This window comes from Glycine soja, chromosome 10 (assembly GCF_004193775.1).
Source record: "Glycine soja cultivar W05 chromosome 10, ASM419377v2, whole genome shotgun sequence".
NCBI classification, from domain to species: domain Eukaryota; kingdom Viridiplantae; phylum Streptophyta; class Magnoliopsida; order Fabales; family Fabaceae; genus Glycine; species Glycine soja.
This window is the reverse complement of record NC_041011.1, coordinates 2,998,399-3,142,577: the sequence shown is the minus strand read 5'-3', so window position 1 is coordinate 3,142,577 and position 144,179 is coordinate 2,998,399. Positions and strand designations below refer to the sequence as shown.

General features: G+C 32.1%; 11 protein-coding genes, 1 long non-coding RNA gene, 1 other non-coding gene and 1 pseudogene across 29 annotated transcripts in view; 7 read left to right on the top strand and 7 right to left on the bottom strand.

Moving 5' to 3' along the window:
- Positions 1-3,977, top strand: part of LOC114369420 (outer envelope protein 80, chloroplastic-like) — a 4,847-nt gene extending 870 nt beyond the window's left edge. The window contains exons 5-11 of the mRNA XM_028326654.1: positions 277-441; positions 620-690; positions 783-861; positions 1,111-1,226; positions 2,019-2,166; positions 3,200-3,269; positions 3,596-3,977. Coding sequence (XP_028182455.1) covers positions 277-441; positions 620-690; positions 783-861; positions 1,111-1,226; positions 2,019-2,166; positions 3,200-3,269; positions 3,596-3,753 — 807 coding nt within the window. The 3' untranslated portion in view covers positions 3,754-3,977. The remainder of the gene's footprint in view (positions 1-276; positions 442-619; positions 691-782; positions 862-1,110; positions 1,227-2,018; positions 2,167-3,199; positions 3,270-3,595) is intronic.
- Positions 3,978-5,308: 1,331 nt separating this feature from the next.
- LOC114370192 (bet1-like SNARE 1-1) lies at positions 5,309-8,240 on the top strand. 2 transcript variants are annotated; one of them, XM_028327477.1, is made up of 6 exons: positions 5,309-5,414; positions 5,635-5,702; positions 7,072-7,231; positions 7,649-7,705; positions 7,797-7,856; positions 7,971-8,240. In XM_028327477.1, the coding sequence occupies exons 2-6, from the start codon at positions 5,689-5,691 to the stop codon at positions 8,058-8,060; spliced, it is 381 nt and encodes a 126-aa protein (XP_028183278.1). In that variant the 5' UTR covers positions 5,309-5,414; positions 5,635-5,688; the 3' UTR covers positions 8,061-8,240. The 2 variants fall into 2 exon arrangements, with proteins under 2 accessions (XP_028183278.1, XP_028183277.1); XM_028327476.1 differs by lacking the exon at positions 5,309-5,414 and adding an exon at positions 5,424-5,510.
- Positions 8,241-14,450: 6,210 nt separating this feature from the next.
- On the bottom strand, positions 14,451-14,521 carry TRNAG-GCC. Its single transcript has one exon. It is a non-coding gene; the product is annotated as a tRNA-Gly (tRNA).
- Positions 14,522-21,584: 7,063 nt separating this feature from the next.
- LOC114370698 (zinc finger protein 10-like) lies at positions 21,585-22,727 on the bottom strand. Its single transcript, XM_028328091.1, has one exon. It carries the CDS (start codon positions 22,586-22,588, stop codon positions 21,998-22,000), a length of 591 nt encoding a protein of 196 aa, XP_028183892.1. The 5' UTR covers positions 22,589-22,727; the 3' UTR covers positions 21,585-21,997.
- An 8,299-nt stretch (positions 22,728-31,026) lies between these two features.
- Positions 31,027-32,289, bottom strand: LOC114369473 (transcriptional regulator SUPERMAN-like). Its single transcript, XM_028326706.1, has 2 exons — positions 31,982-32,289; positions 31,027-31,846 (listed from the first exon to the last, which is right to left on the bottom strand). Exon 2 carries the CDS (start codon positions 31,796-31,798, stop codon positions 31,139-31,141), a length of 660 nt encoding a protein of 219 aa, XP_028182507.1. The 5' UTR covers positions 31,799-31,846; positions 31,982-32,289; the 3' UTR covers positions 31,027-31,138.
- A 5,120-nt stretch (positions 32,290-37,409) lies between these two features.
- On the bottom strand, positions 37,410-60,529 carry LOC114370395 (myosin-9-like). 10 transcript variants are annotated; one of them, XM_028327736.1, is made up of 28 exons: positions 60,416-60,529; positions 60,146-60,320; positions 59,998-60,049; positions 57,504-57,632; positions 56,373-56,516; positions 56,110-56,255; positions 55,881-56,037; positions 49,648-49,706; positions 49,038-49,197; positions 48,805-48,954; positions 48,559-48,695; positions 48,331-48,477; positions 48,136-48,237; positions 47,730-47,787; positions 47,541-47,642; positions 44,748-44,785; positions 44,169-44,295; positions 43,918-44,088; positions 43,698-43,829; positions 43,268-43,377; positions 43,086-43,146; positions 42,633-42,810; positions 42,072-42,277; positions 41,732-41,836; positions 40,657-40,839; positions 39,818-39,957; positions 38,238-38,482; positions 37,410-37,782 (listed from the first exon to the last, which is right to left on the bottom strand). In XM_028327736.1, the coding sequence occupies exons 5-28, from the start codon at positions 56,484-56,486 to the stop codon at positions 37,739-37,741; spliced, it is 3,072 nt and encodes a 1,023-aa protein (XP_028183537.1). In that variant the 5' UTR covers positions 56,487-56,516; positions 57,504-57,632; positions 59,998-60,049; positions 60,146-60,320; positions 60,416-60,529; the 3' UTR covers positions 37,410-37,738. The 10 variants fall into 10 exon arrangements, with proteins under 10 accessions (XP_028183537.1, XP_028183536.1, XP_028183538.1 ...); XM_028327735.1 differs by having other exon boundaries at positions 59,998-60,320; XM_028327737.1 differs by lacking the exon at positions 60,416-60,529 and having other exon boundaries at positions 59,998-60,355.
- Positions 60,530-90,273: 29,744 nt separating this feature from the next.
- On the bottom strand, positions 90,274-92,561 carry LOC114371038 (transcription factor bHLH3-like). 2 transcript variants are annotated; one of them, XM_028328437.1, is made up of 2 exons: positions 92,401-92,561; positions 90,274-92,259 (listed from the first exon to the last, which is right to left on the bottom strand). In XM_028328437.1, the coding sequence occupies exon 2, from the start codon at positions 92,080-92,082 to the stop codon at positions 90,568-90,570; it is 1,515 nt and encodes a 504-aa protein (XP_028184238.1). In that variant the 5' UTR covers positions 92,083-92,259; positions 92,401-92,561; the 3' UTR covers positions 90,274-90,567. The 2 variants fall into 2 exon arrangements, with proteins under 2 accessions (XP_028184238.1, XP_028184239.1); XM_028328438.1 differs by having other exon boundaries at positions 90,274-92,177; positions 92,401-92,554.
- A 2,988-nt stretch (positions 92,562-95,549) lies between these two features.
- LOC114370555 (myosin-binding protein 1-like) lies at positions 95,550-99,375 on the bottom strand. 2 transcript variants are annotated; one of them, XM_028327938.1, is made up of 3 exons: positions 99,283-99,375; positions 97,211-98,556; positions 95,550-97,123 (listed from the first exon to the last, which is right to left on the bottom strand). In XM_028327938.1, the coding sequence occupies exons 2-3, from the start codon at positions 98,376-98,378 to the stop codon at positions 95,976-95,978; spliced, it is 2,316 nt and encodes a 771-aa protein (XP_028183739.1). In that variant the 5' UTR covers positions 98,379-98,556; positions 99,283-99,375; the 3' UTR covers positions 95,550-95,975. The 2 variants fall into 2 exon arrangements, with proteins under 2 accessions (XP_028183739.1, XP_028183740.1); XM_028327939.1 differs by lacking the exon at positions 99,283-99,375 and adding an exon at positions 98,794-99,033.
- A 2,397-nt stretch (positions 99,376-101,772) lies between these two features.
- Positions 101,773-105,929, top strand: LOC114370138 (iron-sulfur protein NUBPL-like). 2 transcript variants are annotated; one of them, XM_028327425.1, is made up of 8 exons: positions 101,773-101,931; positions 102,207-102,315; positions 102,415-102,537; positions 102,972-103,069; positions 103,265-103,391; positions 104,110-104,195; positions 104,789-104,914; positions 105,242-105,929. In XM_028327425.1, exons 1-8 carry the CDS (start codon positions 101,827-101,829, stop codon positions 105,398-105,400), a joined length of 933 nt encoding a protein of 310 aa, XP_028183226.1. In that variant the 5' UTR covers positions 101,773-101,826; the 3' UTR covers positions 105,401-105,929. The 2 variants fall into 2 exon arrangements, with proteins under 2 accessions (XP_028183226.1, XP_028183227.1); XM_028327426.1 differs by having other exon boundaries at positions 101,781-101,926.
- A 2,615-nt stretch (positions 105,930-108,544) lies between these two features.
- LOC114371974 (fructokinase-1-like) lies at positions 108,545-114,026 on the top strand. The gene is made up of 5 exons (XM_028329334.1): positions 108,545-109,035; positions 109,891-110,147; positions 110,252-110,543; positions 112,458-112,610; positions 113,111-114,026. Exons 1-5 carry the CDS (start codon positions 108,718-108,720, stop codon positions 113,492-113,494), a joined length of 1,404 nt encoding a protein of 467 aa, XP_028185135.1. The 5' UTR covers positions 108,545-108,717; the 3' UTR covers positions 113,495-114,026.
- Positions 114,027-115,124: 1,098 nt separating this feature from the next.
- On the bottom strand, positions 115,125-121,291 carry LOC114371243 (flowering locus K homology domain-like). 2 transcript variants are annotated; one of them, XM_028328700.1, is made up of 7 exons: positions 121,177-121,291; positions 120,062-120,693; positions 117,692-117,941; positions 117,138-117,286; positions 116,518-116,814; positions 116,219-116,413; positions 115,125-115,521 (listed from the first exon to the last, which is right to left on the bottom strand). In XM_028328700.1, the coding sequence occupies exons 2-7, from the start codon at positions 120,683-120,685 to the stop codon at positions 115,339-115,341; spliced, it is 1,698 nt and encodes a 565-aa protein (XP_028184501.1). In that variant the 5' UTR covers positions 120,686-120,693; positions 121,177-121,291; the 3' UTR covers positions 115,125-115,338. The 2 variants fall into 2 exon arrangements, with proteins under 2 accessions (XP_028184501.1, XP_028184502.1); XM_028328701.1 differs by having other exon boundaries at positions 120,062-120,706; positions 121,177-121,254.
- A 1,576-nt stretch (positions 121,292-122,867) lies between these two features.
- Positions 122,868-134,157, top strand: LOC114370276 (probable aquaporin NIP7-1). The gene is made up of 7 exons (XM_028327579.1): positions 122,868-122,880; positions 131,681-131,728; positions 131,767-131,855; positions 132,479-132,703; positions 132,913-133,107; positions 133,195-133,256; positions 133,853-134,157. Exons 1-7 carry the CDS (start codon positions 122,868-122,870, stop codon positions 134,073-134,075), a joined length of 855 nt encoding a protein of 284 aa, XP_028183380.1. The 3' UTR covers positions 134,076-134,157.
- On the top strand, positions 126,934-130,211 carry LOC114370277. Of its 3 annotated transcripts, none has more exons than XR_003657809.1 (3): positions 126,934-127,396; positions 127,540-128,715; positions 129,310-130,211. It is a non-coding gene; the product is annotated as an uncharacterized LOC114370277 (long non-coding RNA). The 3 variants fall into 3 exon arrangements; XR_003657810.1 differs by having other exon boundaries at positions 126,999-127,396; positions 128,531-128,715; XR_003657808.1 differs by lacking the exon at positions 126,934-127,396 and having other exon boundaries at positions 127,403-128,715.
- A 1,755-nt stretch (positions 134,158-135,912) lies between the features above and the next one.
- On the top strand, positions 135,913-140,323 carry LOC114370198 (annotated as a pseudogene).
- The last annotated feature ends 3,856 nt before the right edge of the window (positions 140,324-144,179 follow it).

The window sequence follows — 144,179 nt, the reverse complement described above, 5'->3', positions numbered from 1 at the left end:
TTGGATTAGTTACAAAATTAATCTTCAATCGGATTTAATCATACTTAAAACTTTTCTGTTCTTTTCAAAAAATATATATATTATGCGAAGATTGAAATATGTTTGTGAATTGAACTATACCTATTAAATAAAAAAGAAATAAGTTTGTTCATAAGTTAAAGCATAAGCTAGTTTATAAAAATGATCTCGTGTTAAATTTTTTAAAAGCTTATTTTTAACTAATAAATAAATTAATTTTAAATACAGAAAAAAGTATTTAATTTTTTTCCTTGATAGCATTCAGTTTCACCTGAGGTTGGAATCCATGGAATTCCCATGAACAAGTTTTCACATTCCCTAAGTCGAGGTGTAAGGTTGTCCAAGTTGTCGATTGGGTTTGATTATATTGCGCCTTCAGAATCTGATTCGAGCAAAGCCAAAGCAACCGGTGTATACTTTAAGGTTGGAAGATTTATAAGTTAATGTTGGTTTTCATTAATTCTTGTATTCTTACCTTGCAATCAATATTGTGTGCATTTAAATTGAATTAAGTTCCACATGCATGCCTTTCTCTAATGTAGAGAATATTCTTGGTCATGTTTGTTGGGTTGGAAAAATGATACTAAGATCAATTGTGCAGCGTTTTCACTTTAAGCACGATGGAGGCCGCTCTATAAGCACAGATCAAGATGGTTTTCAACTGACTCGCAGGTTGTTGAAATTTATTCGATTCAGTCCTCGGAAAATTGACCTGTTTGATGAATAATTTTGGCTTACCATGATTTTTTTTAAATTTGACGTAGTGGAGGTCCATCTGACAACATAATAGTGATTAGTCAAGAATCTCGTTATGAAGATGAAAGTGATCACGGCTTTACTAACGTAAGTTAACTTCATTGGTAATCCAAAAGTGGGAAATTAAAGTCCTGAAAATTGTTTGGATGAACTTTCCTATAAACACTGGTAGAAGTAAATAAGAAAATAAAAATTAAGTAAATTTCTTCCATATAAGTTAAAAAAATTGCTTATACATGAATTAAAAATTAACTTTGGGAGAAGATGCAAACTTGTAGCCATTATTTGAGGGCAAGTCATATCCAATTTATTAATTAATTACTTGTTTGTATTCAGTTTAGTGTCCAGATGGAACTAGGGACTCCAATTCCACCAATCTTGCTATCCTACTACCGGTTTGAAGTTTCTGCTGCAAGAGGAATTAAACTTGGACCAACAATTTTCTTCTCACGGTGAGTTCTATTTCCACGTTCAGTGCTTATCATGCATCACTGCCTTAGCCACTAGGAAAATGACTGCTGGAAGAAGTTTTATTATGTGTTCAAGTTGTTATCATGCAACATTAATCAAGAGACAAGATATAACGAGGATGATGAACGAGAAATTAATAAATGATCCGAAATTATTACGGTTCCAACTATTTTTTTTCTGGTAAATATTCCAACTAATCTTTACATAACATGTAATAAAGAATTCTCCATTCTTTCTTATAAATTAAAAAACTTGAAAATAGAGTGGTTAGAACTATGGACACTTGGGATATGTTTGTTTTTCCGTTTTCCTATGTGGACACACTTTCCAAATCTCTGTTAAGTTTTGTGAGAAGCAGCAAATTCTTACTTCTGGTTAAATGTCCATTTTGTAGGCTTTTAACGGGAAAAAAAACACACACTATTAGTTATTTGACTTTGAGACTATCTAATAATTTCTTGTGATAAGCAATATATAGAATGATTCGTACAAAATGATAAATAAACTATACTAATATAAGTGAATGCCAAAAAAGGAAGCACTTGAGACAGTATTTACGCACTTCCAATTTCATTATCTTCTTAATTTTGTAGTAAATCTACGTTTCTATCCGAGAATTAGGTGGTAAAAGATAAAGGGTGGGAGAGATAGGTGGTGGATTCCAATCCCCCACAAACAAAAATTAACAAACTAACAAGTAATGATAAATAACATTTGCTGATAAAAAAGAATTAACTGCATCAATTAATTTTCCAGTCTTAATTTTCTGACAGGATGAGTGGTGGAACAGTTATGGGATCCTTTGCTCCATATCAAGCATTTGCAATCGGTGGTCCCAGTAGTGTGCGAGGCTATGGGGAGGGTGCAGTTGGTGTTGGACAGTCGTGTCTGGTATCTACAAGTGAATTGTCAATCCCATTGGTATGATGCTCATTAGTCATCACTTGGCTTGTGCCACAAATAATATTATACTGTTTCTGTATTTTTCATTTTTCTTGTCCACATGATACTCATGTAAACAATGCTGCTGAATTTTTGTTAAGGTTTTAATTTAAATTTATTTTAAGTTTTCTTTTCCCAAGCTGGATTTTTGTTGTATATCAGTTATTATACTTGGAGAAATCTTGCCCTCCAGTTTGGAGTCCTTATATTGATTGTCTTGGAACCTTAAAAATCAACATGGGGCAAGGATTACCAAATTGTGTTAGGTGATCTAGTGAAAGGGGCCAGCCCCTCACAATATGGTGAACCAAGATTCAATTCCTTGAAATAGGTGTCCATAATTAATATCCCACCGCATTTGTAACAGGATTGCTTCTGAAGACCAAAAAGAAAAAGAAAAATGGGACAATGATTATAGACATTTTTATTGTGAAGATTACTTCTCTGCTTGAGTAAACCTGCCTTCTGCCACTTGTTCTGTTATGCTCCTCAGCTGTATCATAATTCTTCATTCTACTCCAGACTCTCAACATTGTCTTCCTGATTGCTTAATAGTTACTTTTGTTTCCTGATACCATTGGCAAGATGCTATCACTTATCAATCTTGCAGTGAGACATTACATCTTCAGGGGTTTAAATAATTACCAAAATATAAGCTATATTCCATCCTTGATTTGATCATAATTTGATTTTCTCTTGCATCTATAGTAATGATTTAACCAACAAGAAATCTCTTTGCTAGCAAGTTTCACTGTTAGTGACCAAAGCATGGTTTTCATCTGTAGCATAAAGTTCTATAATTAAAAAGCATCTTCATGTCAAGAACAAAACATGATGTGTAATGTTCTAAATAAATTCCCAGTACTTAGATCTTTTTGGCTATTGGCATTATCATATAAGATACTGATTAAAATCTCCATAGATATCCACCGTGACTCCTTTCTAAGCATTTCTTATATTTATCATTTCTACCGATCATTGTTGCTGATCACCTTACATACTCCATTTGCAGAACAAGAAACTAACAGGAGTTATCTTCCTGGACTGTGGATCTGACCTGTGGAGCAGTTATAAAGTTCCCGGTAAGTTTCATTAATATGTTTGGATAACACCAAAAATCAATTCTATTCCTCAAAATCATGGTGATACCATGAAAAAGTAGAAACAATTATGTTACTTTATCTTTACCGTAAAAAAATAATTGCTTATTTCTCATCATGAATCTAATTCAAATACTAACATGCCTAGATCTCTTCAACAATGTTGGCTTTAGATCTTTTTAGCATCACTATCACTTTTTTAACTATCGTTATAGTATGACTATCATTTGTTTTAACTCTCAAGATGTGTTAAATTGCAATGATATCTTAGTTGTTTTAATATTTCGATCCAATGATAATAATTGCAGACAATCCAGGAGAGAGACGTGGTAAACCAGGAATTGGATTTGGGATTGGGGGTGGCATTCGATTCAAAACCCCGTTGGCTCAAATACAAGTTGATTATGCCATTAATGCCTTTCAACAAGGAACTACATATTTTGGAATTAGTGATCTGATTCTGTGAATGCTAACATGGCTTAATGTGGCCAAATTTTCCAGGCTTCTTCATTCTTTAGTTTGTACAAAAAAGCGTTGAATGTTACAAAAATGTTTAAAATCGTGACTCGAGCTTCTTAACATCCTAGTTTGAAGGATTTTTGCTGGTTTTCCAGACAGCAACCTAAGATGCCTAATGTACAGATTCCTCATTCTTTGCAAATTAAGAAAGAAAAAAAAAACTTTGTTTCACTAATAGAGGTAGTCATTAAGCTTCATTAATGCCACCCTTCAATTTGTGTTACAACTTTCTTGCCCTTTGCCCTATGATGTGTTATTGCTAGTGCTAGTCCACGTTTATCGAGTCTTTCTCTCACGTGTATGATATTCTATTTGGCTTAACCTACTGGAATGTCTTGTCATATTTTAGTTCTATTTTTATTTATAATATTTCATTGGAAAAATAATCTTAATCCTAAAATAGACCCTTTTAAAATATTGTTCATTGCATTTATTTTTTTTATAAAAAAAGTAAAGTCATAGAGATGCATTAATTAATGAGGTAAAAATAATAATAAATTCTTTTTTAAAGATATTTTGTTAACTTTTTAGTTAAAAGAGTCTTCCCAAAATAATTAATGGGTGATATCATTGTTCACTCTATAATATAACTATAAAAGACCATTATTATAGTTAAAAGACAGGTCTATACATTTTTAGGAAACTTAGTGTGTGTTTGTATTATAGAAATCACGCATTTTGAGACATATTAAATGTAATTTTTGTAAGAAATATTTTTGGCGTTCAATGTGATTAAACGCGAAAACAAACATAGCCTCAAAAGTTGGGTTGAATGACAATAAAAGATATGGGTTATTCACCACACAGGACAACGAGATAGTGTGCCAAAAAGTATTCACATGTTATTTGGTGTTTGCTATATGCATCGCGAGAAAGTTAAGTTACTCTTGGTCAAAAGGGTAAGAAATATGATCATAATCCTTCAATTATAAAGTGTTACCTAAATTGTTAGTCAAACTTAAGTGAGGTAAATTGAGTTTGCCAAAAACTCTTCAACAAGATACTTTTTCTTAAATTGTGAAAGATGTAATTATACAGATGAGAGGAGTGAAAGCCCTAAACAATTCAATTTATAGAGAATAAAGAATAGCAAAATCAATCAAATATGTTATTAAGTATAGGAGTAGAGAATAATGTACCAAAAATTTAATCCGGTTTAGCTATCAGGTGTGAACTACATTTAGTCTTCAAGCCACATTTAAAATGTTTTTTTTTATCATTGCGTGAAATATTTATTAATTTTATCAAAAATCTAATTAATTATTTTTAATGTGATCTCTTTTTAATATATATATATATATATATATATATATTTATTTTTTTTTTTTATCGGTAAGATTCAAAGTCAAAACTTGAATTTAAATCTATTTCACTTGGACCACGACATAATTTATGACGATATTAAAATATGATGAATAATACCAATTTAACGTTTTTCTTGGGAGGCTCATAGTTACTTTCAAAACAAGACTAGCTGGACAACAGACCCTACAAAAGAACAAGATCCACCTCTTCCATTTTTGAAGACAGGAATTAAGAAAAAATAAAAAAGGAATACTAGACAACACGCATACATTGCCACCTTTTATTATAGTCTTTAACTCAAAGGTAATTACAGTGTTACACTCGTATCGTATATAAACCTCTGCTTCACTCTTCTCCTTCTACTTCTCTTTTTTACACTAAGTTTTTATTTCAACAGAGGTTCGCGTACCTTCTCGAATCTTCCTCTTCCTTTCATATTCAGATCTGAATTTTGTTCATTTATTTTTCTTACGATTTCCTTTGATTAATCGTGGTTTTTATTTTTGTATTTTTTTTTGGCTAGGAAACGCGATTGAGAATTTGCGAAACGGTGTTGGAATTTGTGATCTGGTGAGCCATGAATGCTAGAAGGTTAGTGTGGATGGAGCTCGTGTTTTCTCTCGTTAATATGTGTTCTTTCGAGTTCTGAAAATTTGTGTCGTTCGTTACTCGATTTGGTTACGTTGGGAAATAGTTGTTTGTTACTTCAGATCCGTGGATACGGCGTCGTAGGAGGGTATGGATTTTCTGTCTCGTGACGATTTGAATCGATTGATAAGTGGGATTTGTGTTGTGAATTGCTGTTTGGTGGCTTTGGTTTTTTTAATTTCAATTTAGAATTGTTTTTTGTGTGGGAGGAGGTTGGTGGACTGGTGAATTGTGGATGAGTTTAGTTTCGGTGCTATTATTGATTTCAAATTCCACTGTTGAATGATTCCAATTGGAATGAATAACAATAGCTTTGATTCTCGGATCAGTGATGACTGAGTTATTATCACTGCCAATCTGGCATGTAGATTCCTGTAAGAATATGAGGAGAGATGTTTTATAACTTGACTTGGTCGAATTGTGTTGATTAAATGATTAAACAGTGTTTTCCATGTTCCATATCTCAGCGTATGCTTCCTTGAATGAGTTACGAATGCCGTGCTGTATTTTGTTTGTGTTGGATTAGCCCTGTTTTTTATTGTCTATTTATGTCGTCATATGTATTGGAGGCTTCGAGTGGACGTTTTTTCTTCTTCTTTGAGTCGGTTCTTTGAATGTGTCAGAATACTTACCAAATTGAGTGCAGTGGTGATGGACTTGGCATGTTTCCGTCTGCACCTTTACATCATAGCTTAACGCATCTGTTGCCATGGACATGGATACTGAAAATAACAATGTGGTTGATGTTCACAGAGAAACAAGTTTTATGCATGTATTCCCATGTATTCAAAAGACTATGATGAAGATGTGGTTGGATAATGAATATGAGTGTGTAACATAATTGATGAAAATGTCATTCCACTGTTATACTTGTTTAGTAATTATCGAGTGACCTTTTACTGCCCAGGATATAGGTGAGGTGATAAAAGATTTTGTACTCAAATCGAAAGCTTCATTTCTCCTCCCTCATTATTTGGTGGAAAATGTGTTCTGCTGCACTATTCCTAATTTTTATTTCATCAGTTTTAGGGGTTATTTGATCTCTGTTTATAATTTTATTTTTTTGGAAATGTTCAAGTGTATGTGTCTTCCCCCCTGATATCAGAAATGCTGAGACAGCCTTTCTATTTCCTTCTGATTTAATTTATCTATCTTGAATCCTTGATAGTTTATGCACTTATGGAAATGTCAAATGACTCTGATAAGTCTAAAACTGTTCAAATGTCTAGAAGTGAAAATTATCTTGCATGTGTTTATTATCTGACCATCTTGGCTCATATTACCGTTTTGTACATTCTTCTTTCTGTTTCAGAGATGGTCGCAACAACAGAGTTGCTCTTTTTGATGGTATTGAGGAGGGTGGCATCAGAGCATCGTCTCTTTATTCCTCAAGTTCTTCCCATGAAATTGATGAACATGATAATGAACAAGCATTGGATGGATTGCAAGATAGAGTCAATCTGCTTAAAAGAGTAAGCTTAACATTTCTTGCAACATGCCCTAGATTCTCTGTCATGTCTTCCTGTATACTAGTAATTGATGCACACTTCAATTGTTTCTTCATTTGGTTTCATTTCAACTAGTAAGTGAAAGGTAAATTACATTGCAGGATTGCTACCTTCTGGAAATTGGAACATTTTTTTTGTTATGTATATTGCATTGATGCTTGGAAGTGATTCTTTTTTCCTTTCTTTTAGTAATTTTAATTTTCTAGTCTTGTTATTACTCTCCCGTATTATAATTATAATATCCATTTGGTTCTTGAAACCCTTTATAAGATGGATGTAGTTGAATCCTGTAAAGATATTAACAACGTGCAGTTTTCTGATGGTTTAAAATTTTCACTTTATCAACTATAATTGAAGTTTTAATGAGCATAATTGCAACAGTTGTCAGGTGATATAAATGAGGAAGTGGATAGTCATAACCGGATGCTGGATCGTATGGTGCGTACTGTCTATTGCGTTTATTGAAAATATTTGCATTTTCTCTGCTATATCACATTATTTTTTAATAATCTGTTGCTATTTTATATAGGGAAATGATATGGATTCTTCGAGAGGAGTCCTCTCAGGCACTATGGATAAATTCAAAATGGTATGTTGACTTTAAATCTTGAATGCACTAATATACATTTGTTGTCTTCCCTCTCAGGATCAAGTATTATTTATTTTTCCATGTCTTTTTTAATGATCTTGTGTCATTTTTCAGGTATTCGAGACAAAATCCAGCCGAAGAATGTTTTCACTTGTAGCATCCTTTGTTGTGCTTTTTCTTATAATATACTATCTGACTAGGTAATTGGTCTTTCTACGCACTTGTCAGCGTTACTTGTAAGATTTTCCTTTATGTTTGTATAAAGACTTTGCTGTTTCATTTAATCCAACGAGTAATGTCCATATCCAGTTTGTACACTCCAAAAACAAAATCCAGGTTGTTTATATTTTCTCTTTGATTTAGATTATGTATGCTTCATCTATTCTCTAGAAGATTCGTACTCCTCATCCTAATAGCCATTTCGAATGAACTGATTAAACGAACTCATAACCATTAAATCATTAGTTGATATTTTTCATTTTTAATAAATTTGTTTTATACTGTATTATGTAATCACTTTTTTGCTTTGATCAATTTATTCAAGTTGAACTTGAACTGGAAGTATAGCAGTTCAATCCTTTCAGGTTTTAACAACATCATTTGACACAATGAATTTGGATAAAATTAAGAGCTTGTGGTTGTAAAGCGTTTTAGTTCAAAATTGATAGCAGTGGGACAAGAAAAATTGAAAACCCACACATGCACAGCGAAAGACGAGACAAAAAAAAAAATGCTTTACAAGTACTCACGCACACTGGAGGAAGAGGAAGAGAATCGAATTTCAAAATTCATTAACTAAATTGATACTCAATGCCCTAGCATTCTATTGCCTCTCATAGGAAAATTTAAACAATAAAACATGAAAAGCTTAATGACTAAGAATAACAAAATACCGGTGCTGCCATCTGTTCAGCCGTAAGATTATTTCTAATTAGTGGTGGGTATTTTTTTTTTTCTGCATTTCCCATGTTACTTTTAGAATGATTATTCTGGAAACAATATGGGAAATACAAGAAGAATTCAGGGAGTGCAGAAAGTAATTGCCTCAATGGTGAGATCTCTAAACATGTAACACTTCTTCGCAATCCTTTTTAAGAAAGTTTTATAAGTAGTTATATTCACCGAATAACAAGCCTTGTGACTTTCAATTTTGACTCTTTCAAATAAGAATGTCTAAAATGATCGAAAGGTTTGAAAATTATGAATCTTAATTTATTTTTTTCACTTGACTTAATTGGTTCATCTTAATTGTTATATATCTTTTTCATTGTTATTCAATTTATTTCTAGTTTAATCAAATCATAGTTCCTAATACTCTCTTGCAGCAAAATCTGAATGGTAGTTTTCTAGAAAAGCTTCACATGTTCCATTTCTTGAAGAGAATTAATACATGAGAATGGAACCATGAGAGTACGCAGTTTATCTTGAAGTACACAACACTAGACAAGGTTACTGCTGATACGTAACTAATGATGTAACAGAGGGATCTAAAGAAGGTCCTTAAAAAATGATCATATTTAGGTTCATTGATCCTGAAAACGGTAGAACACTCAATTGCAACTTGGCAACATTCAAAGGGAAGCATTCACAATTTATTTTTTTCTTTTAGGAGTGTATATTCAACCCTTTTCTGAAATGTAAAATCTGTATATGCATATTTGGCATTTGAAATAGGCAAACCAAAACGCAATTAAATTAGTACTAAGTATGTCCCTGCAGCCAACTCGAGGGAATATACGTAGCTGGAAATCGGAGCAAACCCAAGACGAATACAATCAACATTGAACCACAATCTCAGCTACCCTTTAAAAATAGTACTAAGCTTCTTAATAACTTATCTGCTTATTACTCATGAATCACTAATTTATGTTGATAATATTAAAAATGATACTATCTCACTACACTCTGCTAAGTGCTAAAGAGTAAGAACATGGTTTTAATTAAACTGGAGTCCGCAACCACAATTGCGACCACAATGCCAATATATTTTCCTGCAATTGTCTGTAATGTAAATGTTTTCTGCCTCACCACAATCGCAATTTAAAACCACGAATAAGAACTTAATTGACGGATGAGACATGGTTAATTAGGCCTAACTTCTGTTCCTTCAAGAATGAAACCACCGGGTTTACGTATATGACTCCTTGACTCCACAACATTCATCATCATCATCAGCAGCAGCAGGCCATGGTCTTCTTTTAGGCCTGAATTGAAGTTCCCTAACTGAGTCTTCAACCACCCATCGGTTCTCAAATTAGTAATATTAGTACGTTGTTGTCGCACGAAACTATGACTGCTATGGCTGATGGTCATGAGGCTGAAAAAATCTACTGATAACACCTTAATGGTACTTTAATTTGCTGGCATCGATAAACTTGCAAGAAAAGCTGCATACTGAATATTTGGGGACAAGATATATACTGCACTTTATCACGCTATAAATGCAAAAAAAGGGGTGCATAGGGCAAACCGTAGAAACTTCTTGGAACCTGGCATGCATGCAATACATGAATGGCATCTATATATATATCTGACATGAGTCAAACAGTAAAACCAAAAGGAAAAAGGTGAATGAAACCTGACCAGGACTCTGGCAAGCTTCTCTAGTGGCAGCGACATTTGAAGTTGGCACCGAGATCTCTGCGGGAAAACAAGCATGTAACATTTCTTCCCCGTCCTTTTCTCCAATTGAAAGCTCTGCACGTATTAATTCCAGCGGCAAAACACAATTTATTTAAGATATTTGATCAAAAGCAGTCTCTCTAAACCATATGGTTTTAAATTACGGTTGGTCACGTTGTGATAAGCTAAAAAAACCTTTACATTATGTTCACAGTTTGATAATAAGTGTATCAAATATTCAAATAATAAAGACTTAGATGTTCGAGTATCGATTTCCACGTGAACTTTGTTTTGGATAATTTCTAATTTATAAGAGAAAAGATGAGACAAGGTAAAAAAAAATTAAAAGAAACATGAAATAATAGATAAAAAGAGACAAAAGATATACAAGAGAATTCAATGGGATGAGAATGTTAGGACCTAACATGTCTTATTTGTCTAAAATGATTATTTGAAATTTTTCTTATCAATTAGGTGAATTTTTCCTACCCATATCTATTAGAATACTTGCTCCGATGTATGAGGATGACAAGCTTATCTTACCCACCCATCTCCCAAATGTCTTTGCAAAGAATAAATAAATAAGATGCATGAAGTTCTAATTCTAGATGTTTGCTTTGATGCATAGGCATAATGCAATCATTCTATGTCTAACAATTATTTTATTAAGATACTCTTTCCTTTTAGTTCCATTAAAAATTATCATCTGTGACTAATTCTTAAACTGCAAGACCTTCATTGGATTTCTATTAAGGGATTACCCTCTGTCGAACATCTAATCCCCAAAATGACACACGAATGAATCATGCATGAAATTAAGAAAAGATAATAGGAAAGAAAACACTTGTTTATAATTGTTAGATATGAAGTGTATAATATATTTGTTGGCTTTTTAGATTTGTCAGACCTTAACCAAGAGTTTGGCTTCTGATAACCATAAGAGACCTAACACTATAAAAGGAGTATAAGAATTGATGAAGGAGAAGAAATGAAAAAAAGAAAATAGAAAATGATAAAAGAGAAAAAAGAAAGTGTGGTTCTGTTTTCTGAAACTTTTTCATTTTTAATCCTTCATTCTTATGTAAGAAGTCATAAATAAGAAAAATATCATGTAAACAGTTAAATAAATATTTTTAAAAATATTTTTATTATAAAAAATAATTCATATTTAACTGTTATCACATTATATGATCGTAATTACATCCTGATACATTCAGGGAGTCTCAAAATACTTGTTGCAGCCGTACTTAAGTACCCAGCTACAATTTAAAACCATTCTCCGAACCAATAGTTAATGATATTTTTTTTTGTTATTGACAAGTATTAATGGTTAATTTCTAATTTTTTGTTATGAGATGATAGAATCCGGTGCAATTTAACACCATTCCCTTTTGAAACCACATCAGGGCCCTCTTAGTCCAATCGTGGATTCCTTCCCCACTGCGAATTCGGTCAAATCACCCAGTCATCGAGCCTCTCTCTATTCTCGACAGGAAATGGGATAATTCATCCTCCACCAGAATGGTCAGGCTAGGCACCCGAGGAGACAATCTGTGAACGTTGGGACACCTTGACCACCCTACACAACCTTGCGGACAAGGTTGTTTTTCCAGGGAGGGTGTTGATAGCAATACAGTGCAGGACAACAGCAACAATGTGGAGCAAGCCAATAGTAGGCCCAAGAGGATCAGGAAGAAGCCCACTTACCTTCAGGATTTTGTGTAATTCATACCAGAAGAATATTCCTTGTTGTTGTGTCGTTATAACCAACTTGGTTATGGCTCCTAATTTTATCATGCTTGGTTTTCCCCTGCGTTCTGTTTCCTTTTGCATCTGGCCTTATATGGCTAAGCTTATCTTCTACTGTATCAGTATAAATACCACCATCAGATGAATTAAACAGTAGAAAAAGTTTATCATTTACGTATCACAAAGAATGAATTAGATCAAATACTAGTAAAATAAAAATGAATACCTGGACTCTGGCATTGTCATGTCACCCTGAGGCCAACTAGAGTAGGAAAACAACATGTCCAATTCAAAGCTCTACATTCATTAATTAATTTCACTCACACAACAACACTATTTATTTAACATAATATTCCATTAAAAACATAGAGTAACAGCTTTGCTGTCCATAATGTCGAATTCAGCGGCAGAACAAAGGCCTTGGAAACGAGAGAGTCTGCATGCATCCACAGGAGTGGTGTATGACAATATTTTTGCTATTCGTGCAACTTCGTCATGCTTCTTTTCCCTCCCGTTGGAGAGATATCGAAAATGTAATGTGGAGCTAATAAACCTTCCACCGTAGATGCTTGTATTTAGGGTTTTGGCTGAATAATGATTAATATCCTATAATTAAAATAAATATGATTTTTAATTTAATAAATCTTTAACAGATTTGTTTGTTGCATAATTTTTTTATTTTTAAATTAAAATATTTTAATTTAGGCATTCCATTGTATAATTTGTACAACACAAATAAGAATATTTTGAGAAGAAATTCACTTAAACTCACTGGGGGTGTGAATAGCAAAACGAGGTCAGAGTAACAATTTCCCTAATTAAAATTCAGTGGCAAGAAAAAGATCCATTCTACATTATAAGTCTGGTGCCACACCCCCAAATGGGTAATTACTTAAGGCATGTCTTTTTTTGCTTGGTGCACCCCTGAAATTCCCAATATTCCCCTTTTACCCTTCTTCTTCCGAGTAAACACTAGTTCTCTCTCTCTTCCAAACCTCCATAACCACCACACCCTACCTCCACCCAACGCCACCTCCACACCACACCAAACCCACCACCATGCTCCCACCCAACCGCCTGCTACTGCCATGTGCATTATTGTGACGTTAAAACATCAGCACCATATCACCCTCGTATAGTTTTGAATTGAGTAGTCCATATGCAAATGTATTACAGATTACTCAATCCTTAATACATAAAAATGCATTATGGACTGAGCAATCCATAATACATAATGCACACCTACTTACCTTCAAGTGTGTCTTTTGCAGTGCCTTCAATGAACGAGGCTGCTACAATAACGAGGTTGAGCATGCGACAAAGGGTATGCAAAATGAATGGCAAAAATGTCTCTTTAAGGTGTTAATTATTTCTTAGAAGGCGCATCAAGAAAATTTGACCCTAATGTAGCACTTTCAGAAAATTTGACCAACATTTGCAAAACATTGATACCAGTGGAAACCACCAACAGCTTGAGCTTGCTGCTCCGTGCATATTGATGGCAGAGGAGAGACGTGAATGATATCAATTACAGATATTGACAACATGCCGAGATAAAATGCAAGCTTCCAACAAGCAAAAACACCAAAACTCCACCAATTGCCACCCCAACGTATGTGAAAATCATAAATAATGAATAAATTAACAACTAAAATTGTGAATAGTGTACGTACTAATTAAAATGCAACATAAAATATATTAAAAAGAAAACAAGGCTTCTTATGTTTATCTTTCAAACTTGAACTATTATTTCATGAATTTGGCTGATGCCTTTAAAATATACTATATTATTATTCCTTTCAATTTATTTATTTGATTGTTTTTTGGGTTGAGGGTAGCCTCTTTGGCCAAAGCCATGATCAACGTTGCTTCGTAATCATATGATGCCAGCTAGACTATTTGTATGGCAAGTTACGTCATTTGGTACTCATACATATATACAGTTGTACCGGTATACTGACCCTAGCACTCACATCTTTTTCTGCTTGATTGGAGGTTATTTGTCTTCATCTTTTGATACACTTGTCTCAGTAACACCTTGCTTCATATTACAGCAAGCATGGCTTTGTTATAATAAAATAATTTGTCTTATTAATTCACCCACCTCTGTGGGTCCCTTTGTTGCCTTCTTCTAAACATGGTATTGGTATGTAATCGTATATTTGACTATAAGAAGTAAAAAACTAAAAAAAGTTATGGAAAAAAAACTGAAAAACAAAATCATGCACCAGCCGGGAATCGAACCCGGGTCTGTACCGTGGCAGGGTACTATTCTACCACTAGACCACTGGTGCTTGTTTGGTTATGCAATGTTTTTAAGATTTTATAGTTAATATTTTAACACAGTGTTGTTCGGTCTTGGGCATACAAGTCATGTAGGCTGTAGCGAGTAGGTATTCAATTTTTCTTAATCACACACATTGTGAATTTATGGAATATGTAAGTAGCAAGTAACAACTTTTTCCTCTAGCTTTTCTTACACTCGCAATTCTTTTTAACACGATGGAGTGAGTACAAAATTGTCATTCATAGAACTTTGAACCTCTCAAGTTTTTCCTTGAACCGTAATTGATTACCCGTTACCACTCTATATCCAACTCATTGTTGGGATAATAACTTATTTATTTCATGATGTTTATGCATGCATGCATGCATGTACGCCTCCGTGAGCTAGTACCTGCTTATAAATTTAATTTCCTAATTCTCTTATTCCATGATCACAATATTCTTGTAAGCAAAAAACGGAAAACGAGATAGTAGCATTTGTTTTTGTTCTTTCAAAGAAAATTGCATTTGTTTGTATTGTTACAAGTTATAAACATCAACTTGCTCGCTGAGGCAAATGATTAATGAAAAGATATCATAAAGATATAGAAACGGTAGCTAGATTGAGAATTGCGGGGCATGAAAGCATATAAGAAACGACGCATGTGCATGAGCATGACCAAACCGAGTATGACAATCAATTAAAAACAAGAAACTAAGGAACGTTGAAGTCTAAGTCAAGCGGAGAGAGAGATCCGTCCATGGCCTGCTCTCAAATTTTCAAATTTAGATTACATATGCAATGTATTTGTTCCCTTTTCTTTTCTTCAAACTTCATTAATTTCTTTTCTCTAATTTGTTCTTTTGCATCTTCATTCTACATATTCTATGAAAGTTTGATTAATGATCACGTACGGAAGTTGTAAACAGAATCAATTAATCTGCTCATAATTTTGAGCTAGCTGAGAATAATTCTGTAAGAAATAATTAAAGGATGTGTATTCATAAAAGAATACAGTATATATACAACATTTTTTTTTAAAATGTTTTGTAACAATATTTAAAAACATTTAGTAAAAGTTATAGTTTAAAAACAATAGACTAATGACTCTTCTCTCTTAAAAAGTAAATCTCATTGCAAAAATTATTGCATATATAGTTAAAAGTTAAATAAGTTTTTTAAAAAATAGTTAATGGGTGTCTTAGACGACTCTTGGTGATTTGTGGAAGTTAAAGAATTAAAAGTATAAATATTAAATTATAATTTTTTTCATCCTAATTTCTCAAATTTATGATTTTGGTCTCCTTAAATTTTAATTGTAACATTTGGTCCCCTAATCTTATAAATTGGTGATTTTGATCCTCCTAATATATTATTAACAAAAAATTATGATTACTTAAATTATTAAGTTAATTATAAATTAATTAAAACTGTTAGTTATTAAAAAAAAGTTATTCATCCTAATTTTTTACAACACTATGTTTTTTCTCTTCTTTGTAAACATCTCTTCTATCTCTATTGTTGCATGCGATTCCACTAACAATAACATCACATTAAGATTAATAGTTTTTTTATTAAAATTTTTTAATGATTATAATTTATATTTAATTTAAATCTCTAATAATCATAATTATTAATTAACAATCTATTAGAGAGACCAAAATAAAAAATTTATAAAACTAAGGAAACCAAATGTTATAATTAAAAATCAAGAGAACCAAAATTATAGATTTGAAAAAATTAAGGGGACCGAAATTGTAATTAAGCCAAGTATAAATAGATAAAGAATTAATAATCAATTGAAAAACAAAGATGTCTTAAAATATGTAAACTAACATATATATGAAATTGTCTTAATTAATAACTAGCGGAAACACAAACGCGTTTCGGTGTATTCACATTTCTATTGTGCTATTACATCAAAAATTAATATATTACAATAATTTATAATTACAATTTCTAAATTATGTTCAATACATGACACACTCCAGATGAAAAAATAAAAAAACATTAAGAATAACACAACTAAAAATAAAAATAATTAATTGGCCATAGAAAAACCATATAATCTTGGCTTTGAAAAAATATTCTCCCTCCCCCATTTTCCATAAATTGCTTCCTCTGACAATGATAGTTTTCAACTCATATCCCACAAAAGGTTTGGTAATAAATGAATTAAAATAGTAATTAGTAACAAACAAAAAAAATAAAATATAGAAAGATGTGTAATAATGAGTTGGAATAAAAAAATGAAGATAAATACATAAAGTGATGAAAAGGATTAGGGGAGAAGGATCATGAGAGAAAAAAGAACAGAGAAAATTAGGATTTGATCTATACGTACGAAAAAAATTGTCATTAAGGGAAACACCTTTGATTAAAATTGTAGAAAGAGTGGAGAATGCGATAACATTGAAATAATATGAAAAAAAAAGAACACAAATATGATTTGGGAGAGAAAAAAATTAGAACAACTATACTTGATTGAGAGCTTTGAGGAACGGTACAATTATGTTTATTGATAATATGCATAAAAAAAGAGTGTAATTTTCACGTTTGAAGTGGTTTATAGTTACAATTAAATAACTTCCATTGGTGAGAAAGTGGATAGAAGTGAAAAAAAAGAATAAAGATTTTTCATTTTTTTATTCTCCGTCTATGTATGACTGTTGTTATTTTTGTTTTAAACATACAAAGACAATTTGAAGGTAAAATAAACAAATAAAAGTAAAGACCAATGAACACTTACAATAATCTGAATCACCTTTATTTATTATTATAGATTAAAGATTATTATTATTATTATCATCATCATCATCATCATCATCATCATCATCATCATCATCATCATCATCATCATCATCATCATCATCATCATCATCATCATCTGCGTATGCAACATTAATAACTTTTAAACTAATTAACAATATGAGGTGAATATAGAGCTATGGTGATTGCAAAAAATCTAATCTATCATTGTTATGCTAAAATGCACTTGCTCATTTTAGAAGACTCAAGTAAAAAATATATCCATTAAATTTTGTTAGGTTGGGTTGAATAAAAGAAATATTTTTTTTTCTTCACTCAAAGTGAATATCAAGATCATAGTTGAGTTAATTTGTTTCACTTGAATGATCTAAGTAGACAAATTTAAAAGTATATTGTCATAGATTATTTTTGTAAAAAAAATTATCATTGCATATTAAAATATTAAAAATTACATTTTATGGTTTTTAAGATTAGGGGTATAAGTGGGTCGGTTTTGGTTGGATTTGATCAAACTCTTGATTCAACTTAATCAAATTTGAATGGGTTGATTTGGATAGGTTTTCTAAGAAGAAGAAAAAGAAATCCATCCTAAATCAATCCGTTTGTAAACGATTTGGGTTGAGTTGGGTCAACAAATCAAAACATTTAGGGGGTGTTTGGTTTGGTTATTTTCTGTTTTCATTTTCACTGAAAAACAGAAAATGGTGATGAAAATGTGTTTGGTTGGATTTTTGAAAACATTTTCAGTGAAAATGAAAACAAGAAACAACCAGAAAATGAAAACAATAAAATCTCGTTTTCAGTTGAAAACAGAAATCTCATTTCGGGTAAAATGAAATTTCGGTGACAATGAATGTAATTTTAAGCAAATCTAAAAATACAAAAAGACAAAAAGTCAATATATCATACATTTTTAGTATTTTTATTTCATGAAAACAGAAAACAAAAAGTCAAATCAAACATATTTTCAGAATTCTAATATTTTGAAAATGAAAACAGTTTTCAGAAAATGAAAACAGGAAATGAAAACAGAAAATGAAAATGCAAACCAAACACACCCTTAATTTTTTCTATTTTTTTAAAATGTAATATTTTTTATAAGCTAAATTTTTTATTAAATGAATCAGATACAATTGCTTCTTGTTTGATTTTTTATTAAAAAGAAATTTTTGTGATGCTACCACACTCCACTACACTTTATTGACTCCTATCTATCTATCTATCTATCTATCTATTCATGACGGATGAAAAATTAAGCATATCATGTTTGAGATAAGAAATTTCAATAAGAATGGTAGGGGTGGATTTTAAACATTTTTTTCTACCGAAACAATAGGATATTACGATGCCTACTCTTTGTAAATAGATCCAAAATATTTTAAAGTCTATCTGAAGTGGTTTTCATCAATAAAATCCTTATCACTTTGATCTAGAAGGTTAAGAATGCATTGATACCTACTCAATTCAGGTTAATAAATCGATGTAATTAGCAATCAATAGTATTTGATTTTTTTTAAATTTAATAATATTATATATTATATATTACATATAATAATAATAATAATAGTAATAATAATTTAATATAAATTAACAGGTCAACTGGTCAATGGGTTTGATTGGTTCGATTTGGATTTGATCCAAATACAAAAATTATCCAACCCAAATTATTTGAGTTGGTTTGGGTTAATTTGAATTTGCACCCACTTAGGGGTGGGTAAGCAGGTCCAGGTCCATGGTTTGACCCGTAGTCTGCGCGGGTAATGGTCTGATTTTTTTAAATAGTTCATGGTTATGTAATATTTTTGGGTCCACCCTGCTTAACTCGCAGACTGTGATATTTTGAGCATCTAAATTACAACTATGGCCTCCAAATCAACATTTAATATTGGCTCACAGGTGCTTAACAAATATCGAATTAGGCTTCTTGGTGACAATGTGCAAGTCTTGATATGTACTAAAAATTGGTTACTAGGATTTGATGAGCAAGGTAAATAATGTGTAATAATTGTTGTCTTTTAATCACTTAACTTGAGTTGATTCTAATATTTATTATCGTTTTGAGTTTTAGGAAAAGAATATGAAGATGTGGAGATGGAGAAGGCTCAAACTATTTCAAATATGGAATCATTTGTTATTGGAGATGTTTAAGTTTCATATTTTAGATTTATTACTTGGATTTTCTTTTGTTAAAACATTATTTATTTTATTGATGTAATTGACTAATTGTTGATATTTTATTTACATGTGTGTTAAAATTAATTTGATTGTGTTGTATTTTTATTGAAATTGAAATTCTTTTAAAACTAGACCCGCGAATCGGTCCGTTTGATCCGGGGGTCTGCAGGACGGGGACAGACCAATTTATTAGGTCCATATAAGAATGCGAGGTGGGTTGGCCTGGTCCGCTGTCAATGTGGACTTATGTGGACAGGCCTTGCGCGGGACGTGCCGGCCCGCTTATTACCCACCCCTACACCCATTCACTTGGTTAGGGTAAAAAAAAATATATTATTCACTTAGTTAAAAAGTTGAAATTTATTTCCCAAATTGATTAAAATTAACTCACTTTAGGTTAAAAAAAACAATAACTTAACTACTTAATTCAACTCATCTATCAATAAATCATTGATAAGAGTGGTACAATTTTCTTAAACAAGATGTTGTATTTTGAATTTTGTGAATAAAAAAATTATGATTAAAAAAAATTACACATAAAATGATTAAACAAGTTATTATTAATAAAGTCGGTATAGATATTTCATACCAATTTAATAATATAATAACAAAAATGAATCAACCCATATTTTATAAATTAGTAAGATCGAATTGGTCCCGTCATGGGGGGTTAATCTAATTAACCCCGTATATATCACGATCGACTAGATATAATAGCCTTTTTAAACATCAGCCATAATACCCAATAAAAGATCAATCTAGCTAGAGTTCGAATCATATAATTTTTAGATGCATGACAAAAGAGAAAAAAGAAAGCCAAGAAAAAAAAGACATATATATCACTTTTATGGAAATAGAGATTGATTGAAAAAGATTGAAAGATTAATTCAGATGATCCTGGTCACAAATATAAGAAAGCACTTCTTCAAGACAAAAATATGTTTTCCCGTCATAATGTTATGTCAAAGATAATTCATACCTTTTGGAGTTGCTAGCTAGCCTCTAAATCTTAATGAGAAGAGATTAACGAATAACTTATTTAAAGTTATTTTTCACTTTTACTATTTATTTTTTGAAATTTAAAGATGAATAATAAATCTAAAAAAGTTATTTTTAGTGTAAATTGATCCCTCCTCAATCTAAATTTATAGGAAAAATAGAAACTACTTTTATAAACTTAAACAAACACTAGTATAAATGCTTGTAAAATAAAATAAATTTAAATATAGAAACTCTTCTAAAAAACGTGAAGTACAGCCACATTTGGTGGGGGGCCTGGGTATATAAGGATATGAGGATTGAGGAGCATGTCTCAAAAGCTAGAATTCACCTTCACCCCACGTCAAAGAAAAAATATACACAATAACACAAATATATCTTCCACTCATTGTTGTAACAATAATTTTATTTGCCTATAATTTTTATCGTAAAATTTCCACACTACTTCTTTTTATAATAAAATAAGATAAATTTATATATTCTAATTAAGACATTTTCTTTACCTGTTTAATATGCTGAACAAAAAAGCAGAAAATAATATTTGGAGATGAAGAAAATGGTGCCCCCAAGAAACATTTTTATTGATGCAATAATCCCATGACCAAGATACTCCGAACTCAAATGCTGATCAAGATAAATCATTTTCTTTATTCTTTCGTTACCAAGTAAGCATAGAAGTACTTTCTTATCCAAACTGCTGAAATCAAATTTAATTCAAAGTCATATATATATTACATTTAGAAAATAACTTTATACACACACATTCATGGCTAGTTGAACTGTTTAATTTTAATTTAACTTTGAACAATTATTTACTCCTCAATACTGTGAGTTTATACTAATGGCAATTATTACATATTAAAAAATCGTATAAGATTAATGTAGTACTTGAAGAAAAAAGAGAAAAATTATGATTTAAATCTCTCTTACTAACATTTTAACAAAAAATAATAATTAATAATATTTATCGATAAAAAAATTATAGATTAAAAAAAATACTTATAGTAGTTACTCTCTCCTAACTCAGTTACATCATTATTTGTCTTCGAATTGTAAGATCTATCCGTTGGTGTAGCATATGCTTCAAACAATGCAAACTGGATGGACAAGAAACAATAGAGTTTCCATATCAAGGATCAGAATGCATAGAGGTAGAAATTTTTTATTTTATTAAAAATTGAAAAGCACACGCATAATCAAGTAATTAACCTAATTTTCATTGCGACAACAATGAAAATGCATACATAATTAATTAAGAAAAAAAAGTGCAGCAAAAGAAACATTCACATAACTAATTAAGAACTTCTGATAGAACCCTAGATATAGTAGAGGTAGATATTTTCCCTAGAAGTACCTTCCCTCATCAGAAACCCGAACTTGCAACCTTCCTTGAAGAAGCCTCCATGCTAGAAATCTTGCTTCTTTTTGCTTCCAACCTGCAACCCATCTCTCTATACAATTGCACGTCATAATATATATATATATATATATATATATATATATATATATATATATAGGCAGATTATATATATTAACATAAATATATGTACTCTATTATATGCTATGGATGATAACCAAGTCTAAGCTCCAAATCCAGATCGTCCTCTTCACTGTTGTTTTCTATCTTGTCTTTATTTTCATGTACACATAGTGGATTAGTGTACAAACTCAAACCCCTTTGCCTCCAATCTTGTCCAAACAGAAGATGAGGATCCCTTTGGTTCTCTACACACAAAGCCTCACTACTATATTGTACATGTGAAGGTGATTTGGCACCAGATGCGGGTGAGGGAAAATATAATTGATGGTAGTAATTGTAATTAACATCATCTACCTCTCTATGATCAGGAAGAGTAGAAGAATAGTGATTCCCTCTTGTAAGATAGGTTGGATTTGCATAGTTATTACTCTCATGATGATCAACCTTGCTTGAACTCGAGGGAGGAAAATTGGGCTTGGCCTTGCTGTTATTGGCTCTAGCTTTTCTGTGTATGTTCATGTGTCCCCCCAAAGCCTGTGCAGTGTTGAAGCCTCTCTTGCAAAACACACACTCGAAGGATCTTCCGGTGCCCGTCTCATCATTCTGTTCGGACGATCGATCGATTTCGTTGCTCGAGCTTTTGGAGGAATCTTCTTGGTAGCTGAATTCCATGGTGAAAAACAACAAGCTAGGAGATCAAATAATTGTTAATTGGGGTGAAAATATGAGGAATAAAGGTCTAAGAAAGAAGAGTATTATAGAAAGGAGAAGGTGGAGAAGGTTTGAGAAAGAGACAAATGAAGGACATAGGCATTACCTAAAGATGGTCAAGTAAATGTGGTGTAAAGTGGAAAAGTCTTAGAAGGTTGCTTAGAGATGTATTCTGTTAGCCGGCTGTGGATTCATCTCAATAGCATGATGGGGGAATAATTATTTTATTTTTGTGGGTTAATTTTTTTAATCTTGATTATGTTTTGTTATGATTTATTTGTCTCCCTTTTGGACTCTTGTGCTTTTCATTTAGCTATGCACCTCTCTAATTGCAAAACGACTTTGATTACCATTCCAGAACTTCTTTCTACACGTACAGCTAGCCATGTCACATATATATACATATATAAAAGGATATGAATCATGAAACTTCTCCATCAAAAGTTGATGAGGGACGTACGAATTGGATTATATTAATTCTTTTATCATCTATGTAATATTGTATATAACTGCTTAATATATATCAAATAAAAATATTTTTCCATCAAAATATTTGGCCTCTTCCTTGTGTTATTAATATGTACTCTCTGCAGTTTGTATGGTATATACATCGAAACAACCTAACCTTATTGCCCGGGGGCTGGAGGCAGGTGGATGTTATTGTTTATTTTATACACGCATTTTTAGATCGACAGAAAACAAATCCAACTCTAAATTATCTTGGTAAAATCTTTTGAGAATAAACCAACAAAAAGGCAAAAACATTTTGATAGATTCTACAACTTTTGACAAAGAGTCGTGTTAATAACCCACATTAAGAATACTAGTTAAAAAAATTAAAAGATTTTAATATTTTATTGAAAGTCATATGAAAACATATTTAAAAATTATAGAAAAATATATTTTAATAAAAAAATTTAGTTCCTTAGTCAATATTTTAAATACATTAGTTAGTTTTTATTTTTCACAAACCGATCACTTTTTAAAGAAATTTGTGTACAACTATAAAGTTGTAAACTAACTAACTAACTAACTATATATATATATATATATATATATTACTTTGTTCTTTCACTGATAGAATATGTCTGTTAAATTATTTAATTAGTCCCTATAAATTTAATTTAATTTAATTATTGTTACGTATTTCTAATTTATTTTAGAATTAATCCTTTATTTTCACAATTTTTGGATTTCGTTCTCTTACATTTGTTTATCGGTCACTATATTTGTTATTTTATGGGTTTGAGCCTATTTAGTTTCTATTTATTAAAATTTAGTTGTTATTTTCTATAAAATAATTCCTTACAGTTTTAAATTATTAAGATATATATTGGTCTTTGAGGAACCAAAATTTAAATGAAAAACAGTACTGTATTTTTTCTAGGATAAATTATGATACTTAATTTTCTTCGTAGTTTTATATTTCCTCAATTTATTGTTATTTTGTTTTTATATCACTAAACTCCTTTATACGTTTTTCTTATGTCACTTAGCTTTTCCTAGTCCCTTAAAAAAAATCTTGATTTAGCTACAGTTTAGGGGATATTAACTTATTTTAATTGAAATAATAACATTTTTTATTTTAAACCAAACTTATGAGGAGTTTAATGATAAATAAAAAGTAAAGGGATATAAGTTAAGAAAGTGTGATATTAAGTCATCAAAACATAAAAACAAGAGAATAAAATGTAATTTATCAAAATTATTATAAAAATAATAATAGGGACCAAAATCCAATTAAAGAAAGTATGGAATAACGACTAATTATTTTAGTTTAACCTAAAATTGTTTAAAATTTTTAATATAATATATGTTTTTTTATTAGTAAATTTTAGTTGTTAATTTATTAATTTTTATTATCAGAAAAATTCAAACGTACAATTTATCAATTATTTTCTTTATTCCTTATCATCAAAGTCAATCTTATATCTCTATAATAGTTAAATTTTTATAATTTAGTGGTTAACGGCCAGCATGCAGCTTTCAAGACATTTAGCTCTTTGATTATATATCTCGAGCATATCTATGCTTAAATTTAACTTTTTGGTTCAGAAAAATAAAATGATAAGGATATATCTTACATCTAATTAAGTACTGTTGGGTTAATTAATGTTTTGATTTCATGACATCATGTAAATGCTCGAGAATAGTTACAGCTTTAACAATGACCTTCTTTAGATTTAATTTGTATCTTTTATAATTGATTCGGCTGCATGTGAGGAAAAGAAACTTCTAGTTAAATTTTTGGACAAATTATATTTATTAATTCTCCTTGAGATTCAACAAAAGTTAACTCTCTCTTTCTATCCTTATAAAACTCTCTTAGATTATATAATATCACAGTATCGTAAAGGCAGTCCTTGATTGCTTATGTCATCATATAGATTGCAAGAGGTTAAAGTAATGCGAAAGGAATAAGGAATATTGAGTGTAATTTCATTAAACCTGTGTGCATGTAATTTGGTCTAAATTTTGTATTAAAAAAATATTACTATGGTACATGGTAATTAACATGATACGTGACCCTATCTTAATTTCTGGACAAAGTAAATGTATCCATCAAAGACTAACAGCCCCAACATGTAACGAAAGGATTACGTGCAAAGGCCCCTCAGAAAGCTGGAAAAATTGAAGTTTGGCATTATAATTTACAGGTCCAATCTCTGTTTGGTACCAAGCAATCAGATGTTGATTTATTTTTCTTCTTTTGCCTCTTCATGGAGCCAATTAATAACACAGTCGAAAAGGATATGCCACATAGATTTTTCCTAGGAATGACACAGCAAAGCCCTGCTCATTGAGATGACACTTGGTTTGCTTTGCTAACTATGATCTTGTGATGAAACAGATTCTAGAGTACAGGAAATTAATTATATGCTATATATATATAAGGAAGAGCTTCACCCGCCATTGTTGTATTTGCGTGGAAATTAACATGCAGGAACCTTCATATATACAAATGGAAGAGAACATGCCATTTTGTATAGTTTGTCTTAGTCTTTCACTCTTTTGGTCTCGGAATTAGTGGCGGCACATCGTAAGATCATTATGTCATCACAACCAACATCGTTTAATGGGGAAGAAATTAACAATCCACTTAGCCTAAGCTAGTTCCTCTTACACGTACATTGTTGTCTGCCTATGTTGTTTAGGCCTACATCGGCAATTTGATTAGGTAACAGACCCCTTCATGCAATTGCGTGTAACAAAAAGCCGCTACGTTGGTTCATCAATCATGAATTAATTCTCCAGTAATGTTTGTTATTCCTAGCTAGTCCTGCAGTGACGTACGTTTACTTCAAATTGCTTGAGGTACCAAAACCCTTTAGGAGTACTGTAACATAGAATCCTCCCATAGATGTCCATAGTAATTAATTTATATATAGCACTTAATTTGACGGGGAAAAATAGCTATAATGGGAAAATGATAGAAAGGGAAAATTAAATACTTTGAGAAGAAGTTCTTGACGGTATCAAGTGGAACAGTTTGTTTCTCGTGGAACATGTATAAGAGAAATGTTATTCCCACATGATTCGGTCTTATACATACACAAGAAAAGTAATCAAAAAAGGAGAAAAAAACTCTCTTCCTCTTCTTTTTTTTTATCACATAAATGTGAATTGTCCCACGAAATAATAATATAACTTTTTCAATATTTTTAATTTGTTGTCTAATTTGAAAATATTTTACTTCAAACATAGAATAACATAGAATTGTTAAGAGTAAAATTTGAAAAAAAAACACTTTTCTTTTTTATTATTCTTAAATATGAATCGATATTATTACATTAAAAAAATTTCGTAATCCCATTGACTGCAACGTGAAATATATTGATACAGATTACGAATAGTTAAATTTAATACATAATGGATTTCAAAGCTTCGATAATTATAGCAATCCTAACAAATTCGATTGTGTTCTGTATGTTCTGTATATAATCTTTTATTTTCTGTTGATAAATCAAATTCCTTATTCCCTTTACCAATGCTAAAAGACAATTCTCTCTTATTAAGCAAAAGCGACAGGATTCCTATGTTGTTGGCCTGCCATTTATTCACTAACATCACCATTAGTTCAAATCATAGATTTAATAACAAATATAGTAAGAAAACAATTTAATCGACGGTAACTTGCAGCTACTTCCAAGTTATTAATTTTAAGATGCCAACAACAAATTGAGTTGATAATTAAAATTTGTTAACTAATAATTGTATTAGAATGTGAGTTTGAGCTTAACTCAATTTTAAAATCTAATTCATAAGGTGAGAGTTGTCCCTACTTATATATTTTATATTGGTTTTATCTTTAGCTAATATGAAATTTGAGTTTTCCTCAATACATCTCTTATATTCAGTACTTTTGGATTTGATACGTGGATGACATAGTAGATAATCCATTTAATGGATTTAAAATAGACTCTGATATAATATTAGAATATGAGTTTAGACTTAATTTAATTTCAGAAGTTAACTCATGTCATCAGGATTGTCCTCCTATCACTTATATACTTTATATTGATCTTATCTCTAATTAATGTGAGACTTAGATTTCTCCCAAATAAATTGTAGTTATTTAGTTTGAAGCTAGGTATATTCTTGCTTTTAATTTTTTTCACAATTGGTACGCACATTCGTAATTAGTGGCATGGTTAAGATTCCTCAATTAATTTGGTAGTCGAAAGTAACCCATGCATTGTAGAGATATGGTATATATAGTGAGATAGATACATATATGCGTGTGGTGAGTTAATTTCAATGAGTTTCAATTAGATATTACTCTTCTGACTTAATCAGCAAGAAACTTATAAGAAGAAGTGATGAGACATAAGACAAGGACAATGACAAGAAAATGAAAGACAACAACGCAAGTGTCGTGGATTTCCCTACCAAATTTCCCTCTTTGATTTTAATATATTTTTATTATTATTATTTTTGTTTGCTTGGGGTTATTATCTAAAAAGCAGGTTAAGTAGGAATTGGGATGGTATGCTTCTCAGTCTTTTCCTCATAATTGTATTATACTACTTCACTTGCATAATTAATTGATGCTACAATATGACTGTAGCAACAAATCTACAGTTATCTGTGTCTTTTCCTTTTGGCAATAACAAGTAAATGATCTCTCATTTCATAGGCCACCAATTTTTTAAGGCGTAAAACAAGGTGAGTTCTTTCAACGGTGGCAGAAAGAGAATTAAAATAAACGGTCATGGTCAGCAAGCAAATAGCCCAACTGGCTTGTATTTCCATTGATTCAATCAAACATTCTATTTATTTATTTATATATTCTTCACTGGGGCAAAAAAAAAAAATGATATTTTATATTTTCGTGTTGAAGAAAGACAAAACACAAGTCTAAAAAAACAACAATAAAATAAACACGGGAGAATGTCAAGAGAGAGGTCGCACAGTTGCTTATTTAATTTGAAGCATATACGTGCTAAATGGAATATTTGTTGATGTATTGAGGGTAAAGCGTAAGAAGTAGGAACTAACAAATTCTTGTCGATGGATGGGGATATTCCTTGTTTTTTATTTAATAAATTTTTTGTCTGTACAAAATTTCATTTAATTAATGACGTGCTTACAAGATACGTTTCCTATATATACATTTTGATTTCTGATTATTTTATAATTTTATGCCCAGAAGTGTAATATACTTTGATTATTTTAGTTGACAGATTAAGTAATTTAACAAATAAAAAATGTTTTAAAAAATATTTTAGGGACAAATAAATTTATATGTAACTTTTAAAAATTCATTACTAAAAATGTAGTGATACTCATATTAGTGATGAAAAGGCAATTTTGTCATAATGTATTAATTTCTTGTAATTTATTAAATAAAATATTTGTTTAATAGGTAAATAAACCCAACGTAGATGATGATGATTAAGGAATTTTATGTTTGATGAATAGGGACTAAAATGTATATCTGAATATGCATACATAATTTGAGTTATTAAAATTATGAAGTATAATTGTTTATTCATAAAGGAAAGTGTAAACAGTTTGAAATACAAATATAATATCATTCTAAAGATTACTAAGTTTATGCCTCTCTCTCTCTCTCTCTCTCTCTCTATATATATATATATATACTTAAAGTGTGTTTGGAAACTCTTCGAGCTGTATTTGACCTGGTTTTTCCGGTCTTTGTTGAAGCTACCAATACTTGTTTCCATGTATTTTTTTCTTTTTTTCTGTTCGACGTGATCGTAAACTGCATTCCAGTTTCCAAACACACTTATTACTCTTGAATATTTTTCCCTTCACAAAATGTCTTTCACGTGTCATACTTTCAAATTACTAGATGGACTCATTTTTACTTTTTGTCGAAGGAACCCAAAATACCATGAGACCCATATCAAAACATAATTAAGCCACAGAACGCTGAACAGTGAATGGTTATATATATATGTACTATCTAGTCTACAAGAATTCTAAAGGGTAAATTGCAGTGAGAAAAACACAATGTATATGTATGACTATTCATAATGAAAAAGGAGACAAAAGGTAGTTTAATTTATTAATACTATTTATCTTGTTTAATTAATTCTTGTTTGGGGAAAGGGTGGGGGTTAGTCATTGATGGCAAAGGTAGTTTGGGTGAAGGAAAATTAAAGTAAATGGAAGAGAAGAAGAGGATATATAGTGACGTGCGCCGACTAGCTTACTTTATCCCATTCTTCCTTCTTTCACTAAAACTGCACTTTAGCAGCATTTGTTGTACACACACATGTCCATCTTCCCCCACCAATTCATTCCCTCATTCATACACATTTTCTGACATCATTGCACTATATATGCACACTACTTCAATTCAATTCAATTCTTCTAAGCTAATTCAATTAATTCCCTTACGGTCCTCTCAAGTAATTTCAAACCCCTACACACTTACAACGACATGAAATAATTAATTAATATTTTATAATTAATTTAATCTTGGGGTTCTGAATTCCACAGACCAATCAAGAGAGAGAGAGAAAAAAAAAGCCTTTCTTGTTTTGATTGGTACTGTCAAAAACTAAGAGTTTCCGTTTAGGGAAAGGTCATCATGGTATGGAGCCACATCATCACATAGGGAACATGCAAAAATATCTAATGCTGGGAAACACCAAAACTACCATTTTGAATCAATTGGACAGGGAAAAAGAGTGTTGAGATTTCCACCTATCAATCTATGAATTGCTACACTATTTATATATACTATGTAGCAATGCATTCATCTCTCTCGCATTGCATTCTCTGTCCTCTTTGTTCTGTTCAACAGTTCTATCTGAAAAAGACTTATAATTTGTAAACATGTTGAATGTCCCTCACTCTGACATCATTTCTGGGTCTTCTCTTTCCCATTCTACTCCTATAGTCGGCATTTGTGTTATGCTTACGTAATTGTGCACATGATTGTCTCTTGTTCGTATATATTTTTGGTCTTCTATCATCACGTACCAAAAGCAGGAGCATTAAATACATGATGTATGTGTGTTTGTGAAAATTAGAAAGAAAGGTTGAACTGGTTATTTTATTCTATGATGTCAATATTAAAAAAAAAAAAAACAGCACCGACAAATTGGTGTATAAAGCTGTTTACTACGATGTTGTTAGCATATTGACAACATTCCAAGCATTCAATTACTTGATAGGATTTTTAGATTTCAAACGAAAATGTTCTGTTAAATTATCACATCTGATTTATTTATTTTTATATGTAAAGTGTAAACACACACAGTCAAACTTATTGAGAATTTTTTGATAATTAAATACTATGTAAACACATACAATCAAACATATTAGTATATGTTTTACTCTCACTGATCTATGATTCAATGTGGTATGTTTTTCCAAGAAAGAACATGACATAAACGTAAAGGCTACGGGTGCATATACCCAGGAACATGCATGGATGTTATGAGGAATATTTTTATCAGAGTCACATTCTCATGTATCTAGAGAAACCGGCTGAGGAAAGTTTAGTATATAGGAAATCATATTCAGTCAAACTAAACAAGAACTATGCTCATTGGCTGTCAAACCCTTAATTAAGGTGAAGAACGAAGACCATCCAAGAGCAAAAATTTGACTGCCAATTAATCATGAGACCGGTAATATACAACACATTATGATAATTTGGCATCTTAATTATTCAATGTTACCATCTGATTGTGATTTGTGGCTTTTTATTTCTATAACGTACTTGACCATTATATTGCTCCAAATTGGTTTTCTAGGCACCTTGGATCGACCATTATTCAATGGAGAATATATCAAGCTACAAGATAGAGCTAGCTATATCCAACTTTAACGCCAAATTACTAAATTAAAGCATACAAAATGATTGAGTCCTTAATTGAAATGTAAAATTTTAACATATAGAGTATAATATAAAACTGCAGCTTGAAATGGATTCCCAAATTAGTGCAAGAAATTAAAACAAATACGAAGTTGCAAATTACTTGGCCATAATACATTAATTAGTTTGATAAAATTGCACCTGATGACTAGAAATTAATGCCCGAGTCGAAGCTCCAAATCCAACTTCTCCTCTTGGTGTTTAAGCAACCCTATTCCTAATTCCAATGTAATGTTTTGCTCATTCTTCTGGAAACCCTTGTGCTCCTCCTCCTCCACATAGCCCTTCATTTCCTCATCAGCACTGAAATCACTCCTTGTGTTCTCACTCATCATCTTAATTTGGCTGCTTTGAGGACTCAAAAGAGGAAATTGATGATGAGAAGGGGTGAGTCTTGGTTTCTTGTCTCCACTGGTAGAAGCTGGGGAGGGTGAAGAAGACAAAGTGAGACAAGGACTACAAAGTGGAGAAGGATGTGCATAGTTCAAAGGCTCATCAGATAATAAAGGATATGGTGAAGAAGAAGGGGGTGGTGGAAGAAGAGTTGGGTTATTATTATTAGGCTTAGTGTTAGGGTTAGGTTTAGGGCATTCAGAAACCCATGAAGATAAGGATGATCTCAATCTTGCCCGATCCCTTCTGTGAACATTCATGTGTCCACCCAATGCTTGAGCAGACCTAAACTCTCTCTTGCAAAAGCTACAAGCATAGTTTCTAGCAGGCCATGAAGTTCCCCATGGATGCTCCTCAAAACCAAAGCTATGATCCTCTCTCTGTGGAGTAGTGCTGTTTCTGTTCAGATAGTTTCCTTCCATGGAGCTTTTTCTTTATCAATTGTAATTTACAGTCCAAAAATCTGTAACCTGTAGAAAGAAGAATTAAAAGAGAACCATATAGTATAAATTATTTAAAATAGAAAGAAGCAAAAAAAATTGAAAAATTGACTTTGTTTGTTCCCATAGAATAAGTAATTATTAAGACTTATATGGATCTCTTACAAGAGAACTTTGGAGACTTCACAGTTGAGCGAGTGAGAGAAAGTGATCCAAGAATGGCTTCATATTGAAGCTTAACATCATGTGTACTCTAAGGGGCAGAAAGTGAAGATCTCTATCTGCAGGTGTACTTCATCTGCTGCCACTGGCTATAGCTGCAGCTACTGTATTTGGATATTGCTTAGCAAATAAAATGGAGGAACTGTGTGAAAGTGGTATTTCCCTTTTGCCTGATCCTGGAAAGCTCTGGCATATGGCAGGTTATAATGCCTGATACTATTGCACTCGAGTGACTTTGAACAGAAATATTGAGTATTTTGACTTCAAAAGATCAATAAAGTTAACTATCAAACCAACTTAATCACTAGCAAATAGCTCTTCCACACATTTTCTTCAGCTATATCACATAAATTTGAAAGGTGATTAATTATACGAAATAATGTGTATAAGTACGTAGTTCTAACATTATCAGAAAATAAAACATAAAAATAACATTTTCTCATGTAAAGTAATTGAAACATCACAAAAAAAACCTGGTGTATGAAAACAAAAATAATAAGAAACACATAAGATTGTCAAGTGAAAAATTAATAAGTTTGGCATCAACAATAATTTGAGGTGTTTCTGCAATGTCAATAAACATATATATTAAATGTGTTAATTAACATGATATAAAGTTTCACTATTATAAGCTGACACTAGAGTGCATTTTCGAATCACAATATAATATTATTATAAAAATAAATAAATTTATTATTATATATATATATATTATTTTGTGATTAGATGATAGTATAAAATTATTTAATATTGTTACTACATATACTTTTTTTTCTAATTTTATCAAATTTTATTATTGAGTCCTACACACTAAACATAGAGAGTTTATTTTGTGAAAATTTAGGCTTTCTCCTCTACATAATCGTGTCATGTTAAGATTCAAGTTCATTTAATATTTTATTAAAATCAAAATGGTATGATAAATTTAACAAGCTAGGGAGAAATTTTGCCTATTTATTGTTTAAATAAAAAGGTGATAAACAATACAGTGTTATCTTCTTCAAAAGCCACGCAACTCAATGTTGTTAAATATTCTTCTATTTATCTATATATTAAGTAACTTAAGCCTACAATATTCTTATAATTTTAAAATTAGTTGATTTTTTAAATTGCATTCAATTTAGTATATAATATACTTTTAAAAATATAAATAAATGTTAACTGTAACATTTATATTTGAAAGGGTTTTTTTTATGCAAATGCATCATAAAGTTTAAAAATACAAATAAATATCATATGTAGGATTTAATTTATTTATAGAAAGATTCATTTTAAGAATGCTGGGGATTTCAATTTATTATTTTTTTATCAGCCAAAAAAGAGTATGTATTAATATGAAGGACACAAAGGGTGGCCAAACCTATATACAAAGGGATCTCCACCACTGGTTACAAAATATTAACATGAAGTTCATATAAATATTTCAATTTATTATTAACCAGTTATCAAATCATTTTCAAGTTTGATTTTAACATATTAAATGTACAAAATTTTTTTTACATTATAATCTAATTGTTGTTGATACTTCATTTATATGATATATATCAAGTTCATTACTATATAATAATGTGAACTAATTATACATACGTACATAATTAAATAATAATATAAATCATTTCGCACGGATAAAATATCAAAATTAAATTCCTAAATAATTCATCACTCATTTGTTTATAGCTAACTATAAATTGAGTTAGCCACTTATCAAATTGCATTAATCTTTTGATAGCTGACAAAGTTAATTAATTATCAAGGATTAAGGTAAAACAAGTTCATATCAGTCAAATTACACACTTTAATAGTACAACTTTTTTACTTAATAAATAATATTTTTTCTAACATGACATTATATTTATGTTGAGTTTATTTATCTTAAAATTTATATTGTAAAATATAACTTAATCGTAGTTGTATTTAAGTTTATGATTTAACTATATATAATATTAATATTAATATATTATGCCAACAAGTTAAATTGATCCAATCTTTTCTCAAATGTATATCAAGACTTAATCGGATTAAGTGCGGGTTTACAAAAATAACTTTACCAAACTTTTGAGCAAAATAGCTAGATACACAAGCAAATTCGTTCGAATCTATCTCATAAGCACTCTTACGTTTTTTTGTGTGTACAATTGTGATAATCATAATTGAATTGAACTTAAGACTTTATACATACTACTCAAATCTCACCACTAAACCGACACTAATTACGAACACCCTAACTGATACAATTGAATTGGTAATTTCAAATATCAAATTATTTGGATATATTCTTGCTGGGATAGACTAGAACTTCTCTGCTTCTATCAGTCCTACGTGCTCTATAGATGCTTGTTTATGGGTAGTGTGATGTTTAGAATTTAAAGATATCTTGGGCTTTTTTTATTTATTTTTTGTACATGTTCTTCCTAATGTTCAAATTTATAGCATTGAATATTTTTTTCATCATTGATTATTTTTTTACATTACAAGCACTTGTTGGTTTTAACAAGCTAAGATTTAGTTCTTCTAAATTGAGAAATGAAATTGATATAACTATATTATTTTAAGTATTTTAATAAAAATAATTCAGAAACCGTAATTATATATTCTTATAATTTCAATATTAATAATCTTAGATGACGGATAAAAGCAAATAAAATAAGTAACATTTTCTTAGGCTTAAATATGTTTTTGATCCCTGATAAATACTTATTTTTGCGTTTGGTCTCTAATAATTTTTTTCTACGGATCGAGTCTCTAATATTTAAAATTTTTTGTCTTAAGTCTCTGCCGTTAGTCGAGATCCGTTAACTGCCTACATGATCGTAAATCGATCATGCAGGCATGTCGAGTGTAATGCCATGTGTAATCTTTATTTGATTGAGATTACATGTGAATTTTTTTTAATTAAAAATGACGTCGTTTATAAAGCTCTTTCTTCCTCTTTTTTGCAACCTTTCCACGTACTACCATCACCATTGAACAACGACCTACACCCAAAACATCTCTTCTTCTCCGATTGCAAATATAAACCCAGAACATCTAACCTCCTTGAAACTTCACCTGGATTTCCTCAAAAGGGTATAAAAAATTACAGAAAAAACAAACGAGATCACCCTCTGTTAATCACAAAAACAAAAGAAACCCCAACACAAAAATAAAAGAAACCCCCCACACAACCTCCCTCACCACAGGCATCTCAAATTACAGAAAAAACAAAGGAGATCACCCTCTGTTAATCGCAAAAACAAAAGAAACCCTCAACACAACCTTCCTCACCACATGCATCTCAAAAGTTAGAAAAAACAGAAGAGATCACCCTCTCTTAATTACCTTGATGGTGTGGCCATTGGAGTAGTGGTGGCAGATGGGGGAGGGAAGGGTGAGGAACTAGGTTTTGAAGTCTTTGGGGGAGAGGGTGGAGGAGGTGAGGAGAAGGGGTTGTTGTTGGATTTGATGGGTGGGATCTGTGTGCATGGGAAACAATGTCGTTTCTTAACAAAGAAAAGAAAAAAAAAGAAATTTTTTTAACATGTAAAACAAAATCATTCTTTTTGCTTTTTTTTTTTATAATTTTTTTTTTCATGTGTAATCCCAATTAGACAAAGATTATATGTAATATCACACATGACCGGTTAACGGTCACATAGACCGTTAACAGATTTCGATTAACGGCAGATATTCAGACAAAATTTTTCAAATATTAGAAACTTGATTTGAAGGAAAAAATTATTAGAAACAAAAATATTTGTCACGAAGAAAAACATATTTAAGTTTCTTTTAGTTATATTCTCTAATTCAATTCATACCCTAGAATAATAATTAATATATATAACACCCCGTCCTATGTATCTACGTTAACATGACGGCATACCAAACACTTATAATCAATTGAAAGGTGCTACTCAACCATTTTTCACCCAATATTTCATTCTGGAAGTGATTCTTTTTAGTAATGACATTGCCACCACTTGTATGGTCATATTTTTACTATTTTTTTTTATCTTAATGTATTTGCCACTTTTGAACTCATGATCACATGAGCTGCACTTTTTGTTTTTTAAAGAAATAAAATAAAATCTTTTAGTTATTAGCATAGAAAAACTAAACCAACGTTCATTGTTAACCCAAGAAAATTTGTTAGTGAAAAAAGTGACAAAAAAGTTGAGGGAAAGAAAAAAGTAAAAATGCAAGACAATCATGATATGTATGTGTAAGAATTTTTGACAAAATAATTGACATATATTAACTTTTTAGAGGGAGAATAGTTTCCTAGTATTTTATTTTATCAAATAACCTTCCTTAAATTTAATTAGATTTTATTAAAATGATAATAACTCTTTCTCCCTGCAGCATTAGTTAAGAAACATATCTTGGTAAATAATACCTTATGCAAATAACATTTAGTGTGCACTGCATGAAATGATGAAGAAATTTTATTATCTAAAATAATTGCTATTTAAGTTTTATATAAAAATTAAAATTCACCAAATATTTTTAATTATAGGAAAATATATCTATATTGACTATTTTTCCTTTAGTGAAGATACTAAAAGATAAGAATAAAATGAAAAACAATTTTTTCTTATTTTTTGAGGAAATAAAAAATAATTATCTCAAACTTTGTACCTTGCACCAAAATACTTTAATTTTCCATTTCATCTTAATGAAGCATTAAACTCTTATCATTGTTATAATAGACTATTCTGTAAACTTGGGGATTAAGTTATTAATACAAAACAAATTTGGATCTTTTTTGTTATTATAGAAAGATAAACAACCTTACTAAATTTTGTGTTTTACAAATGCACATCTTGAATATTTTCACATTGTCTCAATTAAATTTTAAATACATATTTACAGTAAACAGTAGGGATTATTTTAACAATAAGAGTAGATCTCAACTATTTTAATGAGATAAAATAAAAGTTAAAGACACGTACCTATTTGTAAAAGCCATAAAGTTTAGGGTGGTTATATTTTCTTTTTATTTTTTTACATAACGGACAATGAAATTAAAAGTAACTTTTAGAGTCAGTTATTTTAGTGGATTCGAATCCCGCTATAGATGCAAGGTATTTGTTGATCGACAATTTGTGATGTTACCTTTATAAACACTATTTAGACTCAATTCACCTAAATTTTTCTAAGAAAAAAAGGAAAGGAATAGAATTGAGCTAACAATAGGGGCAGGGCAGCTTAATTGTCTTAAGTACGAAAACATCTTAAGAAATTCTTAGACGTTAGAAACATCGAAAAGCTCTGAAAGATTTACCACTATGCAATTCAGTGGCCGAACCTGTAGGGTAAATCAATGATATCTGGAAGATGAAGCGCCAAGCAGATGGAACTGCAGCGTAGTAAAGTAGAGAACCACAAAGACAGAAAACAAGAAAAACCTCTGGAAAGCTTTTATATACAAAAAATTGTCACTCTATGTGTCATTTGACATCAAATAATATAGAATTCAGAAGGGACATAAACAATGTGAAACACTGATCAAAGGGTTCATCATGGGTTGACACTTTTGCTACCTCTACCTTACTGATCTACAGGATCCTGAGATAAACTGTGTATCTACAATTTTTTTTAGAGCATGTGGCAAAGGAATTAACATGCCTAACCAATGCCACCTCCAAATCTTTGTGTTTCCTCCTTGTTTCCCCAGAGACAGAGGACACGTAAATTTAAGCCCGATAAGAAATACAAATTTTACTAGAAGAAATCATCAAATGAACCCTCCTTTCCACTTTCAGATCCTGAAAATGCAATCATGAATAAAAGGAAAAATGATACTGTCAGACATGTCTCATTTCTGTCTTTTCATACATAACAAGAGGACAATTCAAACAAGAAAATCCAAACATAAGCCATGTTCTTACTATTATTTTATTGCAATTACTATTACTGTCATCCTAGATGCATATAATTGCATTATTATAGGAAGCAACTAAAAATCATACTACGCTACTTCCATAACCTTCTCTTTGATATTCCACTGCAAACCCCAGAGTAGAGGCTGCAAGGTCTCAAAAAGAGTATTTCTATTCTTATTTATAAAAATACATTTACAATACACATGACAGAGGATCCTTATATATTGGCATTTGGCATTACTCCCTCTGACTACCAAATTATTTTCTCCCAAGGCAGTAAGCAAGTTTGATGGGAAGATAATTAGTACATTGAAATTTGGGGAGAAAGTTGGACTAACCCGATCCATCCCCTGCAGTGACATCCTGAACTACTAGTTGGAAAGAATTTGACTCTGGGGAAGATAAAAGTTCAGTATTTGAAACAGGAGCCGGAAATGTGAAATCAGAGTCTGTAGATGAAGTATCAGAGTTACTGGAAGCAATGTCAACCCTAGCAATAGGTCGAAAAGTTGAACTCAATCTTGATGAAGTACTCAAGATCGCCTTCAGCTCGGCAACTTGACTTGACATGGAAGATATCATCCTGATACACACTAATTCAGATCTAGCATTAATCAAATAGAATTCAGTTTTAAAAGTCATAATTCCAATCGCAGTGATGTCCATAAATGGCAGAAAAGAAAACAATTTCTTATAATGTCACCATGGTTAAACCCTCTTTAATGTTTTACCCCCAGGTTATATTCTTTTAATGTTCCAAATAGGCTTTTGAACATGACTACAATATAGTACATTGGACATTTTCTTTCCAGTCCTTCCAACTAATACTGATAATGTACAGTTACTTATTAACATAAATTCCATAACTTTTTTTTTGGTTATGGAAGCAGATCTTTCAAAAGCAACACTTCTTCATAAATTAGGATGACTCTATATCTTCTTCCCAAAGGACAACTATAGGACTACCTAACATACATAAATGAAGCTTTTGAAATATTCATCAAGAATATGCCATACTGATGGAGAACTCCAGCAGCAGCCCCTGAAGTAAAGATCAGTAATATTAACAAAGGAATAAAAAACTATTTCAATCTCTCAAGCATCAGTTGCCTCGTGCTTACTGATGAAGAAACTTTTGGGAACACTAATGAGGTAACTTCAGTTATTATAGTTCTATTTAATTAAGAATTATTTTCATGCTTGCATGATGCATTCAATTCAAGAGGTGATGCCTAAAGGGGAATGAAGCCAATTTTTCCTTCTTGCACAGCTTTGCTTATTTTTCCCCTTCAATTTGCAACTGTCGAAACTTGAGATCTTCAACACACAGACTTTAGAATTATTTCTTTCAAAACTGTAACTATTATTGCCTTAATTTACCTAAAATTTGTTGACCCTTTACATTCCAAGTTTGTAATAATTCTTTTGGAAGATGGATTATGGTATTGTTTATATATCATCAGATATTTCTATAAAAGTTCAATCCTATAAGTTTGCCAGGTCAATAAAAAGTAATCAGTGACTTGATATGAATAAATAAAAAATAATATTGGAAAAGCAGGACTTATCAGCATAAGTTCAACTTGAAACAACCATGTCTTAATAGTGTGTATGTCTGCTAAGAGTGTTCCATGAATGTTGACAGAATGATTTTGATCCTTTCAGCACCACCATCATATGGTTTTATAATTGTTTATGCAAGTTCTATATTCAGTTGAAAGATAATATATCCCTTAGCAAAAGTACATAGGGAACACACATACACAGTTATTCTGGATCTGTCTTGCTCCTTCCTTTATCCTATCCATTTTCCTCTTGGTATATCATACACAGTTAACCCTCAGATGGATTTCGGTATTGGAAAAAAAATAAATTTGCAAAATTACATGAATCTTCAAGGGGATAAAATTAATACTACCTGTTCAACGAGTCCTGAAGCTGATGTACTCTTTTTTCAGTTTCTGCTAACTTTTTGCGTAACTCTTCACTAGATCCTTGAGCTTCTACATATTTCCTTTCATATTCATCACCTCTTTGTTTTTCTTCCTGCAACATGACCTGGGCAATGCGATTATTATTAGATAAAACTTGGTAAATTTGAATTAAATAATTATAACCATAAGCCAAATCCCGTTATATTGTACACAGGACATGTATGACATAAAAGCAGCAGATCATTATAACATTGACAACCATGTGATTCTTTAAATGATGCTTTGATCTGATATATTGAAATGTGAAAACCACTCCTAAGAAATCATCTAAGATACTGTAAAATATTCGAAGATACAATAAGTAAATTATGAGATATTTCCTGGATCAGTGCTATACGTTACGAACCCTCAAGCACGAAAATAATCATGGAGATAATGAGATCATCACCGTAGAGTGCTAGATTTTAAGGAACTCAACAATGGAAAAAGGATGAGACATGCCATGGCCCATGGAGGATGGTATAACTCTTATAAATGTCATGTTGAAATTACATGGATTTAGATAAAGAAGGAGGAAAAGAAAACAATAGAATATAAAGTTTGGCGTGTAATGGTATAGTACAAAAGACAAAGAACTAAATCTTAATTATACCAAAACTAAACTCCCAATCATAATTTAAAAAGGAAACACATATTAAGAAATATAGAAACCACTTCTTTAAGAGATAATCTACGATACTATAAAATATTCTAAGATAGAATAATGATATTCTGGAATATTTTATTGATATTCTAAGAAAGATAGTAGATATACCATGTTTACCTTCAAGTTTTTTATTTCTATAGTAAGAACCTCAATCTTTTCAGTGTCTTTGAGAGGAATAGAGGAATCCCTGATAGCTTCAATGCTTTCATCATCTTGGAAAGGACTTGAGGATTCTTCTTGGACAGGATTTGAACATTCTTCCATAGAAGGACTTTCATTTTGCGCAGGTGTCTCAAAAACCTGGCATTTCATGATAGCAAACCAGTAGTTCATTTTGTTATGTCAGCAGCCAGAACTTCAAGATAATTATGCTAAGAGAAGGTAGATAATGTGTTTTTGTATTCATTGTCATTTACAGCACCAAAGACATTCCTAAGTTTTTTCTTCCAGAAAAGGAAGAAGTCCTAAAAGCTGTAAGAAATTAGGAGAGGGCTTCACAATAGTTTTGAATTATACCTCTAACAATTAAATATTCCCCTATTTACAAAGCTGACTAGCTGCTACTAATAATTATAAGGACAAGGAACATAAATATACAGAAATTTATCAATTATCAAAGTAAAAATATTAGGCTTAATTGCATTTTGGTCCTTCTAGTTTGAACTTTGTGCAATTTTGGTCCTCTAAGTTTTATTCCAAGCTAATTAAGTCCCTCTATCATTAAAGTTAAGTAAATTTGGTCCCCCAATGAATTTCTTCTATCTAAAATCCTCAAATTTTCAATTTTTTTTACCCAAAATCTTTATAAATTGAATTGATTAAGTTGTCTTGTACTCAAAACTCACCAACCAAAACATCAAATTTCACCAAAAATAAAAAAAATCTCAAAATTTACCTTCTTTAAACCCTAATCTCACATCTTGTAAAATACTTCAAATTTTATGTTTCAACTAAATTTCTTACTTCTAAACTCTTAATCTATCATAATCCCCCCCCCCCCCCCCCAAATATTCGAATAGAAAATAAAATAATAATCTGGTAAGTAAAATAAAATTGACATGTGACTAAATTTGCTTACTTTTAAAAATAGAAGAACTCAATTAACTTGAAAAAACTTGAGGGACCAAAACTTTACATAGTCCAAATTAGAGGACCAAAAGTATAATTAAGCGCAAATATTAAAATATACAACCTTCTGTTCATGTTTATAACTGGAGTGATTGATGGTTTGTGAACTGATTGATGCTTTCCTAAGGTTCTGATAGTCAGAGAGAGCTTTATGCCGGCGCCAATTGGACTGCATTTTTTTCATTCCTAAGATTTCAGGCAACAAAAAAGCATTTAAAAAATAGGATAAAATATGTTTTTCGTCCCTCAAATTTGGTTATATGTTTTAGTCCCTATATTTTGATATTAGATGTAGGGACTAAAAGCATATTAGATTTTTATAGGGATTAAAATAAAAATTCGAGATATTTTGAGGGACCAAAAACATAATTTACCAAACCCAACATTACAAGCACAGCTCTAACCTGAATAGTAGTCGATGCACTAATTTGCTTTCTATATCTAAATTTATTACAAGCAGCCACTGCTCGAAAACCTGTCTGCAAGACAATGGCAGATATCTTTATTTCGGTGTACCATTTCCTGGCTAGTGTTCCACGCATATACTTTTGAATTCTGACTGCACCTGCTTCCCTCTTCATGTGATAATACGATCTTCGAGCCAGTTCTCCTAAAAGTTTAAACAATGAAAGCTTAATATAATAAATTGAGTAAATAATACTTGTAGATTTTTATGAAAAACTTCTTAAATCTTAAAAGTCTTCATTATTTATGCATTTCATTAACTAAGATAATTTTTGGTACTTGGCTCCCTTCCTATGTGTAGAAAGGCTCAAGACTACGAAAGAATCTGTAAAAACTATAAAAGAAAAAAGGACTTGTAATTTGAATTGAATGAAGGTGCATCTCAAACTGAAAGACTTCATGCTATTCTGCCCATAGAGATACTCCTCCACTGAGTAACCAAGGCAGATACAAAAGCTTTTTGTCTTTCACATAATACAAAAAAAAAACAAATAACTGACCTCTGCAAATGGATTGCAGAAAAACAGAGGACTTTTGCAATGCAATATATCTTTTCTGACTAAAATGAGTTTTAGTATGCTTTTGGATAACTATTGCAGAATTACTGAGCAGGAATGCTCTCCGAGCATCCAATTCAGCCATCTGACCAGCTCTTAGGAATATTTGTGTTTCACCTATCTGCAAAAGTAGCCAGATCACAAAAAGTTCAGCTGAACATAGGAAAGCATCTTGCAATAAAGGATTTTGGTCAACATGAGTAAAAATATGCATCATTTGTCAATTGTCATAAGAATGGTTTACACATTTCATTTCATGCCCCCAGTCAAATGGACAAGAACCAAAAAGAGATTGCGAGAAATAAATGACAGCAACTTTAATGTTATAGGATAACAAATTCTTTTAATTTTTCATTCCTTAAAAACATACAAAATTCAATAGATTTCCAGCTCTACCTGATAACCTGTCAGCCCAATCTTCTCCAAAATCTTTTTACATGAATCCTTTTCTTCGAAGCTACATATGTGTGGATCATTTTTAAGATGGGAAACCAAATAAATGTCAAAGTAGAAAGCATGGTATCGAAACTATTTGAGCAAAAAGAACATGGCTAAAATTGTCATTAAGCTGCACTTACTTCCCTTGAAGAACCTCCGGAGCAAGAATGCCTAATCGAGTTAAGAAATCATGAAAGGTCCAGTGAGTGGGGAATCCAGCACATTTAATTCTTACTGCTTCAAGAACACCCTACAATATCAACAATGGGTGAAAATTCTACAGAGGTAAGTTTAATTAGAGCAAGCAAATAGCTGTTGTAACTTCTAATTGCCTAGTCATCACATTATTCACAATATTTTCAATTGCAATTTCTAATTGTCCTCCATTAAATATGAATAGACAAATAGAAATGCAATTATTTAAAGTTTGACTGAATAAATAAAACCACTACTTAATTGAGAGAAAATAGGAAATAAGTAGCTAGTTGAGGATAAGAACAGGCAATGGAAGTGTCAATAGTCCTATCCTCAAAGCAAATATGGTAGAAATCAATTTCAAATTTTACTTACACCAGATCGTAATTGTTGGATAACATTCATATTTTCAAATATGAAAGGTTTTAATAGACTATTTGGCTTTATACATCTAATATAGTGTGGCTCTGTCAGATTGAGTGCATCCATCAACTGTTGTAATTGTAGCTGCATAAATAAGCACAACGGTATTAACCTTCCACCTTTGGATTGCAGTAAGGCTTATCAGATACATAAAGAACCATATTTTAGATACCTTGAAACGAGAACCAATAGAAGAAAATTTAGCAGATTTGGCTGTTTCCTCAGAAAGTGGAGCAAAAAGGCCTGATACAAATGAACATTTTGAAGCACTTAGCATGTCTTGATGTTCAGGAACAACATAGTCTTTGTTCTTGTCTAAAAATTGCTCAGATTGATACTGAACCTGAAAAGTGGATAAATAACAACTTTCAGCAGAACTCCAGTGAAAAGAGTTGCATAGCAATGTTAAAGACTCAAACTCACCTCCCCTGCATAATGAACAACAGAGAAATCTGAGCGTGCCAATTTTGGCTTGATGAAGCGTTTGTGATCTTTGAATGTCTGATAAAGCTTCTGTGAAAATGTTTCATGAGTTGACTTCGGAAACATACTGCAAGCAGACAATGAACATGTCAATAAAGGTACTACTAATTTCGAAGGAAAAAAAAAAAATCAAAATTGTTACACGTTTATACGCTGTCTATGAACAATTTTGAAAATATAATCGATGACTTCATCAGGAGAGATTATCAGGAAACAACCATAATAAGATAATGTACATTTTTTCTTGGAAAAAGTTATCAGTAAAGAAGAGACTAAAACTTACCCATTCTTTCACTTTAAATTTATAAGAATGAATATCAAATCCTAATAGTGCCAAATATCAATGCGTCACATCCCATTACATACAGAAAACTTAGACTGCCATTTATTAAAACAGTAACAATCTATTCAAAGATATAATGCATGACACAGTTATGGAACTCCTCCCATTTCTCTATTCGTTCCTTTTTTTCAAATATAAATGCATACACAGCAAAGAAGAAAGAAATTTCTTCATACCAAGCTTCATCGAGCAGAGCAATGATTCCACCTGGTTTCTGAAAAAGAAGACGTTTTTTATATCAGTGTTGTGACATTCTGAAAGTATATTCAGAGGATACAATTTAAGAAAGTTCTGAAGTAAATAATCCATAAATAATTCAAAACATAATTCCTGAATATGGCAAAATCATGTTGTGAGAACTGAGAAGCTATCACCACAAATATCTTGACTATAGAATGCGTTATGGATGATGATCCTGGAATCTTTCCAATACCATGACTGACAAATGATAACCACCTCAAGGCTTCCATCGATCAAATAGTGTGTATCAGTGTAAACAAGACAAGAACTACACAGTACACACTATCAATTGTAAACATAGCCAACTGCCAGACATCTGGTCTAGCAGCATCCACAATAGGTACAATATGTACCAGACAATATCTCAACCTAACTAGTTTCTCTTTTACAATAAAAAATGATTTTAAGATTACAACAACAACAACAACAACAACGCCTTATCCCACTAGGTGGGGTCGGCTACATGGATCAACTTCCGCCATAATGTTCTATCAAGTACCATACTTCTATCCAAATCATTAAGTTCGAGATCCTTCTTGATAACCTCTCTTATAGTCTTTTTGGGTCTTCCTCTGCCTCGAATTGTTTGCCTTCTCTCCATCTGGTCTACTCTCCTCACTACAGAGTCTACCGGTCTTCTCTCTATATGCCCAAACCACCTAAGTCTATTTTCCACCATCTTCTCTACAATAGGCGCTACTCCAACCCTCTCTCTAATAGCTCCGTTTCTAATTTTATCCTGTCGAGTCTTACCACACATCCACCGCAACATCCTCATCTCCGCTACACCTACTTTATTTTCGTTGACCTGAAGTTTTACGTAAATGATTTTAAGATTGATTACGCCAAAATCATTATTCATGTAAACAACCTTTGCAGATGGTAATTTAGACATAGTAACAGTAGTTAATGACAAGTGTCTAGAAAACAGACAGGTCTTTGCAAAGCATAATCTATCAGAAAACCTTTGAAGCATTGGTACTTCTAAAATCATGCCCTACATGAATTGGGTATTGGTTACTTCTAAAATCATATCGTAATTTGTACACATATTGGGTACGGACTTGTACCCAATACTAGTTGGGTACTCATGTGTACATATTGGTTACGTACCAAAAGTATCTTTCAAAACAAATTAGGTACTTAATTTGGGTATGCATGAAATTTTTTGGGTACGTATCAAGCCCGTACCCAAACCTTCCTGTTGTGATAGAAATTGGAGAACATATTCCTTTATCAATTCTATGAAAAGAAATAGGTTCAACCATATGAGAAGAAGATTTAGTTTTTATACATACAAAAGTCGTTGTCTCCTTTTAAGAAAGAGCAAGAGTTATTAGGAGGGTGAGAGTAAAATTTGAAATATTAGTCGAGATGAATGGGATCCACTTGAAGGGGTTGGCATTCTTCAAGTTGTTATTCTTTCTCTTGACGAACCAGTCACAGAGGTGATTCTTTTGAGTGATAGTGGACAAGAAAATGATGAGATTGAAACTGTTTAAGTGTATGTCATAGACATGCTTAAGTGTCATAGTATTTATTGGAGAGCATTTACGTATTATAGTTTTTTATTATGAGATTTTTTTTGTCACGTTGAATTTAATTTCCTTTTGTATTATAAATTATGCTTATTTGTGTTTTTTATTATTTATAAAATTTAGTCATGTTTATATTAAATTCTTTTTTTTTTTTAGAATTACATTGATGGACCCGAACCCTAGATTTTTTAAAAATCCCATATCCCATACCCATACTCATACTCGTATCTTGTACCAATATTGTACCCATATCCATGCAATGTAACAAAAAAACCTAGTTTTTATGAGCTATGCTAGTTGCCTAAGTAATGTACATAAATTATGGTGGTTACAAAAATATATATTGTATAAAAAAAAAAAACTTCGTACCCCATTGCCCAGAGGCTCTTCGCTATGCGAAGGTATGAGGGAGGGATGTTGTACGCAGCCTTACCCTTGCATATGCAAAGAGGCTGTTTCCGGATTCGAACCCATGACCAACAAGTCACCAAGGCACAACTTTACCGCTGCACCAGGGCTCGCCCTCAAAAATATATATTGTATATCAAGAAAAAATATATTTATCATAGTTCATAAGTTTTTTAAAGTCAAAACTTACAAAAACAGTTTTCATTATTTTTCTTTAGTGTAAGAATTTATTCAAAGATATTGAATTTGTCAGAGATAAACCATTGTTGAGCCTACTCAAAACAAAGTTTGTACGAAATTTGATTCTTAACAACTAGCTTCTATGACCAAATAGTCAGGAGTTCAATCCTTGGTGTGCCTGTTTTTCATGATTAAGTTAAATTGAAGCAAAAAGTAAAATAGGCCTAAGCAGTTCTGCACATTCCAAACCTATAAGGCTCATGTAAAGAGGCGTGTTTGAGATAGAAAATCCATTTTTGGGCCACTGGTCCTCTACCTAAGTTTAAGCTTTTATGAAACTTGACACCCTTAAAGTAGGCCGTGTTGCACACCAAAGGGAATCAATATTTTGCTAACTAAATGACAGGAACCATACTATGTTCATATATAGCAGCTAACCATTGTATTAAATTTGACAATGGACCTTGGATCAGAAATGTGGGTCAGCAATCGTTTGCTTCTGAATTTCAAAAGTATTACTTAAAAAAAAAATGCAAACCTATAAGGTATGCTTTCACAATTCCTTTAATAAATACTAAGCATAGACTAAAAGTTTGAAGAAACCTTTTCAATGAGATCCAGTACATCTTGATTATCTACAAATTCTAAGTAGCTCCAGTCAATCCCTTCTTTTGTGTATTCCTCTTGCTCCATCTTAAACACATGCTGAAGCACACCATTGACATCAGATTAATATTAAGAGAAAAGTCTCACAGATGAAGTTGTCAAATATATGAAAAACTAACCTCATACCTGGTTGAAGTGTTGTTGCAGCTTTTCATTTGTGAAATTTATACAAAACTGCTCAAAACTACAAAGAGGAAATTACATATCAGCATGGATTTATCTTATTTAATGAAGCACCAAAATTAAAGGGAGAGCTTGTTTGCAAATATGTTTTTTCCAACTCAAAATATTAATGGTATTGAAGGAGAAGGATAATTTTAAGGATAAGGAGTTCAAACTACCAAAGTGCATTGAAGTAAAGAAGCTTAGAGCAATAGGAGCTGTGCAAACATATAAATGCACATATATTTTAACAAATATGAATGTGGATTGTATAAGACCTTGTGTTGTACACATGTTTGTATGTTTCTTCCTAAATCAGAGTATGCAAACATACAATAACAAGGTTACATTAAAAAAAATCTATTCTCACCTATTCGTTTGAAAGTTTTCAAAGCCATATATGTCAAGAACACCAATGAGACATTTTGAGCTAGGATCCTGCCCAATGGAGATATTAATTTTTTGGACTAACCTGGACATGACAAAAACACATAATTGTATTTCATGTTTTCGATTCCATCTATGGTGAAATAAGAAATCATTCAGACTTACAAAATCATATTACCAGTCAAATAATCGAGAATATAGTGTTTTGGCTAAACCATCCCTGCTAACTGTAGCACCAAGAGGATCAAGACTTCTTTTGATGATTTCTTCTGGAGTAATCATCACACGCTCACGTAGTGCACCTTCCAAACAATTAGGATCACACCTGAAATATGAATAAACTCAATTGATAAATAATATCAATACAAAGATATTGCAAAATAATAACAGCAAAATTCAGCCATACATGAGAAGTTCTGCTGTTGTTTGGAGATGAAACCTGGATGCTTCATCTTCTAGAACTGATGAATCAGTTTCTTCTGATTTTGCAAACTTAATGTTTCCAAGATGAAGAATAGCAGCTACAACTCTGAAAATAGCATCCTGAGAGGAGGAAGGAAGGAAATATATTACCAATTTTAAGATTTTCTGTTTTATTTGGAGAGGCAGCTAAATGAATTATTATAATCACCAACAAAATTTATAGCTATACCTGCTCCTCCTGACTGATTCCCACAATATCCATGGCTCTCTTGGTGCTCAGATACTCTTGAGCAGCATTTACACCAACTAATTCATAGCAATTGGATTGATTAAGGTAGTGAAATGATCTAGGATCTCCCAACTTATATTTCTCCTTTTCCTAAACAAAATCAGGATGCTGCCAATAAAATTATAAATGACATGAAGAATGGTGAATAGAAGATCTAGCTTTGACTTGCCTACCTCAGGAGGAGAAGCACAGAGAAGGTAGAAACAATGATAGTTACGCTCAGGATCTGAGATTTGGCAAACACGAGATTTCTCAAGAAGATAAGTTCTAATGGCTGCACCAGACATTCGTCCATACTTATTAAATTGAATCTCAACAAATTTTCCAAAACGGCTGCAAGAAAATAAAACAAACAGAAGTAGGTATATAACTGCTACTTGTTATTGAAATCACCAATTCATAAATGAGAAAAAACTTTTATGATGCCCAGAACTTCTTAATGACTGTGTGAATACAAATAACATGGAAAGTAGAAAAAGATCCCAATGAAAAATATCGTCTTCCATTTCCATGAGCATTTGATCCTGATTCATGACAACTAAAAAACATTGAGTATGTAAATGATGATAAAATCAAAAAATGAAGAAAATTTGAGTCAAGTATTCAAAAACCTCCACCTATACAAGATACTAATATGAATATAAACCATATGCTAGAAATCATACACATGAAAATGCAAGTATGGAGCTGAAGAAATATAGTATAAAAAGGATATATTTATCACACACATAATGTAACATATCAAAAACCAAGCATCATATAACATGACCAGAAATCTCTTACCTGGAATTGTCATTTCTAACAGTTTTTGCATTACCAAATGCTTCAAGAACTGGATTTGACTGCATCATTACAATTTAAAACTTTAAGGGGAGTGATGAGTTCAACATTTGCCAGAAATAAACTATGAAATATGAACCAATTGACTAACCAAGAGAAGAGTAATCAAAACCAGAATGCTAAGTTTGTGGACACTCCTATGAATCCCAATACCAAGCTACTGGAACAAGGAAGCCTTTTCTCTAATTTAACCCAATGTGATAAAAGATTAGTTGGAAAATTGAATTACCTCACAACAATTTGTCTAGATATCTAATTTCCTATTAGTGTGGTAAGCCAGCTTCTCAATTATCCATGTGATAATCATTGGAATGTAGTGATTTGTATCGTGAAATATATTAACGGAGCCCCAAGAAAAGGCTTCTTGTATGAAGAGAACGATTATACACATCTTGTGGGATATTCTGACAGAGATTGAGCAAGCTCTCCTATTGACAAGAGATCCACTTCCAGGTTTTGCAATTTTATTAGACATAATTTGATTTCATGGAAGAGCGAGAAACAAAATGTTATGGCAAGATCAAGTGCAGAAGCAGAATATAGAGTTGTGCCACATTCTTGTTCTTATATTTATGACTCATTCTGTAAATAATACTCTCCAATGTGTAAGTTATACACACGGTTCTCTCCTATGGTTTCTCCTATTTTTCATCTCAACTTGAAATGAACTGTTGAATTTATTATAAAAAAAAAAACATTATCTACTGATACGGTAGGGTGAGGTATATATTAGCCATAAACTAATATTAGACTTGAAAGATAATAATCTGAATATTATTGTAATTCTCTATTTTCAAAGAGTGAATACAAGACTTATTTATAAGCTGCCAGCAACCTAATTAAGGAAAGAAATACAATGGAACAAAATCTGTACAAATCAAATTTGTACTAATTACAGAATAAAATCTGTGCTAATTATGGAATGTATCACAACACTCCCCCTCAAGCTAGTAAATGTATATCTATCATTCCCAGCTTGCAAGTAAGGTCTTGAAGCTGCTCCGTGGGAAGTCCCTTGGTGAACATATTTGGCAACTGAAGCTTTGAAGGGATGTATTCGGTGGCTATAAGACCACTGTACTATTTCTCCTTAATGAAATGTCGATCTATCTCTATGTGCTTTGTTCGATCATATTGAATTGGATTGTGTGCAATGCTGATGGCGGACTTATTATCACAAACCGGCATAGGAGCTTCATATTTTATTTTGAGGTCATCAAGTATGAACTTCATCCATAACAACTCACAAACCCCTTGAGCCATAACTCTGAATTCAGCTTCTGCACTTGATCTTGCAACTACATTTTGCTTCTTACTCCTCCATGTTACTAAATTTCCACCCAAGAACATGCAGTATCTTGTGGTGGATCTCCTATCAACAATTGATCTTGCATAGTCAGCATCAGTATATACTTTCATGGATAAATTTCTCTCTTTTTTAAACAACAATCCATTTCCTGGAGAAGACTTTAAGTACTGAATGATCCTATTTACTGTCTGCAAATGTCTCTCTCTTAGGTCATGCATGAACTAACTAACCACACTAACAGCATAGGCTATATCAGGCTTGATGTGGGATAAGTAGATAAGTTTTCCCACAAGTCTCTGGTATTGTGTCTTTTCTACCTTTGGGCTTTCTTCATCATTTCTAATCCTGGGATTTTTCTCTATGGGCACTCCAATGGTTTTACAGCCCAACTTGCCAGCTTCTTTGAGGAGATCAAGTATATATTTTCGTTGAGAAATGAAGATACCCTGCCTAGAGTATGCAACCTCTATCCTAAGGAAGATCCTTCATTTCAAATTGGGTAGCCAACCTTTCCCTTAAGGTCTGTTTTTCAAGCTCATCATCGCTTGCAATAATTATATCATCGACATAGACCAAGAGCAAAGTAAGAATACCATCTTAGGGGTGTTTTATAATGAAAGTATGGTCACCTTGGCTTTGTTTGTACCCCAAAGATACCATAGCTTGAGTGAACCTATCAAACCAAGCCCAAGCCATATAGGGCCTTCTTTAGTCTGCAAACTTTATTTCCTCCATTAGTGGCACCATATCCAGGTGGAATCTCTATGTATACTTTTGTCAAGCTTTCATGTAAGAAGGCATTTTTAACATCAAATGGATGCATCTCCCAACCAAAGTGCGCTGCTAAGGAGATGATAATCCTGACTGTATTCATGTTTGCCACTGGAGCAAATGTCTCCTCATAATTGATCCCATAGGTTTGGGTGTATCCCTTTGCAACCAACCTCGCCTTATACCACTCCAATGAGTCATCAGTCTGATATTTAACTGTATATACCCACCTACAACCTACTGCCTTTTTGTCTTTCGGTCTCTCTACAATCTCCCAAGTCTTGTACCTTTCCAATGCACCCATTTCTTCATTCATGGCTCGAACCCAGTTCTCATCCTTTAAGGCTTCTTGTACTGATGTAGGAATTTTGATAGAATCAATAGTTGAAATAAAACTCTAGTGCTGTAGAGAAAGATTTTTAGTAGACACAAATTGGGATATAAGATATTTTGCACAAGATCTTTTTTCTTTTCTCAAGGCAATTGGCAAATCATCTAGGTTAGATTCACAAGAAGCATCTAAGGTGTCCTCAAGAGTATGAGTTCTTACCTTCGATTCGGATGATTGAAGTTGTTGTTGGACCAGGTCGGGTTTTTTCTTCGCTGGTACTGGTTCCCAAAGTGTTTGTCCTCCTTATGTTGAATTGGTGATGATGCTGGTTCAGGGTCTTTGTCATCCTCCATAGGAGTGAAATCCTGTAACAAGGGAAAACATGACAGCTCAAGGATCTCAACTTCGAGACTACTCTCCCCCTGAATCGGAGGACTAGTGAAGAAAGACTTTGTTTCATGAAAAGTGACATCCTTGGAAACATAGACACGAAGACTTTGAGGGTGATAACAATTGTACCTTTTTTTGTTTGAGGCATAACCTATGAAGACACATTTAATGGCCTGAGGATCTAACTTTTCCCGATGCGGACCATGAACATGAACAAAGAGAGGACATCCAAAGACACGACTCTGACAACTGGTCATAAGGGGAACAGAAGGATAGTATGTGGTTATGAGTTGAATAGGACTAACACCATTTAAAACACGAGAGGATGATTTATTTATCAAGTAAGTGGCGGTTAGAACAGCTTCCCCCCAGTAAGACTTAGGAACAGACATTTGGAAGAGTAAAGCTCTAGCAACCTCAAGGAGATGTCGATTTTTCCTTTTTGCAACCTCATTTTGTTGAGGGGTGTCCACACAAGTTAACTCATGAACAACACCATTATCTTTGAGGAACTTAGAAAGGTTTTGATTCACATACTCTCTCCCATTATCAAAACGCAATCTTTTAATTGGGCTCCCAAATTGCGTTTGAATTATACGGTAAAAGTTTACAAACAATTGAAAAACTTCATATTTGTCTTTCATGAGAAATATCCAGTAACCCGAGTACAGTCATTAATGAAAGAAACAAACCACTTTGCACCAGAAATATTATTGATAAGTGCAGGTCCCCATACATCCGAATGAACAAGATCAAAAGGTTTAGAACTTTTATTAGTACTAGGAAGAAAATTTGTTCGATGGTGTTTAGCAAACTCGCAAACATCACAATGAAAAGACTCGATTAACATTTTTGCAAACAAAAAGGGAAATAAAGACTTAAGGACACTAAACGGAGGATGACCCAGACGTCTGTGCTGAAGCCATATTTGGGAGGATGACCAAGGTTCTGAACTTGTCTGGTGATTAGAAGTGAAAGCCTTCTGTTTGGTACACTCTTTATTGTCCTCATGCTGCAAGTAGTATAATCCACCCTGCTCTTTAGTAATTCCAATCGTCCTCCCCGTGGCAAGATCTTGAAAAACACAATGGGAGTGGAAAAATGTCACAACAAAGTTTAAGTCTTGGGTGATTTTATGAATAGACAAGAGGTTATTAGATAGTTTGGGAACATAGAGCACATTGTTCAAATGAAGGGAAGATTGAAGTTGAATGTTACCGCAACCAATAACGGGGGTATGAGAACCATTAGCGACAGTGATGTGTTGGTTACCAGTTAAAATGGTGTAGGATGAAAAATAAGAAGAGCGAGGTGTCATATGATCAGTAACAACAAAGTCTATAATCCAGATATTTTCAGTACCAGAAGCATTAAAGGATAGGAAGCTAGAACTCTTACCAGTCATGGTTAGAGAACAAGAGCTAGATGTCATACTAAGAGAGTCCATAAGGGCCTATAGACGTTCCAATTCTGCTTTGCTGAGAGCTGGGATCTCCTTTTCAGCCTGTGGGATAGGTGTGTATCTTACACCTTCAGAAGCAGACGTTGCTTGATTAGCACGCCTTTGTGTGGCACCTTTGAATCCTCCGACGCGCTCAAGTACCTTCTCCTTTCCATGAAGTCTAAAACATTTCTCCTTAGTATGACCTGACTTCCTACAATAGCTGCACCAGCGATCATCACGGTTAGCCTTTGTGAGAGGCTTCCCAAATGAAGAGGATGAGCCTTTTGTGGGACCCTTGCCAGTAGCTAAGGCTGAACCATCAACAAAACTGCTCCCTTCCAACATTACTGACCTCTGAGTTTCTTCTCCTTGTACAGTGTAGAACACCTCTGAGAGAGAAGGAAGTTTTTCTTTGCCCAAAATCTGAACCCGAATCGGATCAAACTCAGTGTTTAGTACAAAAAGAAATTTAAAGATTCTCATCCTTTCAATGAACTGTGTCATGTGGCAGAATCAGCTGTGGGCGTCATTTTCAAATCCTGATGTTGATCCAACTCAATCCATAAACCATTCAACGTCCCATAATAATCTGTTACTGAAAGACTCCCCTATTTGGTATTGAAAACCTTGTTCTCTATCTCATAACATGCTGCAATATCTTTCTTCATAGAATACGTCTGACTAAGATTTTCCCAAATCTCCTTAGTAGTGGAGAAGTACATACAGTTCTGGCTGATTCTTGAGTCATAGAATGCCATAACCAGGTCATGATAAGAGAGTCTTCATCATCTCAGGCTTCATACTTAGGATCTGTTTGGGCTGGAGGTTCTCCTTCTATGTGGTTCAACTTCTTTCGTCCCTTGAGATTAGTGCGAACTGGGCCCACTAGAGGTAGTTGTGCCCATCAACTCGATATGAGCCTTGCAATGCCTGAAGGTCATTGGGACTGAGAAGAGGGACTGTCTGTAGACATAATGGGAAGAGGAAAATCGCAGAAACAAGATAGAGAAAAAACGTAGAACGGTAACCGTAACCTTCTCGAGTTAGGGTTTCTGAGGCTGTTTTGGGGCAAAATAACTCCTGGAACAGAACCGGGGTGGGCCGGCGACCTGTTCTGTGGAGGCACCGTCGAAAAAGACGGCCTGTACGGTGGCGCGTGGCTTACACACGCCGGAGACAAAACGGCGAGTGGCGGCACGTCCGGCAGCGGTTGGCAGTGAAACTTCAGGGATAGGCCAATCTGGAGAAGGCGCTTCTCCTGGTGGGTTCTCGGATCAGTTTCGCGGTGGCAGACGGTGGCTGACGACGGCGGAAGGAAGCTGACGGCGGAGGACAGCGACGGACGGCAACCAGTGGTATATGCAGTAACTGGGCACTGAAACAGTATCAACTGCAGCAATGAAGGCTGCCTAGAAGAATGCAGAAGCAAAGCCCCCTGGATCGGGAGCTCTGATACCAACTTGAAAGATAATAATCAGAATATTCCTGTAATTCTCTATTTTCGAAGAGTGAATACAAAACTTATTTATAAGCTGGCAGCAACCTAATTAAAGAAATAAATGCAATGGAACAAAATCTGTGCTAAATGGAATGTATCACAACAATTAGCAAAAATCAATATTTCATTAGCTAACAGATATTAATCATGCCAAATTATCTTCACATTTGAATTCATTCTTTTCATTTTTCACTCGATAATGAATGAATAATGAGAGGAAAATAGTTGATCCTTGTTATTGTTCTTTAAATGTCCTGCTTCTTGTTCTTTTAAGTGTCTATGACACTATGTTTCCAGGCATCTCTAAGTTGTTCTTACTTTGGCCAAGAGCAAGAGCCTGCAAACAGCTTTAAACAATATGTCTCGGTACAACTCACAACCAAACATGTAGAAACAATAGCAACGATAATCCAGAGTTAGATAACCTTCTTACTTCTAGTACTTGTTTTTCAACAGTTCGTCCTTCAGATGAAGTGTTACCACCCAAATATGCCAGGTACTGCATAAGCATTTTGGTGGTTTCTGTCTTACCAGCACCACTCTCACCACTAACCAGAATTGAGTTGCTTTTTTCCTCATTAATCATTGCCCTAATTTAAACAACCAGTCAGCAATATGAATACCATTTTAAAAACATGAAAGTAAAAGAAGGACAAACTCACCTATATGCTGCTTCAGCAATAGCAAAAACATGTGGGCCCAAGCCTCCAATCGTTGCTCCCTTGTATCTTTGCATCACATTAGTATCATACAGGTGTGAAAGATTTTGGAAGGGATTGATTGCAATGAGAATATTCCCGGTATAAGTCTGCCATGATATCAAATTATTATAAGAGATATCCATACATAGCTGCAGTTTAAGTTTTTGTCTTCCATAAAGGTGAACACTAACTGATTTCAAACTGAATGTGGGAGGTAATCTTACATATATTTCATTCATCATGTATCTGGTTTCCAAATTATGCAGCACTCCTGGCTCATGCAAATAAGCAAGCTTGGTCATGTCATCAACCCCATCAGTAGGCGCTTCCATATCCATGGGATATAATTTTGACAAACGGGAAACAACCTGGTGACATGGAAACAGAATAGAAGAAAATTAGTCCAGATTACATGAGCACATGTGTGTGCAGCAATGTTGCTAAAGTAATGTAAAATCAGTCGCATTCTTAGTCTCATTAGGCATAGTGTCTATTGACAGAAATAAGAAATTAAATAGATGTCTCCAAAGAACTTAGTTTGCATTTTTATAGACTTATAGTTCTTAAAGAAATAAGAAGTGACATAATTCTGAGTCGCATAAGCACAATGTTTTCAAAGTCCTTGGATATGTATTTCTCATAGCTAAAATCAACCACATTTCTAATAGAGATAGAAAATGAAATGTTAAGCATTTCAAATACGAGACAGCCTGTCTCTGTATTCTTTCTCAAATCATCAGTAACTAATATAACAATGGAGCAACAGCTTAGAATTTCGTTTCTTTCTTGCACTGTTTAAGCCATCCCCTTCTACCTTTCTAAGCTCTGAAACTAACTGTTCCACACAAAGAGAAGGACTAGAGAAAAGAAAATATATTAGAAACTTGGGGAGGGCACTATAAACCATAGATGCTAGTCAACTGGAAAATGAAGAAAAAAAAAGTCACCCATTTCTCTATCCCTCTTAAATAGGATGTGCAAATTAACTAGTAAGATCCTTATATTCCATAAGAACAGAGAAAAATTATCATGTAACTTAAGTCTTTCTTTTATAAATAAGGATTAATGATGCCATGCACTAAAGATGTTGACAGAGAATGTTAAAGAGAGCCTATTTTACAGATATCAAAGTTTTCTAGCATACCCTTTGCTAAGTATTTTAAGGGCAAGATCCTCCTCAAAAATCATTGCAAATATATATGTTTCTTAAAACAATAAATAACATGTCAAAAACACAAAATGAAGGAAGTTGAAATATCGAGAATCCTTTAAAACTTGAACTTCACAAAGTGGAACTAGAGATAATTAGAAACATAAGATTAAAAGGTTGTGACTTATAAAACGTCTCTATTTACCTTATTCTCATTACTAGTTTGAATTTCTGCTTCTTCACCATTAATATTCAGTACCAGTCCATCAATCCAAACTAGTTCTGGATCTGCAACCCAAACATGAGAACCAACAACAATATTTTCTGGAATCCCCTGTATCATTTAAAGTCGAAAGGCATTAAGAAAGTTCTTGACTACAACATATTTAAAACATTAAACAATCATGTTCCTATTTCTTGGCAAGGAAACTATGTAAAGCCAAGAAAAATATACAAAATTCCAAGATGATTGATCAATTATTTACAGAAGCAATCTGTATATCATTCGATTTAGTTGACTTGGAAGAACCTTTCAGTGTTTTATCAGTATCAATCAACATATGAAGGTAAATCCCCAACTGAGTAAAAGAGGGTCAATTTGCTGTGTCTGAACTCTGAAGTAGCTACCGTAAGGAACATGTGATAACAGAAACAACACTATCTGCTCCTGGGTATATGGCTTTTTAAGTCTATTTTATTGTTTATGCTATAGTCCTTTGATGTGTGCAGACTGCAGACATATTTGAGCATTGAGTAAAGTTAGTGAAATTTTTTATTCTCGTATCTAATAAGTTTACACCACATTGAAAAGAAAATGTGTTGAAGTAAGAGCCAAGGAAAATGAAAAAACAGAGAAAATGTGGACGTGATTATTTATTGAGGTCATCACATTTTTTTTATTTACTTTATAACCCCTTAATTTTCATTTGTTTATCTAATGAATGTTTGAATAGGATAAGGATATTTCCTACAAATAAGACTCTCACATCTAGTAGGAAGTTCACTCTCATATTCACTAACATAACACTAGTCTTAAAAAACAAATCAAAATTCAATATTCTGAATAGACACACGCACACAGAATGTGCTAATGTGGGCATAATCATGGCACCCAATCCCACCTGAATGCCCTGCTGTTGCTATGGATGGCAAAAATTCCATTCACACACCTAAGTCTTCTTTTTCCATTCACACCTCCCGCTCCTCCCAACTCAGTATATTCTTTAATTACCTAAATCATGATTTTAGACCTCCATAGCTCTTGACAAAATATTCATATCTAGTTAGGGGAAAGAAGGATATTTAAGTCCCGCCTCTCGCCTAGTTGCCGAGACTCGAGAATCGAGATACATACGAAACCTATCTTGAGACTGATGAGTGATGACCTTATCAATTTTTAATCGGTAACCAAAACAAATAATCATTATTAGCATAACATACATTGGACTTTAAAAATGCGATCTCCTTCCCATTCTTCATTCAGAAGAGCATCTCAGTCAAAATATCAGTATACAAAATATGACTCTATGTAGATCCAATCAAACATCTCAGCCACTCTCACCACAACACAACTATTGCATCTGCTAACTTCAGAAGCAGCTTATTAAGTTTCTCATCTTCAACGCTTTCAACCAGTTCCTTTATTATCCTTATCCCTATATCAATGTCCGAATACTTATGAATCATCGCAAAATCTCTCTAATTAATCGAGCAATTTCGTAACAGAGAGTTAAATGCCTAGCTAGCAAAGATTCAAATCTGCAAAAATAGTCACCCACTCAAATTGTAATAAGCGAGAACGGTACCATTATTCTGAGAATATGAGCCTTGGCAGAATAGGAGTCACATGCAAAGAGAACCGGAACCAGGTGCGCGCATTTTCCAACGGCGTGAAAGTGAAATCATCGATTGAAACTCAACTCGACGGAGCGCGCGCACGTTTTCGACGTGCTTAACAGATCGGAATTCGGTTTTCTGGAGAATGAGATGAGATGAGAAAAGGGGGAAACGAGAGATGAACGGAAAGCAAGAGTTTTGTTCGTCTTTGTGTTGCGCGAATGAAGGAGGAAATGTCCGAAGCGAGGCCCTGCAAAATCGCCATGCTTGTGGACTCGCACTCTTCCCTCTCTTCTCCGAGCCGAGCCGCATGGACTTCGCGGGTGACCAACCATACCGTTAGAATACACACGTTGGAAAAGTTTGTGAGACGGGTTAAATAATAAATATCACCTTTATTCGTTTATAACCAAAATTTAATGATTAGTATTTAAATGAGAGTATAACATCAAGCATCTGAACTCTGACCAATTAGAGCCTCTCCAACACAAATTTGCTTATTTTAAGATTAGTTGCTAAGTTTTTTTTTTTTTTTTACCATGGTGGCTTAAAATTAAATTTTATTATTTTTAAGTTTAAATATGTTTTCATACCCAAAAAATTAATCATTTTTTATTTTATTACTTGCACTTCATTTTTTTATCTAACTACCCAATATTTTTTATATTTCACTTTAGTATCTTTGGTTTCTGCCGAGTGACGATGCAATAGATGGAGTATCGCGTTATGGATTTATTAATATGTGATTGACAAATTTTCTATATCATTTTTTATTATTTAAAAAAAAACAATTTTTATGAACATGCAAATAGTCTTACTCTCCTGAATAAAATCTCATCCTTGATCTAGGTCAATAGTCTTACGCTCACTCATGGACATGCCTGCAAACTAAACTTCAAGCTTCGACCCCATAATCTGCAACCAAATGTTCATAAACCCTTGTTAGAAAAAAAAAAAAAAAAAAACCCCCAAGCATCAACCAAAAACTCTAAAAATATTCCAAATTCAAACCAAACAATTTCTGCTCTCATAAAAGAAAATCATAGTAAACAGCGCGCAATTCCCCCTGAACGAAAACCTAAAACTGTTCCAAAACGAGGTGAATTTCAAAATCATCTGCAGATTTCCCCAATCCTATTTCACGAAACAACGCAATCCATCATCTTCAGCATCCGAATTGCGAAACCTGTGGGTAACAAATCGAAACAGCGCCACAATGGTGGGAAATAGGAGCAGAGACAGATCATGAAAGCAAGATTGAGAAAAGAAAGGGCGTTTTACCGTGAAGAGAAGAGAAACCGTGCACGCTGGTTAACGAAGCCAAACCATAGGAATGGTCGAAGAAGAGGAAAATCGAGAAGGAAGAAGAAGAAGATTATGTGCGCTTCTCATCAACAATGCAAACCAAGAGAAAAGAAGGAAATCAAGAAACAAAAAATAAAAATTGTATTTTTTTAAAAATAATTTAAATAATAAAAAATGACGTAAAAAAATTTGTGATTAAGTGTTATAACACAATAGTCACGTCATTATTTCACGAAATGGGACTAATGATAGATACTAAAGTGAAACATAACAAAATATCAGATACTTATATAAAAAAAATAAAGTTTTAGTAGTCAAATAAAAATGATCTATTTTTCAAGTATAAAAAATATATTTAAGTCTTATTTTTATAAGCAATGGTTCTTTGTGTTTAAAAAATATATTTCTTGCCTTAATTAAAATAATTGAATTAAAATTTTTATTGATACAAAACTAAGTCTAAATAAAAAAATATATAAATGTGTGGATCATTTAAGGATTGCTTAAAATCACATCATTGAAACATAATGTGTATGAGATGTGACATTATAGGAGCCAATTAATAGAAGGGAAAAAAAAAGAACTCAAAGTAAAATGCCTAAATTACACCTATTAGATATGATTTTACATGACTTTCAAGATGAAGTTAATGAACTTTAGATTGTCATACTCACAAAGATTACATGTCAATATGGGTGTTCATAGATACAAGTCACCCGTGAATCTGAATTGATCCAAATCGATCCAAACAATTCGGGTTGAGTCATTTATGTATTTTGGTCAAAATCGAACCGAACCGATCAAAATCGTTCATGTATGGATTGAGTCATGGGTTTAGATTTATAGATCTATTCAAAATCAAATCAAACCGATTAAAATCGATCAAAATTTTTAGAGTTGTTTAGTTTAGTTTTAAATACTGTTAATATTGGGACTCCAAGTGTTGGAACTACTAATATTGGACTTATTAAGGTATTATTTTCAGGTACATTTTTATTTGTTTTACCTTTTTTTCATATTTTTTTGTCATGTTTATACTATTAAGGGATCATATTTTGTTCATTTGTTTCAGTAAATCTGATTGCAACAAATCTAGTTGTGTAATTGTAGCAAAACTTATTGCAAGAAATAGTTTGTAGGAAATAATTGTGATTCAAACTATTATATAAATCTCAAAATATTTTATTTTAATTTGTATTAGTCTATTTTAGAATATTATGTTGATAGTACTAAATGAATTAATTTTACTACTTTCAAACATTTTATAATATTGTGTTAATTATATTAGATATTTGGATGAATCATGATATAAAATAGAAGTTCTAAAAAAATCAAATTTAAATAGATAACTCGTTGGTTCGAATCGAACCAAACCGTTCATGAATGAATTGAGTTAAATTTTAAAAAAAATTGTAAAACCGAACCAAACCAAATTGATCAAATTTAATTGTGCTGGATCTTAAATCTGATCAAAATAAGCCTAGATCGACCGTTAGATACAATAGAGAATGTGATCAGTGCCCCCAAGACTTGGTGAAGGTCTGGTGGCCGACATGCTTGGTCATGGCCTAGGGTTTGTGGTTATAGGCTTTCATGATTGGTGTAAGGTTTGATTGGTTTTGTTCACCTCTAGAAATCATTGGTGTGGAGGGCGCACCATCACCACCTTTGGCGACAACAAATAGTGGTCGACGACAGGAGTTGTGGTGGGAGAAATTTGGAATAGAAATAATTTGGTGCAGTGATTGTAGAATGTGCCCATGGATGAGACTAATCCAACGATCGAAGGCCATGGTTCACGATGGACCACTTGCATAAATGGTCCGGCCTAGTCTTTGTCATTTTTATGATAGAAACAAAAACTTTAGTAGGGTATTTTAATATCAAAATTAGAATGGGATGAAACCTTGGACAAAACTATAGATTATGCTTATGGGATTTTGTATTATATGTCTATCAATTTTGGAAAGTTTGGGTTCAAATACTTAACCTTATTCAAACCAAAGAAGTATATCATATTAACGTGTAAAGATGATATACATCTCACTGTTTATGTAATTGAGAGTATTCACAATACAGGTGTAACAAAGCAAGAAAAATGATAGCGATGCCACTCATTCTAATATTTTCTTCATGATTGAGTGAATTTTATTAAAAATCATCAATTTTAATAAGTTTTACTTTTTAAATAATACAATGAGAAGTGAAACACATCAAAATCAAACTTATGATTATTATTAAATTTCAGTCAATAAAATGTATTAAAAGAAGAATGTCGCATTTCTTAACAAAACAATTATCAGGACATGTTTTATTGTTGAGTAAATAATCTAACTCCCTATGAAGGTCTATTTGAGACCTAATATATATATGTCCGAAGTGTGAGAAATTTCTTGCACTCTCATTTTTATTTTTTATTTTGCTTCCATGTCACCAAAAGGAGGAAAAAGCTAGGCAGGAAATAAGTTAAAAATAGATTTTTTTATATTAATATTGCATTTATTATATTAAAACATAAAAAAGTATCAAATGTTTTTTAAGTGATTCAACTTGTTTAATATACTCCTTTATTTTATATGTAATAAAGACATTGATTAAAAGTAGTATTTTTGAAAATCTAAAAAAAAAAAAATATTTAATTACAGAAATTAAAATTAGCGCACTTTACACTCTAAAGTGAGAGTAAGAGTTGGATCCCTTTTTTAAGAACTAATGACACAAATTGAGAACAGAATGCTTGAAAGAATAAGACAATAAAGTATTGCATTGAATCTTCAAATACACGTGATCGACTTTGAATCAATATATATCCCTAGAGCTAGCTTATTGGGTTAAGATTTTTATTACATATTAAAAACTTGATCTTATCATCGAAAAAATGAATCTGAACAAATTAAAGAATCTTTGTGAAGGAAACATATGTTGCAATTGCATGAGTGAGCAGTATTAAAAAAGCAAAGGTGAAACATGTACAAATTAAAAGAATGTATAGGCCTCTTGGTATATGAACAACTTCTCTCGTATGCATGCGTTTCATTGGAAGGAAGGTTTAGGGGTGAATTGGATCGGGTGCTGAAGGCTTCAAAGGACCACGTGGAAGGAATTGCAACAAAAGCCCATCAAATTCCCCAGCACCTTGTTCATCGTCATGCAAAGGCCTGCAACCTTCTCCACGTTGAGAATAAACAACCATAATGGTGAAAATGATCACTAGAACCATGAAAAGGATCCTCATAGAGAAATTAGCCATGCCCGTTATCTCACTATAATGCAACCAAATAAAAATAGCAATGCTCTTCAATTTATGTATATGCACGTCTAAATAACAATGTGCCTCTTAAGAGCTTTAATTAATTTATGCTCTTGAATTTTGAAAAAGTTTCTTTGGTAGATATGATGGCTGATGCTAGAGATTTTAGGTGAGGATGGTGGCGGAATTTGCATGCATATATATAAGGGTTAGTCTTGCAATTGGGATTGTGCCTTGACCATATAATCCTCTAGCTAGTGGTTTTTAAAACTCGTTTTGCTTGACTAGGCAATATGCATAGGTTTGAAGAACTTGAAGGGTTGAATTGAAAATTGAACGAATCAAAATTCAACTACTAATAAACCTTGGACACCAAAATGAAAACGATAGTTGTGTGTAGACAAGTAATAGTACCATGAATCAATCACTAATCACTATACTTATGTTTCCGTTTAAATAGTTATACCTAATTTTTAACCCCCAGAACCACGCATTAACTATGATTTTCAACAAATTAAGAGCAAGCTGTACGTAGTAATTAAGGGACGGAAACTAAAATATAATAAAATATTTCTCCAGTTGAAAATAAAACCTTTTTTCTCTTGCTTTTCAAATACGAAAGTCAAACGATATCGTTGTCATGCTCTATATTATATTGCATGGTAATTAATCCACCGATATTGAATCGCACATATGCATGCTGACGTATCCATACAGAATCACATCTGCTGTTTTACACAAAATAATTTACAATCAAGTTCACCATAAATTCCTATAATTACCTTTAAGCTAAATTAATTATACATTATATAATTATTCAATGCATTCTCATTCTTTTATTTATAAATATATAGAGAGAGAGGTATGCACATTATTCCCTTTTTTTCAACTTACATCTTTAGAAGATATTTTTTTTAATTGTCATTTTATAAAATTAAAATGTATGATTATTTCTTTAAAAAAATATTTTTATTGATATATTATTATTTAAATAATTAATTCATAGTTGTATTCTAACTTTTTGATAAATATTATTTTTCCATCATAATTAATATATTTTTCTTAATATATATGTATATATTACTTTAAACAACAAATAATTTAATATAAAACGAGCCTATCAGTAGTGTTGTTTTAACAATTAAGGTTTTTCTTATTTCAAATTACATAGCAGTTATTCACCTACTGCCAAAAAATTATATACCCACTTTTCATTTTATAATAACAAAAATATGTATTTTCTTTTTGAATTTATTTCTTTCTTTATAATCAATATATATATATTTTACGGATCCACGTAGTTCTTTCTCATATCCTCTCTAATTTTTCTTCTGGCATTGCTTCGTTATTATATTTCTCATATTCCTCTCACTTGGGTTCGACTTGGTCTGCCTTGCTACATGTGTTGTCAAACTTTGATGGCTCCCGCTGAAAGCAAATAACACACGTACACACTCAAGAAATTACAATTTTCTTTTTCAAAAATTAATGTCCCTGTGTGTAAACTATAGCTTAATTATTTTACGTGCATGAAGTCCATTACCAGCAGGGTAAAGTATTTTTTTTTTCGGGGGGGATTAAGACCCATTTTTTTCTTTAAATAAAATTAAAAGATTTATTTCTTTAACATTTGATCAAGAGTAAAACAACGGAGAAATGTGTTAAAATATTCTAATATATAAACGTAAGGTATGCATGTTGTTGTACCAAGGGATCCAAAGGAGCAAATGTTGAATGGCACTGTGGGTAGCGACAACATAAATGGGCTATTAGGTCACAGAGAAATGAGCCCTATTTCTAAGGGATGAGCAACCGTGTCATCAAAAGTTGTTGGATAATATCACTTTTATATCTCTTGGAAGAAGTAGCTAAAAGTTAAAGTTACCATGTTCAATGCATCATTCTATGATTGGGAGAATACTTGGGATTTTCGTTGCTTTTATATTAATGATATTTGTCATATTGTCAGGTTTGTTATGATTGGAGGGTGCCGGATTTGTTATTTGCCACTGGACGCGATTAACTTTTTGGGGGTGTATCACGTTATGCAGTGTATTGGGAAATCAATTGATTTATCAGTATTCCCTTATGCTGTAGCTATTTGGTTGATTAAAAAAGGAAAATGTTAAATGGATACTTCATATATTAATATACAAGAGAAAAAAAATATAACAGAAAAAAAAGTAATAAATGTAATAAATATTAATGTGACAAAAAGAAAGAAATAAACATACTATATAACGACATACAAACAATATTATGTATCTTGTGTTGGATGTCATAAAATTAAGATTATATATGGTTAGGCAAAAGTGAAGGGATTATGCTTTTCTTAATTTTTATGAATGGTCTATGAATCCTGTATTGTTTGAAAACTTTGTATCAAGAATAACCATTGCATAGTTGAGGTATATATCCCTTTTATATGAAACTCTCTATTCTTATTTATAAGATTTAAATTTAAAATAATGTTTATTTTATTTTATAAGATTTAATTTATAATTTTCTTTAAATTAATTATTTTTAGATTATAAATATCCTTCATTAAAATAGAAAAAAACGTATTGATAAATAAGTAGAAAAAAGAATATTAATAATAAGAATAGTTCTAAAAAAATATATAAACTTAAGATAAATTTATTCTTATCAATTAAATTAACTATTTTTTAATTTTAATAAATTAATTAATTGAGCCATATAAATAAAAATAAAAATAATACTAAGTTTTGGATATTCTTAATGTCTTAATATTTCAATAAATGATTCTCACAACTTCTGTTGCAATAACTGAATTAAATAAGTATAACAAACAGACTATTTAATTGGCTCGGGAAACCAAGCATTTTTGCTTAGGCTGTTCCCAGCTAGTAAACCCAAAAAAAAAAAAGTTTTTTAGATTCAATTATATATATATATATATATATATATATATATTTGTGTGTGTGACAGTTGAAAATTGAAAGAAATGAGTTTATAGCATTAGAATTTGTTGTGTATGGACGCTCGAGGATGATTGGCAAGTTTATCAAATTGTTTTAAGTAATAAAGTAGAATGGAAATAGAATGTTGAGTTCATAGAAATTTTATTTGTGCTTAGATTGATGTATTTCTAATTTACAAGTAATTAATAAATTGAATTAAAGATTTGAGAGATAAAAAATTAAAGTAAAATAGATATAAAAATAAACTAATGATCTAAAACAGCAATAGCAAGAAAAAAACAAATACTTTGGGGGTGTGATGCGAAGGTTGATTCAGAATACCAATATATTAAGACATAGTTTACAAAAACTATTGTTGATGTAATGTTAATGATTTTTTTCTATTTAATATTATTCCAATTATCACTCACATATACTCATTTACTCTAACCATGATTTTTCAGGTGAAAGAATCTAATTTACCTAATCTCCTAATCCCTTAGGAGAATAAATTAGTTAAATTGCATTACGAACATAGATACATAGAATAGGCTAAACAATATCATTCTATCGTTAGATATGAATCATTTATATGCATTTTCTGTTCTTAAGAGAATAACATTTCTAAATGTCTAAATTCTTAAAACATATCATGAATATGAGTAATCAGATAATAATCAATAAATTAAATACAGAAAAGAGACAATAATAATTAAAATAACATTAAATAGATAGTATGAATGAAATTATACTACGATCGTTTGGTTGTTAGACTCCCAACAATGAAAGATTTAGTCTCTCATTATTATGAAATGTTTTACCATTACAAGGAAATGATGGGGAGAGAAGAAGAATAAAAGGAATGAAAGAAGGAAAAAAATGACTCTTAAAGGCTGATTTCTCCTATTTGGGGAACCCTAATTTCCTGCAGGCTTTATTAATCTGAAGCTTGCAGTTCTTGTTGAAGTTGGAAGAAAAAGTTGCGGTTGTATATATTTTTTGGAAAATGCTGAGGTTTTCAATTTGGTTAAGTCTCTTTCGTTGATGATGCTATGGTTCTTTTCTTGCACTTACGTTGCTGAGCTTGATTCTTTAGCATCCTAATAGTTAGTTAATTTTTCAGTGTCATGTTTAAACGATGCTCCATGGAATGAAAAACGTAGTGTGGGGCAGTGAGTGAGGCTATTTTATTATTAATATATATTAATAAATTGTAAAGATCTCAACCATTAAAATTTAATTAGGACAAAAAAATAGCTCTCTGCTTTATATACACTCTAAAGTGAGAATAAGAATGATCCCCTTTTTAATGCATGCAAAATTGACATTGGCTTTAAGCTTCATTAATTTGTAATAGAAAAACAATCAAATCAAAAGAAGTAATTTAAGATCAAAATATACAAATTGAGAATAGAACGCTTGGATGAATACACGGAGTTTGAATCAATATCACATGTTTATTGGGTTAAGATTTTATTACATATTCAAAATGTGAACTTATCATCGGAAGAAAAATCCGAACAAAAGAATCTTTGTAAGGGAAAATATATAATAGTTGCATGAGTGATCAATATTATTGAAACATCTACAAATTAGTTAAAATAATGTATTGGCCTTGGTGTATAATAACTTCTCGATCGTATGGTTTCATTGCCAGAATTGCAACCTAGGTTTAGGGGTGAATTGGATCGGGTGCTGAAGGCTTCAAAGGACCACGTGGAAGGAATTGCAACAAAAGCCCATCAAATTCCCCAGAACCTTGTTCATCGTCATGCAAAGGCCTGCAACCTTCTCCACGTTGAGACAAAGCAACCATAATGATGAAGATGATCACTAAAACCATGAAGAGGATCCTCCTAGAGAAATTAGCCATGCCCCGTTATCTCACTATATATAATGCAACCAAATAAAAATAACAATGCTCTTCAATTTATGTATATGCACGTCTAAATAACGTACAATGTGCCTCTTTAATTTTGAACAACTTTCTTTGCTGGAACTGATGCTGAAGATTTTAAGTGGGGATGGTGGTGAAATCATGCATATATATATATATAAGGGTTAGTTTTGCAATTGGGGGGATTGTGTCTAGACCGAAACCTCCAGTGGTTTCTAAAACTCGTTTTGCTTGACTCGGCAATATGCACGGTTTTGAACTCGAAGGTTGAATTGAGAATTGAACGAATCAAAATTCAAATACTTAAAAACCTTAGACACACCGAACATGAACACGACTTGTGTAGATAAGTATACCATGATTTATACGTTAAAATGCCTGATAAACTCAAACACTATACTTATGTTTCCATTTTATTATACATAATTAATTCTAAATCCCCCGAACCACACATTAATTATGGCTTTTCAACCAATTAAGCCGTAGTAAGGGACGGAAATTATCTAAAATATAATTAAATATTTCTCCCTGCCCGTTGAAAAGAAAACCTTTTTTCTTGCTTTCAAAATCCGAAAGTCAAACGATAATCGTTGATTTGTTCCATGCTCTATATTGCATGCTAATCCACGGATATTGAATCACACATATCACACTCACACGTCTTGTTGCATGCTGACGTATCCACATAGAACGACACCTGCTATTTTATACATACAAATCACTGACAATTTAATTCATCAAATATTTCTATAAATAAAATAATTACCTTTAAACTAAATTAATTAACAAATTTACATTAATTAAATTATATAAATGATTTTCTATTAAAAAAATATATCACACAAGTTTGTATTATTCATATTATTGAATGCGTTCGTATATATGTATAGGTAATTAAGAACGTATTATTCCCTCATTTTCAACTTACATTTTTAGAAGTTTTGCTTTGTTTTCTTTTAAGTTATCATTTTATAAAATAACAAATTATTATGATTTTTTTTAAAAAAAGTATTGATATATTATATAAATAGTTTAATTCATAATTATATATATTCTAACTTTTTAGTAAATGTATTTTAATAAATATTATTATTTATTCTTTTAGTGAGTGTTATCATTTTATACAATAAAAAATTATTTATTTTTATAATAATTCATATAATTAATACTTTTCTTAATTATTTGTTTTTATATTAGTTTAAACAACAAATAATTCAAAATAAAGCGAGCCTATAACAAGTTTTTTTTTCCTATAAGCAAAGAAATATATTGAAATAGAGTATAATGGAACGGTACTCTAACCTTTTTACAAAGTTAAAGTATTAGAGATATAGATTAGTTTAATTAATTACAAGTTTAATTACATAAGGTTTCATCTATTTATGTAAAAATTGATTTGCTCATTTTGAGCATTATCCAAAGTGATATTTGTTGGATAAGTGACCTCAATAACTTAAAAGGGAGATGAATTAAGTTTTAAAATTTTCCACTAACAAATTTTTAACCATCTTTTAAATGATAGACTCAGAATCTAAAAGAAGAAAAAGAAACAATCAATTAAATAATGATCTTTTAAATGCGCAAGATAAAGTAATCTGGGATAAAATAACTGAGATAAGGAAAGAGAGAGATGCAAACTCAATTTATACTGGTTCGACCACTTCCTGTACCTACATCTAGTCCTCAAGCAATCCACTTGAGATTTTTCACTATCTCTGTAAATCCTTTACGAACTTTGAACACACCTTGGAATCCCTCACCCTTGTGTTCAAGATTCTCACAATCCAATAGACACACAGTCTCTTGATTACAACTGAGTTCAAGAGGTGAACAGAAATATTTTTCTCCTTTAGAGTAGATGATACAAATTGAAGATCCTAGAAGAATTCTCAATAGATTTTCAAGTATTTGACCAATCGTTGTTGAGAGAGCATTTGACAATTAAGTTATCTTAAAACATCTCTCTCTTCTTCTTTTCAAAGTCAGACACACATATATATAGACCCATTGTATCTTTTCAAAATAGTTTGAAGAGATATGTCTTTCCAAAAAACTTTTCTGAAATTTTATCATTGATAATTGATTACTTATCTAATATGAATTTCATGTTAATTTCAAAATGTGTCGAGTACTATGTACTCATTTATCAAAGCTGTAAAATTCACCCATCTAAACTTGAAAGGAACTACAGAGTATAGGATAGTTTATAATCATCATAGGAAGACTGCAAATATTGGAAATGGATTGAGGAGTTTTGCACAATCACAGAATTTACTTCTTCGAATTCAAATTATATTTGAGTTCTCAAATGCAACTTCTTTGTTTTATTCTGGCTTTGTTTGTAATTTAATTACATTACTAATCTAATATGTTATAATCAATTTGTAAAATTTTGTTTATAAGTTATTTTGTTTAAAAGTATTTATAACTCTTGGTGCATGATATATATTGATATACTTTGTTTATAACTTTTGGTGCATGACTAATTTTATGTATTTTTTTTTACAACTTCCAATGATAAGTTGTGATTTGAATTAATTATAGGTTCGTAATTAAAAAGATAAATATGATATTTAAAAATAAATCATAAAACAACATCGATTTTTAAACAACTGATGCTAACGTTGATAAATTAACGTCGGTAATTTCAATATCGGTTAATAACTGATGTTAAAAGTTCTTAATAACTAATGTAAAAAATCTATTTTCTAGTAGTGAATAAAAAAAAAAGTTATATGTATGAAGAGGGCAAGACAAAAGAGAAACACAGCCAATCAAAAACCTTCACCCAAATTTGGGTGGAAAAGATATAAGAAAGGAACAAGTGGTTAGCCTGCAAAATTGCAAAATGAAAATATATCAACAAATATCATTAGTTTTCATTTTAAAATATCAGCAAATACTTATTATCTCCCTTTTAACAAAAAAAACGAATACTTATTATATTTTCAAATTCATCTTTTATGAATCATAAAATATTATATTAATGGCATATTTCAAGAAAAAAAAATTAATTTTATGGTTATTTTTTCAGAACTTATATTTTTCTTAATCCTTATACAATATTCTAGGATTATACTATTTTCAAAATAAAGGGGTACGTAGTTTTCAAGATTCAATAAAGGCTAGTTATATTATATAATATTGCCTATGCTTATTCTTTTTTATCAATTTTTAGAAGAAAATGGGTGCTCTTATCTATCTTTTTAAAAACTTAATATGACATTAATTATTATCTTTTCAATTACAACTTTGTCTCCTCCTGATTATTAATTAATTAATTATATACAATTGATTTCTTTGTTTGCATCAGTTCACTTTAAAAAAATGGCATACTTAATATTGGTGCATATATATGGAAAATTTATAGAGCATGAGACAACTACATATGGTTAATTAGCTAAGAGATATACACGAAATATGAAATATACAGGACTATAAACAGGATTAATTAGAAAGGTGATAAGGTTGTTCTTTGAACAAATCTTGGGAGCCTTGGAGGCTTAGTCTCAGGTTTTTGTTATCTCAAATTGCTTAATTATGATCTTCACCATTTTGTTGGTCGTTTTCTGAATTTGGATCTACATGCTTTTATATTTAGAGAATCGTATTACGACTTAAAGAAATACCTAGTTGTAGAAGAAAATACCTAGGGAAATCAAGCATTTTTTTCTAAGGCTGTTTCCATCTAGTAAACCCCAAAAGAAAAATAAAGTTTATACATATATTTGTAACTGTTGAAACTTGTAAGAAACTATATAGTACGTAGTTTATAGCATTAGAATTAGTTGTCCATGTACGCAAGTTTGTCCGTATTTCATGTATGAATTGGATCGGGACTTGATATTCTCCGAGGGCCTCTTGGAAGCTTCAGCAACAGTTCTTCCTGTAATGGCCTGCACGTTGCTTCAAATATAGGAGACAAAACCAACAAAAAGGCCAATATGATCATCATAAGCAGAACCATGAAGAGGATCCTTCTGTAACCGTAAGAGAAAGACATGTCTGTATATATGTAATAACGAATTGAAACTTTCTTTAATTTGTATGTACTTTCACGTACAAATTAAGTTGTGTTATTCTGTCTTGAAATGGGGAAACAGAAAATGAGAGATTGTGATCGATGTTGTGAATGTAGTGGAGAAAGCAGAATCACATGCACACATATATATAGAGGTCACGCCAGTGCTGCGTCTTGACCTATGTAATACGTGTCGCTATTTTTTAGTTTAAAAGAAAACCTTTGGCATCTGGCTTTGACTCAGCATGCACTTTGAAGGTTGAAATTGAAACTAGAAGGGGATATTGGATTATATTGAACGAATCAAAATTAAGTAACTCGGACGCAAAACACCTACCTGCCAAGAAAGAAGCTGTTTCCGAAATCGTTTCTTCGTTTTAGTTAGTAAATAATAACCATTTGAATAGGAGTGGCCATGAGCAGAGAGAATTATAACTCGTATCTTATATGATATATCATGTTCAGTTTGTGGCAAAGGGTCGGAGAACGTTTTTGAACTGCTATCAAAGCAAGCCGTATAAATGATGTTCACACACTCAAGGATTTACAATTTTTTCCCCCAAATACTAATATCAGTGAGTGTGAACTATAGCTTAATTTATGTCCATGAAGTTAATCGACAGTGTGTACTATTTTTCTTTTTTGGGGGAGGTAATTATATATATATATATATATATATACACACACACAGCAAGGGATAACTGCGTATGGCCTGGTTAGCTAGCTAAGAGATGTACGCGGAAGATATACAAGCATGACTAGAATATATTAGAATAAAAGGTGATGATTAAGGTTGTTGATTTGATCAAATCTAATTGGAATTTGTGATCCTTGTACTTCATCTTCTACTGCTGAAGTCTCAGCCTCAGGTTTGTTATTTCAACTTCCTTAGTATAGTCGTCTTCACCATTTTGGTTGCTTCCCAATTTGGAGCAACATGCTTTTATTCTTTGAGAGTCGCATTACGACCTAAAGAAAGGATGGAAAAACCAACCTAGTTTATAAAGAAAATCATTCAATGAAATCATAATTGTCAACCACATTTATATGTGTCCTTGCATGATCGATCTATTAGGTTTGCATTTCATCATCATCCATGATCGATATGGGTTCAAATTTTAAAAATTGGTTTGGTGCATTTTCTGATTAGGACAGATTCGAGTTGTTTAAACCCAGTTTAGTAATTTTTCTTTTTGCTGAATACCCAGTTTAATATTAATATTCTCTTAAACAAGTATAAGTTTTTTGAATAACTATATATTAATAATAATTTTTTTATTTAATAGTTACGTATAATATGATATTATATTTATATTGAAACTATTTCTTTAAAAATATATATTATAAAATATACTTTAATTTAAGTTTATATATACTTCTTATTCTACGATTTATATATATATATATATATATATATATATATATATATATATATAAAGATTGATTTAATATGTTAAAAAGTTACATTGACATGCGATTTCATTCCATCTATTTTGAATCTTAATTAGGTCGGGTTCGAATTTAAAAAAAAAAATTATCCAAGCGGTGTTATAAGGACAAGGATAAACCCGTCCCGATCCATCCCTTGGTCATCCTTGGTATAAATAATTAAGATTATGATATTCGTAATGTCTTATTTCAGTATAAAAAAAAAGTGTATGCACCTCTATTCTTTTTTTTTTTTTTTTACTGCACCAATCACCTAGAAAAATATACAAAAGACAAGAAAGAAAAACATAACTATTATAAATTATATGCTTTGATGAGAACAGATAAATAGAAAGAAAAAAAATTAATACGAAACTAATTTCATATTAATAACACGAAGAACTGTTTTTCATAAAAAAAAATCACTTTATCTTTTTTTTATTAAGTTTATAATTATTTAGAACAATAACAACCTATACCTAATATCTGTTAGTCTGTGCATTTACAATTACTACTAAATAGTACTACTCTAAAGATAAACGAGAGATATTAATAAAATGTTTATTTGGGGAGAAAAATGTCCATACTCCATATATGTATATCATTATTTCCGTCCGAGTAATTAAACCCAAGCAAAAAGAAAATCAATTACAGTAAGAGTCTACATATAGTAATTTGTAACTGCTGTGCATGGACGACGCATGCAGCATGCAGGATTGTTTATTTCACGTATGAGTTGGATCAGGACTTGATACAACCGGAGTGCCTTTTTGAAGCTTCAGCAACAGTTCGTCCTTTAATAATGGCCTGCACGCTGCTCCAAAATGAGGAGACACGACCAAAAAGGCCAACATGATCATAAGCACAACTATGAAGAGGTTCCTGTAACTGTAAGAGAAAGACATGTGTCTACGTAACAAGAATGTTGAAATATATGTTCTTTGTATGTATACTTTCACAAATTAAATGGTGTTTAATTTGGTGTCTTGAAATCGGGGAAATGGGGAATAATTGGTAGAGAAAATGAGAGATTGCGATGTGAATATGGTGAAACAAGCAGAATCACATGCACATATATATACATGGGATTCACGCGGGAGTTTGTGCCTTGACTTGTCTCTATTTTTCGGTTTAAAAGAAACCTTTTGGCTTGACTCGGCATCCACCTTTGAAGGTTGAAATTGAAACTACAAAGAGATCGTATATTGAATTGAACGAATCAAAATAAAGTAACGGCCAAGAAAGTATTCCCGTTCAAATCTTATATCCTTGTATACTTAGTTTATAGTAACCATTTGGATACGAATGGAATGAGCGGGGAATTATATATAACTCATCTTATATTCTTATTTTTATTAATTATATTATTATGGGGATAATAATATTAGTGCTTATATTTATAATTAATGAATACCTAAATTTATTATATTTTCATTTTAAGCGTGTGTCTTTTTCTTATACAAAATAGAAAAATAATAATATTATTTTAAAATTAATTAGCAAGTACAGTTCCTAATTTTTCAATTAACTCATTTTTCTCTTAATCATCGGGAAATTATAATTCGTTATATATATTAAAAAATAAATTCAAATATACACCCAAAAAAAATCTCGAATACACCAAAGAAAATATAAGTTCAAACATTACATAAACAAGATAAATTAATACTCCATTTGTTGTTATTATAATGTATCATTTAGAATTGATAATCCATTTTAAAAAAGGTATTTTATAATTTCTATGTAATATTTTTTTTTCTCACTAATAAGAAATTCTCCTAATCTCAAATTTAAGAAGAAAAATATTTTTTATTCTTGAATATAAGAAAATTTTAATTAACTTTATTTTATTTAATGTTATTATTTTTAAAATATATTTTATTTAATTAAGATGTTGATTTTAATGACTCTTTTCTATTTTTGATATCAAGTTTCAATAAAAAATAAGTTGAGAAAAAAATATTTTTAATTAAAATTAATGCAATTAAATATGATTAATTAACTTTTTTAGCTAACCTGACATATTGTTTTCTTATATTTGAGGCTGGTGGAAATATTTGTATTTTTTTTATTGATAGTGGTGCATAATACTCTTAGACTTTACTAATATTTTTATATTATTCATAGCAAGTTAATGATTATTGATAAAGTCATAAGAGTAAAATTGGTACTTTAATTATATTTTTTTATAGAAAAAAATCAACAAAATCAAATGCATTTAATCTTTTTTGATGTATATGATTATGTATAAAGTGTCTTATAATACAGAAGTATAACGTTGAGTGTATGGATTGACTTGCACAAAATTATTTCAAACTTAATCCATAATCTTAAAATCAAGTCAATCTTATAATAATTATATATAGTTGTAGTAAATATTTAAGAAGAATCAAAGGAAAAATTTGTTGCCTATAGTCATCCTACGAGATAGAATGGTTTCCCATGGACAGTAAAGAAGACAGATGTTCTAGAAAAAAAAAAGTAAATTAATATCTTAAAATAAAGTATAAGATTAATTTTTACGTAAATAAATTTGATATGTTATTATACTTTTATAAAATTTTAAATTAATAAATAAAGCTATTAAATTAAATTAATATGATAAAATATTGTGTGGTGGGGACGTAACAACATTCCCATGCATATCTCTAATGCCCATTCAATCCAAAACTTATCAAGTTCAAATCATTGAAAAATGAAGCATCGTTATTAATTATTGCATCACAGTGTACCCAGAACCACAATAAATATATAAATAAAGGCAAAAATGATTTTTATAACGAGGGCACCGAATGTGACCCAACAACAAGGAAAATTACAAAGCTAAAGAGCCACAATAGTTATAAATAATGTGATAAGAAGATATAAATAGAGAGAAATAATAGGTATTTATGATAGAAAAATGTATATATCACTACTCTTTCAATAAATAAATTGTTACATTTTCTGTCCGATAATTGCAATTGAATAAGTATAACAAGCTGACTATTTCCAGGGTTACCTAGCTAGTGCATTTTTGCGAGTAAACACAACCAAAAAAGAAAATTAAATAAGTGTTTGCACTATTAATTTGTATATGCTGTAAGATCGAAGGACATAATTTGTAGAATATCTTAGAATTTCTGGTACAACGCAAAAAAGTGAATTAGCTGTGCATGAACGACGCATGCATGCAGGCTTGTTCATTTCACGTATGAATTGGATCAGGACTCGATACAACCGGAGAGCCTTTTGGAAGCTTCAGCAACAGTTCGTCCTGTAATAATAATGGCCTGAATGCTGCTCCAAATTGAGGAGACTCAACCAAAATGTTCAACATGATCATAAGCAAAACTATGAAGAGGTTTCTGTAACCGTAAGAGAATGACATGTCTCTTTGTAACGAATTGAAATGCTCTTTTGTGTATATATGTACTTTCACAAATTAAATTGTATGTGTTTTGGTGTCTTGAAATGGGAAAACACAAAATGAGAGATTGTGATGTGAATTTAGTGAAGGAAGCTGAATCACATGCAAATATATAAATAGGGTGTTGTGACCTTGACCTTTCTCATTTTGGTGTAAAAGAAAACCTATGGCTTAATTGACTCGGCATGCACCTTTGAAGGTTGAAATTGAAATTACAAAGAGAAAGAGATATATTAAATTGAACGAATCAAAATAAAGTAACTCCGACGCCAAACACAAAACTGCCTTGAAAGTATTCCCGTCCAAATCTCATCTTTGTTTATAGTTAACTGTTTGGATACGAATATGGAATCAGCAGGGAATTGTAACTCATCTTACTTTTAATTATTATTGGGATAATAATATTAGTGCTTACATTTATAATTAATGGATACTTGTGTAATTATACCTAAAATTATTATTTGCATTTTAAACATGTATCTTTTTCTTATATACAAACTAGAAAATAATATTATTTTAAAGTTAATATTAATTATGACAAATTGATAAAGCTAAAAGTATTAACGAAAAAAATAAAGTATCTATTAACATAAAAAAATATAAATATTTTTCAATATATATATATATATATAAAGATTTTGTAAAATATAATTTTGCGTTTATACAATTTGTTTCTCTCTCATCTTTTAAAATAGGAAAAGTTATCCATAACATATTTTTAAAATAAACCATTTTTTTTATAAATTATGGTATTCTTAAAATCTAAAACAAATAGATCAAAATAATTATAATTTCATTGGATCTTTATAGTGCGAAAATGTTTTGTGAATACCTGTACAGTACTATCTAATCACTCGTTTAATTGCTTACATGACATTAATTAATGAGTTAACAAGTGTTTCAGAAGTCATTTTGTAATTTTTGCTAGTTTGATTAGCTTAAGCTGATATATATCATGTTTACTTTATAATATAAAAAAAAAATTATATAGCACATACGCATGGTAGTTAATAGGAAATTTAACCATCAAAAGATTTGAGACAATGAGATGCCATCTTTTTTATTTACGGTCCTGGGTGAAGGATGTAATGATTTGATGAGAGAAAAAAAATTAAGGGTTTCAAAATATTAAAGGTACGTATATATATGTGTCAGTGTTGAAAAGTGAAAATCACATTAAATTAGTATTTTTTTCATTTATATTTTAATAAATAATTTAATTTAGTTTATAATATATAGTTGGTAAAGAAGAAAATCAGTCCTCACTTTAGAATAAAGTTGCGAAATCAATTATAACAGGAAAAAAAATGAACGGAGAGCCAGAGAGGAGTAAATTTTTTTATAGAAAAATAATAACACTATTAATTATAGAAGTAAATCTGGTAACAGTAGTAAGGGATGGATTTGTGGGGGCACCCACGGGCTTTAGCTCCTTCCTCGAATTCCTTTTAATGTTATATAATGATTAATATTTTTTATTAAAAGATATTTTAAATAAAAATAATATACTAATTAATAATTAATACATATTAGTTTCAGTAATATATATATATATATATATATATATATATACTAATTAATAAATCTGATAATATATGTTATCACTTATCACTAATTATATACAATTTTTTTAATAATATATTTTGTAACTAATTATATTTTAATCCAAAGAGATATATATCCTAGGAATTAATAGATATGATAAAAAAATATATCTTTATAACTTTTCATCAATTTTTATTACTTAGGATAATTATGTTTTGTGTATTATTATATGTCTGATTTATCTATCTAATTATCTAATTAGTAACGTTATATTATATTATATATATATATATATATATATATATATATATATAGTTTTATAAAATTTGATGACTTAATGATTTTTTTTTATTGTGAGATTTTATTGTACGTCCTGTTTAATTGTTATTCAACATGTAAAACCAAAAAGTTTTACAAAACTTAAATAAAAAATTTGTATAAATACATGTACTTCTTTTTTTATCATTTGAAATAAAAATTAATTTAAATTTATGTGTAAAACTAATAAATAATTTTATAAATTTTATTATTTATTAAATATTTATTTATTTATTGAGATTATATACTTAAAAAAATAATTAAAAAAATCAGTCCCCATCTAATAAATTCCTGATTCTGTCCCTATCAGTAGTACTTAGTGCAACACATTACAAAGTAACGACCCCCAACAAATAATATGGTCGTTAGTCCTTATTTATGTTACTGGAGTTGCATAAATAAAGGATAACCACTTGTTGTCCACCCCCATTAATACTTACTTACAGTGCAAAAGTATCAAAACAAAACCTCTTAGTCATAACAAAATATTCAACACCCTCACCAACAATAATATAAATTGCATTGTAAAATCGATCTCCCAACTGAAAATGAATGTGAGTAAATATATGGATGTACGCGCCTACTACTGATGATGTCTTTAATTGCGTGAGAAGATGCATGTCTATGTTATCACATCTAGCGTATCTTAATTATTACAATGATAATATAAATGCATGCATATAAAACATCACTTTTCTTTATTTTTCATTTTTATTCTATTTCTATTTTCTTATTATATCACATTATTTATATTGTATTTTTTTCCTCTTTTTTTCTTTATATCTCTCTTCTTTTCATTTTCATAGTACCAATTAATGAGAGTGTGACTGTGTGAGCATGTATGGATAAACTTTTCCAAAAATACTTCTAGTAGAAAAAAATAAAATAAAATAACTTTTGCATAAATAAAAAAAAATTAGTTTAGGCAAAATTTAAAAATTATTTTTTAGAGAAGATAATATGAGAATTTCTATAAATTAACTTAGGCATAAATTAATTTAAATTTGTGAAAAAAATTATCTCATTTTTTCTCCTAGAAGAGCTTACGTAGAAGTACTTAATTTATCCAAACAGGATATATATCAACAACCATTTTTCATATTATATTAATCACATCAACCTCAAGTATTTACGTGAAGAATATTTAATCTAGATGGGAGTGTGTTTATTTTTCAAGCAAGAGACCAATCAGGTCTTTTATTTGGTAGGTTTGCATGGACGGATCGATGTTTCCCTATCTACAATTACAGAAGGTTAATTTGTTTTCAATTTGAACATTTTATTGGAAAAGAAATTGTCGTTTTATGATTTTGTTTTGACTGCTACGTTTAAATTAAGCGCTTACTTAGAATTTGAGTTGTGACAATGACTGAGTCACTGAACCATCTCATTGTGAAGACTGATCGAACATGGTTACTAAAAATAGTGCAAATTAAGATACGTTGCTCTAACGGCAGAGAACTGGTCACTTAATCTAGGGTAATTAGAATCTTCTGAACGAATATATATATATATATATATATATACGGGGTACGTTGCCAGTGACGTTCCCGATTCGAGTTATCGATGAATAGTATGAGTGCGTAGATTAATATCGGTGAATAAAGAGATTACTGAATAGAATGGTGCATCTAAAAAGGCCACGAGAGGATAGAATAATATTTTTTGTACAAAAATTTTGAGACATTTGTGGTTCTTTTGACTTTGAAATATGTTTAGATGTATGTAAATAATTAGAAACTAAAAGAGAAAAATCAAAAGATAAATATTCTCAAATATACTGTGCAAAACTCGATGTTTAATTAAATAACACAATTACTCATAGGAATATGCCTGTTAATTGTCAAAAGTGATCATTTGACACTTTCTTGAGATATATAAACCCCAAGTGGAAATAAATAAACATAATAGCTGTAGTTAATATTGTGAAGGAAAAGATTATAATAGAAATGATATATGGTGAGTATAAAAAATAATTAAGTAAAAAAATAGGGATTGATCTATTTTATTACTAATAACTCCAAACCTGAAAGCCTCAATAATAATTAAAGTTTCTTGTTTTTTTGTGGTCAGAGACATGAGGATAGAAGGGAATGAATTAAGTTAGCCACTATGTGGTATGTTTGAAAGTTCGATAAAATTCTATTTTAATTAGTAATTAAATGTGATTCAGATATGTGCATGTTTAAATTAATCTAAGCTTGTAACGATAATTAATGGCCAGAAGGCTGCTCCAAATAATGGAGATGCAGCCAAAATGGTGAAGAGGATCAGCAGAACTATGACGAGGGTCTTCCACACATGTAAGAGAAAGCCATGGTCATGTTCTCCTTGTAATTTAGTAATTGAAAACAAAAATATATTAAATGCTATCTATTTTCTTCTTTTGCATAATAAATTAGTGGACCTTTAATATAAATGAGGTACGTATGTTTCGTGGTAGGAAGCAAGAGACGCAATATTAATTAATGATAAAGGGAACAAGAGATTGAGATTATTGAGTTCTCTGTTTTTAGGCAGATGGAACTGATGAGAATTGACCTGTCCCTAGTCTGTTGATTTCTACCATAGTTTTTCTTGGCTGGTCGGGAATGTTTTGAAAATCTATAACCAAGTTTAATTAATTGAACCAATCCAATACTGTAACTTAAATGGAATGCAACACACCCAGTATGTTGGAAAATCTTGATCAAACCAAGTAAAATTATTGTGTACGATAAAAAAAAAATCAAGTATTTAATACAACAAATACACATATATTCAAAATTCAAACTCAAAACCTTTGAATAAATAAGAAGAATCTCATGTCCATTAAGTCACGCGTTTAATGATATGATAGGATTGTTTTAATGTAAAGTTCAGGGAGAGAAAAATTAAATGCATATGCCTACAAACCAGTAATTACTGCATATATTTGTTTTTTAGTTCAAAAAATAACAAATAATTTTATCTTTCTATATATGAAACTTACAAATTACCTAATATCAGTTTTATAAAAGTAAAAAATGGAAATCACGCATAATTAATGAGTGTGCGTAACAATAGCCCCCTTATGACTTTTGCCCAAGTAATGTAGGCTACCAAAATTTAAGAAAACTATTAGAATAACTTCATAAAAAAAACTTGAAATGGGGTAACAGACACAAACCCAAAAATTTAGCACTTTGGCCCATTTAAATATGCTAGCTATTGTACAAAGTAATTTAATTCGTTTTCAATTTTATTTATAGCCTTGGCTTAAGAAACATGCAAAAGTAGTGTAAATATGTTGGCTGGCCATTTTTTGGTAAAAGAATAATGGTTAATTATATACTTTTAGTGTTCTTATTATCGTCATTTATTGAATTTAGTTTTTTTTTTCAAATTTGATCTCTAATTATATACTTTAATTGTGCAAATTTAATTCATATATTAAATTGAGATACAGTTTAACAGAAATGTTGATCATCGGAACTGATTGAATGCCTCTGCATTATATTTTGTAATCATATCGCTACCACTGGTACCATTATTTATATATTAATACATATTTTACTGATTTAAAAAAAAATCTAGCAGAGTGCTAACACAGATGTTAAAAAAAATTAGCATTATTATTAAATATTGGAATCAAGTTAATAGATAAACAAAAATATACAACTAAAATAATAGAAATCGGATTATTAAAAAATATGATATCTTCACTATACTGGATTGAAACGACAACAAAAATTGAAAATTGACAATTTTACGTTTGGCTGTAATTTTTAAGGGAAAAATATATTTTTATTCTTGTAACTATAGTTTTATTTAGTTTTATTATTTTTTTTAATTTTAAGATTTGTAAAAAGAAATATAAAAAAATTTAGAAATCAATAAAATATTTTCATAAGAATTAAAAACATACTATCTCATTTTGGAACTTATACGTGCATGCATGGTTAATGCAAATCTAGCTAGATATATAGCTTACCTTATCAATTTTTTAACAATACAAAACCATCAATGCAAAATAATGACTAATTTCCTAGCTCCACACTATAAGTTTTTTTTATCATTAAAAACATGGATCAACCAATATAAAATGTTCTAACTTAATCATTAGCAGTGGCGGAGCAGAGAACAGCCATGTCTCCCCCCTCCCCCCATTTTTTTTTTCTTTTCAAAGAGGACTTTGTCATGATGTCATTCATATATAATGATTTTATTCGCCTAACACGAATTGTCTCGAGTAAAAAAAATATATGTAATCTAGGAAATTATTATTTTTCTTTTCTCCTAACAAAATAAAATCTGACAATTTTTATCCTTTTTTTTTAAATTTTCTAGCCGAGTAATATTCCGTGGGACCACTCACTAGCTTTTGACTCTGACTTGCAATTGTTGGTCAAATACAAGGTCAATAAAAAGCACCATTGTTAACATGTTTTATTTTTTAACTTCGAAATTCAAACATCATCATAGTTAGACGTAAGAAGATCGTGCGTGGAGGGGCGATCTTACGTACAAACTGGACTTTGTTTCAAAATTACTATATATCATGCATTAAGATTATTGCAAGGACATGAGAATACAAGAAAGTACATGAAATTTCATTTGTACGTAAAAATAAAGAAAGGAAATAATCTAACACATGAAATTAACTTGTACAACTCATATATAGTTTATTGTCTCCAAGAGTTATCAAGAGCTTTTGGGTTGGTTAATATTCTTTGCTAATTAATTATAACTGCTTGAGCTATGTGCACTCAAAGCTGACTTATACTACGTACACGTTGAAACCATGGTGCCACCACGATTGGCTTTAATGCTACCATGGTTTTTCAAGGTAATCCACCATGATTATTTCAAACATATTTAGTATTAACCATGAATCGGATCTGGGTGTGATGGTGGTGCTAGACCTCGTAGAATCGACCAAAAGAGAGATTCATTTTGCTTCGGCCATTGATCATCTTGCGATGATAATGGCCGGCAGGCTGCTCCTAATTGAGGAGACACAACCAAAACTGTGAAGATGGCCACCAAAACCATGAGGAAGGTCTTCTTGTATGGGAAAGCCATGACAGTGTTCAATATAATGAATAAATGATACAAAAACAAATTTCACTTTTAATTTGTAGTAGTGAAGTAGTTGTGAAGGGATATTTAATTTGCCTTTTTTTGGTAGAACAAGAATGAATATTTTTGTGAGCTTGTGAAGGGATGATGTGATATGTACACAACATTTGTTTATATATATATAGGAATTGGGGTTGAAAAATGGTAAGCAGATATGGGTATAGACCCGTGTTTGCTCTGCTGTGCTGGAATTGCTAGTTTGCTTGACTGACTGAAAATGGTTTTTTTCTTTATTTGAATGTTGAAAATTTGGAACCAAGATTAATTCAACAAATCAACACACAGTGACTTGGACTAATGAAACAACCGACAACTCACGCATGATAGTAGTTTAACGATTAATATTTAATGCATGACACTCAAAATTAATGGATCAATGCTTTTGTGCGCTGATATTCAGGGAAAATTAACAAGGATATAGTAAAAATCATGTAAATAATCAATTGTTCCAATGTATATGAAAAAAAAAATATTACATTCTTTCAATCGTACTTAATGCAGAGTACTTATTTTAAATTTGACTAATTTTTTGTATATATCTTGTAAAATAAATTCGTACTCAAAAGTGAAATCGTAGGTGAAAAAGTGTCCTTTTTTTTTACTTTACAGTCAGTTTTTATTTAAAATCTGATTCCTTTACTACCCATAATCACATTTCACAAATTGAGAATGGGAGAAGAGAGAAATAATTTATTCTAATAATCTGTTTGGTTTAGAGGATAGAAATTAAGAAGATAAAAATAAAAAACAATTTTTTTAGTTAAAATAGAGTATAAAAAGTGTAAGTCCCACAAATTTTTTTTCATATTTCTCTTCTGTCTTCCTAAATCAAACACATCCTAAAATTAACTCATTAATTTAATTATCCTTTTATATATAACCATCATCACATTAAATACCTTTTTATATAAATTAACACTTTAAATTACATGGACCATTAATTATAGATTAAAATCAACGATATTCTGTAACAACATGGACAGATCCAAGAAGGACAAGCACGAATTTTGGCTCCTCTCTGCCTTTGGACTCTTTGTGTGCATATATATAAAAAATTAATAAAATATATAGAATATATTTTTTATTTGATATTTGCCTAAAAAAATTAAAGTAAATCATATCTCTAATTTTATCCATAAAATTCATAATAAATATTTTTAAACTTATTATTTGTTAAATAATTATTTATTAGAATTATAATATTTAAATAATTATGCAAAAAAAATTCAGCCCCTCCTTCAATACACTCATCATGATCCATCTCTGCGTAACAATTATTTTTAATTAGAATAAAGACACAGTTTAACTATTGAAATTGATAGTAAAAAGTAAAAACACAGTGTTCTCTTTTATTCTAACTATTTAATATCTATCTTAGAACCACTTGTGATGTACATCACAGTGGCCTTCAGAAACTGCAATATCTATTACAGGGACAGCCACTCCATAACAAAACGAAGGAGTGCAACATCGCATAACACTAACAAATGAGACTGATGTTGAATGCAGGTAAAGGGATCAAATCTCCAAGAGTACAGTGAGGGTTCGAATCCATTAACATATATTTTACAACAATAAAGACTTGTTCAACTTCAATTTTTGTTTTGTCTTTAGGTTAACAAAATTCACGTTGCAAATATAGTTATAAACCTTACTTTTGACAGGAATTTTTTTTTTTATCTACAAATATTAATGGTTAATTATTTTTTTAGTAGTGAAACAATTCGAACTCCCAATCTCTTTCTTTATCCATCCTCTCTTTACCAACACATCAACTTTATAATTTTCTTCGTCTTCCTCAAACATAAATTTTGCAAATGGAAATAAAATATTAATGGTTAATTATTATTTTTTTAGTAGTAAAACAATTCAAACTCAGGAACTCTTTCTTTCTCCATCCTCCCTTTACCAACACATCAGCTTTATAATTTTCTTCGCCTTCCTCAAACATAAATTTTGCAAATGGAAATAAAATATTACCAATATATAGTTTTTTATATTGTTAAATAGTGTATATAAATAGATAAATTTAATCTTACTTTGGTATAGGAGCAATTCTAACTTTATGAATTAACTTTAGACAAAAAAAAGTCAACTCAGAGGATGAAGGTTGCTTATTAATATTTAAAAATTCTTTAAATTCAAAAGTTAACTCATAATATGTACTATTCCAATACTTTATCTAGTCATTGTGGGACTAAAAAAATTTCAAAAATAGCATACTAAAAACTAATTTAAAGATGAAAAAATTGCAATGACTTATGCATTATGGAGAAAGAAATGCCATATTCTATCATAAGAAAAAAAAAATCATACGTTAGGCCTAGGAAGATTTTTTATTTCGTGATGGAAGGATTTTAAAATAAAAAATAAATAAATAAACCTAAGGTTTTAACTAAAAGTTTGCCGAAGGACTTAACGATGGCTGAGGATTGAAGTTGAATGGGCTATTAGAGTGAAGAAAAGACTCGTGGGTGAAACGGCAAAAGAGGTCATACTGAGAGGGGAATTCAAATTTAAAATAGCTGAGAAAGTGTTTGATGGATTCAGAATTAACATAAGGAAGCATCAAAGAAACAAGTGATTGATAAACATGAACACGACTCAACCCTCACCACACCATTTAGTAAACATAGCAGCATAGTAAAGTAGATCAGACTCACGGAGTCCTCACATTACATGAGTCATGACCATTTTGCACCTTCTCGGAAAGGGGCACTGTTGTTTTTTTATCTAGTCTTTTCTCTTCTTTGGTCCAAGTGATTCATCAAAAATAAGGGAATTAATCTCCCAAGTAAATGTAATAAAAAAAAATAAAGTATATCCATTCAAACTGAAGAAAATTTCTCACATACTCTAGTTTTTTTTGTCAAATTTAGGTATAAATTTTTTTTATCAGCACATATTAATAATTAATAGTTTGTAAATTTATGTTAATAGAAAATTTCAACGTACCATCTATCCTTTCATCCATTCTCTTTATCACCAAATCAATATCATATCGCCAGAGTAAGTATAGATCCTTAACATTAGGAACTAACGTAACTAATATTAGTTGTTAATTTCAAGGATTAGAAATTCTTTTTAATAATTTTAGAAACTGAGATGACTAATTATTATAATTTCAATTTATTCATGAAAAAGAACGCTCAAATTACGATCAGTGTGGAATGAAACGTTGATTTCGTCATAAGGACCATGTCACATGTATTTTGATCCTTTCACGTTTGTTTACACTTTTTCCAGTTAACTTCTCTAGAACGTGACTCAAATCTAATTTACTCCTTCAGCCGTTTAATGCACTTCATCTTTAAGAAAATTGAATAAAACTGTTTGTTAAGGTAGCAATGTGTAGAATAGAAGAAAACAAAATAGATCAAATTATTCATCGCATATAAAAGTAGTCTTACTCGTACACTTGTCATCAAGTATCTACAACAATCTTCATAGAATGAAAATGACTTGTATAATGCAAAAGAACATAAACGCAAATATTATTTTTATACCTTTTTTTTACAAGCTTTTTTTTTTTTTACTTTAACCGTTTCAAAATAATTAAGTACTTTAGTTAATTTAATAAGTGAGATTAATATTTTCAATAAATTTTTTTCCTATAAAAAAACAATTTGTTTTTATAGAATTATACTTAGAACTATCTGGATTTCATTCTCTTAATCTCTTTTTTATCTAAGTAATTAATACATACCCACTTAAATATTTTATAAAATAAAAATAATGTAATAGGTGTTTAGGCTTAAGGTTGTCTAAACACTTATTGGCATTTGGCTCTTGCTATTTACATTCCATTTTTGTTAAGTACACCCCTGTACCACCTTTCTACCTTCCTATTATCTATTATACCATTTTTCCTTAAAGATGTATACCCTTTTGCTTTTTGGAAATATGTTTCCATAATTAAATATATCTATTTCAGAAATATATCTCCGGAACTATAATTTATAATTCTGAAGATACACTTGTGAATGGTATACGTTATTCCAAAAAGACATTTATGGTAATAACAAATCACACCTCAATCAAAGTACTTAAGAGCCATTGAGTTTTGAAGCCTAAGTCGTTGATGTAGACTTGGATTAGAAAATGAATGAACAACACCATTAAAGGGAAAAAAAAACTATCATCAAAAGCTTTATTTTACAATTAAGGTGTATAATAGATGAAGTTAGTCATGAACATCCTAGAAACATAGTGTCACATAAAGGAAAATAGAAAATATTGTATGCTATTGATGAAACACATTATTATAAAATGAATATATGGTGAAAATGGTTTAAACTTAGGATTTAAAGAATAATAAAGATAGAATGAAAAATAAGATTTCATATAGGATTTAAAGAACTCCAATGATAGAATAAAAATAAGACTAATAAACATGAGTACAAGATAAATATTTATCTTGTCAATGATTTTAATTCCTAAATGATATTTTATTAAAAAAAAATACTTATTCCAGAAGTATATCTATGGAACTATAATTTATAGTTCCAAAGCTATATTCTGGAATAGGTATATTTAATTCTGAAAATACATTTCTAGAAAGCAAAAGGGGTGTACATCTTCAAGGGAAAAGGGTTTAATGGATAATTGGGAAGTAGAAAGGGGTACAAGTGTGTAATTAGCAAAAAGGGGGTGTAAATAACAAGAGTCTTAGTGTTTTTTTTTTAAAATACATGTATCCCATTGTTGGCCAATCGGGTTAGGTAGGACAAGCTGGTGGTTAGCCTGTCATACATATATAAAAATATTAATAGATGTTTAGATTTTAAGTTGTCACTTTTTTTTTTAAATTTATAGTGTTATTTAAAAATTAAAATACATATTTGTTATTTTATATTATTTTATAAATTCAATTTCTCTAATACTAATAGAAAAATTTATATTAAAATCAAATTTAAGATAAATAGATAATATACTTTATGTTCTTTGATTAAATTTATGCATTTAAATTAATTTTATGAAATAAGATTATTCTTTTTTCTTTATTTATTTTTTCATTTCTGACGGACTAACCCATCAATCCACCTAAGCATACTAACTGACTAAGCATACTAACTGACTTTGAGACCCCTAATTGGTAGCCAAATAACAAGTCTCTATACCTATTTGTTAGAACAAAAAAATATTAATACTCTAGCTTTTAAGATTATGGTGAGATGATGGTGTTGAAAAGGTTGTCCTCTTCCATACGTTGCCCATCCCACGTGCTCGCACATTCGATGTAACGGATATTAAGTTGACAAGACAAATGCGAACCAATGCCTATGTACTAATTTGTTTGTTTTTTTCAGCCATTGCCTATGTCCTAGTTGAAAAATTAAAAGAGAATTTTTTTAAAATTATAATTAATTCCTTAATCAGTTTGCTAAATGCCCCCGATTAACAAGACCCGTACATGTTTGGCTTCTTTGCGCTGACAGAAAAAGGTTGGTCTTTTGTAGGTAAACAATGGATGCTAAAAAAAGGGTAGAACAAAAGAATACTGTTGAGGCATATAACAGAATAGAATAAGCATATAACAGAAGCAGAAAGCATACTTAACACAGCTAGAGTTAAGCATAAAGGGCAACGAGGCTCATTCTCTCGAAAACTGTTGAGCCAGGCTCAACAGATCCGTCTTAAAGAAATTTTTAATTGGTGAAACACACACACTCTTCTATCAAATTCACAAGAATAATTTTTAAAAGCTTGTAACATGTAAATACTACATTCCCAAATTCACATTACCATGAGTGAAATTTCTGCTGGTGGATCTGGAATCTGTAACTGAATTCCCACAAGGGTATCCTTCTCAGAAAAACCTTGATAACTTCAGAAGAAGTCTTAATTATAAACCATGAGCAGGAATAAGCATGTAAACATCAAGTACACAAAAAATATTTCCACATATGGTCCAAAATTTGCCAGCTGAGTAAGCCAGAAAAAAAGAAGTTCCAATGTTGACATTTTTCATACTTAGATTGATGATAGATTAAATATAGTTCAACTTATATCATCCATCAACATCAAATTCAATTATTAATCAACTTAAGTACATAATTAAGGTCATTTACGATGACCTGAACATATTTTAAAACAGATTACAACTAACAAAGTACACTACTGTAAAAACAAAGTGCACTAAGAACAATATTATGTTAGCCACTTAACCTACAAGACAGAGTATTTCTAACATGGTTTACAATATCATTGAGATGCTACACATAAATATGATCTGACAATCAACTTTTGGATAGGGATGCTTCAAGCTTTTCTTTCAACTGTATAGCAGCAGCCTCCCCTCCCTCAGTTCTTATGGAGAATGTATGAATTATTTTATCATCTGCAGTTGAAACATTAGAGTCTTGAGCCACAATTTGATGCTCCCTGAACGTTTTAACAACATTCGAAACAGGGTGAATATCTAAGGGGCATCTCACTGTCACAACTGTGTCATCCTCTCTTTCCTGAAAATCCATATCTGGCAATGACAATTTTTGGTCCTTATTGTTACCCATGTTCTTCTCAGCTTCCAACACCTTGATCTTCATCTGCAGATCAGTGATAAAGGTAATGGCATCACCAAGCAAAGATGCCTTGTCCATTTTAGATATATTAGGGACAACAGCTCTCAAGGCATAAAACCTCTGATTAAGCTTCTCACGTCTTTGTCTCTCAGCTTCAACATGGTTCAGCGGCTCCTCTCTCCCATTGGCAGGTTTCCTACCTCTTTTTTTGGGCTTCCGCTCATCTGCATGAATTGATGATGAGTCTTCATTACCGAGATCTAGACAAGGAACCCTTGCTTGAGCATTAAAATTCCCAGCCATCATTTGATTCAATTGAGGAAACAATGTTCCTTCATTACCGTCACCTAAAGTCCCATTGGAAGAATTTCCATAAGCATGGTTCACCCCTAGTGCTTGAACTTCATAGGAGTCTGAAGTGAAACCCGGATCATCTTCCACCTTTGGGGAGAAACTAATAGTTATAGACTGAGATTTTGTATCCCCCAGGCTTAACTCATGCCCAAAAATCTTTGGAAACACCTTTGCCTGTCCAGGACTGGATTCCCCAAATGCTGTCCTGACCATTTCCACAACACCCTGCTCTTCAGGCACCATTTCAAACGAACCAAGCTCCACCACTCCAGACTTCAGAGGAACGAAAACAACAGTGTGAAGACCAGCCAATTTCCCCAGAAACGATCTAGATTCTAATTGGTTCAAACAACCAGCAGCATCAGAAGCCCAAATAAATTTACCGGACTTGAACGAACTGCCAGGGCCACACAGCGAATCAAAACCAAATATATAGCACATCGAGGATAAGTAAAACATGAGCAACTCCGAAACCCTGTCCAATCTCACATGATTAGCATCTTTCAACAGAGACCCACCAAAGCAAGCATCAAGCTTCTGCAGTACCTTCTTTCTCACCTCCTGTTCATCCTCCTTCCCAACTCCATTCCTCTCCCCTTTGGGATCACTGCAATGCCCATCACCCCAAACCAAGGCTGAACCACCAGATTTCAAGCCAGCAACCTGCCAAAACACAGCATAATTCCACTTGGAACCCTCAACAAGCTGGCACAACCGCTGCCGGAGAGCCGGGTCAGCACCAGCCGACGGCGCAACGACACGGGAAAACACATTATTGGAAAGTGCTGAAATAAAGAACGCAACAGCCTCTGCACCCAACACAGACTCCAACACACCCTTGTCATCTTCGCTCACACAAAACTTCTCACCCACCATCTTTCTTCCACAGTTAAAATCTCATAAACCTCAAGATCAAAAAATTTTCCAAACCCGTTTCACAGAGATCTCAACTGAGCCAAAATTCCCAAAAACTGCATAAGTAACCCTAGAATCAAACCCTTGAAAACATCCAACTAAAACCCACAAGATGTGAAATTGGTGACATCGGTGTTCCTAATCACAGATAATGGATGAAAATCAAAAGGAATCTAACTTAGTGTTGAGCTCCAACATAGTGGGTCGAAACCCCAATGAAAAACGTTGGAGGAAGGGGAACAAACAGATTCAGCGTAAAAACAAAAAGAGCAAAATTACCTGAAGGGTATTGTGATTTGGCGTGGTGTATGATGAATACGAAGAATAAGAAAGCTTTGAACAGACATGAGATTTTATAAAACCTGAGAAAGAGGTTCCGTATCAGATCTGGAATGTTAATGTTATCAAGCCTATTTGTTCTTCCTCTCTTTTTTTTTTTCTTTTTAGGTTTCTTTTTTCTTAAAATTTAAAATAATATTTCGTGGTTATTGGTTAATATATACCGTGGCACTAATATATCCTCTGAAGTCTTAATTGGATATTGGACCATAAATATCCTTGACTCAATATTTTATAAATTTTAACAACTTTACAGTGGGCCATAATTATCTATAGAATTTATTTTTATACATTATTAAATTTTTATAATATTAATGAAGAAAAAATACTTTATTTATACATATGGATATTTATTTAAAGTAATTATCAGAAAATTTATTTATTTTTAATTATTTATATTAAATGATAATGTAAAATACTTTTAAGCATTAGTATATTTTAATTGATTTTCTTATCTTCAATAATATGGAAGTTTTACCATAATCCTTAAAATTTATAGTTATTAATAATGTTAATTTTAAATATGAGATACCTTAATTCCTAAAAAAATTAATGGGATCAGTTTTTAATTTATAATTATTAAGAAAACTCTTTTCCATACCTTAATAATGTTAGGACTAAAAACTAAAAAAGGGTTCATAGAATAATGTTTTCTGTCTTTTTTCAAATTATTTTTTTAAGAAATTCTATAGAATTTTAATTTTTAAAGAATATTATTTATGTTACTTTAATTATTATTTTTTATTTATTATCAAATTATTAATTTATTTTTCCTTCCAATAATTATTTAATATAAATGGAGACTTTAAAAATAAAAACAATGCAAGTAATGTTATTTCGTGATTAAGTGAATATTTGTTAAAAAATAATATTAAACATATTTTATCATGTTTTGTTGAATAATAATAATAATAATAATAATAATAGCAAATTAAAATAATACTCTCTAAAATATTGTGTAATTACACAACTGTCTATTTTTCTAACCATTACATTTATCTCCATTATAAGAATATTAATGTAATATTTTTAAACCTGAAAGAGAGTTAGTGTAGAAAAATAAAAAATGATGGATTATGCGGAATTTAATAAAAACTTGGAAAATATTGTTATAATTTGACCTCATAATAATAATAAATTTAAAAAGTAATATTTGTTATAATATTATTTGACATTTTAAAGTAATTTTAAGAAAATTACAAATTACAATAATTATTATGATAAAATTGTAGGTTATATTTTTTTTAAGAATCTTTAATATACTTTTTTTGTGTGATTTAACTAATAATATATGGATTTGGCAATGATGGAATGTCTTTGCTAAGTCAATAATTAATTTAAGTTCAGTAAGACAATAATCGTAGTAGCAAATGGTAACGATTGTCTAATGATAAAAAAAAATTGTAAACTCTAACAGTGTATTCGATAAGAGCATGAAAAAAAAAACTAATAAAAGCCAAGTTTATTGTTACATTTTTGTTGTTGTGTAATTTCTATAATTTATTTGATAAACTTTTGTTTCAATTTTTAACATGAAATTAAATAAATATTTTTTAAAATTTGGTATTATACTGTAAAGGTTATCTTTTCTTATTATAATCACTCATATTATCAAAATTAATATTAAAATATTACACAGATTATTAAAATAAAATTTAACTTTCCTTAAATAATAACATAAAATATATTAATAATCACGTAGTTAAGTTGTAGACATCTTTTCCCTGAGTTTGTATGTTTCCTTTTATTTTGAACGAGGATAGAAAGGCTAACAAAGCCCAAACTACAGGTTCAAAAAGCCTAAAGCTGTGTAGGGGAATTGATATTGGCCCCAACCTTGTTGCTACGTGTCCCTACAATAATGAGAAAAAGACCTTTTTACCCTTCTTTCTTCCCTTCACCTTCTTCTCTCCCAACCCATCACCTCCATGCACAATAATCATCACCAACAACCACCTTCGTGACCTCCTCACCGCTAGGGATGACATAAGAATTTGTGTATGTGGATATTTGTAGATAAAATTCACAATGGATATAAAATGGGGAGTGTAAACGGATATCTGCTACCGACAAATACGAGTATTTCAACTACCAGTTAGTTAAGGTAGATATGGTAGTACTTACACTGTGGATACCCACTATCCATAAAATTATGAAAATAACCTTATATATATCAATTGAAGAGTTTGAAGAGTAATATATCAATTGAAGAGTTTGAAGAGTAAAATGTCAATTGAAGAATAGAAGTTCAAGTTGAAGTTGTTTTTATTATTATTTAGACTTAAGGAACTCAACTAATGTTTTTTTATTGGACTTATGTTTTAGATAGACTATTTTTATTTTAACTAATGTTTTAAAGAGACAAATGTTATTTGAATTTATGCTTTGGAGTTGTGCAATGAACATGTTTTGAAGAGTCTAATTCTCCTCAAGTTGTTGAGCATTATATATTTTTCTTTGTTTTGATAAATAAAATGATTTTCTTTTTATTTTTTTAACATTCATTGTTGAGAGTCCTACATCGGGTGATTAACGAATGCTTATATAGCTGGGTAGACCACCCCCTTATGAACCAGTTTTTAAGGGGACCTTTCGGATGTCTTTGCTCCACTTTAACATGGTATCAGAGCTAGGTTCTGTCCGGTGGTGTGGTGTATAGTGCCGCTAGCCCTCGTTTTGTGGTGACGCCCCCTGGCTCAAGGGGGCGTGTTGAAAGTCCCACATCGGGTGGTTAACGAACATGATAAGTGGATGCCTTTGCTCCACTTTAACATTCATGGATATCTATGGGTAGCAGTTAGGCATTACTTGTGCCCTTGCCATTCCTACTCATCGCGCACACCCTACCCTGACTAGATCTGAATCCAAATCTTAACTCTAGCCTAGTGACCACCCCTGCACCACTGTGGATGAATATATATACTACTTCAAAGGCAAACACTCACTTCAAGTTAATTTGTGAATGCATTTTTGTTACGTACTCATTGAACAACCCCAAGCCTGGCCAAAAAGCATGACCACCATTCCTCACATGTTTGCTTTGAAAGTGCAAAATTGTATAATTGTCAAAGCAAATTGAGAAGATTCTGTGTGGATTCATATCGTCTCTATTGACACGAGTGTAGACAATGTTGTATAATATACTGTATGAAAGTTTATTTGTGCCTAAGAATAAAGGAAGAACTAAAAGCACTTATGTTTATATGCTTACCATCTTCATCTTAATGCAATTCTCCGTACCTCATGCAATCGGTGAGCTATGTCTTGAATAAATTGTTTTCCATCATTGCCATTTTGAAGAGAATTTGTTAGGTGCTCCAGAAGATCATGATCAAATTCAAGTGCTTCCAACCGGTCATTAAGGTCTGATATTTGATTTTCTAGAATAACCAACTCAACTTCTCTTCTCGGCGTGGAGATTTGTGGTTCAGGAGATTTGGAATGATTGTTTTCGGCACTAAGAGAACAAGCATCATCATCTTCAGCTGATCCATCTTTATCAATATGATTTCCATTCAATGTATTAATGCTTTTTTTGTGGACAATTCAGTCTCTTCATGACCATCTAATTGAGGCCCTTCACCATTTGAAGCTCCTTGTTGATTCGATTTACTGACTTCAAGTTTCTCGGATCTATCATTAGGCGCATGCAAAGAAATTTGATGAACCTTCTCTTCCAAGTTTTTCAAACATTGAGAAATGTATTCCTTTTCCTCTTCAAATTCCAAAAATGCGGTTTCACCAGTCACATCTCCATCACCAACTTTGGAAACCTCAGCATTCTTTGAACTGCTTACGGTATTTATGATGTTATGCACAACAGTGTTTTGTGTAGTGACGTTTTCTCCTTTCAAATCCCAACTTTCCTTATGCATATTATGGATCATAGGCTCCTCATCTGCCATGTTTGATCTATAAAATTCCAGCTCAGCTTCCAAATCTTGTATCTCTTTTTCCTTTTCTGTGAGTAGACCATTCACTTTCTCCAATTCATCATTATCATATTCTGCTTGCTCCTCCATCATTCTTAAATATTGAAGAGCCTCCATCTGCAGTGCTGCCTTCTCCTCCTGTAACCTTGTGATCATAGACATTGCTTCATTTGTAGCAACAGCATAAGCGTTTCTTTCTTCCTCCAGTTCCTTCTGTAAAGAATGCATGCATTTCTTGTAATACTCAATTTGCCTCCTCAGTCTATCATCATTAGACTCTCCTTCAATTTCAGAAATATTGCTTTCATCCAGAGAATCAAGACCAGATTCCACTGAGGATGACTTTCGAAATACCTGAACTTTGTTTAAACTAGAAGCCTCGACATCTGCCTTAGGTGAGTGAACATGATTTACAGGAACATTTGATGATGTATTAGACCCATTAGGAGAAGATTTGTCTGATGGTGATTGCTCCTGTTCTTCCTTGACATTATTAACTTCCTCAGTAGTTGGCTTCTCTTTGATAAAACCAGTTTGTTCTCTTTCCTTAGTGGTTACAGAGGACTTATTCATGTTACTTGAATTCTCTTCTTTAGGATTTATAGGAGCAGAGTCACATACCACCGGATGAGTGTCTGTTGATGCTGTTTCCTCTGTACCAATCTTCTGTAAAACTTCCCCATTCTTCTCAGATACCATTCCAGTATCTCTTGCTTGTGCAACATCTGCAGCTGGAAATATTTCATAAAGAAAATGTTATACAAATATTTTGAAGAACAATAGTGGAAAATGGAAATAAAGGGAGAGAGAAATGTTACATTTTTCCGATGATGCTCCAGCATGTACATATGTGCCATTCAAAGTCATAAACTCAGATAGGGGACCAGGAAGAGAATCCTTAGAATGAGAAGTAATCTTACTGTCTTCAAATTCTGATTCTCTATGAGGAACATTCTTAACAATAGGAGGTGGTGAAACCTCCTCTATTGAAATGAGCTCAGCTGGATCAGAACTGAATGACTCTTGATTTGCTTGTTGCAAATTATTTTCTACTGCACAATTGGCATTCACATCTTGATGTTTGCTGACATTAGGCTCCCCACATTGATCTGAAGGCAAAGGCATGGATTTGGCAGAACTATCAATCGGCTCTTTCGGATTCAAATCACATGGAATACATTTTGAGGAAGGTGCAGATGTAACAGCAATAGGGTCATTGCTGGCTTCAATGTTCTCATGATACACGCTACAAACATCATCATCATCATCATCAGAAAATGGAAATTCGGACTCAGAATTGGAATTAAGTCTCAGCTCAGTGTACCCAACATGAGATAGTGGCCGGAAACTGCTTTTTCCCTCTGATCCAGGAAATTTATCCCTCATTTTCTTCAAGTTATCCTGGTGATTTAAACGGCGTTGCCTTGGTGCACATGGCAAAGGAATATATGGCTTAAGAACAGCTCTCCCATGTGATTTTAGATGGATAGATCTTGGGGAGTTCTGATCTGACTTCCAAAGCTTACCACAACAAGTACATTGTCTTGTACATAGTCTTGCACCCTTAGAGCCAAAAAACAAATCTTTGCTTAGTGATGGACTTTTGAAACCAGAACCACCAAGAACCAGCCCAAATTTCCCCACCAACAATCTTTGAGTTTTTGCATTGCACTTGGTCTTTGCAGTGACTGACAAAAGACAATCATCACACATCCTATGCCCATCTGCTAGCTTACCATGAATATGACACAAAATCAGAGATGATATTTCTGATTTGTGATTGCTGCAAAATAGGTTCTCATAGAACTCTGGCCTTTCACGGCGTAAGATATGATCAAGCCTAGAACACAACAAGCAAGGCATTTGCAGTTGGCAATAGCTCGCAAACTTGGTGAGCATATATGATAGCAAGGCATCGAGTAGCAGCAGAAATATCAAAAGCCACTCACAAGCTGCAGATGTAAGAAGAGAAACGAACCCCTTCATCGTCCTTGCTTTGACAAATGATATTCACTTTCCACCTGATGCCATCTCCAGCACAGTTGCTCTTACAAATCCACAACATCCATGACATGACAAGGAAAGTCATCAATCAAATCATAGCCACCCAACTCAAAGCCCAAAATTGCATCACCAAGTTAGATGGTGAGCTAAGGCTAGAAGGCTGCGATATTAGCAACAAACAACCACCATTAGACTCAAATTAATGATTAAAACTCAAGCTAAACACATTTCATTTAATTTTGTTAGTTTAACATCACAGCTATCCTCGACCAAAAACAATCCTACTCTAGCCAAATAAGATCACATGAGCAGTAAAAAAAATATTTTCAAATATTTATCGCAGTTACATATTGAAAGCTCGAATTCAAGACTAATGATTAAATCATAACAACCGTACGTGAGTTGATCCATGCGCTAGGTGATGGATTGCATTTAATTGACGCACCATTTTAACAATGTCCAACCACAACCACAACAAACATCAAACAAATTGAGCAAAGCCATAAATATATCCTCAACTCCTTAGGTAACGGCAAAAAATAATTATTTAAATAAATAAAAAGGAATAGATTTTCGTTTTGCAGAGTAATTGATGAAAATGAAACATACACTCCCTCGCCCAACCGACCTACACTAATAATTGTCGAGTAACCGTAAACATAAACAGAAAGTGAATTGAAACCAACCCAACCGTAACACATTACGCCTTAGATTATCAACTACCAACTGCATGTTTAGTTACGAGAATTAAATCAAATAAATTCGAGGGACATAAATTTCGAATAAATAAATAAATTAAAATGGTCATGGGTAATTCAGAAAAATTGCATGATTTATTTATTTATTTATTTTCATTCATATTTTTTGATTTGGAAAATGTGGGTACCTGTTTCTGTTCTGCACCCTGCGAGACAGAAAGACAGAGGATGAGGTATAGAGGCAATTTCTGATCAAAGATGGCAAAAAATTTGTCTTTCTTTCTTTCCTTCCAAAAACGGAATAAAGAAAATTATCAATTAAAAAAAATAAATAGTAACGAAAGTTTAGAAGATTAAAGAAAAATAAGGCGCAGAATTACGTGTAGGTCCCTCTCCGTTTGATCCAGTGACCGTTGAAATCAACGGCCTTTGATTTGTTTGCTAGCAGTAGCCAATGCACCTGAAAAATATTTTTAATTTGTTAAAATATTTTTATTTAAAAATAATTTTAATTTCTGAAAATTTGTTATATGAATGAATGAGTGAGTTTAATTTGAATGTATTATTTGTGTGAGAAAAATACAATTCATGTAATGTAGTACAAATTAGTTAAAGCATTTGATAATTCATTTGTTTGTTGTACTATTAATAATGAAACAAAAAAATATTATATATATATATATATATATATATATATATTAAATTTAAATAATTAATACATAATAACGATTATAAATATAAAAAGTGTATATAAGTTTTGCTGTTTTGGTTCATGGCTATGCCGACTGCTCAACACGTTGCTTTTGCACAGATGCAACAATGGATGAAAGGTTGTGCTGTCAATCATTTTCTAAAATAAAAAATTATTCTGTTAATGAGTTTCTACAAATTTTAATATGTTGAAACAATGGACCGTATCTTTTCCTATATATTCTTCTTTATATCTTTCCAAGCAAACAAATACTGTGAAAGAGAATAAGTTGCATGCTTGGAAAGTAACTAATTGCATGCATGAAGGGACGGGTGTTCAATGCTTGATTGAATTTAGTGTTGATTATTCTCTGGTTGGTAGACTTTGATCATCAAATCACCCAACTCAACTTGAAATTTCATAATTAGTTCGAATCATTTTGGGTAAGACTCGATTAATCCAACCAATTATTAATTTGGTTTTCAAAAAAATTAAAATTGGTCCGAGTCAATTTCTGTATGCCACTTGTAATAAACACTACTTAAATTTATCACTCAAATGCCTTAAACATGAGGTGTATTTGATAAGGCACTTCAGTAATTCATCATCAACTTTGATTAGTTTATAAGTTAATTTGGTTTGGATAAGTTTTCATTTACACTTTTGTACAATTTCTTAATTAATAGATTTTTATTTTCCTTATTCTTTTTTTAGCCGTGTATTGTAAGATATATATATATATATATATATATATATATCCGTACTTTCTTTGCTACAATATCTTAATGTGTGCTTTTGATTACTAATAAAAAAATTATATAAATTTAATATCTCAAGCTTTTAATTACTATAATCAAATTATTCAAATCCATATGTCACCTTTTATTTACATAAACCTTCAAATTCTTTCTCTTTTACTCAAATTTAAAATGGACTGTAGAAATATTTTATGGAAATCTGATAAAAGGGTGAACCCAACAAAACTCACATAGTTATACTTAACCCAACAAAAAAATGGGTTGGGAGATTAGGTTGAAGGCTTTTGATATTTATACCCCTTAATTAATAAGTATATTTCCCTCTTTTATATTTTTTTTATTACTAAGATACTCTTTTTATACAAACTCAATAGAAATCCTAATTTTACACCTCATCTTTAATATCCTTTACACCCTAATTTTGCTTACCCCACATCTTCGTTATTCCTTAAGTCATGTTTTTACAACCCTTCCTTATCATTCTTTAAATCCTATTTTTTACCTCCGTCAACTAGGGACATGTGCACTTGAGCCATTGGGGCCGCCATGACTCCCTTGACTTTTTTTTTTTTAATTTTAAAAAATATTAATATGCATATTAGGATAGTAAATTTTAGATTAAATAATTTATGTATTAATAATGTAAATGGTTTTTATAAGATTATTGTACATTGTAAATTTGTTATTTTTTTATAATAAATACTTTAATTTAATAAAATAAAATTAAGACAATGACAATTAAAAACTGTCACTTTGTTTAATGTTACAAATTTAAAAGACTAAAATAAGATTTATAAAAGATAACAACATAAATTTAATTTGACGATAATAATCAAATTGGTCTGTTTTAAAATAATTTGGAGATTAAATTAAATTTTTTAGAAATTTGAAAATCAAATTAAATCTTTTAATATAATTTGGAAAGTAAATTGATAATTAAGCTGGCAAACATTATTGAAAATATATAAGAGCAAAAGGTATTTTAGAAAGAAAATAGCATGGCATTTGTATCCTGTAATTGTCTGGTTAAATTAATAAATTTGATAATTGCTTTCAAAAGAGATAAATGTAAACCAAAGTATAAAAAAATAAAAAAGTTAAAAGTACAAAAATGATCCTAAAAAAAATTAGCGTCTAACTTAAACCTAAAAAACTACAATTAATCTGTCTAAAATTAATTTTCAAATTTGTATAAAAATAATAATTAATTTTCACGTTACATACACGAATGACAGAGAAGATCCGTTAAGAAAGACTGAAAACAAGAGACGAAAGAGTGAGTGATGATAAGAACCAGACAACCTTGTTCCTTAGGGTTTATAGCGCGGTCTTACTTCACTGAAGCAGCGTGCATTGTGTTCGATATCAAACCAATTGATGAGGGTAAGGTATCTCAACACTGTTGAATTGAATTGCCTATTTGTTTATGCGTCTCAATGTTTTGGGCCATTGAATTGGAAAATGTTTGATAGACACTCAATGTGTTATTTAACACAGAGAGAGTGTAAAAAAAGAAAAAATGATAAGTATGATAGGATTTATGATATGATAAGAAGAGAGATAAAAGAGAAATGAGAGGTGTTGATAGGGTGTTTAAAATAAAAGGTAGTTTGTGTATAATTACTCCCATTGAATATGTTTTGTATTGTGTTGTTGTGCTCAGAGGCTGGGAAGTATTCGGAGCTATGCAAAGCATCTTCGCATAGATGGGGTGAAGAACACTATAGCCGTTGCCTCTGGCAAAGGTGGTGTGGGCAAGTCCACCACTGCTGGTAAAAAAAAAAAAAAAAAAACCCCTCTGATCTCTTATCCTTTAGTTGTGTTGATTTGAATGAGTGAAGTGTTGTTTGAACTTTGAATTGAATTGGCAGTTAATTTGGCTGTTGCACTTGCAAGAAAGTGTCAGCTCAAGGTTGGTTTGCTTGATGCCGATGTGTATGGTCCCAGCATTCCCACAATGATGAACATCAATACAAAGCCTGAAGTCACTCATGGTATATCCTTTTCTTTCTTTTCGCGGAAACATTCATCTTCAGTGGCATTGGATAACTGCATATATGTAGCTATCAATATCAATCAAAGTTTGCTTTCTAGGCCCCGTTTGAATAAATTTACCCACAAGCATTTGTGAGGGAAGAAATTTCGAAGTAAAAAGGAAATTATACATATGTTAATACGTCGGAGTTCTTTTTATATTAGCTTCTCTAAAAGCTGATTTTAACTTATGAAAGAAGTTTGTTTCATTTCTTTCCTTCTTATGTGCTTATGGAGAAATTTATCCAAACAGAGGCCTAGTTTCTACAGTCCACCAATGGTGGTGATAATGTCAAAGCAATATGAGTTGTATATTAAGCTTAGTTTTGTTGCTAATGCTCTTCCAGCTTCCATTACAGTTAATGCTGATATCTTGCTGTTCATTTACTTTCAGATAAGAAAATGATTCCTGTTGAAAATTATGGGATCAAATGTATGTCAATAGGGTTCCTTGTGGAGAAGGATGCCCCAATTGTCTGGAGAGGTCCCATGGTATGCCTATGACTGCCTTTCTTCGTAGTTTTTCTTCTTTTCCATTTCATTTACTATTTCTTGCTGTTACTGTCTTCTACAACTTTAGTTGTTTGTTGGGATATACTATGAAAGATTTCTTATTGAATGCATGTTCTTGCAAAAAGCCACTTCTGTTGTGTTTTTATTTGAATTGCTATTGCTGGATTATTGAAGGTATCAAATGCTCTTGAGAAAATGACAAGGGGAGTTGACTGGGGTAACCTGGACATTCTAGTGATGGATATGCCTCCTGGCACTGGTGATGTCCAGATAGCTATGTCTCAAAATCTGCAATTATCGGGTAGTTAATTCTGCACAGTTCCTTCGATGGGGATTTGATTGTTTAAATATTTATATGTATTTGGGCATATACTAGTCTATTATGTGTTTATAATACTTAGCTATAACAATAGAAACAAAGATATTTTCATGCAGCTAATAGGTGTGCATGATGTTGCATGTTTATATGCTAATGACTGAGTATCTATTGGGAGAAATCAATATCTTAAATGAATCTCGGTATCTCAAGAGATTAGTTTCTAACTCTTGACTGGGGATACCTTGAGTTCACCTTCCAGAAAGTATATTAATGATTCAGTTTTTAGTTAGGAAGATAGTTCTAGTCAGAGACTCTTAGGGGGATAACCTCTGGGAGAAGTTTAAAAGCAACTTTGGCAAACATCTTGAACCTTCACTTTGCCTGGCTTTATGCATTTAGTCTTTTTTGTTATCATCTGCTTGATATACACAACAAACCTTGTCGCTAGACCTGTTTACCATGCTCTGTTAATTCAAAACTGAAACATTTTCAATTGAATATTAATTGAATTATAAGCATTAAAACAAATAATTTTAAGTTTAATTAAATCAAAGACAAAATTGAACAAAGTATCATGATATTTTGATATTTCATACTATAACAGTATTGCTAATATACCTTTATATTGACATTTTTTAAACTAGTTTCCATGCAATTAGTTTTCTTTGGTTATTCATGGTCATGGCTGCTTGTATGGTAGGTGCACTGATTGTTTCAACTCCTCAAGATGTTGCATTAATGGATGCCAGGAGGGGAGTAAAAATGTTCAATAAAGTTGATGTTCCGGTATGATAATCACTTGGTGTACTTGCTTTCTTTCATGTTTACGAGAATATACATCTGTATGCATTTCTGTTGGTGTCCAACGCTTAATCATTTGGTGTGTGCATATAGTAAGATAGCATTGTGTCATCAATTGTATGGTTTTTGAGCTAGTGACACACAAGCACTGAATCCTTATTAGGTTGTTTGAACTTTGAAGTACCAATTTTAGTGAATCAGTCGATTGCATTTGATTGGAATCAGTGTTTAGGAGTCAGTGAGTGTTATGCTTTTAGAAATCCTAATGGCTTAGTTTCGTAAATTATTTATGATGCTAAGATTAGTCTGAATATAGACGAGAAGCATATCTTGTACCAAACATCTGGTGGAATCATATACATCTGTGCTTATTATGGTCTGTTTTGGGGGTTTTTTATTAATTTCCCGACACTTATGCGTGTGTGCCAATTAGGATGCTGAGAATGAAATCCATGATGCCTACCATTGATATATCAACCATTCCTTCGGGTGATATGGTGTTCACATATCATCTAAAAGCTGTGAATGCATCCTACCTTTGATGTCAATTCATACATGAATTTGAACTGTTCTCACAGATTTTGGGAATTGTGGAGAACATGAGCTGCTTCAAGTGTCCGCATTGTGGTGAACCTTCTTACATATTTGGTAAAGGAGGGACTCAAGGGACAGCCTCTGAAATGGGATTAGAATTTTTAGGCGAGGTATGTTGATTATATGTATGTAGCTTGAACTTTTTAAATATAATTTTGTTGATATTTAATGGGGACTTAATTGAATGAAGCAATTGGTCAAACTTCTTAGTCTTACTCAGTGATAGATCTTTTACACATTTTTATGCGACAACTAATCACTTTTTACTTTCCTTTGATGTTGCCATAAAATTTCTCTTTGGGTATGAGCATGAGGAATGAGTGTTTAGATAATCGAATGTGTAAAGTAAATCCACCAACTTATGGTTTCTGATCAACCAAATTGAATTTATTTATTGGGTATTTCTGACATGTTTTGAATTCAACAATTTATTCCAGATACCACTGGAAGTGGAGATCAGAGAAGCTTGTGATCAGGGACGCCCCATAGTGTTGGCTGCACCTGATTCAGTTGTTTCCAGAGCGTATGGCGAGGTAGCTGAAAAACTTGCTCAGAAACTCAAGGAACAGAAGTTCCAACCAGAGATAATACTATGAAATGCTGCCTTCTACCGTGCTACTCCGCAGCCAAGTTACCAGTACATTATGCATTTATTTATTTAATTAAGAAGATCGACCTAATTGCCCGGATGCTCTGTATACTGGATTTGATTTCTTTTAAATTTTGTCCAAATTGTGGTATAAGATATAGGCCCGGCACAAGATTGCTAGATATAGAACTGTTGGATTGGATAGTTATAGCATAGCTAGAGCAACATCTTGTGAAAGAGAATGCACTGAGAAGAGAATCTGCGATTCTTGACCAAGTAGATGTGGTATGTTTTACGCAAGGTATACTGGATGCTTCCGAGCATCTGATTGGGTGTGTGGCTATGGGGAATTATTCTTAAATGTTGAAAAGAGCATTGAGTTTATTTTTTTGGTTTTTTGGGGAACAAATTTGAGGTGAATTCGACATGCATCTTATATAACGACCTTTCATAGTGACTGCCTATATGTTTATAATAAGCTTAAAGCTTAAATGGTGATGCCTAGCTATTTGACTAGGATTCGTTTGGCTTGTCTAGGTTGAACATTCGTCACAAGACTGGCCAACCAACCAATTGTAAGCAAACTGAATAGCTAGCCTCAACTTTTTTATAAGATTGGAATATATAATTATCTTCGATTTCTACGCACATGTTTTACTAACGTGGAAAGCATATTTTTCTTACTTAAAAAAGGAAAGATAAAAGGGACATTGTACTCACCTCTACTTTAATGCCTTTTGTTAATATATATTGTATGGTTCAATGTATGTAGTTTTTAATATTTTATTTTTTTACTTTGACGGGTACTTGGTTGATAGTATATATTAGTACATCATAAAATCATAACTCATTTTAATTTTATTTGTTTCTTATTTCAAACACAATCGAACAATAACTTGTATGAATCTTTGGATAGAATTATCACTTAGAGATGGTAAAATAGGTTGGGTCAATCAAGTTAGTCCAAACTTATCCAATAAAATGTAGTGTTTGAGTTTTAAATTGAATTCAAATTAAATGTGGATCTTTCTTTTTAACTTGATTCAATCATGATTCGATGCAGATTTACTCAATAAAAACCTCTCATAAGCTTTATAAAATTAGACATTTATAGGATTTGGGCTTCCCCTTAGAGGCTCAAATTAAATTTGGACTTTATTGGTATGTCTCATTATAACCTGTAATTCAATCTGCATTTTAAAAAACTTAAACTAGTTGTTAACCTTATCAATGCAAACAAGTTATTTATATCTTATTAAAGTGATTAATAAGTTTATTTAATTTTCTGAAAGTGATCCATAAACTTATTTAGTCTTTGTGAAAGTGATTTAATAATTTTTTTAGTTTATTTTAATTTACTTTAATAAATTTCATAATTAAATTTATGAATAAACTCATTTATTTGATAGAATACTTGATTAAACAATTTTCCCAAAGCATGTAGGCTTTCATGCTACATAGCCTTTCTTCGCAAGTTTATAATGTGGGATAATAACTAATAATTAAGTTATTATCAGGCCAGCTAAGGTCCTTGAATATTTTTAAGGACAATAGTAATCAAACAAATTCCAAGTCTAAGCTGCCAAATGTGCATTGACAAGGCCTAAGCTATACCTTATCTTAACTAGTATTGTAGTCAATAAATTGCTTAAAATAAATGTTTATTCTTATATAATTAAAATTTATAACAAATAAATAACTTTAAATGTATCAATTATATCTTAGATTTATAATAAATAAATAAATTTTTTCTATAAGAATTTCTTAAAACTAAGACTATTGAAATTTAATTTAGAGATTGAGATAAAAAAAAAGAGTAAATTGAAAGGGATATCAGACGTGTAGTTAAAAATCGAGAGAAAAATATTTTGGCTAGTTACAAAAATAGAAAAATAGTGTGTAAAATACATAAAAAAAAAGATGATGTTAAATATCTAATAAAGAGGATAAGTCTCACTCTCCAAATAACATATTCTAATTTATAATATATAAAATAATTTTAATTGGTTCGGTCTTATTTACTATTTGAATGCTTGTCCTATAAATCTACCATTATTTTTAATTTAGTGGTTAAGAGTTAAGACAGAAGAAGAATGAATAAGATTAAAGGATAAGAGTAAGAAAGGTCATGAAGAAGATAAAGTATAAAATAATCTAATGGATAATAATATAAATTTCATGAAAATGACAAAACTATCCTTGCAAATATCATATTATACTGATATAAACAGTTTTTTTTTAATGATGGATTGATTAATGGTTGGGTAATGTCTTAAATAAAAATTCAACAGTAAATTATACTCACATTTTTCATATTTCTCTTTTTTTATTGTTTTTACCTCTTTTGTTAATGTTGTTAATTAATGTCAATTAAAGATATCTGAGCAGACAAAATTGTTATAATATCTTTGTTACACTCGCACCCGTGTCTTTCTCAAATTGCATCTAATATCCCTTTTTTTTTTACATTACTTTTATCCCTCTTTTGTTAACGTCTTAACTAACTTCAATTGAAATATGTGCAGATGAAATTATCCTATGATCTTTGTTAAATACTCAATAATAAATTAACAATTGATACTTAGAATTGGCCTTTCTTAAGACAATACCAGTTTTTCGTTTAATATTTGACTCTTACTTGCTAACACTTGAAGAAGATGTAACTCTTGATTGAGATATTATATCAAATACCTAGCCATAAAAATAAATGTTTCAAGAAGATGAATTAAAAACACAAATGCAGGAGTTGGAAACACATCCAACAAAAACGCAGCAATCAAATCCAAAATCCAACACACACACAAAAAAAATTAAACTAAAAAAAAATAAAGAATGATATTAACGCATGCATACCAATAAGGTGAATTTATGTCCAACAAAAGTTGGATTCACATCCAATTAGAGGGAAAAAAAAGAGTGTCAAGATGTAATTTGAAAAAAAATTCATGAAGTACAAATATAATTTACTCAAAATTCAATAACTATATATTATAAAAGTTTATATTATTAATCAATTAGAAATGATTTATCAATATAATTTTGAAGGTAATTTATATAAAAGTAAATTTTTTAGTAAAAATTAACAAACTTAACCCACGTATTACTGTATTTGTGTTTTAGTCTTTTAGATGCTAGATGGTAGTGTGAGTGCACTTTTAAGAAAAAGTAGCAAATAGACAAGAAAAAAAAGTTTTTCTGGGTTTAGAAAAGGGAGATTTCTATGAAAACGGTTTTGGTTTCTCACTAACCTACGGCATATCCATCCTTTGTTCTGCAATCTGCGTTACGGGTGCAGTTGGGTAAGCTGAGCGAAAACGTGGCTGAATGCCTCTCTCAGTCCCACCCAAAGCCCTCAATTCCCCAATCCATCATCCCCATGGACCCTCCTTCTCTTCCATTTCCAAACCAAAGCCAAAACCCAATGGGTTAACCCTTTTGCCTCTGAATCGCGCATTCAGAGGCCTCGAAATCTCCGTCCCCAGCCCCTCCTCGCTCCATTCAAACGTTGCCAAACACGTCGACGTTGCCACTCTGAGCAACCTCTGCGTCGACATCGTTCTCAATGTCCCCCAGTTGCCCCCTCCTTCCCCTCTTCAACGCAAGGCCTTCATGGACCGCTTGGCCCAATCTCCTCCTGACAAGGTTCTCTCTCTCACCTCTCTTCTATCGCCACTTTTAACATACATACATACATACATAGAAAGAAAGAAACTTTGGGTTTTTTAATTAAGGGTTCGTTCGTTGGAGATCCCACATCGATTAGTTATATGGCCAAATTAAAGTATTTAAGCAGTGGCTAAATCGTTGTGTGCGGTACTGCGGTCGTGGTGTGGTTGTGTGGCATTGATGAATTATATAAACTCTGCTTCTTATGACTAAACCAAATCTGGGGGACACTGCACTGAGGAGTGGGGTCCAGAATTATCCTTCCCACGACAAGTTCACTTCCATGGGACTGTTACCAGTTAACTTGTCATTAGTCATTCATTACATAGATGCTCCTCCTTTATGCTATTACTGTTTCTTCTTGTTCTCCAACAACATATGGTTGCAATTGCGAACTTGTTATCTTAATTGTGATTTTGTATTTTTTACCCCTAAGAATTTGCAAGTCTGCTTCCTGCATACTTAAGTATCACTTGGGTGTGTCTAGAAGAGCTTATTTACAGCTTATTCGGACTTATCTTATGGCATAAGTACTTGTGTAAGTGTTTGGGAGAATTTCTGAAAATAACATACGATATGTCCTTTAGCTGTTTTTAGCTTGTTTGAGTTAGTTCTTCAGGATAGCTTATATGAAAACAATTCATACATAGTTACATACATGATAGTTACTTATTCAATAAACACTTAGTTGTTTACCCAAATAGACTCTTAATAATGGACAATTAAGTTGTCATTCTTGCATTTTCCCTCCCTTTTCTGTACTGTTCATTTCATATTTATTTGCTCCAAATGGTTGTATTTCCTTAGATGATCCTATGGTTTTTGGTGTAGAAATATTGGGAAGCAGGTGGAAACTGCAATATGGCTATAGCAGCTGCAAGGTTAGGACTCAACTGCATATCAATTGGTCATGTGGGTAATGAAATCTATGGGAAATTTCTGTCAGATGTGCTTCATGATGAGGGCATTGGTTTGGTTGGGATGATTACTAATGACGATATCGTCAACAGTTCTGGTAGTAGTGCCTCTTGTGAAACTCTTTTATGTTGGGTTCTTGTTGATCCTTTACAAAGACATGGTTTTTGCAGGTATAAATCATTTGTCTTCTAATTTGTATTGTTGCTATTGTGGTGGTCATTATTTTTTTCTCGTATTTTTGTTTATAAATCCCTAACTATGTTTTCTCAATTAGTCGGGCTGATTTTTGTGAGGAGCCTATATTGCATTGGATGAGTAAATTGTCCAGCGAAGTTAAAATGGCTATTAAAAACTCAAAGGTCTTGTTCTGTAATGGATATGGATTTGATGAGCTCTCTCCTGGTGCAATACTCTCAGCCATGGAATATGCTGTTGAAGTTGGCACCTCAATCTTCTTTGATCCTGGACCACGTGGAAAGAGTCTCTCCACTGGGACCCCAGATGAACAAAGAGCTCTTAATCAGTTACTGAGAATGAGTGATGTTCTTCTTCTAACTTCTGACGAGGTTTGTTTTAAATCTCTCCTCATATTACATTTATCCTTGATGGTTATCATGATTGCCTATGGTTGTCTGCTTTAAGATTTAGCTGTACTATTGCTGATATGGTGTTGTATAATTACTCTTTTTCTTTGCCTTATCAACTATATAATTTCTCCTTCTGTCTCTCATTTGAGCTATATATTAATGCTGTTTGCACTTTGCAATTAGATGCATGGCATGCACTCCATGTTTATCCGTTTCCATCTATCAGTTTCTTGTTTTGTTATTTAGGAATTCATAATCATATTGTGTGTTTTTGAGCACCTTCGTAACCTTATGCAGTGTTTCCACCATTCCTCAGTATGGACAATTGGACATATTTTGTTTGTTTGTCCAACTTTCTATGTATGCTGTATATATTTCTACTTGCATATTTATGGATTCTTTCACCTTGCAAAAGAGTACTTTGTCCAAAAAACTGTATCAATCTAGAACCTTTGAAAGTGTTGTGTAGTTTTGCAAATTTCAGTTTGCTTCACTTGTTCTTTCAATCACATGAAACATTTGGAAGTATGAAGAAAAGGATAATCTTTAATTGAAAGTTATCCTGAAAATTCATTTGCTTGTGTCAGTCAATAAATTTTTCAGACTCATATGTACCGTGCTTATCATCTGTCTTTATCAGTTTTTTAATTCAAAAATATGGCAGGATGTCTGCATGCTGGATAAAATTAGGCCTAATTCATAAGCATATGCGGGTTTTTACAGTCCAAACCCATAAATACTGATCAATGATCACTAACGTTTCCCGTTTGCCCACCAGACTCTCACCATCCTCTGTTGCTACTCCCTTTTCCCCTACTGTACACCTTGGTTTTGGTAGGGTGCCCATCACATTATTATTTAATGGGTTTGTTTCACTTGAATCACTTTTGAAATTCAGTGCATTTCAAAAGTTAGTCCTGATGTACAAGTTCATACTATATTTTCCTTTGTCAGCTATTTACATGCTAACTTTTACTACCACTACACCAAATTTATTCTACATTCTTTGATGGATGAGTCAAGACTAAAAAGACACCAGCAGCTTTTGGACCAATCTAATTGACAACTGCAGACTTCAAAGGATGGCCCATTCAACAAATGAAATGATCTTGGTTGGTAGAGATACAAGTCTGTGTATTGGTTCAGGTTGAGAAAAGTAAAAAATGCAGCCGTAACTATCCTTTTTCTAGTTGTATCCGTGTTGTAACTCTCACCATCAATGCCCTCCTCAGTCACATGGTTGCCTTGTTCTCCCCAGCCTTGGTGGAATATGTTTTTTCTCCAATTTTTCGTTTATATAAAATGCTCACTCTAAACCTTACTTCCAAGCTGAATTCTCATCCGTCACTTCTGTTTTCTTATAAATCTGCTCTGCCTCAATAATCTTTCTCTACCATAGAATTTCAAGGCAAATGGAAAATAACTAGATTTTGCCATTAGGCGGTGACTAAGTTTTATTTTTTAAGCATGGATGGCAGCTCTACAGATTGTTCACAATCCATTTAAGTTTCCAAATTGCCTCAGGTCTGCCATTTCAAAGTCTCTATTTCAGTAAACTTTGAACTTGTGGTGGCCTGGTAGACTTGTTTCTATCTTTGTTAATGAGACATACCAAATATTATGAAATTCATCGGCTTGAGTTGATCAGATTATATAAATCCTGCAGCATTTTACTTTTGTTAGAAGTCCATTTGTTGCCAAACTATTGGAGTTTGCATTTTTGGTGAGATTTGGCCTGGCAATATGCACAGAAGATATTGGTTTTCTCTTATTCCCCCCCAAAAAATAATGTAATGCAAAATAAAAATGTTTTTGTTTCTGCTATTTGTAGGTAGTTTTACAAACTACTTTCTAATTTAATGACATCTTTGATTTTATTGTTTTGCATTACAGGCTGAGGAATTAACTGGCATAGAAGATCCAATATTGGCAGGGCAGGAGTTTCTCAAAAGAGGGATCCGCACAAAATGGGTGATTGTAAAAATGGGTTCTAAGGGTTCGATTCTTATAACAGCATCGAGTGTAGCTTGTGCACCTGCATTCAAGGCATTAGCTTTCTCATTCTGATTTTGTTCATTGCTTCTGTTAAATTCTAGCAATTTTGAAACAATATTTTTTTTTCCAGTTTATATACTGCTATTCTGCTTAACAGTGCTATGACCCACTTTGGTATTTAGTTTCATAGGTATTATTGGCTTAAAGGTGAAAATTTCAGTTGACGACATATTAATGAAAAGATAAGGCTATAAGCCTATAACCACTTTTTATGAAAGACCATATTTCAAAACAAAATGTCCTGAACATTGCTTGTGGTTTCTTCAACTGGAAGATTTTTTCCCCTTAATGATTCAAACATGAATTTCAAAGGAATAGTCAAGCTCAAGTGTTTGGTATGCTCTAGGTATATGATGTTATTTCTTTATTGATTGTTCAAATATGATCGTCTCTCACAATAATATTTATTGAACTTATGTCTGACTATTTTTTTCCTTTGACAAGATTCATCTTTTTGTGATGAACTAATTGGATTTCTAAAATGTTATCAGGTGAATGTTATTGACTCTGTCGGATGTGGAGACAGTTTTGTAGCTGCTATTGTCTATGGTTTTATACATAATATGCCACTGGTTAATACATTGGCAATTGCAAATGCAGTGGGTGCTGCAACAGCCATGGGCTGTGGTGCTGGTAGGAATGTAGCAACACTGGAGAATGTAGTAAATATATTAAGATCATCAAACCTCAACGAAGATGATGAATTTTGGATTGAAATATTTGAAAAGAATGTGGTTGCTCAGGAAATAACATATCTGTCAAATGTTATGAATGGAAACAAAAATCGTCTCAACCTTGTCTCATTTGACAAGGTTGCCTCTGAGCTCTTGCCCAAGCTTGAACTTCCACAAACAGTGGGGAATGTGCCTACTTGATAGATTGTGGAAAAATAGATTGAAGTGCATTCATGCGAAAGAACTCTTCTGATTCCTGGTTTCTTCGCTTCTTCATCCTGTAAAAGTAAAAATTTAAGCATTAAGACTGCAGAGTTTTATCTCTCTCGGGTTACATAAATTGCCGTAGCTAAATTGCTTTGAGCAAGTACATGAAAGGTAGATAGCTTCTCATCAAGCTCTTTAACTGATTTTTGGCATTTCAGTTTCAACAGTATTCCTTTGATTTTGATGGCAAAGGTATCTTTACTCCCTGAACCAGTGGAGCAGAGCTGTTAACCTCTGAGATCCCAATATTTTTGCATCATTTTTTGCATGATTGCTTCTCAAACAGTGAATAGTCTCCATATTTTTATAGTTGATTGTTGACGCAGACAGGGAAAGATTGTTTGTATGACTTAAAATATTTGATTAGGGATTACTCTACAATAGTTTTGTCTATGTTTCTCCCCTTTTTCTAGAATGTTTTCCCCCCAAATTTAGATTCAATGATGTTACAAATGTTCTACGTTTACGACCGGCCAAAATAATGGTATTTCGAATGCTGTTTCGGTTTGTTTTATTTTGGGGTTAGGCGGAGTTGTTTTACCACAAACAAAATAATTTATCCGTAGTAAAAATTTCAACCCAATAAAGAAAACGATGTGCTAAAGAAAATGGTAATAGGTGCATTCATTTGGTTTGTCGGGTCTCTTGCATAGTTAGATTTTCTGGGTCTCTTGCATAGTTAGATTTATTTTTTTCATCCAATTTTATTTCTCAAATTTTGGAGATTTAGAGGATGGGATTTTATACTAATTGAACTAAATTATTTTTAACTTAATGATTCTATTTATTTTCAAGAATATTATAGTAATTGGTTTTTTGCTTTCTCGTTTCTATGTAAACCAAATATTGTGTCTTTCTTTTTTCTTCTCTATTAAAAATTGTTTCCTTCACCTTTCAACCTAATGCTAATTTGTGCTATTTGTTGTCTTGTTGGGCCACCTAGCATCTTGGAGAAAATAGCAATCCATCTTTTTTTACTTCTTTTCATTCTTCGCCTTTTCTTTTTTTCAAAAACAATTATTTTAATAAATTAAATTTCAGATTTTTTTTGTGTCAAAATTGGTATGTTTCTCATTTTAGTTTTTGAAATGTAAACATTCTAAAATTTAAATTTTGGCAGTGTTAATAAAGTCTGACTCTGCTAGGTTGCCACGTGTATAATGTACTCTTATGTATAACAGGCACTTCTTTGTAATTAAAATACTCGAAAAAAGTATCTGCACATGTAGTATGTTCATTAATTTCTACATGGTATGTAAAAGTGGGTACAAAAGTAGTCCGTTTTGTTGCTTTTTTAACAAGATAATAATCATGTGAAAAAAAATCACGAGAAACTATAAAAGAATATGATATTAAGTTTTAAATTTTTCAGTTTTTAGTTGAATTTGATTCACTTTTAAAACTAACTAAATTAAACTTTTTAATAAATAAAGGATCAACCTGAATATAATCAAACATAAATGACTAAGTGCATTTTTTAGCCTTAATTATACGAAAACATTTCTATAAGGATCAAAGCAGGGAAATCTTTTTTAGGATTAAAAAAAACCCTATAAAAAGTTAGTTGTGAGCAAATGAAAAACTACCAAATTATCATATGCTCTAAATCCTATTCAGTCATTATGCCAAATGTAGTACAGCGAAAATATAGGGGATATAAGACACAGGACACGCAGAGGCCCGGTTGCAATACCCACGAGAACTAGAACTGAAATTGAACTCTCAATGTTTACAAAACGTAGGGCTCCTCATTTAAAATTGAATGTAAAGTAATGTTCTCAATAGCCATAATTGGTGCCGTAAACGGAACCATAATCTGCAGAAGGTGCATGGCCCGCATGACCAGCAGCACTTGAGGGCGGAGATGCATAGACAGGATTTGTAGGATAGGAATTGTAACCTTGGTTAATTGAACCCCCCATATGATCCTGTGCCGCACTTGCAGCTTCAGCCATGAAATTCTACATCAGATACATAGTGGCCAATTCAGAATAGCACCAACCATAATAATAACAATGACAACAACCACCACCATAATAATAACAACAACAACGAGTATCAACAAGTGGGTACAATGATATAACTTGCCCCAAAAATGTTTTAAGTTTATTTTTTATCGACAAATATTAATTGTTAGTTTGTTAGTTTTTATTAGCAAGAGGAATCAAACTCACGACCTTTCCTTCTCTTATCAAGATAAGCATTCACTAATTCCATGTTCATTGGGAAAAAGAAAAAAGTAGCACCAACTCACATGACAATGATAATTACAATCTTTCCTATCCTCTGCTCAATCTGTCCTATTCATTTAAGCCTAACTGATCAGCTGTCATTCTAACCTCATGACAAAAACACAAGAAATAAAAAAAATACTTGGATATCAACTGCATTCCCTGGCTTTATTTTGAAGCTATTATTTACTTATATTTGTAAAAGAATGACTATTGAAAAAAGCAAAAACTTAACCCCAATTGCAATTAACATACAACGACAAGAATTAACTAGTATATAGGAAGTTATTATAGCATAAAAGAATAGACACACGTTACTGTCTTACAGACATAAAAATAGCCGTTGACATTCCCAAGCAAAAAAAAAAAAACAAACCAGCTAGTCTTTAGCAAAAACAATAACAATTAGATAGCTAACATGAAATACCTGCACTAGCTGTTGGGCAGCCTGTATTTGTGAAGCAGTACCACTTATCTCAACAGTCATCTCTCCTGGCACACCCCTGGTCTCCTGAATTGTAATACTTGCTCCACTAGCTCGACGGATGTAGCTGATGTTTGCCCCTGATGCTCCAATAACAGCATCTGCATAGGACAAAGGAATTTGCATGTGTTGTGTGACCTACATAGTACAAAAGAAATCATATTAAGTCACAAAAAATAAAAATAAAATGCTTCAAAAGCAATGCTGCTGTCTGCAATACTCATTTGGGGAAAAAAGGATACCTTAGTCACAACAGATTGTTGTGCCTGTGCACTGGATGAATGAATTCCCATAGAAACATCTCTTACATAGGCAGGTGGTGGACCCTGATGAAGGTGCTTGTCCATAGGAGATAGGTCAGCAGGTGGGTAGTAATTATCATAATTATGTGAAGGCGGCATATACTGAGTATTGGGTGGAAAAGCAGGTCCACCACCACTACCAGGCCCAGGAGCTGGAAAACCTTGAGGAGGACCCCAAGGTTGGTGTGGTGGGCCTGGTGGCACATTCTGGTTTGCTCGAACATCTGGCCTTTGCATCTGAAGTTTTGGAGGAAGAAAAAAAATAACTACACACAGAATGAATTGTAATAAGGATGATTCATACAACTTCCCTTCAGCCCAAAGCATGTGAAAAAAGTTATCACACTTGAAAACACATTGAGACCCTTCTCAAAATACAAAGACAAATGATGAAAGTCAGGCATACATATGCAATTGGCAGGTATCCTAGCCTATGAAGCTTTCGATCCCACCCTATGACTAACCTATCCCATTCAACTATCCCCAAATATAACCCAAGCTTGAAAACATCATTTCTTATATAGCTTGGAGTGTTCAAATTAAAAATAAAATGAACTCACTTGTGTTTCAAATACTCCAACTATGCTGCGATCAACCAAGAATTTACGTAGATGAATTGCAACAAGTTCAACCGCCTTGTGAACCCCAGAAGATTCCCCTTGTATTTCAACAATACTATCATCTCGCAGAGCAAAAACTGGCAGGTGTTCTGTTGTATAAAATAAATCATTCAGGTGCCATAATCACAAACTTGGATATCATAAATCATGTTTCTCAAATATATGTTTACTAAATATTAGTGCATTACTTGACAAAAAACATGTAACCAACTTTGCAAATACGTAATAAGAATAGCAGTCTGAGGGGAGGCAGATTTAGTGGTACTGATAACATATGCAATGACAAAGACTCAATACAACTAGGGAAAATCTTTTCGAAAAAAAAAATACAACTAGGGAAAATCTTTTTGAAAAAAAAATACAACTAGGGACAATACACCAAAGAAGACACAAATAAAAAGACTTGTGGCAACAATATATTGAAAAGGAAAATGTGTTCATTGGCAAACAAAAGCAACATTTCCTAATGTAATTTACAATGCTTGTGATCGCACCTGAACCAAGAATGCGAATATTGCAACCTGTGGCATCTTGAAAGGATTTTATAGTGGAGCCCTGCTTCCCAATCAAGCTTCCTGCTTGAGTATCTGCCACTAGAAGCCTTGTAACAACTGGGCGTACTGCCCCTGATGCACTATCGGCAGGATGAGGGTCTACATTGACAACTTGTTTATGAACCCTTAACAAACCATCCACAGCAGGCGGTATGCTGCAATCTGGCTCTTCTTTCGCAGAAACCATTACCTTTTAATAGCATGAAAGAAGGAGAATTCAGAACCACAACGTAAGCATGTCCTTTATGAACAGCAAAAACAGCTAAATATCAAATTTTAAAGCGAGCTAAATTTATATACTTGACCCATCAGCTGATTCATTGCGATGTTCCAAAAAACATATCACTATAGCAGCACTAGCAAAAACAAATAAAAAATTGTAGCCCTTAACCTTATTTTCATTTCCTACAACCCGTGCATCTTTGGTTCAACAAATTAGAAATATTTTAACTATCTCAAGCTAAATTTTGTTTTAACTTTTATTTTCATTTCTTAGGGTGTGTACCGGAATCCAAAAATTAGTATAAATACTTTAATTAAAAATTCTAAATCTTGAGAGTAATTTCATAATGATATTTGCCCTTGAAGTAATTAAATGGACCAAGCTATACTTCAGATTTATAAATTTTTCTGATGGTTTCCAAACTTCATCTACCCAGTTTGAGTGTACTTTAATATTTGGATCAAATTTCACAAGTTTTTTTTTTAATTATTATTATTGTAGTGACTTTAAGAATGTTTTCCAGGCAAGTGTTTCAGGAAGTGTGGCAAGACACCAATCGACCAAGTTCTGAAGTTACCAGGGAGTGAACGCTTCTTGCCACCAAAATCTGCACAGACTATTTGATTCTTAAGTCAAAAAACAACATTTCAGCCATTGTAAATGCTCATTGCTGTTTCCCTGCAACTTGAAGTTTGGTTCTTCAATTTGAAGCCACCTTAGTCATTCATATTAGCTGACAACCTGCACACATCCATTTGGTCATCGTGACAAAAGACATCTCTTTTTATATATTCACTCGTTTAATTAATTATCTTGGATTCAGCTAGATTATTTATATTTTATATACTTTTACTCCTTAATTTTTTTTTCATCACATAGTTCCTTAGCAATAGTACTCATATGTGATATCATGTTTTATCATGAATAATCGATTAAGTTTCAACTATAAGTTTGTTTTATCAAATAGATGTCTTACACATCAAAGCACTAATCAATTACTAGAAGATATAGAACTAAGAATGATGGGAGTTAATTTTAATGAACTGATGCTCCCTAAAATTATATTTCCATTCATGACTCTGATTCATAATGATCGAGCAAAGAATCCATAAAAGACATGAAGTTTCAGCCCTAACAATGACAATCAAGTTTTGGCATTGTATATCAGCTTACGGTAAGGGTAACATGACTATGAACCATAGGTACCAACAACAGCAGTATAATGCTGGATCAGAGCATCACAGCTGCTGGTTGCCACAAGAAACTCATAGTACAGCTTTTTGCATTGCACAAATAGCAGCCAAATTGCATATGACAGCCAAATTCACCCCATTTTGCCCAATCACCACTTTTCCAGCCAAGCCCATTCATTTTGTTGCGAAGCTCACCTCCAACCTCTGTTTTGCAGTTCAAAAAACAAAGTATAATAATAGGGGCCTTCTTAATTGCTGCAACTTAACTAAGACATATATGACTATCTTTGTTTATTTGTGTAGTGTGTTCTATAGTGCATCAAATTCCACTAACTTTTCTGTCACGGCCATCCATTTTTCTATGAATTTCATCATCTTGCTATTTTATTTTAATTTCCTATTATCTCATTTCTCACAATGTTAATTATAGCTCAAATTAATGGTGAATATGAGTTGGACGATAACTTTTTGGTTAAGAATTATGAATACATCTTTAATTTTAGATAATATTTTATTTTTAAGCATTGTGTGTATTCTATACTATAAATTACAAATTATTTATCTTGAATATGACATATAATCCTCAGCAAAGCAACCAATCCATTACCCACTGTAGCAATTTTGGGATAGGTCACTCAATGCCACTATTTGGTATTGTTAACTATGCGCAAACATATTCAATAAAAGAATTGACGAGTGGGAAAGGGGAAAACTATAAAAGCTTAATTGCAAGGAGGGTGCAGGATACCAAGCACAAAATCAATCCAAACACAGATAGCACATTCTAATAAGCCTAAGGATCAATAAGAAATATGCATAATTTGCTTGAAACAGTGAATATCCAAGATTATCCATCACTGCATGAATAACAAGAAACTGAAAAAGTATACTCACAGCTCTTTCTGAAGTTCCAGGAGGACCATCGAGAATTTTTATACGAGCCTTAGTGTCTTCGGTAATTTTCCTAATAAACTCACCTTTCCGGCCAATAATACTGCCAACCTTTTGCACAGGAACCAACATCCTAAAAACATTCTCTCCAGGCCACCCTGGCCACTTCTTTACTTCACCTCCTTTCAAATCCTCCTCAGGTCCCCGCTTTTCCTCAGAGCCAAAATTCTCAGTCACATCTCCTCCAATATTTTGTTCCTCAGCATGCTCTTGAGAAGGCAAATCAGGGTTTCCAGGCAACCCTTCAACATCATTCCCGTCAAAATTATGTTCAGGAATATTGCCATCCTCAGCTAAATTGCCGGCATTGTGTTCATCAGGCTGCAGCTGCAGAAACCCTCCGGCATCGTGTTCATCAGGCTGCAGCTGCGGAAACCCTCCGGCATCATATTCATCAGGCTGCAGCTGCGGAAACCCTCCATTATCGTGTTCATCAGGCTGCAGTTGCGGAAACCCTGAGTCATCAATCACATTTCCTCCATCGTATTCGTCAGAATGGTTTTGCGGAAACTCAGGGTTCTCAGGCACATAGCCTGCATCTTGTCCATCAAAAACTTCCCCAGACATCTCAGCAGCTGTGAAACCAAACTCATGAAACAACAACTTATCAGTATCCTTTTCAACAGAAACCAAAAATCAAATTAAAAATTAAACCACACACACACAAAAGAACCTAAAAAGGGGAAATAAAGAATTCAACCATTATCCCATCTACACTTGCTCATCAAGGAGAAGACTAGTTAACAGCATCAATCACCATTCGATATTAATACAAATTCTAAAATTAAAAATCCATAACCAAATCCGCTGAATAAAATAACCAAATCCAGCGTTCATCCATAACAGAACAAAGTGCAGAGTACAAGTTCAGATGCGAAAGGGAAGTGAAGAAAGAGAATGCAATTACGCAACTTTAACGAACAGCGAAAACGCCAGAACTCGCATTTGAATTTTCGTTGCGAAAGAAACAATTAAATTGAAGAGTGGAAACAAAGAATAATGCAGAAACCCTAATGCGAGTAGAAGAAAGAGTTGAGAAAAGTGGTTTCAGAACTTACTATCTATGATTGTCGAAGCTTCGGAAGACGGAGAGAAAAGAAAAACGGGTGCGTTTGGATATGTAGAGAACGGTGCTTTGCAGAATTTAGGTTTTTGTAAAGGATGAGAGACGGAGACATCACCACATTTTTTATTTTATTTTATCGGTTAAAATGATTTTTTTTTTCCAATTTTTTCAAATTTGTGATTTTACCTTTCTATTTTTTAATTAATTGACACATCTCATTTATTTTAAAAAAATTTACAATTATAATTCCTTTTGGTATTTTAAATTTGTTGATGGGTAATTTTTAATAAATTAAGTTTGTAAATAATTAAATAATTTAAAAAAATATTTATTATATGGATAATAAACAAACTCAATAAAAAAATTTAAAACAAAAATAAAAGGATAAAAATTAAGTTTTAACCTATTTTATTAGATTGCCACACCTTTAACCTACACATATTCATGATTTTGGCGGTTCTTTTTTTTTTAGTTTTTTATTGTTATTTTTATTTGAATTTAAAATAAATACAAATAAATTAAAACATTGTAAGAAAAATATTAATATTTTTATTTTTAATTAAGAAATCTAAAGTATACTGATAAATAAATACATAGATAAACAACGCACAGAGAACCTTTTTTAACTAGTTTTTTTTTAAAGTGAATAATGGTAAAAGTTCATAAAAAAAGTAATAAGGTTAAAAGTACTTTTTGTCCTTCTAATTTACTTTTTTTTAACCTCAGTAAAAAAATTTTAAAAAAAATCTCCTGAAATTCGTTTATTTTTTTTGTCACGGTCCTTTGTTAAAAAATTTAACTTCAATGTAAGCCGTGCTAATTCAATAAATAATGGCGTTAGCAAGTGTTATGTCACCAAAAAATGTCATATCAACTAAATATCACATCAGCATAGACTAAAAAAAGATTACAAGAATTCAAAAATAAACGATATAGTTTACAAAAATTAAAACAAAAAGAATATGATTCATATGGACTAAAAACAAAAAAAGAATATAATTTAAAAGGATTAAAATAAATAAATAAATGAAATATTTAGAAAGACATTTAAGTTTTACATTAAGGTTTGATCTTAACATTTTTTATAAACTAAGTCAGGCTTTAAAAATAATCAAGTCAAACCTAAAGAATAGCTCATAACAAAATACTACAATGATTTTGGCTTAAAATTTTTTAAACAAGTTGGACAGATTTAAACCAAGTGTGGCTCGATGAAGTATAATATAGTTTTCGCAGAGTGATTTTTTGGATGATAAATGATATCTATAGGACTACGTTTAAATATAAAATTATATAGGTAAATTAAAATTATAAAAAATATAATATGTTCCTAACCTACTTCTGTAAGAATGCTAAAACATGTTTGTAACGAACTATATCGAATGTAAAAGTCTGAAGGATTTATTCACATTTTATCTTTTATGGTTCAATGGAAAAGCCAATCTGCGTAGAGTCAGCTAGTATTTGCATTTTTCCTTAGAGTTATTTACATTCAAACCTTGACCAATGTGTATAGTGTAAATCAATGTCGAAAGTCAAATCCGAAATCATGAGTTCCTTATGCAACAATTCTTAGCAGACACGGAATGTGAAATGTCGAATTAAAATATGAAACTCACCAAAGCAACACAATTCATTCATACAGAATGTGAAAACGCAGGAAATTGAAGTCAAAACAAGCTGATGAAATTGCAACGTTTTAAAGTCAGAAATCACAGCATGTCCCCTTGTTGGGTCAGCAAAGATTAGATGTTCAAGTTCTTGTGTTTTGTGCACTATCTATCCCTTTCGTGTCAGTTAGGACTTAGGAATCTTTGAAGACACAAATTCGTCAAATATCAAGCCTTTCTTGTCATTCAACTTCCCTTTTGCCATACTAACATTTTTTGCAATCATCTTCCTTAGGGACAGGCTAAGATGATGCACAAAAGCAGCTCTGGAAGATTCTGGTGATTTAAAGCCAACCCAAAATCAGGACAAGTTGTACTAGTTGCCATCATCGAGGTCCCTTTTTAATCCTCCCAAATTGGCTTCACAATTTTAGCCTTTTGGTATTTTTTTAGTGAACTTGAAGTATCTCAAAATTAAAAGTTAAAGATTAATTTTTTTAACTCTTAAATTTATTTAAGAGCAAATTCTAACGTGCTAAAGTGAAACTTCTTTCGCACGAAAGTAAATATTAATCATTTGATATTTTTTTAATATTTTTGTTTTTGTTTTTTCTCTTTTTATACTTATTTTTCCTTAATTACCCCTTTCTTCTACTTTCTTCTCTTCTTCGTTTTCTCCCTCCAACACACCAGATCCGTCATCATCCTTGTCAAGGCCGGCTTCCTAGTCGACCACACCATCGCCACCCTCTCCGACCACCTCGACCTCGACGACTGCATCATCAACGGCGGCAACAAGTCGTACGAGAACATCGAGCACCGCATGAACCTCATCGCCGACAAAGGCCTCCTCTACCTTAGCATGGGCATCTCTTACAGCGAAGACGGCGCACACCACGACCCCTCCCTCATGCCCGATGGGTCCCACCATGCCTACTCCAACGTCCAGGACATCCTCTACAAAATCGCTGCCCAAGTCGAGGACGACCCCTACGTCACCTACATCGGCGAGGGAGGCTCTGGAAACTTGGCTGCCATGGTTGGTTTCAGAGGTTGCTACAGTTTTTCCGATGGAAGAGAAGGAACAGGAATAAGGTTAAATTTGGAAATACAACAGATAACAAAAAAAAAATAAAAAATCAAAATGAGAAATAATCTCAATTATTAATTTAAAAACTAATAAATCTAACGGCTTAAAAAATCCTTTCGTACGTGACAAAGAAATTTCAATTTGGCACGTTAGTCTTCATCTTATTTAAGATATTAACATTTCTTAACATATATTTTTTCATACAATGATACAAAACTCAAATGAAATCTCTTATCACATGCTGAAGGGATATAATTATTTGTCAACCATACCAACTATGTTAGTTGCCCCTTTTGTATCTAAAGAGTGTACTACTTACTTACTTCCCTATCACAGTCAAAAGTTGCTTATAAATTAATTGCTGTTAGGTATACCAAAGTTTCAGGCCTAAGCTGCATTGTATTTTTGCCTATACTTTCAAGGTGCAAAAACAATTAATATGGAGGATGGCTTGTTGAAGAATGTTACCTAAATATAGGAATCAAGTTTTGACAAGAAAAGCAAATGAAGTGGACAAACACGAGGCTATTCCCCCTGCCAGAAATGGATGAGCTAAGGATTATGTTCTGATTGTGCCATTCAATAAACTGAATTTGCAAATGTAATGATGGCGCTAAACATTGTTGACCATAGAGAAAATTGGTGACAACTGACAACAGTAATAACCATATAATATAATCACCAAAGCTTAGAACAACAACTGTATAATCATGTGTTTACTTTTTACGGGATAGTCTTTAGATAATCCAACAAACAAAAATTAAAGCAAAAACAAAAGGAAAATGAAAGATTCAACATCTTGAAGTGATTGATGTAATAACGTAAGCCGTCACACAATAGGATAGTCTATAAACAAGAGGAAAAATATCCATAATCTCTATAGGATTTCAGATGGTTACGATTTACGAATTTCTCTTGGAGGAGTGTCTCAATTATTGTCCCCACTGGCAGAATTTAAAAATCAAGACCCTTTATTTTTTGGTTGAAGAAACTTGGAAATGTGGACACGGAGTGGCATATATCAAGAGGCATTTTGACTAGCGGGTCATTTACAAAATGATTTCTTTATAAATTTGCATATAAGTAATGATTTCATCCACCTTTTTCTGTTGGGCTTGTTTCATGTTTGATTTATCTATAGCTCTTGGAAGTTATATCAAGGAAACTTTATTCTGCCAGCATTTCCGGACATTTTGCAGGCCCCCCAAAAGCTCATTTTGACATAAAAAATGGACAAAACTTAAGTGTTAATATCTTGAGTAATTACATATCATAACAGTATATGCATCTAATTGACATTATCTATTTCTCTAAATATCTTTGGAGTATAATATTACCCTTATCTTTCTTAAATCTTTATCTCTCTCTCTCTCTGTCTATAGTAGTACATTGGTGTCCATGCATCATTTTCTTAATATCTTAGATGTCTTTTGTGTTTTTTTTTTTAATTTAAAAATCAGAGTTTCATTTGATAACTTATTGTTGACTTTTAATATTGATCTTTACTGCATGAATTATAAGAGTAAAACTTTAATTTTAATAAGAAAATAGCACAAAAACAAATAAGATACTGTATTTAATTAAGTTTTGTCTTAAAAACTTTTCCTGTTGAAACGTTATTCATGTATGTGTTTTCCTTCACATTATGGAGATTTCTGGGCCAGACAACGTTTTGGTCGTATTAGAGAAACGTCTTTAACATTCAATAACCTTCGGTTTTTGATAATGAACTTGTTGGGCAAAATCCATCGAGAAGAGTTGAGTTCTCTTAGCTGGATCACACATGTGTTCCAACTTAGCCAAATTTTCCTTCTTATCTAATAAGTACAATTTCTGATGTTTATGTGTGATGTGTCCAAGGCGCATCTACCTAAAAGTCTAAACAAAAATATTTTAGATATGCAAGTTTGGATTTATCTCAATTTCATTTTAAACTAACAAATAAGTAGCATTTGAAAGCATAAAATGGAGAGAGCTGAGTTCTAAATTTTGAACACTGGCTTCTATCATGTGTTGAGAACTACTGTTTAACATTTGAAAAAAAAATATCGAATGAAAATTTGTAAATGGCAGATTTCTCGGGACTAATCTCAGGTGACTGTTGATAGTAAAAAATTGAGGCAACTTGTTTGAAAAGCTTTCTTGTTTGTTTATGAACATTATTATTATTACTATTATTACAAAATATTAATATACATACACAGACACACATATGTTGCATTTCAAGTATGTTCATATCTATTTGCCACATATTGGTACATTCTAAGAAAGCACAATACTTGAGGGTCTGATGCAATGTCACAAAACAAAAGGCTACATTAATACAAATCTTTGCGACTTTTATGTTCCTCTTTTTCTTTGGTACAAAATCTACTCTCACCTCTTTGTATATATGCTTATACCTTTAAACGACTTTTCTTGTTAAACTTGCTATTCAAGTTTGGCATATTGTTGTAGTATGATAGATCCCCATCGAAGTCCATCACTATCTTCTCTTTACACTAGTGGCAAGAAAAAGGGAAATCCTTTACTTGAGAGCTGAGTATAAACTCAAGGTCAAAACCTTCAAAAGAATCAAAACCGATGAGAATATCAAAAATTCAAAACTTTGATTATAACACCAATAAGGGTATAATGTGCCCCCAATTTCAGTACTAACCTTTGTGAGTCTCAGGTAGCTAGCTAAGTAGGTGAAAAGGGGGTGTGTCCTTTGCTTTTAACTATGGTTTGGTGTACAAATTTTTAGCCTTGTAATTATATAATATCATACACAATTTCAATTAGGTACTATTTGATAATGCAATTTCCAAAGTAGATTGATTAATCCCAATGCAAAGGACAAATGACTTGTAAATTAGTATAATCAAACAACATGCAGACAAAGTGTTAACTTGTTCAACAAAAAAACCATATTTTATATATGTACGAATGATCATGATGGAAACAGCTCCTACTATTAAACGAAAATCCTACGTGTGAAAAGCTAAGTTAGGAGTAGTGTAGAAAGTGGACTCCAAATCATGTGAGCAAAGAAAGAATATATCTCCTCAACGGCCAAATGAAAGAAGAGAAGAAGAAGAAAGAATCTCTTCTGAAACTTACGTATATAATAAGGACCCCATGAAAAAATAATGCATGGCCATATCAAAAACTTTAGCAATCTCTCTCTCTCTCTCTCTCTCATGTTCTCTTTTTTTCTCTCCCCAACCTTCCCTTGTCTGCCATATATACTTAAAAAGTTGAGGGGAATGTCGTTTGGTTCGAGATCATTCATGCAAGTAGTCTCAGACATAACTCTTCTGAGTGATTTCGGACCAGGCTTCATTCCCCTCAGCTACCCAGCAGACACTATTTTCTTCCTTTTAGCACATACACAACACAACCTTTTCTTTAAGCAGTTTCCTTGTGATGATGTTGTGCTCTTGAACAAGTCCTCAGGCAATTGAAGACCAAAGAAGGATTGCAAAAAAAAGGGCTATGCAGGACTAATTGGTTATTGTATAAGCTTCCAGGTGGTTATGACTCGTAATTTCAAGTTCTTGCATTTCATCTATAGCTTATTTTGTTCATTTTCATATAAATAGATGTGTTGGTTTGGTTTGTTGATAAACTCTTGTGGAGTTTTTTTTTTTTAATTTTTTTGGGACCTGAACAGCAACATTGAGTTTGTTCTTGCTTGTGTTCTGTTGGGGAACAATCTCTTCGATGTGTTCCAGAATCATAACATCTCTTACCAGGTAGGCAAGTTACCCTTTGTGGTTTCAAAAAACTAAAACTACAGAATGAGAAAGAGAAAGAATGCGAGAAGAAAGGCAAGTGGATTTGATTTATTCAAAGTGCTCATTAGTTGCTGCTGTAACTGATGTAACGAGAGGACTATCACAAGATTCCTCACAACTTCTTGTTGTTATTCCACAATAATCACATGGAAAAGCACACACCATAAGACACAAATATCAAAGGGCAGGCTTTGTTGGGATCACAATCATGAGTGATTTCCATCATAAAGCTTAACCTCACCTAGTTATTTCAATCTAATTCATCTTTAGCTAATACTGATATAGGTAAATAAATTATTAGCCCAATGATTAGATGCAACATTGTTACTCATCCAATCATTTTCGTCTGAATCTGATTCGTGAGTCTTCTTGTACAGTTGCACTCTAATATAAGTACAGAGAAATGGTGAAATAATAGTAGGTGAAAAAAATAGTATTACAGTAATGTAATCCAGGATGAGACACGACATAGTTGCAACTTAAATTAAAGGACAACAAAAGCTTGTGGATCCATTCACGGGCGTAGCTTACACCTAGGGAAAATATTTATAATTTTTTCCAAAGACTATAGGTATTCTTCACGGAAAACAATATTGTTCCAGTCGGATAAGAACACTCTACAGTCTAGATTGTAAAGTTCTTTTTTCAAATATTTAATAGAATTGCATACTTAAGATTCAGATTTGAGACTAATATTTCAGCTTTAACAATCTCACACCATAAATCCACGCTCTTGGTAGTAGATTATTTATAGTTTACAAGCCATAAAAAATGTACCGAAGTCACATGGCTGCCATAGAATATGTAATAGCTTTTATATGACTAGTACTATTCATCTAGTAGCTCAGCCTGCATGATTTAATCCAGGGGCATTTTGGAGTCTTGACATCATCATTTGCAGAGAAATTGCAGTTACAGGTAACAGGAGCATGTAGACAATAGAGTATGGATTGGGGAGTATCACTTGTCCATTCACTTGCACAAAAGGCGAAAAGAACAGTATGATTGTTCTGGCATGTTTCACCTTTGATGGAAATAAACCCCCGAAGCAGGTAACTCATGCCTTTATGGCTTTATGAATTTATAAAGTCAGTTGAAAACTAGGTAAGAACAAACTCTAGATCAGTTCTTAGCCAGCACAAAAAACCCTATATAAGCCATGAATGTGACTTGAAATGCCATTCATAGTGAGAAGCAAAAAAATCTAGCACCCTTCATACAAAGACCAGACCAATAAAGGTTGTTAAATAAAAATACTTGAATTTTTGCAATGTACCTCAAAATTTACATAATATATCTGCCTATGTGTAATATGGTTAGAAACATGATCAAATATTATGTTTGAAAAGTTTATAAAGCTAAATAATTATAACAGAATTAAATGATTTAAAATCTTGTATTGTCCTTTATCTGCTGCATTGATAGGAGCAAACTGCAGACTTGAATCAAACTTGTGAAAATTGACATTTAAATTAAAAACCATCAAACTGATCTCTAGAACCACCTTGTGAGTAGAACAGTTTAAACATACGTATACTCAATATTGTGCTCATATTAGCATCAGAACATGTTTCTTGACCCCACACGCTTGTTGTAATCAACTGCTTGCTAGATTCATCTAAGTAATCATTTTTATTTTGGTACAGATGAAATAAAAGGAACAGTCACAGACAGCCTTAAAAAAGAGTTCGTAGGGCCATCCCAATTCCCAAAGCAGACTCCAATGTCGGTTCATGCCATGATTGATTAATCACGGGCAGAGGTTCCAGAGAATCAGATTCCAGATCAGTTACCTAAGCCACCAAGCAAATTCCAGCTAAAAGAAACTGCAGAAAGCTTAGATAACAAACTACATGCTTCTTTGGCAGCTGAAAAGTTGGCATGGACATGCCACTGGCACCACCTATTACGCCACCAACACCTAAACCTGCTTTTTTGCAGATTTCCCAACAAGCAAACATTTAACTTCCATCCAATTATCATGACTCAATAGAGATGTCGAACAGCAGAAAAACCTCCCTTTCATGCCACAATTGCGAGATATTATTACATGGTCCGGGATTATGTAGTCCTGATGGATCTTCATGTGATATGCTATTAATTTTATTTTTTTTATAAATTGAAAAATGTGGTTAAGTGTCATGTGAAAATTAATCAGCACCATGTCTCGGTCCATGTAATATGTTTTTAACAAGTGCACAGTGCATCACTTATTTTGTGTGTAACCAAGAGTATCTGAAGCTTCAATTTTGCACACAACTAAAATGGTATATCTAGTTGCAACTCCATTTTCAAGCGCAGGATCAAACTCTACATCTTAGTTAAAGGACACAAGGGTCGAATTACTGCACAGTTACTCACTATGGTCCAAGTTTAGCTCTATCTAGTCACTTGTTGTAGCCATGTAGGCTTTTATAAATTTTCTCATTGACAAGTCTGCAAAGCAATTGCACCTCATTCAAAAGTCAAAACCTCATTGTTGCTTTCCTTCCATAATATCTTTATCCATAAACCATAATGTCATGGCAGAAACCATCCTGTATGTGTATGTGTATGGTGAAAAATTTCTCTCCAACATTTGCATGAATTATTTTCTTGGCAGAAACTATGTATCACAAGTAACAAGTGGTCCTCTCCACTCCATTTACAGAATCTATTTCTATGGCTCTTCAAAATTCACATTCTTACAAAGCCTTTATGGCACTAGATGTTTTTGAGATATTTTAGAAAATAACTACCAAACAATTCAAATTTCCTTTATGTACACAACACATTAACGGGAGGACTTTAGTTTTTTTTTTCTTTTCAAGTTAATTTTTTTTCACTTCCCATTGCCAAGTAAAATATTGCGCACGTCCTTATACTCTTTTTTTAATTCACACACATTTATAAAGTTAATTAATTTAGTTAGTTGTTTCAAAAAAATTAATTTAGTTAGTTATGATAAATTCGTTAAAAATTTGTATTATCTTTTAAATTATTGACATTTGTCATTTTATTTTTTTCTTTAATTGTTTTTTACGGGTCAATTTTAAAATTATATTGACAATCGTAAAAAAAATTCTATATGGTAATAACATATAATTAGTAATTCATATTACCGTGTCAAAATTTAATTATTTTATTACCTATTTACAAAGAAGTTTTTAAACTTGGGGGGGGGGGGGGGGGTAAGTTGTTAATAATTTTTTTGTTGACCATATAGAAAATTATTTTTATTAGGGCACCATATAGAAAATTCTAATACATTAAAAATGGCATATACTCTGCTTAGTTTTGCAATGTTCTTATGACTAAAAATTTCTGTTGGACAACTTCTGATATGTAAGTTTTAACTTGTAATATGTAAATTTTTGGGATTAACTCAGTTTTTAGTTCTTAAATTATTTTGAAATTTAATTTTTAGTCTAAGAAAGAAAATTTTGACTGTCAAGGTTTTTAGACTTAAAAAATTTGATTTTTAGTCTCTAAAACCCCATTAAATAAATAAATAAAATGGGATTAACTAAAAATTGAATTTTTAAAAAATAAAAATTTAGTTAATCCAAAAAAAATAGTAGAAGAAAAAAAGGATTTGAATTCTCTCATGTTCTTGAGAAATATGATGTGTTCATAATATAAAGAAAAACATGTTAATATCAAATTTAATTAGTGAGTTCTACAACAAAACAAAATAGTTCTTTGTTCGATAAAATTTATGTCTTTTTTTATCCAACATAATCACATCATGTTATTCATCACGAATGTCAATTCGAGAGAGAGAGAAAAATGGAGGAAACTGAAAGGTAGAAGAATAAGAAACAAAACTTTCTAAGAGTACTACATTTGATAGTGCTTTACATTTGTTGGAAAGTATTAGTTTGTGTTATCCCCTTCTCAAGGTTCCAACCATAGGTAAACTTACCCCACATTTGTTCTTTGCACTTGCTCTACATAAATGAGATCTCATTCAAGACTGAATTAGTGAAATATTTTTGTTTCACCAAGCTGTGTTCTAGATAAGTTTCATCATGACAGACATATTTGAGAAGCAACCATCTCCTGATTCTTTAAATGCATCAAGCAGTGGCCTGAGGGAGATAATAAGGACATTGAGTGTAGAGCTGCAACATCAAAGCCTAGATATGTTTTGGCCAACAACTCAGATCTCAACTTCTTACCCATCAAAATTGACCTGAATTGTGCTCGCATGGTAAGAGTACTATATATACGCAACCTTTCTAAGAGTACTACATAAACTTCTCTATAAAAACTTACGGAAAAGCTTTTCTCCTAAGTAAAATGAATTGAACTTTTTTCATAAGTTAAAATCAACCCGCACACCTATTTTTGGAGAAGTTAAATGGAAGAGCTTTTATAAAAGTGCATAAGCTGATGGGATAATTTTTTTTTTCTTATTTTTTTCCCTATAAGTACTTACAGAAAAGTTTATCCAAATGCAACCATCCCTTGATTATTTTGTCACAAGATTTTGGATTGGATTTTTCAGAAAACATTTTAATCAAGCAAGCTATGCTTAATGTATTGTACAATATAATTCTAGACATATAAGGATGGCAAAAATGTGGAGTGAATTAACTTTGTATGGATTATGGAGTACGAGGTAGGTAGCAATTTGGACCATTACTAATGAGAGAAGGGTGAGTGTTATTATCAATTTGTTTGGTAAAATCGTGTTGGAGCTGTAAAAAGAATTTAAACATGATCCAAACAGAAACCAAAAATTGTGCCTATTATTTTTCCCTTGGAAGTAAATCTTATAATGTTTGATTTGATATTTATGAGAAGTACAAGTAATTTTGATGTGTAATGTAGGTGACGGCAGAGTTGGTGGGTACTTTTATTTTGATGTTCTGTGTGTGTGGAATCACTGCAAGCACACGATTCCAAAATGGTGCAGTGGGCCTTCTGGAGTATGCAGCTATAGCAGGATTAACAATGGTGGTGATTATTTTCTCTATAGGGCCAATATCTTGTGCACACGTTAACCCAGCAGTCACAATAGCCTTTGCAACAATTGGTCAATTTCCATGGTTCAAGGTGCTAATAATTTAATTTTTTTTATCAATAAATATTAATTCTTAATTATTACTTTTTTTAATAAAAAAATCAAATTCAGAACAGTTTTCTCTTTTCTTTCTTCTTTTACCACTAAATTAATCTTATAAAACAAACAAAGAGCATGGCATAGCCCTTAGTGATATAATTGATTAGTTTATGACTATGTACCATTATTTTTCCCATAACAGGTTCCAGTTTACATAATAGCACAGACAGTAGGTTCTATGTCGGCAACATACATAGGTAGCCTTGTATACGGCATAAAATCAGAGGCTATGATGACCATGCCACTCCAAGGGTGCAACTCTGCCTTCTGGGTGGAGGTTATTGCAACTTTCATCATCATGTTCCTCATTGCAGCTTTGACATCTGAATCTCAATCAGTGAGGACTAATTAAGCAACAAAATTACTATGCATATTTAAGTTTCTTAAAAATTAAACTAGCTGATTAAAATTTGACACTGTGCAGGTGGGCCATTTATCTGGCTTTGTTGCTGGAATGGCAATTGGGCTTGCTGTACTAATCACAGGGTACCTACCCAAAAACTCTCTTTTTTTGGCAAAAAAAAAAAATGCTCAGTAAAACTAGTTTGTGTTGGTTCAACTTATTTTAGATTTTTGGTAATTTTAGCAAAATTAAGATGAATATGTTGTCACATAAGAAATGGCAGGATACAGAATAATTGCATAGAAGAAAATATTGGTTTGGTACCAATTGATAAAAAGATTACAGAAAATCGATTAAAGAGATTTATACACGTATAAAAGAGGTCATTCAAAACAGTCATGACGAGAGTACATTACATGCTTTTAGTCATGTGAAAAAATAGACTTATTTAAAAGATATTGGAAGAAGTTGTTAACAGGAATCACATAATAAATAATATCTCTAAAGATTTTGTTTTTAACCGAGTTAAATGACATTATGTCATCCATGTAGCCGACCTTGTTCATTATGATGAGCTTTGTTGTGGTTTGTTCAACTTATTTAAGAGAAATAATTACTTTTTTCTTTGCCAATGAAAAGTTTTTGAAAAAGAAAACAATTATTTCTCTGAAATAAGTCTTATCAAACTTGTTGTTAGTCTTTTTTTTCTAATGTAAAAGTCATTTATTTTTTTATGCAGCCCAGTCTCAGGTGGATCAATGAATCCAGCAAGATCATTAGGTCCAGCAATTCTCTCATGGAAATTCAAGAACATATGGATATACATGGTAGCCCCTAGTGGTGGAGCTGTAGCAGGAGCTGCAATGTTTCGTTTCCTACGCCTTCGAGACCAAAATTCTAGTATTTTGTCCTCCCCAAACATCAGTGATGTTGGTCGTTCCATACCCTTTTGCTCAAGTTAGTGCACCAACATGAAATACTGTGTATGCGCTTTTAGACCAAACTAAAGAAACTGCAGAATCAGTAGTAATCATTGCATATTAGATAGCTTTTAGCAGCTGAATTCTTAGTTGTTCCTTTTTCTTTTCTTTCTTTTTTCTCTAGGGAGAAGTGGGCCCATGATTTTGCTGGTAGAGAAAAATTGGAGTTCATTCTCTGAAAGAGTCGAAGGGTTCAGACAAAGATGTGTGTTAAGAACCAAAGGAATATCAGAGGGTGTTTATCATAAGTTGCCACTGTAATTATAGTAAACTTTGTCAAGAATTGGTTACAAATATATGCCGGCAATAAGATATGCTGAAGCTCAAAAGTTGAGATAACATGAGTGATTGGTAGGCAACAATCGTATCATATCAATCCATATATATTTGTTGCTAGAAAAATTTGTTTTGAAGATTAATTTTGATTCAATAATTTACTTTGATTCGAATTCTTATGAAATGTTTCCACTTTCCACTCTTTGATTTTAAATGGTAGTGCAACAACTTAAAATTAAAGCCTCTTTTGAGTTCGAGATAGTCAGTGATGTTTCACTTTTAGTTGTCGGTGCTTTTCTTTTAGTTGATCAATCTTAATTCTTTAATTTTGACTAAGATTTTGATCCACAAATAACTCTAAATGACTAATTTTGAATTGATTAACAGATAATCAAGTATAACTACCAAAATTCTTTGCGATATTGATCAAGTATAATGACATGTAAATAAAACATTGATGTTGTTAGACTAATTTGAGAGAATCAAATTGCAAAGAAATAACTTGATAAATGAACCTGAAAAGAAATGTAAAAAACTATAAAGTTGAAGTAAAGGCAAGAAAATAATAGAATTGAAAAGGATATTATAAATACAATTCAAATGGAAAATGAAGATAAAAACATGTAAAATCAAGACAAAAATAAAAGAATTCAGAGTGGACTTCGAAGGATTAATGAGAAGACCGAGAAATCTAAAGAAAACAAAAATAATAATAAATGCAAGAATTGATAAAGGAAAAACTTCAAAAATGTAAATCAATTAATCAAATAATTAACTTGTAATTTAGACTTAATATGTTATAAATAAGTTTCTTTTATAGAAAATAAATATGTAAAAATATCGTCCAAACAAAATATGATATTTTTTCAAGTTTAATTTTTTTTTACTACAATAAAAATATAAAAATATCATGTTAATTTTATTAAATTATTTAATGTAATAAATAATTAAAATAACTAGTAAAAACATCACATAATATTATTTAATTTCTAAAAAAATTATTTGAATGTTTTCAATGATCAACTAAATAAATTTTATTTATTTCAAGAAAACATGATTCCCATAATTCATTATTTTCAGATATGATTATCTACTACCAAACGTTTCCTAAGAGATTGGATTAAGAAAATAAAAATATTGTTTTCTTATTAAAATATTTATTATTTAGTCATAGAAATATATAATATAGTTAGTAAAAAAGAATTGTAAAATATAACAAAATTTCTCAGGCCACGATGCCGTAGCCATGCAAAGCCACGCGTCAAGACAAGAACTCCTCAACACAATAACAACAAAATCAAATTCTTCGGAAATCAAAGCAGCAGCGATCTCGACACAGAGTAATTCCACGATCTCTTACACCTCCGGTGTTGCACATGGTCTGTGTCTTACACATTTCTAAGCGAAATGCAGAAAGGTACGTAACGTGTTGCGTACTCTTACAACAAAATTCAAGTGCATGACATGCTTTTTCATTGATCTTAATTGGTATGACATATCATTGTGTTTAATTGGTATTATTTTTCATTGATCTTAATTAACAATGTATATTCTTGTTCATGTTGCTCCTCGGAGAAAAGAGACTTAGCCCATTTGAATGTTTCTGGACTAGATCTCATTTCTCCGAGACACGACTTAGCGACAGGAACAATTCCACGGTAAATTAAACTATATTCCTCACTCATATCTCAATCTTGTTAACTCAGAGTATAATGGCAAGCTCACATTCACACAGATCGTGGTGGCTTCCTCTATTGGGTTGATATTTGCTGCAGCAATGCATTATGGCATTAAAACAATGAAGGATCGAAAGATCATCCCACGTCTGAGAAAAACAAAGGCAAACCAAGCCCCAAAGCTTGAGAAGTTCTCTCATTACGTAGGTAAAATTAATGTATGTCCAATATATATATATATATATGTATGTATGTATTCTTTCAGTAATATATATACTTATGGATCCATAAGCGTTAATAGAGATTTATTATATGTAAGATTAATTATCTTAATGAATTGGGGCAGCTAGGCAAATGGGGTTCAAAGACAGGAGAAGTTGTCCACTTCTTTGTAAATTGGCTTCTGAATACATAAGGAAATCAGAGGGATGTGAAGATGATCTCTACGCCTTCTTCGAGAACGAACCAGATGTGGATTCACTATTTGTGAAGCTTGTGGAGGAGTTTGAGAGATGCATTCTAAGTTACTTTGCATTCCATTGGACCCATGGTGATGTCTTGATAAGTCAGGTACGTATCTAGAGTACATTTAAGGGAACACATAAACAAGCATAATCATTTATATTAAATCTCTTAGAGTATGTTTGTTTTAACGTTGTAACTCATTTTCATTCTTTCCCATGAATAAAACGCTGTTACTTTTGCGTTTCATGCCTTGGAATGATACAAAGTCCGTTGAAAACGTCTAAATAAGCATGCACTATTTGTCTACTCAAGCATGCACTATTTGTCTACTCCCTAAACTTTAACCGATGATTTTGATCTTTTTAATTCTGAAATAGATGAAATTAATCCCTCACATGTTCTCTCTTAACCCTTTTTGTTGATGTGGCTAATGACAGATATATGGTAATCACATATTCACATGTCTACCCTGCGTCAGCATTTGTGACGTGACAGCTACATGGCTACCACTAGCCACTAGGCACCAAAGATTAATTCCACAAGATTTCCAAAAGACAAACTAAAACTATGATTTTTAAAATAGACAAAAATACATTTTACCTTTATATTAAATTGTGTATACTAGGTAACAGATCTGTTCTCTCTTTGTCTGGTTATTGCGGGTGTTTAGCTCTGAAGTTGAACCAAAAGCGAAGCTCAGGCACATAGTTATGGCGGCAACTAGGTGTGTATTATTATAATTTCCATTTATACTAATTGAACCATCTTTGGAACAATGTGCGGATCATATGTTGTGAAACAGGATGTGAAAAACCTATAAAAGGGACCAAAGGTTTTACCATTTTAGCTGCCCCTAGAAATCAATGGAACATAATAAGGAATGAAACATAATGTAATTCCTTTTGAAGTAGCTAAAAATGAAAAAAGAATCTTGTTTACGAATAAATCACTTTTTGTAACTAGTAAGTGACACCAATTTTCAAGGGCATGCCCTGTTGCCTGTTGGTATGAGACTGAGAGTGAATATGTCACAGTTTTCAGAAATGTTTTTATTAATATCAGCAGTGTGAAAAGGGGTAACTAGTCTTCCTTTTTAAGCTAAACAAATAGTATTCAATTTGCACAGGGAACAGAGGTTCGAGAGAGTGACAAAGAATCTGAAGGTGGCTAGAGTTTTCAACACATTAGTGGAAGAGATGAAAGCAATGGGACTTGTAACAAATGATGACTCTCAATGCACAGAGGTGATGGCTCCAGTAGCTCACAGTGATAGGAGCCCAGTGCTTCTTTTCATGGGTGGTGGCATGGGAGCTGGCAAGAGCACTGTGCTTAAGGACATTCTCAAAGAGTAAGACAAGTCAATTATTTTCTCTGCACAAGAACGAATCACTTTGCTTTTCAATAATAGTATAACTTATCCTATGATGTGAAAAAACTTTGGTTTTTAACCGTGTTGAATGATATCATGTAATCCATGTAACCGACCTCACCTAGTGGAATAAGACTTTGTTGTTGTATGATGTGAAATACTTAAAACAAACCTAATTGCAAAGTGCAAGAACCTAATTTTTGTGTTCATGAAATTTAAGCAGACCTTTCTGGGAAGGAGCAGCAGGCAATGCCGTAATCATTGAGGCAGATGCCTTCAAAGAATCAGATGTCATCTATAAGGCCCTCAGTGCAAGAGGTCATCAGGACATGATTCGAACAGCTGAACTGGTGACATGATTCAGACTACTCTTTGTTCATTTCCATGTATTCTATTATGTGTGTGTGTGTATATTTATATATACATATATAGCAGTATAGCACAAATATGTGTTAACATTCCGTGTTTTTTTACTTTTTCTGTTGGGTGAATATGGTCAACAGTGACATAGCCAAAATTAATAAGGATAGATTATCATGGACAACTTAATTATGCTTAATAAGTTTAAGGTTTATTGAAATGGGTTATAAAAGAATTTATTTTGATAATCTTTACCATGAAGTTAATTTGAAAATAAGCTAAAAAGATCTTATATAAAAAAAAATAAGTGACTTTCATAGGTCCTAACAATTTCTAAATAAGATCTTCTTTATAGTTCCCTTAATATGATAGTTATTTAATAGTATAGTTGTTTTGGTTATTGCATGATCAAGTTATTGTTGCAAACAGGTGCACCAATCATCCACTGATGCAGCCTCATCCCTCCTAGTAACAGCACTAAATGAGGGGCGTGATGTAATTATGGATGGCACACTCTCCTGGTTACCATTTGTTGTGCAGACAATAACAATGGCTAGAAATGTCCACCGCCGCCGTTACCGCATGGGACCTGGCTACAAGGTGAATGAGGGTGGAACTGTGACCGAAAACTATTGGCAACGAATTGAGGGGGAAGAGCCAGAACAAGTTGGAGGCAAAAGGAGAAAACCATATAGGATAGAGCTGGTTGGAGTAGTGTGCGATGCTTATCTTGCCGTCATTAGAGGCATAAGGTAGATTCGTCATTAATCTTTATATTAGTTTGGCAATAATCTTATCAAGCATGATTCTTTCAGTGAAAATGTTTTCTGCTAACAGTGAACAAATTTGAATGCCAACAGGAGAGCTATCATGTGTAGAAGAGCAGTAAGAGTGAAGTCACAATTGACATCTCACAAGAGATTTGCTGAGGCATTTCTGACTTATTGTCAGCTAGTAGACAATGCTCGGCTATACAGTACAAATTCTTTGGAAGGCCCACCTAAGGTACACTTATTAATATTTCCCTTTCTTATTCTTTCTCTGATGACAAAACCTACATACACAATTAGGGTGTTTCAAACTCAGTTTGAAGACTAAACTCCGTTTCGTAACATGTTCGATTATCCTCAGAAGTGTGTTTGTTGCCAGAAACCAAGCTTCCATAAAAGCAAGACTAAGTGCATGTTTGATTTGCAGTTGGAAATATCGAGTCGCGCGTTCCAATGCAAATCTAATGGATAAAAATAAAATGAACGCAAAAGTAATAGTCCTGATCCCTTGGTAAAATTACTTTTGCCTCAAATGTAATTTTATAACGGATTTCCAAACATGCTATACAGGTCCTTTTGCAAACTCATCTGCAAAAATGAAAATTACTCCAGAATTAAGTTTGTCAACTTTAACTTAAACATGCACTAATGTGTTAGAATGTACAAATGACAGATCATGTAAGTAATAGTAAATAATAAAATTTGTATCCCACCATTTCCTCTCTGAAATGTACCATCAAGAATGAAAAACTGTGAATACTATCTCTAGATATTTCTATTACTAACCGTTTACTATTGTCATTGCTATGGTGGGCCTTATCTGGTGCCTATATTCAAAATCACTACTGACCAGATAAATGTTGTAAAGTTGATAGGATGGAAAGATAGAGACAAGACATTGCTAGTTGATCCAGATGAAATAGATTGTTTGAAGAGGGTTTCTACATTGAATGAAAAGGCCAACAACATATATGAACTTTACAAGCACCCCAACCCAACTTGTGAAGCTGGATCTATATGGAAAGACATTGTACTATCTCCTTCAAGGTTGAACATCCAACAAGAGCTGAAGTATTCAATCCTAAAGGTTGAGAGATTAAAACGTACTAGTAGCTCTTTATGAAGCAGTGATGAAACTTTTCCACCTTCAGCTTTTAAGATAAGGTTCACAAGATAGAAAACCATCTAGATTACAAAAGTAAAGCATTAAGATATGCTCAATGAGCTTACATAGGTTATTGGAATTTATGACCGAGGAAAATTTATGTTTTGTTGTGCCGACGTGATGAACTATAAGTGTACAAAAGAACATCATACAGTAAAACTCTTGAAATTGAAAATTCTAGATTTGTTTTGGTCAGTCATCAAATTGACGACTACCACCTACCAAGGATAGCTATTAAATCGAATTTACTCGGTTTCAAAATTGATTAGGCCAGTTATCAAATTTGACGATTACCATCTGCCAAATTTTAGACAAAATAAAAAGGTTTTTCTTTCTAACAGAAACTGCTAACTTGAATTTGTTTTTCTCGTACTAACAGATCATGAACTTTCCTTCATGTAACCCAATAATTGACCACTTTACGGTAGATAAATCATAAATGGAGACAAAATATAATAATTACTGTGACCACTGATCAGTGACAGCTGACAACAATATGCAATGGTAGTTGTTGGATATTAAAAACATATTGTAACAGTTAAATCCTTATGTGTCTGATTTAGATTAATTATGAGTTTATTAGTTAATTTTAGCTAAAGTACTGAACAAAATCAATTAATCATGACAAAGAGATCAGTAGCTAGACACACTTTCTAATAGAAAGTTAGACAATAGTCTCCACTTTAACTTTTTTTTTTTACTCTTCTACTTATGCTTCATATAAGACTCTTTCCTCTTTTATCTAAACCCACGAAACCCACGAAAACGTCAAGGATCTAACTTAATTGGTTAAACTATGTGTGTGAGTTATTATAAACTTTAACATTATCTTTAATTCCCATGGATTATAAAAAAATCACACGAAAACATTGTTTACTTTCTGTATTAAAAATAAGTTACAACGACAGATTCTCAAACATGTGAAAATGTTGAGGAATCTGTAGAATCAGTGAGACTTCCCCTCAAATTCCCTTTAACAGCACGGAAAACTGTGACTTAGCCTAAACTCTAGGGCTTCTATCATGTGAGCAGGTTGCTTCTCCTGGTAAGATTTCTCCAAATGCTTAGCCAACAACGTTAAACAAGCACAATTAGAGAAATGAGTCACTTCATTTTCGTGAATTCTTTTTAATAACGCCACTTGCCACATGCTTACAATTTCACAGCGCACTTCGCATTACTTTCCATTAATTATATCAGATTTACTTAACGGGCAATCGTCCTATCATATATCTAAATGTTTGTGACAAGTACTTAGATAGGTAAATTATTCACTAAATAAGTAATATTTGACTAATGAAAACGATGTTAGTATGTATGTAGAAATACGCGTGTCAATTTCTTTTTCTTTCTCTCGAGGAGCCAATTGTTTAAAGCTGAAATTCAATCTGTCATAGAAGAGGCAACGAAGATTCTTTAAACACCTTACATTATCGCTGTAAAAGCTAGCAGAAATCCATGACTGAGATCTTAGTCAGCTTTTGGTATTATTATAATCTCTAATTCCTTATCAATGGTGATATTACTTACATCTACCTTTAAAAATCTACAACAGAGCTATACCTTGCTACTTGCGAGTTAATTAGTAGTTCCAAACATTTATCCGTATAACGTTTTGTTAATAAACATTGACAATCTATAATCAACATCGCTATTTGCAGATATAGCATTATTGGTAAATTACTCTAGAGAAACTGGGGAGAGATGGAGGGAAAAGGAAAACACTTATAACAACCAACCACCATGAACCTCGATCAAAAGCCACCACATTGGAAGTTCAGACATTAAGTATCACACTGAAAAATTTCAAGAAAAAACGTTGAATTTGTTGTAGGGGTGGTTGACTGGAGTTGGTACGAGTAAATACGCTATTGATGCTATCATAATGTCACTAGCAGACTTGCAGTAGTAATTCCAACCACATTGCAGTAAGGACTTAAAATAAACTCTTACTCCAGGTGGACGTTATTTTCTGTCAGAAAGTAACAATATTTCCATAATGCACTTCCAAGTAAACGTGAGCCTTCTGTAATCTGTACTATTATTCAAATAAAGGGTAAGCAGCACATCAACCCTTCGATTAGTATTTCTCTATTACTTGTATGAAATATTTTTTAAGTATAATTAGATTGATTTATTTTAATGTAATAATCACTTTCTTACATATGCTTCAAAACTAATTACTATTTCTCAAAAATATTATATTCCTGATCGTACAATAGTCAATAGGTACAAACATACCCTACATACTGATAGCCATCACGACTCCAAAGCTCTGGAACCCGAAGAAGTAAGGCCCAAACGAATGAACACCAAGCCTGGTTACTTGAAGGATTATGAGTTGTAACTGTAATAACGCCACCCCTGTTCGTTAGATAGTAGTTACCAAGTTCGTTAGGGTAGTTACGAAACTGTTAAACTGTTAAACCCATAACGAAGGATCCTTGTACCAAGCCTTGATGTATAAATACATAAACGCATATAATAAAATGCATGCAAAAAGTTTACGTAAGAAATCCTTACCCTAGGAGGTTCCTTCCCTCAAAGCAAGGATACTCTCTCTCTCTCTCCTTCCGACCTCTGCTCTTATCACTGGTCCGACCTGCCGCCGTCACGATCCTCCATGGCAGACCACACCACCAGGAAAACAACCACTGACAGGCTCGAGGACGCCATCACTCGCCTGTCCAACAGCCACTCCACCCTTCTAGATAAACACAGTGACCTCGTCGACAAGTATTCAGAGATCTCCGGAAAGGTTGATTCAATCCTCGACCACCTCCACTTACGATCTCAGGCACGTGACCACGCCGGTACCAGCACCCAATTCCACCAACGCAACACGGTCAAACTGGATATTCTGAGGTTTGACGGCCGCGACCCCATGGGCTGGATCTTCAAGATCTCACAGCTGTTCGAATACCAACAAACGCCGGAAGAGGAAAGGATCACGGTGGCCTCCTTCTACCTCGACGGAGCTGCATTAAGTTGGTACCAATGGATGTTTAGAAATGGTTTCATAACATCTTGGTCCGGCTTCCTGCAAGCTTTGGAATTAAGGTTCGCGCCCTCCTATTATGAAGATCCAAAAGGAGCACTCTTCAAATTAACACAGCGTGGCACGGTAAATAAGTACCTAACCGAGTTTGAACGGTTAGCTAACCGCGTTATCGGATTACCTCCCCCTTTCCTGTTAAGTTGCTTTGTTTCAGGGCTAGCTCAAGATATACGCCGGGAAGTTTTAGCACTTCAACCCATCTCACTCCCGCAAGCTATGGCTCTTGCAAAATTGCAAGAAGATAAGCTAAGGGATCGTCGGCAAACACATCCCCATCCATACAACAACCAACCAAACCCATACCCTCCCCCTCCTAGAAAACCTAACTCCACATATGTCCAGAAAACTCCCGACGAGATGGCTTTCCGGCGAGAAAAAGGGTTGTGTTACAACTGCGATGAGAAGTGGAGTTCCACTCATCGCTGTAAGGGACGCGTGCTCCTGTTTATCGCCGATAACCCTTCACCCACATCAGAAGAAACCCTCCCCAACCTCCCAGCACCACCGTCACCAGATCAAGAACCAGAAAACCTCCCTGACCATGACCCTCCTTTAGACCTAGACCTCCCTCACATAAGCCTTCATGCCCTCTCAGGCCTTCCCTCCTCCGAGACTTTCCGCCTTGAAGGCGTCATCAATCACACCTCACTCACCATACTCATAGATAGTGGAAGTACCCATAACTTCCTACAACCCCGTATAGCCCAGTTCCTTCACCTTAAAGCCCAAAATACGAACCCCCTCCGCGTCCTGGTAGGTAATGGTTCAGTCCTCAACTGCAACCAAGTCTGCCCCGACATCACCCTATCCCTCCAAGGCCACAAATTCACCGTGACATTCCACTTACTCTCAATCAGTGGAGCAGATGCAGTATTGAGCATAGAGTAGTTACGACAGTTTGGGCCCGTAACTACTGATTACACCGCATTTTCTATGAAGTTTACCCA

Coding starts and splice junctions, on each gene's coding strand:
- LOC114370192 (XM_028327477.1), top strand. Junction 7,232..7,648: donor GAGTCAATCTGCTTAAAAGA/GTAAGCTTAACA, acceptor TAATTGCAACAG/TTGTCAGGTGATATAAATGA. Junction 7,857..7,970: donor CTATGGATAAATTCAAAATG/GTATGTTGACTT, acceptor GTCATTTTTCAG/GTATTCGAGACAAAATCCAG.
- LOC114370698 (XM_028328091.1), bottom strand. CDS start 22,588: ATGGAATTCAGCTACCAAGAAGATTCCTCCAAAAGCTCGAGCAACGAA.
- LOC114369473 (XM_028326706.1), bottom strand. CDS start 31,798: ATGGAAGGAAACTATCTGAACAGAAACAGCACTACTCCACAGAGAGAG.
- LOC114370395 (XM_028327734.1), bottom strand. Junction 49,707..55,880: donor TTGAAAAACAAGTACTAGAA/GTAAGAAGGTTA, acceptor GTAATGATGCAG/TCAAATCCAGTTCTTGAAGC. Junction 43,378..43,697: donor TCCAACAATTACGATCTGGT/GTAAGTAAAATT, acceptor TTGATATTGTAG/GGTGTTCTTGAAGCAGTAAG.
- LOC114371038 (XM_028328437.1), bottom strand. CDS start 92,082: ATGGTGGGTGAGAAGTTTTGTGTGAGCGAAGATGACAAGGGTGTGTTG.
- LOC114370555 (XM_028327938.1), bottom strand. CDS start 98,378: ATGAAGGGGTTCGTTTCTCTTCTTACATCTGCAGCTTGTGAGTGGCTT. Junction 97,124..97,210: donor TGGAGCATCATCGGAAAAAT/GTAACATTTCTC, acceptor AAATATTTCCAG/CTGCAGATGTTGCACAAGCA.
- LOC114370138 (XM_028327425.1), top strand. CDS start 101,827: ATGATAAGAACCAGACAACCTTGTTCCTTAGGGTTTATAGCGCGGTCT. Junction 102,538..102,971: donor AAAGCCTGAAGTCACTCATG/GTATATCCTTTT, acceptor ATTTACTTTCAG/ATAAGAAAATGATTCCTGTT. Junction 104,196..104,788: donor TCAATAAAGTTGATGTTCCG/GTATGATAATCA, acceptor CTGTTCTCACAG/ATTTTGGGAATTGTGGAGAA.
- LOC114371974 (XM_028329334.1), top strand. CDS start 108,718: ATGCCTCTCTCAGTCCCACCCAAAGCCCTCAATTCCCCAATCCATCAT. Junction 109,036..109,890: donor CCCAATCTCCTCCTGACAAG/GTTCTCTCTCTC, acceptor TTTTTGGTGTAG/AAATATTGGGAAGCAGGTGG. Junction 112,611..113,110: donor CTTGTGCACCTGCATTCAAG/GCATTAGCTTTC, acceptor AAATGTTATCAG/GTGAATGTTATTGACTCTGT.
- LOC114371243 (XM_028328700.1), bottom strand. CDS start 120,685: ATGTCTGGGGAAGTTTTTGATGGACAAGATGCAGGCTATGTGCCTGAG. Junction 117,942..120,061: donor CTGGAACTTCAGAAAGAGCT/GTGAGTATACTT, acceptor TGCTATTAAAAG/GTAATGGTTTCTGCGAAAGA. Junction 117,287..117,691: donor TATTCGCATTCTTGGTTCAG/GTGCGATCACAA, acceptor TTTATACAACAG/AACACCTGCCAGTTTTTGCT.
- LOC114370276 (XM_028327579.1), top strand. Junction 132,704..132,912: donor GTCAATTTCCATGGTTCAAG/GTGCTAATAATT, acceptor TTCCCATAACAG/GTTCCAGTTTACATAATAGC. Junction 133,108..133,194: donor TGACATCTGAATCTCAATCA/GTGAGGACTAAT, acceptor GACACTGTGCAG/GTGGGCCATTTATCTGGCTT.